The 127,951-nt window shown below is 41.4% G+C and overlaps 1 protein-coding gene across 6 annotated transcripts; it reads right to left on the minus strand.

Annotated features, from left to right (window-relative positions):
- Window positions 1-2,403: 2,403 nt before the first annotated feature.
- LOC134354854 (FYN-binding protein 2) lies at window positions 2,404-93,175 on the minus strand. Of its 6 annotated transcripts, none has more exons than XM_063064247.1 (21): window positions 93,088-93,175; window positions 57,160-58,204; window positions 51,828-51,900; window positions 49,550-49,703; window positions 47,915-48,074; window positions 46,552-46,675; window positions 44,376-44,413; window positions 41,968-42,022; window positions 36,187-36,264; window positions 36,032-36,054; window positions 35,065-35,122; window positions 32,821-32,846; window positions 31,589-31,637; window positions 30,475-30,588; window positions 27,314-27,342; window positions 26,484-26,559; window positions 26,140-26,250; window positions 17,800-17,914; window positions 15,725-15,887; window positions 9,264-9,297; window positions 2,404-9,181 (listed from the first exon to the last, which is right to left on the minus strand). In XM_063064247.1, exons 1-21 carry the CDS (start codon window positions 93,100-93,102, stop codon window positions 9,175-9,177), a joined length of 2,547 nt encoding a protein of 848 aa, XP_062920317.1. In that variant the 5' UTR covers window positions 93,103-93,175; the 3' UTR covers window positions 2,404-9,174. The 6 variants fall into 6 exon arrangements, 5 of the variants coding, with proteins under 5 accessions (XP_062920317.1, XP_062920315.1, XP_062920316.1 ...); XM_063064245.1 differs by having other exon boundaries at window positions 32,821-32,849; XM_063064246.1 differs by having other exon boundaries at window positions 36,032-36,057.
- Window positions 93,176-127,951: the final 34,776 nt, after the last annotated feature.

A 127,951-nucleotide genomic window follows, 5' to 3' on the forward strand; every position in this document is an offset into this window, starting at 1 on the left:
CCATCATACACGGTAAAGCAATGTGTTGATTTTGGCCCTTGTTATAATTGTCTGCTGTTGTTGCCTTAAAACTTGGATATTATTTCATCCCAGTAGCTTTATTGTTTTATACATTTATATATTCATTTTTCCTATTTGCAAGAATCAAATAATTGAAAGAGAAAAACTGCTAGAGATGCTCAGTAGGTCAGACAGCATCTGCATAGGAAAATGGGTTGATGCTTCTACAATGGATATACTGACTTTGCAAAAGATGCCAACTGATCTGCAGATGTACATGTTCTGTTTTTATTTCAGATTTCCGCAATGTTTTATGTTTGTGTAACAGTATTAAATATGTTGGTTTTCCAGTAGAATTTGTGAAAGTAATGCTATTTCTTGTTTCTAATCCACTGGTCATGTTTTTGTATAATTGCAATGTGTCAAAGTTTGTGTATTACTCTACTTGGATGTACATGAATAGGAATCGGTGAATTTGGAGTGCCTGATTTTACATTGTTTATCTTATGACAGTTAACCTCAACTGGAATATTGACATTTTTGCCATTAATTAGTCTTCGGTAGGTTTATAAAATTCCAATTTTTAAAAACCAATTTCTAGGTTTGTTTTTATCTGCATTAATACAAAGTTCAATTCTCTGGCATTGCTTTGATTTGCTGAATATATGGCCCAAGTCGGATTCCATTTTGAGTAAGCTAAAATATTAACCCGGGAGATAGTTTAAAAACACTATAATGTAATCCTAGAAATTACAGAAAGGTGGTGAACGTATATGACATCAGGTAGCCAGTGGGAGCTTGTACCTTCATTTTCATGGCTTGAGCCTGCTGCAGATTTTATCGGTTGTCAAATCTCTGCCTGCTGTAATGCTTCTTGGGATACTCTCATATACACTACAGAATTATGGTCTTCCATATTGAATCTGGTAACTCAGATGCAAAAGAATAGCTGTTATTTCTTGGAGTATGCATTCAGTGGTGGATTCAAGTACAGTACAAGGTTCAAATTGAGGGTATGCACAAAGTTTTATTATATTGTTGCACTTGTGCTATAGCTGCAAATGTGTCAATTTGGGAAGTATATGCATTCAGTACCAGGTTGCTCGGCCTTTAACAGCAAATTAGTTACCAATAACAATACATTTGATTAGTTTCACTATTTCTGCATGATGAGCACTGAGTTTTGACAGTTTGTGACATGTACTTTTGTGGTATCAGAAGATATTGGCCATTCTGATTGGTGTGCAACTTGTCTTTGTTTTTGAAATGTAATGCACTGCATGATATGGTTGCTATTTGCACTTTAATAAAATCAGAGAATACTATGTTTCTGTTTTTTTTTAAATGTCTTTTCTTGTGGAAGGCCACTGGTTTTCAGGTATTGTTGAAGTTTCTTTTATGTTTTCAGGCTGCATGTCCTCCCATCCCAAGCAAGTAACATTCAGCATTAATGAATATTGGACTGACATATTCATGAACATGCTGAAAATCAAGATTGTGCTTGGGCAGGTGAGGAGCTGTGGTGGCATTTTAAAAAAATATTTCCTTTCATAAAGTGCGTAGTCTAGTCTAAAAGCATTCATTACTTTTAACTCAGCCCATTCAACCAACTGAACAAGTCCTTACATTGTATACCTTGTTTTTCATGCTTTTCTTGACCCTGGGAACCTTGCATCATTCCAGATCTAAGGTGGATGAGTTGTTAAATCATTGCTACAGAAAAGCATGTTGTCAGTACTCATTATCCCAAATAAAATAATCAGCCATAATAATCATACTCAGGCTTAATAAACAACATTTTAGAAACATAAACCTACAGCACAATACAGGCCCTTTGGCGCACAATGCTGTACTGAACATGTACTTACTTTAGAAATTACCTAGGGTTACCCATGGCCCTCTATTTTTCTAAGCTCCATGTACCTATCCAGGAGTCTCTTAAAAGACCCTCTTGTATCCACTTCCACTGTCGTCAGCCCATTCCATGCACTCACCACTCTCTGCGTAAATAAAGAACAACTTATCCCTGCATTCTCCTCGGTACCTACTTCCAAGCACCTTAAAACCATGCCCTCTTGAGTTAGCCATTCCAGCCTTGGGGAAAAGCCTCTGACTATCCACATGATCAATACTTTTCATTGTCTTATACACCTCTATCAGATCACCTTTCATTCTCTGTCGCTCCAAGGAGAAAAGGCCAAGTTCACTCAACCTATTCTCTTTCTTCATTAATCTTTTTATTGATTTAGAAGGAGCATAAATACAATCAAGAGAATTATCTCAAACTTATATATCAGTAACAATACAAACTGAGATTAAGATAGACATTTTCAAAATCATAGATATTGTTAAACTAGTATAAATAATAGTAAAATATATAATAAAAACTGAAAACAGCACTTCTCCTTATCAGTTTATGAAAAGAAAAAAAACATTGAGTTTTAAATGAAGAGGAAAAAAAACCACTACACTATATTTAAAAAAAAAACAAGGGATTGGGCAGTCCATTTTGAGGATAGGACCAAAAAAAGAAAGACTTTCTGATCAAATCTAAAACTTAGAAAAAAAAATTGAAGGAGTAATAAATCAAATTAAATGTAAATATTGGATAAAAGGTCACCAGATTTACTCAAATTTAAAGGATGTATCAAATATCTGACAACTTATTTTCTCTAAACTGAAACAGGACATAATGGAGGAGAGCCAATAAAAGACCGTAGGTAGATTAGAATCCTTCCACTTCAATAAAATGGCTCTCCTAGCCAGTAAGGTTGAAAAGGCTATCGTATGTTGAGCAGAAACAGGAATATTTCCTGCTTCCAATGGGATAATCCCAAAAATTGCTGTAAGCAAATTAGGTTGTAGATCCAGATCCAAAACTTTTGTTAGCATTTTAAAAACATCTCTCCAAAAGTTATCTAGCTTTATACAAGACATATGAGTTAAAGTGACCAGCTCAGTATTACATCTGTCACAAATAGGATTGATATTGGAGAAAATACGCGCTAGCTTATCCTTTGACATATGGGCCCGGTGCACTACCTTGAACTGTATCAAGGAATGACGGGCACAAATAGATGAGTTGTTAACCAAATGAAAAATTTTTCTCCATTGATTATCTGAAAGTGACTCTTGAAATTACGATTCCCAAAAGCGTTTAATTTTATCATTAGATATCATTCGTGTTCAATAACCGTTTATAGATTATAGCTATCAACCCTTTTTGAAAGGTTTTAAACTGAAATAGAGTGTCTGTCATATTAGGTGGATAAGCAGAAGGGTAATTTGGCAACAAACCACGTAAAAATTCGTAATTTGTAAATATCTAAAAAATTGTACATTAGATAAATCCTATTTATCCATCAACTGAGAAAAAGACATTAAACAGTCCCCTAAAAACTAATCTGAAAAAGTTATTATTCCCTTGGTTTTCCAAATTAAAAAGGCCTTATCCAAAATTGATTGCTTAAAAAAATTGAGATGGATTACTAGAAAGAATAAAACTATTTAACTCAAAAAATCTATGAAACTGAAACCAAATTCTCAATGTATGTTTAATAATGGGATTAAAAGCTTGTGTACTAATTTTTGAAAACAAAAAGGGAAGAGGAGCTCCCAGTGAAGAGGCCAAAGAGCATCCTTTCACCGAGTTTTTCTCCAAATCCAACCATGAAGGACATTCATGTATATCTGAATAATGAATCCAAAAAGTAATACATCGAATATTAATTGCCCAATAGTACATTCTAAAGTTAGGCAAAGCCATACCACCATCCTTTTATAATTTCTGCAATAAGGGTTTACTTAATCTAGGATTTTTATTGTTCCAAATATAAGATAAGATTATAGAATCTATTCTGTCAAAGAACTTTTTAGGAACAAAGGAAAGAACTGCCTGAAATACATATAAAAAGTTTGGTAAAATTATCATTTTAATAGCATTAATTCAACCTATTAATGATAATGTCATTGGCAACCATTTAGAAAGCATTTGTTTGGTGTAGCCAATTAATGGAAAAAAATTATATGTATAGAGATCCTTAAAAAAATTTAGCAACTTTAATACCAAGATAGGTAAAGTTATTTTTAGCAATAGTAAAAGGTACTTGATGATTTGGATCAGAGTAATTATTAATTGGAAATAGCTCACTTCCATGTAAATTTAATTTATACCTAGAAAAACCTCTGAATTCAGAAAATATAGATAACATAGAAGGAATAGATTTCCTAGGATCTGAAAGACAAACTAACAGGTCATCTGCATATAGCAAAACCTTGTGTATTTTGTCCCCTCTTCTAATACCCTGAAGTGTTAGAATCTCTAAGAGCAATAGCAAGGGGTTCTAAGGCCAAGTTAGATAATAAAGGGCTAAGAGGGCATCCCTGTCGAGTACCCCTATATAATCTAACATAGGGAGATTTTTGATTATTAGTTATAACAGCAGCCATAGGAAAATGATAGATCAGTTTGATCCAGGAAATCCCGGCCAAGATTAAATCTTTCCAAAACCTCAAATAAGTGAGACCACTCCACCCTATCAAAGGCTTTCTCTGCATCACGAGAAATAACACATTCAGATTCTTTAGATGGAGAAGAGTGAATAATGTTTAATAATCTTAAAATGTTAGAATGTGAATATCTATTTTTAATAAATCCAGTTTGGTCATTGGAAATAACAGTAGGTAAAATTTTCTCAAGTCTATTAGCCAAGATCTTAGCGAGAATTTTAAAATCCACATTTAATAGAGAAATTGGTCTATAAGAGGTGCATTCAGATAAATCTTTCTTTTTTAGGAATTAAAGAGATTGAAACTTCATAGAAAGTTTCCGGGGGAGTCCCAGAGGATATAGAATCAGTGAAAATTTGACATAAATGAGGTATAAGTATATCAGTAAAAGTCTTATAAAATTACACTGTACATCCATCCTGTCCTGGAGCCTTAGCTGATTGGAGAGAGGGTATAGCCCTTGATATTTCTTCTTGTTTAATAGATGCATCTAATCTGCTCATATCTTGAATAGAGATTTCAGGTATATTCAATTTTTGCAAAAAACTATTCATAAAGGTAATATCTGAAAATTCAGACTCAAAAAGATTAGAGTAGAAATCCATAAATGTCTTAATAATTTCATAAGGATCTACCGTTGCAGTTCTATCAGGTCTTTGTATTTTCAGGATCTGTCTTCTACCCATATTTGCTTTTAACGGACTAGCTAATAATTTGCCTGACTTGTCTCCGTGTATATAAAATTGGCTTTTGGATTTAAGAAGTTGCTGTTCAATGGGAAAAGTCAAAAGCAAATCATGTTGTGCTTGGAGTTCCACCCTTTCCTTAAAGAGATCTTCACTAGGCATTACTGAATAGAGTTTATCTACTTCTTTAATCCTGTTAGTGATCAGTAAAAGTTCCGCCTTAGTTTTCCTTCTTGAACCTACTGAATATGAAATTATGTCCTCCAAGAAAAGATTTCATCGTATCCCAAATAACCAAATTTGACATTCCCTCAGTTGTATTTAATTAAAAAAATAGAGAAATTTGCTTTTTAATAAAATTTACAAAAGTTGAATCTTGTGACAATGAAACATTAAATCTTCACTGAGGTATCTGAATATTATCAGAAAGTTCCAAAGTTAGTTTCATAGGTGCATGATCTGACAACGCAATCACATCATACGCACATTCAACAACAGAGGGCACCAACTGCGTATCCAACAAAAAATAATCAATTCTTGAATATTTATGGTATACGTATGGGAAAAAACGAAAAATCTTTTTCTTTAGGATATTTAAATCTCCAAATGTCGACCAGACCGTATTCTAATAAAAAAATTAATACAAGTCGCAGCTTTATTAGGAAGCGACGGATTGGTGGATGATCTCAATCAATGGATTGAGACAGCAGTTAAAGTCACTGCCCATAATCAACTCATACTCATTTAAATTCGGCAATATAGAAAACAGCTTCTTAAAAAATTCAGGGCTGTCTATATTAGGTGCATGTACACACACCAAAGCCACCTCTTGACCACATAACAAACCAGTGACAAATATCTTGCAATGAAATCAGTAACAGTATTAAAATGAACAAAAGGGATTTTAGAATTAATAAAAATAGATACCCCTCTTATTTACTGATAAAGAATGAAATAAGAGTCCCTTCCAAAATTTAAAAAAGCAATTTTCATCCTGCCTACGGATACGAGTCTCCTACGCAAAAATATCTGCAGGAAGTGGTTTTAATTTCTTAAAAATCTTTCTGCGCTTTATAGGTTGGTTCATACCATTTAAATTCCAAGATATTATATTAATTTTATTAAGATCCATATTTAAAGTTTAATTTTATAATCTAATGCGCAGGCACAGCCTAAATCCCTCAGGACTACCCAGACGAAAAAAAAACTAACCTAATAGACCCACCCATCTCCCCCAGAAACCGTCCAACAGGCAAATGGCTTGCTAATCTAATAACCTCTAACCCTTGTCTCCAGCTGGCAGCTCCATTTACAAGGTTACCATCACCAAAAGGAGACAACAAAGAATACATAAAGAAGTAAACAGATTCCAAATATTTTCATATTATGTCTAACAGTAGATAAGACTGAATTAACGACAGCCATCTTAAGTCCATTTAATATACGCAGCTATGTATTCAAAGAAAGGATAAATCTAATCAACTAATATACAACTAATATTAAAGACTTACAAATCAAAGAAAAAATAAGTAAATATATATGTGTTAAATTCAAAGCAACATTAACTGTTAAAGCAAACAACAACAGATCTAAATGAGTTAGCCCAGTCTGTGTCTGGGCATTGATAAAACGAAGAGCGGAGTTTCATCAACGGCGTTACAAACCACTCCCAGCTAAGGATCGACTTTTCAAATAGCTTACGAAGTGGACTTAAACTTTTATAAATTTCCAACCATCTTCTGGAGAGTCAATCCGTTTTAGACGAGCATTGGGTGGAGTAATCATCAGACGAGCCGGATAACGCAGCTACAGCCAACAGTTAATTTTAAAAAGTTCTGCCATCACTTCGCGATATTTAATTCTTTCAGCATAAATCTCTGGGGTAAAATCTTCAACTAAATGAATCTTAACTTCATTATAGATTAGCTTATCCCTTTTCCTTGCATTCCGAAGAATAGCTTCTTTGGTTGTAAAATAATGCACACACAGAATTACAGGGCGTGGTTTAGTTTCGGCTGATGGTTTACGACGCCGAATTCGGTGGGCTTTGTCCAATATCGGACAGGCTTCAAGAATGTCACTAAAAAGTGAATATAACATGTTCGAAAAAAACTTTAATGGCTCACCGGTTTCCGTATTTTCAGGCAAACCCAGTATACGTAGATTCATCCTGTGATTTCTGCTTTCCAAATCAATCGTTTTCTTCTTAATTCTTGATAATTCTGAAGTAGTCTCATTAATTTTCTTTTCCATGAAAGACAACTTCAAATCCTGCTCTTTAATAGTTTGATTCATTAATTTGAATTCCCTTTCAATTCTATGAGTACTCCGCTTAAGTGTCTGATATCGATCTTCCAGATTCTTCAAAGGTTCCTGAACAGCGAGGATGGTTTTTTCAAGCACAACCTATTCTCATAAGGCATGCTTGCCAATCCAGGCAACGTCCTTGTAAATCTCCTCTGCACCCTTTCTATAGTTTCCACATCCTGTAGTGAGCTGACCAGAGCTGAGCACAGTACTCCATCTGGAGTCTGACCAGGGTCCTAGATAGCTGTAACATTACCTCTCAGCTCTTGAACTCAATCCCACGGTTGATGAAGGCCAATACACCGTATGCTTTCTTAACCACAGAGACAACCTGCACAGCAGCTTTGAGGTCCTATGGATTTGGACCCCACGATAATGCTGGTCCTCCACACTGCCACGAGTCTTACCATTAATACTACATTCTGCCATTATATTTGACCTACCAAAATGAACCATCTCACACTTATCTGGGTTGATCTCCATATGCCACTTCTCAGCCAGTTTTGTATCCTATCGATGTCCCACTGTAACATCTGACAGCCCTCCACACTATCCACAACACCTCCAACCTTTGTGTCATCAACAAATTTACTAACCCATCCCTCCACTTCCTCATCCAGGTCATTTATAAAAATCACAAAGAATAGGGGTCCCAGAACAGATCCCTGAGGCACACCACTGTTCACCGACTTCCATGCAGAATATGACCTGTCTACAACCACTTTTTGTCTTCTGTGGGCAAGCCAGTTCTAGATCCACAAAGCAAGGTCCCCTTGGATGCCATGCCTCCTTACTTTCTCAATACGCCTTGCATGGGGTACCTTATCAAAAGTCATGCTGAAATCCATATACACTATATCTACTGCTCTACCTTCATCAATGTGTTTAGTCACATCCTCAAAAAATTCAATCAGGCTCGTAAGGCATGACCTGCCTTTGACAGAGCCATGCTGACTATTCCTAATCATATTATGCCTCTCCAAATGTTCATAAATCCTGCCTATCAGGATCTTCTCCATCAATTTACCAACCACTGAAATAAGACTCACTGGTCTATAATTTCCTGGGCTATCTCTGCTCCCTTTCTTGAATAAGGGAACAACATCTGTAACCCTCCAATCCTCTGGAATCTCTCCCATCCCATTGATGATGCAAAGATCATTGCCAGAGGATCAGCAATCTCCTCCCTCGCCTCCCACAATAGCCTGGGTTATATCTCGTCCGGTCCCGGTGACTTATCCAATTTGATGCTTTCTAAAAGCTCCAGCACATGCTCTTTCTTAATGTCTATATGCACTGTTAGTCATCCCTACAATCGCCAAAGTTCATTTCCGTAAAGAATACAAAAGCAAAGTATTAAGTACCTCCACTACCTCCTCCAGTTCCATACACACTTTTCCACTGTCACACTTGATTGGTCCACTCCAACTAAATAAGCAAATAATACATTAACAAACTGACATGTGACCAGCTACCGTTTTCAATAATTTATTTTAAATGTGAATCCCAAAAATATTTTCAATGGCATTATTAAGGAAACATTCCAGCGTCTTGCGGTGGTTTGTGTATTAAAGCTAACTTTATAAAATTCTGAAAGAAATTGTATATTACATAAAATTAAAATGCAATAATTCAAATATGAAGTTCTTTGAAGCATGGTATCCACTTTAACTCAGGTTCTGTGAATAAAACATTTAAAAAAACATCAGGATTTACTTTGTTTAGAAAATGTAAATATTTTAAACAGAAAAACAAACTTACCCAAATGTCAGATATCGTACGTGGACATAACCATCTAAGGCAAAATAAATTAGATTTAAGTTGTGGTTTTAATATAATTTTGTTTACTTGTTTTGTTAGATTGGTACTTACACAAAAAAAATCACAAAACTAAAGTTAGTTTTCAGCGAACAAAACAAATAAGTGACAAACTCCTAATCAACACTAATGCCGAAAGCATTTTTGAGAGATTGAGACAAACTGCATAAATACTTAGTGTAGAACCAGATTAGAGGTTACAAAATAAATCATTAATTCAGTTTGAAAATAGAATATTCAACAGAAACATTTGCTCCTACTAAACAAGGTTAAGAGGGGAATGCAGGTAGACGGAACGAGTTCATTGGGCAACACAGCAGGGACGAGTTGGGCCGAAGGGCCTGTTACCATGCTGTAATGCAGGGGTTCCCAATCTCTGATCCACGGTTGCCTCAGTTAATGGGAAGGGTCCATAGCATTAAATAGTTTGGGAACCCCTACTCCAATGATCTTTCAAGGATCACTAGATTCTGGAATGGTCCAGGAGGACTGGAAAATTGTAAATGTCACTCCACTCTTCAAGAAAGGGAGACAGAAGAAAGGAAATTACCAGTTAGTCTGACTTCATTGGTTGGGAAGAAGTTAAGAGTCCATTATTGAGGATGACACACACGAAATAGACCAAAGACAGCATGGTTTCCTTAAGGGGAAATCCCTGACAAATCTTGGAATTCTTTGAGGAAAATATAGACATGAGAGACAAAAGAAAGTAAGTGCATGTTGTTTACTTGGATTTTCAGAAGGCCTTTGACAAGGTACCACACAAAGCTACTTTAACAAGATAAGAATCCATGCTATTATAGGAAAGATACAATATGGAGAGAAGAATGGTTGACTGGCAGGAGGCAAAGAGTGATAATAAAGGGGGCCCTATTCTGGCTGGTTGCTGGTGACTAGTGGTGTTCCACAGGGGTCGATATTGAGACTGCTTTTTGTGTTACTGAATTGACTTTATTTCTTACATCCTTCACGTACGTGAGGCGTAAAAATCTTTACATCTGTCTAAATGTGCAATCATAGTAATTTATAATAAATAGAACTGTCAACATAACATAGAAATACACTCAAATCAGCGTACGTTAATCAGTCTGATGGCCTGGTGGAAGAAGCTGTCCCGGAGCCTGTTGGTCCTGGCTTTTATGCTGCGGTACCGTTTCCCGGATGGTAGCAGCTGGAATAGATTGTGGTTGGGGTGACTCGAGCCCCCAATGATCCTTCGGGCCCTTTTTACACACCTGTCCTTGTAAATGTCCTGAATCATGGTAAGTTCATAACTACAAATGCACTGGGCTGTCCACACCACTCTCTGCAGAACCCTGTGATTAAGGGAGGTACAGTTCCCATACCAGGCAGTGATGCAGCTAGTCGGGATGTTCTCAATTGTGCCTCTGTAAAAAGTTCTTAGGATTTGGGGGCCCATACCAAACGTCCTCAACCATCTGAGGTGAAAGAGGCACTGTTGTGCCTTTTTCACCATACAGCTGGTGTGTACAGACCATGTGAGGTCCTCTGTGATGTGGATGACACGGAAGCTGTTTACCCTCTCAACCCCAGATCCTTTGATGTCAATAGGGGTTAGCCTGACTCCATTCCTCCTGTAATCCCCCAACCAGCTCCTTTGTTTTTGCAACATTGAGGGAGAGGTTGTTTACTTGACACCACTGTGTCACTGTGTGTCAATGGTTTAGATAAAGAATTGATGACTTTAGCCAATTTTGCAAATGATGCAAAGATCAGCAGAGGGGCAATGAGTCTGCAGAAGGACTTGGATAGATTGGGAGAATGAGGAAAGAAGAGGCAGATGGAATATAGTGTAGAGAAGTGTCATGCACTTTGGTAGAAGGAATAAAAGTATAGACTATTTTCTAAAGAGTAAGAAATTGTTTTAAAAAATCAGAGATGCAAAGGGAATTGGGAATCCTTATGCAGGATTCCCTAAAGATAAACTTGCAGGATGAGTCGGTGGTATTGAAGGCAAATGCAATGTTAGCGTTCAGTTTGAGAGGACTAGAACATAAAAGCAAGGATGTAATGTTGAGTCTTTGTAAGGCAATTGTTACACTACACTTGAGTATTGTAAGCAACAGACTTAAAAGTTGCTGGTGAATGCAGCAGGCCAGGCAGCATCTCTAGGAAGAGGTACAGTCGACGTTTCGGGCCGAGACCCTTCATCAGGACTAACTGAAAGGAAGAGATAGTAAGAGGTTTGAGAGGGGGAGGGGGAGATCCAAAATAATAGGAGACAGGTGGGGGAGGGATGAAGCCAAGAGCTGGAAATTTGATTGGCAAAAGGGAAATGAAAGGATCATGGGATGGGAGGCCTAGGAAGAAAGAAAGAGAGAGGGGGGAATCCCAGAGGATGGACAAGGAGCATAGTGAGAGGGACAGAGGGAAAAAAAGAGAAGGATCTCCCCACCCCCTCCCACTTTCAAATCTCTTACTATCTTTTCTTTCAGTTAGTCCTGACGAAGGGTCTCGGTCCGAAACGTCGACTGTACCTCTTTCTATAGATGCTGCCTGGCCTGCTGTGTTCACCAGCAACTTTTAAGTGTGTTGCTTGAAATTCCAGCATCTGCAGATTTCCTCGTGTCCTGGAGTATTATAAGCAGTTTTCAGCCCCTTATCTAAGAAAAGATACGCTGGCATTGGAGAAGGTTTAGAGGAGGTTCACAAGAATGATCCAAGAATTAGGTCTGGTCACCGATCTCTCAGTGGTTGAGCATCTGGGGGGACAGTGACCACCGCTCCCTGGCCTTTAGCATTATCATGGAAAAGGATAGAATCAGAGAGGACAGGAACATTTTTAATTGGGGAAGGGCAAATTATAAGGCTATAAGGCTAGAACTTGCCGGTGTGAATTGGGATGATGTTTTTGCAGGGAAATGTACTATGGACATGTGGTCAATGTTTAGAGATCTCTTGCAGGATGTTAGGGATAAATTTGTCCCGGTGAGGAAGATAAAGAATGGTAGGGTAAAGGAACCATGGGTGACAACTGACAAGTGAGGTGGAAAATCTAGTCAGGTGGAAGAAGGCAGCATACATGAGGTTTAGGAAGCAAGGATCAGATGGGACTATTGAGGAATATAGGGAAGCAAGAAAGGAGCTTAAGAAGGGGCTGAGAAGAGCAAGAAGGGGGCATGAGAAGGCCTTGGCGAGTAGGGTAAAGGAAAACCCCAAGGCATTCTTCAATTATGTGAAGAACAAAAGGATGACAGGAGTGAAGGTAGGACCGATTAGAGATAAAGGTGGGAAGATGTGCCTGGAGGCTGTGGAAGTGAACGAGGTCCTCAATGAATACTTCTCTTTGGTATCCATCAACAAGAGGGAATTTGGTGACAGTGAGGACTATATGAGTGAGGTTGATGTTCTGGAGCATGTTGATATTAAGGGAGAGGAGGTGTTGGAGTTGTTAAAATACATTAGGACAGATAAGTCCCCGGGGCCTGACGGAATAGTCCCCAGGCTGCTTCAGAAGGCGAGGGAAGAGATGGCTGAGCCTCTGGCTAGGATCTTTATGTCCTTGTTGTCTACGGGAATGGTACCGGAGGATTGGAGGGAGGCGAATGTTGTCCCCTTGTTCAAAAAAGGTAGTAGGGATAGTCCGGGTAATTATAGACCAGCGAGCCTTACGTCTGTGGTGGGAAAGCTGTTGGAAAAGATTCTTAGAGATAGGACCTATGGGCATTTAGAGAATTATGGTCTGATCAGGGACAGTCAGCATGGCTTTGTGAAGGGCAGATCGTGTCTAACAAGCCTGATAGAGTTCTTTCAGGAGGTGACCAGGCATATAGATGAGGGTAGTGCAATGGATGTGATCTATATCGATTTGAGTAAGGCATTTGACAAGGTTCCACACAGTAGGCTTATTCAGAAAGTCAGAAGGCATGGGATCCAGGGAAGTTTAGCCGAGTGGATTCAGAATTGGCTTGCCTGCAGAAGGAAGAGGGTCATGGTGGAGGAAGTACATTCGGACTGGAGGGTTGTGAGTAGTGGTGTCCCACAAGGATCAGTTCTGGGACTTCTACTTTTCGTGATGTTTATTAACGACCTGGATGTGGTGGTAGAAGGGTGGGTTGGCAAGTTTGCAGATGACACAAAGGTTGGTGGTGTTGTAGATAGTGTAGAGGATTGTCAAAGATTGCAGACATTGATAGGATGCAGAAGTGGGCTGAGAAGTGGCAGATGGAGTTCAATCTAGAGAAGCGTGAGGTGGTATACTTTGGAAGGACAAACTCCAAGGCAGAGTACAAAGTAAATGGCAGGATACTTGGTAGTGTGGAGGAGCAGAGGGATCTGGGGATACATGTGCACAGATCCCTGAAAGTTGCCTCACAGGTAGATAGGGTAGTTAAGAAAGCTTATGGGGTGTTGGCTTTCATAAATCGAGGGATGGAGTTTAAGAGTCGTGAGGTAATGATGCAACTTTATAAAACTCTGGTTAGGCCACACTTGGAGTACTGTGTCCAGTTCTGGTCGCCTCACTATAGGAAGGATGTGGAAGCATTGGGAAGAGTTCAGAGGAGATTTACCAGATGCTGCCTGGTTTAGAGAGTATGGATTATGATCAGAGATTAAGGGAGCTAGGGCTGTACTCTTTGGAGAGGAGGAGGATGACAGGAGACATGATAGAGGTGTACAAGATATTAAGAGGAATAGATAGAGTGGATAGACAGCGCCTCTTCCCCAGGGCACCACTGCTCAATACAAGAGGACATGGCTTTAAGGTAAGGGGTGGGAAGTTCAAGGGGGATATTAGAGGAAGGTTTTTTACTCAAGAGAGTGGTTGGTGCGTGGAATGCACTGACTGAGTCAGTGGTGGAGGCAGATACACTAGTGAAGTTTAAGAGACTACTAGACAGGTATATGGAGGAATTTAAGGTGGGGGGTTATATGGGAGGCAGGGTTTGAGGGTTGGCACGACATTGTGGGCCGAAGGGCCTGTAATGTACTGCTCTATGTTCTATATGTTCTATGTAAAGGATTAACATGGACGCGTCTGCACTTGTACTCAATGGAGTTTAGAAAAACGGGGAAGCAATCTCAATAAAACATATCAAATATTGAAAGGCCTGGATAGTGGATGTGGAGAGGATGTTTCCTATATTGCAGGTGTTCCCAATCTTGTTTTTATGCCATGGACCCCTACCATTAACTGAGGTGTCTGTGGATACCAGGTTGGGAACCCCTGCTATAGTGGAACGTCTATTTAGAATAAATATGAGAAGTGATTTCTTTAGCAAGATGATGGTGAATCTGTGGAATTTATTGCCACGCCTGACTATGGAGGCCAAGTCATTGAGTACATTTATAGTGGAGGTTGATAAAGCTTTTGGTTAGTCAGTGCATCAAAGGTTACAGGGAGAAGGCAGAAGAATGGGGTTGAGAGAGAGAAGAAATCAGCTATGATGGAATAGAGGAGCAGACTCAATGGGTCTAGTGGCCTACTTCTGCTCCTATGTCTTATAATTGTAACTATGACCAGCCCCAGTTGTTTGAATGGGGCCATTCATATGGAATTGTATGTGTAGGTATGTGGTTTGTCTAAACTTTGCATATGTTTAGTTATGAGAGGTTAATTATTATGTATTATTTAAACATTATTGCATTGTTTTTAAATTCGAAAGATCTCAGTGCCTCAGGATCCCACATCTGAGGCCTATCATCTGATGGATGGATCTCCTTAGTCAGGGAACCTAAGGTGCAGTCCAGGTCAAGTACTATTCACCAAGATAAAGGGAAAATAAAATGTTACCAATAGTACGAAAATGGAGAAAATTAGTTGCAATTCATTTACAGGAAAACTAACGCGAAGTTCTGGCAGAAGTAGAAGATGCACTTGAAGAAGCACCACCCAACATGAGTAAATATGATGAAAGATGCTGTGCTTGGCTGGGAATATTCAAGGAGGGGAGGACAGGAAAAATGATTAAGCCTCCAGCTAAATTATAATTTACTAAATATCTTTGCTAATTTTCCAGAAAGATTATTTAATCTGGGAACCAGGAGCAGCACCTGTCCCTGATGAAATTTAGCAACCACAATGCCACTCTTGTCAAGATAGGTAACTCACTACAGACCAATATCCATACATTATAGACTTCCATTATTTGTGCCATACAAGCCATCACCCTTTCCCTTTGAGGAATCAGGTTCAGACCGATGGAAAGTAGAAAAAACTGCAGATATGAAAACATTCCAAGTGAGGTAGTATCTGTGGAAAGGGGAAGTTAATGTTTCAGGTCCGAGAGTCTTAATTGCTTCTCTTTCCACAGATAGTGATGCCTTCTACAAAATGTACAAATTTAAGATTACTGTTGTATCCAATAGATTCATTGTATCATGTGAGTAGTTTTCTGTACAATTTAAATTCCATGTGTATATTAAACAGAAGATTCACTTACATTTACCATCAGCATTCCGACAAATTATTAGGTTGTCTTCTCCAATATCTATTACTTCCAGCTTCTCTCCAGACTTTACTGGTAAATATAAGGATCCTTCCTGCCCTTGCACAACATTCTGCTCCACAACTGCAACATTCTCCACAACAATCTCCTTGGTGTACTAGAGAAATATCCACAACAGGTTAAATGAGAAAGGTTCAACTGCAATGAAAGTGAGCTCTCAATGCAATTAAGCTCAAAGCTTGTGCATTGCAATACAGTTAAGTATAATTTAATTCATGTGAACTTTTTTCTCCTGGACCCCATAAGATGCACTTTGCTTATCCACTGTGGTAGCAAAAACAGAAAGGCAGTTTGTCTTGCAGCAAAATTTTGGAAAAAGGGAGATTTCTGTATGATATTCTCTTCTAATTCTACCTGTGGGCGGCACTAAAACTACCGATTTTTATCTATATCTTCACTCTAGCAATGAAACCACTATCTACACATAATATCACGTTCTAGTTCAATCAATGCCAGTTCAACTTCTTGTTGAAGGCTGAGTCTGAACCTTCTAATCAAAAACAAATCTCAGGGTGGTATCTGGTGACAAACGTACTTGGATAATAAATTTACTTTGAACTTCTCTAAAACTGCATTACTTAATCAGATCAAGTTCTACATGTAAAGCATTCCACCCTTGTATTAGTCTGTTTTAAATTTCACCCCAATCAAAATCGACAATCTGTTCCAGCCCAGTCTGAGTCCACCTCTCTCATTTCACATTCATCCCTCCATAAATTTAACTGTCAGGTGTAGTGATCAACTGTTCTACTGTTACACCTCTTCAACTGGTTTATCATACTCTTAACTTCCACATACTTTAAAACTTAATCGAAATTTACTGCTGGAAACATTTTTCCTTTACTTTTTAGTAAAATCATAGCCAGTGTTTCATTTGTGAGAAATTTTGGAACATTAAGGGCACAAAAATACCAAATTATGTACCTTAAACCACACTCTAAACATATCTGATCCATTTGTTGCAATCTGGTTAGTTCCATTTCTGGAATATTTTATGTATCATACTTTTTCTCTCAATAGTCATAGTTTCAGGCTTGTATCATTTTTGCTACACAGTGGGACACTTTAAAAGCATTAAGGATCCGTGTGAATCACATCCCAAAATGCCAAGATATAACTGCCAAGATTTTCAGATTCATTCGAAGTCCACAATTTCAAATATTCCTTGGGGAAGGAAGCCAGGAAGCTCAATTTCACTCTGGTGAACAAGGGGGAAGCTACGAACTATCTATGCGACTCTCTCACAAAACAAAAATGAATCACGCACAAGGTTTAATTAGCAAGAAAGCGTGTTCCATATTGTAAAAGACAGATTAAACTGAAAATGTGCAGTGAGCTAATGGTCACTTTCCGCAGTGAGCCCTCTGATCTAAGGTTCTTTTTTGCACAAGGCCTGAGTTGTGGGAAATAGAATCAAACTTTCATATTCAAAGGCTGTTCCCTTGCTAATCACTCATTTCAGAGGAAATCAGACAGGTTCCAGATCACACATCATCAGCTTGTGGTTTGGTGTGGGTGGGGAAAAATAAAAAGAACTGGGTTCTCAAGGTGTGGTCAGAGCACTGGAGAAGGATTACACTTATTTATAAGCACAGTATTTGAGGCTGCAATCAGCTGCTGTGGGAATGTGATCAAAGTCCATTCTAGGGGATATGGTAGTGGTGGCATAGTTAAAAAAAAATGTTGGAAATGAAAGAGGAGATGCAAAAAGCAATGTAAAAACTAACCTGCAAGAGGATCGAGACTTTGAACCAATGCTCACACGTACTGCGTAAACCTACTTTTTCCTTACATGGACTATTTACTTTGTACAGAAGAATTTTAAACAAATAATATTTATACATAGAAAATATTTTTGTTTCATGATGGTTTCAAGGCTATGCATTTTCAAACAGCAGAACTAAAGTGGAAATCATGTTGATCCCAATGTATCTGTGTGTATTATGTAATTTTCACAAAAAATTTTACTGAAATCTGCAGCATAATTCACTAGGAAAAAGTACACTTACATTAAAATTTTCTCTAAATTCTTGCTCATTTAACATTTTCATTTCATTTAGTTTTGATTCCTTTTCTGCACTTAGATCTTTCCTTTTGATTTTGAATATTCCTTTCACTTTCTCCCTAAAAGAATAAAAAGAAAAGTTAATTTATGTACAAAACTGCTATTCTAAGTACTTTGTAACAAAATTAAACACCTAAAACAACTGTAAAATACAGGACAGGCGCTGTCGATAAGGTGTGCCTGTGTTGATTATCAGTGAGATGTTATTTCTGATCGACCCTGTGTATGGTCTCCCAACGAGGAACTCAAGGATCAAGTTGCAGAGGGAGATACAGAGGCCCAGATTTTGAAGCTTATTGTTTAGCACTGAGGGGATAATGTTGTTGAAAGCTGAGATATAATCAATAAACAACAGCTTGATGTAGGTAGTGCTTTCATCCAGGTGGTCCAAAGCCAAATGAAAAGGCAGTGAAATTGCACCTACTGTATGCCTATTGTGGTGGGAGGTCCTTGCTTAGGCAGGAGTAAATTCTAGCCTTGACTAACCTCTCAAAGCACTTCATTAAAGTAGATGTGAGCGCTACTGAGTGATGATCACTGAGGCAGCTTACCTGCTCTTCTTAGGCATGACTGATGCCCTTTTGATGCAGGTGAAACCTCTGACTACAACAGTGAGAGTTTGAAATGTCCTTGAACACTCCAGCCAGCTGGTTGGCATAGGTTTCCAGTGCCCTGCCAAGTACTCCAACGAGGCTTGACGCTTTGCAAGATACCTTCTTGAAAGATTTTCTGACATCAATGACTGAGACTGATATCACAGGGCCGCCAGATGATGTAGGAATTTGCACAGGTATATATTTTCCCTCCCTTTCAAAGCATGCAACTCATTGGGGAGAGAAGCATCACAGCCAGTTATGATGTTAGGTTTCACTGTGTAGGAGGCAATATCCTGCAAACCCTGCCAGAGCTAACGTTCATCCGATTCTATCTGTAACTTCACTTTGAATTGCTTTTTCACTCTTAAGGTACCTTCCGTAGATCATACCTGGCCTCTTGTTGAGTTCAGAATCACTAGTCTGGAATGCCACAGATCTAGCCCTCAGAAGACTGCAAATCTCATGGTTCATCCATTGCTTCTGATTTGGGTATGTTCTTGAAGGCACACACTCATCCAAGCAGGTCTTGATGAAGTCGGTGACAACCGTGGCATATTCCTTCAGATCTGAAGAAGAATCCCTGAATGTGGTCGAGTCCACTGATTCAAAGCAGTCCTGTAAGAGCTCCTCTGCCTCCCATGACCATACCATCGTGATCCTCACCACTGGTGCTGTGGTCCTCACTCCCTGACTGTACGCCAGGAATAGAAGTAGGGCCAAGTGACCACAGTTGCCAAAGTGTGGGCATGGGGTGACATAGTAAGCATTCTCAGTGTTGGTGTATCAATGGTCAAGTGTGTTGTCAAGGGCCTGTTCCCTGCTGTACCTTTAAATAAATTAATACCGCAGCAACTAACTAGAAAAACATCAAGAAATCTTGTCATCCCATCATCTTCCAACGATCTTGAAAATGTACCATAATGATAACATGAACTGAAGAAAGACAATGTTTGGTGAATGTAGCGTCCATTTAAAATGCGGAGTTAATCTTTAAATTTACTGACCTGGTATAGCTACCAAAAATCATGCAGAAAAGTTAACTGGACTTCCTTCCTCCAGCATGACTGGTTATATATAGAGGCCCAGCAGTCAAGATCTACCAACTTCACTGTAATAGTATCCTTGGGATACTTGAGCCCTCTCAGGCTTTTAAAAATTGATTTAAAGTCGACATAATTTTGTACTGAAGCACTGTCGTATTAATTAGTGAGTTATTGATGCTTTCATACATTAATTGATGATTCTGAATGCCTCATTGTGCAGACCACAAACGTGTCTATCATGTAACATGTCATTCAGTGACTGCCCTAAATCACAATGTTCTGCCAATTGCTTCAGCGCCACCACAAACTGTGAAATAGGCTTACCTTCCTCCTGATTCCTTTTATGAAATCTAAATCTCTCAGCAATAATCAAAGCTCTAGGTGAATAGTGATTTTTTATGACTTTAAACTACAAACGTTTCTATGTCCTCATAAGACTTATCGCCAGGCTTAGCAGGTTGCACTAGACTACATAATAAATTAAATGTTTTTGCCTCTGTCAGTTAGAAAAGTTGGAACATGAATATCATCTAAAATTCGATTTGCCAGTGCCAAATATTAAAATCTTTCAGTATATGAGCTCCATTGCTCTGCCGTTTCAGGATACGGCCCTATACTTCAAAACATTGTTGCCATTTTCAAACATAATCACGTTCCAGAAAAATTAACTGGCCTTGTAACCATTTCTCTCTCCCTGTCTTCTTTTTTTTCCTGTGTTGTTCTTATTCTTTCCCCTCGGATTCTTTGGCCGCAGGAAGTGTGGTGAGCGTTTTCTTTTCACCTACACAGCAGTGCACTGGCAGAATTGCACACAGCCTTTTCTTGCTGAAGGAAACAAAACAATAAATATCTCATGAGGACTTGTCACCTCATCACCAGTTGTTATATTTGTGGTATTGGGAAGCCGGGTGGCCGTGAATAACGCACACGAGAGACGGAGAGGTGAGGAACAAACATGCAGCTGTTTATTTTGCTTGTAAGTCATCTACGCAGAATGCCGTTCAGTACATCACATACAGGGAAGCTTGACAGCAACCTGTCATGGTCAAAATATACATGAATCCTCTGATTTCTCTCATTAACTAGGCGTTTTTGTCCACAGAATGGCACTCACAGACGTCCTTTTTTGCTTCTGCACCATTCTCTGTAAACTCTAGAGATTATTGTGCTTAAAAATCCCAGGAGATCAGCATTTTCTGAGATACTCAAACCACCCCATCTGGCACCAACAATCATTTGACGGTCAACATCACTTAGATCACATTTCATCCCTGTTCTGATGTTTGGTCTGAAAACAACTGAATATCTTGACCATATCTGCACGCTGTTATGTATGGAGTTGCTGCCATGTGATTGGCTGACGAGAGATTTGCATTATTGAGCAGGCGTACCAAAAAAATGGCCACTGCGGATGTGTTTTTGCACTGTACTGCTGTTGCAAACAACAAACTTCATGCCATTTAAGAGTAATAATAAAACTGATTCTGATCAGACTTGGTAGTTTGGAGCGGTTTAGAAGATGCCACCTCCGGGTTGCAGCCCTATGGATGACCAGTTCCAGGCCGGTGTTGCCGAATGAGGCGACGAAGGAGGTGAAACATCAGGATTTCACTGCGGCAGATGTATGGACTGAGATCTCTGTAGTCAAGTGGTTGCACACTCTCTCTTTCAATGGGGGTAGAGTTTGCTGCTGATTTTGGGTCGGGAACCTCTGGATAAAAAGCAATGCGGCGGACTGTAACAGCAACTGTTAGTCACCCCTGTGGCTGTGAAAACAGGTGAGATATATATATATATATATATATATATATATATATATATATTTCTCCTCTCTCTCTCTCTCTCTCTCTCTCTCTCTCTCTCTCTCTCTCTCTCTCTCTCTCTCTCTCTCTCTCTCTCTCTCTCCTCTCTCTCTCTTTTCTCTCTCTCTCTCTCTCTCTCTCTCTCTCTCTCTCTCTCTCTCTCTCTCTCTCTCTCTCTCTCAGAGATATATATATACACACACACACACAGACTGTGGCACATCAAACTGTCGGGTAAACAATAGTTTTTGCTGACTGCAGATCATGGTCTCTCCGAGTGCTTTGCTGTTTGCTTGGTGTGTGGTGGGCACTGGCACTGGCACATTTTGCTGAAACGGGTGGTGGGGGGTGGTTGATGCTTGCTGCTTGCGTGAGGAAGGTGGGAGGGGGGCTTTGGAATTCTAATGTTCTCTGTTGTTCATTCTTTTAGGGTTCTGTTTTTTGTGCATGTCTGTGAAGACAAGTTTTTCAGGTTGTATACTGTATACATTTTTTAATGATAAATGGAACCATTTGGTGAAAATCAGTACCGAAAGGATATTCTGCTCCAACAAAGGAAGGGGATGAACAAATTGATTAGATGGTCTTTGAGGATCAGAGGAAATGAGTCGCATAGCACAGATCAAAGGAAGAGTTTCAATGGCTGTACAATATCAGCAGAGAACAAATCTCACTTTTTCTATTTCTTACACTGAACCTCAAGACTGTTCTAGTTTTCTCCTACAGCATTCAGTAAAATGACCACCCCTACCTCACTTCCCTCATCATTAATCACAATGAAACATTATCTCACAGCTAATACCCACTCCAAATATTTATCTGTATCATAAAGCATCTTCTCACTTCTTTTCACCTGCTGCTGCTAAATCAACACCTCAATTCACATTTCAACTTGTTTCAAATTGAATGGCCTATCAATTCCCGAGCCCCACTCTCCCCACTCCAGCTTGTGCACCAAATACAAAGGCCTCATTAATCAGCACTTTTTTTCAGAGCAACTTCCCAACAGTCATTAAAAATTCATACTCCAAGGGAAGATGGAAGATAGAAGAAGATAGATGATAGAAAGAGATCTGACACTGCTAATTTAGAGCAGCTTGTTCCGAGAATAAGTACAGTTTATGATTACCTCTGAGTTTTAAATTGTGGATTTGGATAACATCTTTTCAATTCTGGGTTGATACCAGAAAAGAAACAGATAGTCATAAAATCATGTTGTTGATGGGAAGCAAGAGTTGCTGCTTATTTGTTTATGCACATTGGCTAACTTTTGAAGACATCTCTAAATCTTGAAGGATTCACTATTACACTACTGTGCAATATTACTGAATAGTTTAAATCGTTTCACTCAAAATATCAAAGTTCTAAGTAAATTTATTACCAAAGTTCATACATGTCACCATATACAATCCTAAGATTCATATTCCAGTGGGCACACTCATAACAATAACCATAACAGAATCAATGAAAGACTGCACCACTTGGGCATTCAACCAGAGCGCAAGAGACAACAAACTGTGCAAATACAAAAAGCAAGACAGACAATAATCAATATACAGGATATTGGGAACATGAGATAGAGAGTCCTCGAAAGTGAGTCCACAGATTGTGGGAGCAACTCAAGTGATTGGGCAAGTGAAGTTATCCATTGTAGGTTAAAAGCCTGATGGTTAAGAGGTAGTAACTGGTCCTGAATCTGGTGGTGTGAGTCCTGCGGCTCCTGTGCTTTCTTCCTGATGGTAGCAGTGAAAAGAGAGCATGTCCTGGGTGGTGGGGGTTCCGGATTATGGATGTCGCTTTCCTGTGACAGCATTTCATGCAGACGTGCGCGATGGTGGGGAGGGTTTACCTATGATGGACTGTGCCATATCCACTACTTTTTGTAGGATTTTCCATTCAAGGGCATTGGTGTTTCCATACCAGGCTGTGATGTAGCCAGTCAATAAACTCATCTATAGAAGTTTGTCAAAGTTTTAGGTATCTGCCGAATCTCTGCGAACTCCGAAGGAAGTAGAAGCATTACCGTGCTTTCTTCATAATTGCACCTGTGTGTTGGGCTCAGGACAGGTCCTCTGAAATAACAACACCCAGGAATTTAAAGCTGCTGACCCTCTCCACCTCTGATCCTCCGATGAGGACTGGCTCATGGACCTCTGGTTTCCTCCTTCTGAAGTCAATAATCAGCTCCTTGGTCTTGCTAACATTGAGTTAGAGGTTGTTGGTATGGCACAACTCGGTTAGATTTTCAATCTCCCTCCCACGTGCACCTTTGATTTGCACTATGGCAGTGGTGTTGCCAACGAACTAGAATATGGCATTGGAGCTGTGCTTAACCAGACAGTCAGAAGTATAAAGCAAGTAGAGCAGACAGCTAAGCACACAGTCGTCTGTGCTGATGGAGATCGTGGAGGAGATGTTGCCAGTCCGTATTGACTGAGGTCTGCAAGTGAGGAAATCAAGGATCCAATTGCACAAGGAGGTATTGAGGCCAAGATCTTGAAGCTAATTGATTAGTTTTGAGGGGTTGATGGTATTAAATGCCAAGCTGTAGTTGATAAAGAGCATCCTGATGTATGCAGCTTTGCTGTTCAGAGGTTCCAGGGTTGAGCGAAGAGCCAATGAGATGGCAACTGCTGTGGACCTGTTGCTCCAGTAGGCAAATCGGACTGGATCCAAGTCCTTTCTCAGGCAGGAATTGATACGTCAACCTCTCAAAACACATCATCACTGTGGCTGCAAGTGCTACTGGGTGATAGTCAATGATGCAAGTCACCACACTCTTCTTGGGTACAGGTATAATTGAAGTCTGCTTGAAACAAATAGGTACCTCAGACTGCTGAAGTGAGAGGTTACAAATCTCAGTGAACACTCCAGCCAGTTGATCAGCATGGGTCTTTAGTACCTGGCCAAGTTGCCCGTCTGGGCTGGATGCTTTTTGTGGGTTCACTTCCTGAAGGCTGCTCGCACATCGGCCTCAGAGAATGAAATTACAAATCATCGGGGGATGTGGGAGTTTGTGATGGTTCATCCACATTTGATGATCAAAGTGAGTATAGAAGGCATTGAGCTCATCTGGAAGCGAAGCCCTGCTGTTGCCTGTATCACTTGATTTAACTTTACACGAGGTGATAGTACTCAAGCCCAACCACAACTGTTGAGCATCCCTCGTTGATTCAAGTTTTGTCTCGAATTGCCACATTGCCTGAGAGATGGCTTTCTGGAGATCATACTTGGACCTCTTGTAACTTTCTTGGTCACCAGACTTGAATGCCTCTAATCTAAATCTCAGCAGAATGCAGATCTCATGGCTTAGCCAGGACTTCTGAATGGGGAAGACTCTACCTGATTTTGTGGAGGCAAATTTGTCTACAACTTTTTTTTAATAAAGTCTATTACAAACATGGTGATTTCATTCAGACCCACAGATGAGTCCTCAAAGATGGCCTAGGTAACCAACTAGAAGCAATCCCATAGCCACTACTGTGCCTTCTGAGACCAGCTGTTTGTTGTTTTAATCTCTGGAGCTTCATTCTTTAGCCTCTCCCTGTATACAGGTAGGAGAAGGACAACCAAGTGATCCAATTTACGGAAATTCAGTCCGGGTACGGAATGGTAGGCATTCCTTACTTTATAACAGTGGTCTAGTGTGTTGGGACCTCTGGTGCTACAGGTTATATGCTGGTAATTGAGCAGGGTTTTCTTCAAACAAGCCTAGTTGAAGTGCCTGACTATTTCTTGTTTGGAGATAGCATCATGCACTTGATTATAGTTGGCTGCTGGTGGTCTGTAAACGATGGTCAGGATTATGGATGAAAACTCCCTAGGTGAACAGAATAGATGGACCATTAGGTGTTCAAGGTCAGAGGAACATGAGTTCCACAAAACTGCCACACTGAAGCACAACCAAGAATTTATCATGAAACACACACCTCCACCTTTTGCCTTTTCCAAATCAGCAGTTTGGTCCATTCGGTAAATCAAGAAGACTTCCAGTTTGTATCTGGCATGGTAGGAGACAGCCAAGTTTTGCTCAGACAGAGTACAACAGTCCCTCATTTCCCTCCGATACAGCAACTTGCCTTTAGATCCAAAATTTTGTTCTCCAGTGGCTGCACAGTTGCCAACAAAATGCTGGGTGGAAGAGGGCCTCATCCCTCTTCAATTCAGCTTGGCGGAGTCCACGTCTCCTGCCAAGCTTCCAACCATGCCAACAACCTTTCATCTGCTTAAAGGTACCATACCTGCTTGGTCTGCCAAGACCTTCAGACATCTGTGAAATCTGCAGATCATTAAGTTAATTTAAAAGTACATTGCTTAGAGGGAAATTACATGCTGTAGATTGCAGTGACAGCATTTCAAAAGAGGTATATTTAAAAGTATATTTAGATGTATTTTCTGCACCCCACAAAGCGTTGTCGTGGTTCACCAGCAGGATCATGACATCACCAGAACAGTATAATTATATGCTTGTGTCCAAGAAGCTGATTATAATTTGCCAGAGCTCTTGTGTATTCTGGTAAGGACAGCTAGCATTACTAATTCGTGAATTTAAAATACCTGTGGGTTAACACAAAATCTAAAATGCATATGTGATGCTAATAAATAAAGACACATTCCATCCTCACAAATCTCCACCACCAGCTTGGGATGGCAAGGGGGCAGGCATAAACAGCTGGACCATATGTTACCCAAAGCATTTTTAGGAAAATCAAGATTAGTGCCAGCAAAAATAAAATTCAAAGGTACATGTACTACTCAAGCCATTATTGAAAAAAAAATGCTCCATTATACAGTAGCTCCCAGAGCTCATGATTTTCTTCAAGTGGAACATATGGTGCTGTACCTTTTACCTTCTTCCAATTTCATCTCTCCTGTCTTCTTTGCATTTTCTCCACGCTTCCGGAAGACTTTTCCCCAGTTTCTTTTAGTTGTGTCTGATTTAGAACTTTTGCTTCTAAAAGAGCATAGGGAAATACCAAAACACTCTTGTTACTATTTGTTACCATTCATTAGCTAGACCACTTTACTATGGCTACTTGGAGAACTTTCCAAAACAATACCCAATACAAATAAAGGCTATCAAGAAAGATTAAAATTGAGGAAAAAAAGCTTTCTATTGAGAAATGTCACTTTGATGGGTACAAGGTATAGTGATGACAAAGTGATAGTGATGAATTAATCACTTACTCTGAATCACTGAGTTCCTTAACATTGGGAATGTCCTCATACACACTATTTTCATCACTGTCAACAGTAGTTAAAGCTGAGGAATATAAAAAAAAAAGAACAATTAGAAAATAGACTAAATAATACTTTAAACTGACTCACTAATCTACTTTAATATTACCACTTTCTTCTTTAGATTCTTCAGTCCTCTGACTGCACCTCAAACTGGTGAGGAGAAATGGGATTCAATTCATAGGGCACTGGCACAGTAGTCAAGGAAGAGGGAGCTACTTCATTTGGACAGGATTCTCTTGACTCTGGCCAGGACCAGTGTCTATACATATCAAATTATTACACAAGTAGACAAGGCTTTCCACATAATCAAGTGGCTCTGCTGAGGAGAAATTTAGAAGGTTAACAAGAAAAGACAATGCAAAGTGGAGAAATGAGTATTGAAAATGAGAGTGTGTGTCTTAAGGGATTAAGCCTGTGAATATAAAAATCACAGTAGGGAAATGGTTAAAAAGTAAAAAGTGAAATCTCTTTTATCTGAGAGCAACAATCAATCAAATCAAGGTAGGTGGCACTAACAGAAATAAGTGAGAATTCTGTCATAGCCATCACAGAGTGGTTGCAAAGTTATTGGCAGATATGAAAAAAAATAGAAAAGGAAAAGGAAAAATGCTGAAATAATTTGATTTTTGTTGGAAATAAAAACATTGTAAAGTGACATCACAAAATATTTTGGGTCAAGCGAGATGAGGACCTTCAGGTGCATCACATTCTTAATGGCCTTTGTATATCAAATAACTCAATCTAAAACAAACTTCAACATTCTTCAGTGAACTTACATAAAGTGGATCCTGATCCTGAATTAACACTGTGAAAATAATAAAAAGGATACATTACAAACACCAATATATACCTAATGTCCAACAGTGCATCAATATAACAGTCACAAAGTAGAAGCTGCCAGTGGAAGTGGTGGATGCTGCTTGTACTTAATATTTCAAGACTATGTGAGTAAAATTGTGAATATTTTTTGATAAAAGCAATCTTTGTTGTTGACATAATTCATTACAGCTTGTATGTAAAAGTACATGAACGACATAGGTTACTTAATTATGTCTAGTTTTACGCTAAGTGTAACACCCTTACGAGCTCTTTTAGGCTTTTCTGATACCTTAGAACTCACCTTGCTAACGGCTGCTCACAGGCACGTGTTTAAGCAATGCTGGCTAGAAACATAGAAACATAGAAAATAGGTGCAGGAGTAGGCCATTCGGCCCTTCGAGCCTGCATCGCCATTCAGTACGATCATGGCTGATCATCCAACTCAGAACCCTGTACCAGCCTTCCCTCCATACCCCCGATCCCTTTAGCCACAAGGGCCATATCTAACTCCCTCTTAAATATAGCCAATGAACTGGCCTCAACTCTTTCCTGTGGCAGAGAATTCCACAGATTCACTATTCTGTGTGTGAAGAAGTTTTTCCTCATCTCGGTCCTAAAAGGCTTCCCCTTTATCCTCAAACTGTGACCCCTCGTTCTGGACTTCCCCAACATCGGGAACAATCTTCCTGCATCTAGCCTGTCCAATTCCTTTAGAATTTTACATGTTTCAATCAGATCCCCCCTCAATCTCCTAAATTCCAGAGAGTACAAGCTGAGCATAGTATAAGGCTAGAATGCAGAGAGTATAAGCCTAGCCCAGTATAAGGCTAGAATGCAGTTCCGGGGGAGGAGCTTGGCTGCTCAGGGCGCGCGCTACCTTTTATCGCACGCTGCTTTTTTCGCGTGCTGCCTTTTTTCGTAACAGTGAAAACACCTTCTGTTAGCGAAAACAGGTAACTAATGTAAGTCTTTCGTAACAGCAAGGTTTCGTAAAGCGAACGTTCGAAAAGCGGGGGAAACCTGTACCCATTTCTAATGAGGCACAAGTGAAACTGTGTCTCATTACAAGTTCATGCTCAGTCATTATGACACAATTGAGGAGTTCAAAGCATTCTCTAAGCATTCAACCAACACTTATTCCCGAATAACAACATCTGAACAGATCAACAGGTTATTCAAATTACTTCTAGAATTACCTCATTCACACAGGTGAAATGTCCTATTTGCTTATGACAGGATATTGATGATACCGCAAAAATATAGCAAAGCTCTGATAATCTGGTATCCTACTGTTCTGAAATTTGGATTAACTGGCATCTGGTTCAATCATTAGTTCAGAATGTGAACCAGGGGTCCAGTGTGCAGATGGTGTTTTCACCCAGGGTCATAGATCAGACTGAGGGCCATGTGTGTGGCTCACCTATCACTGGGTACTGGAACATCAGGGATCAAGGATGTAGGTAGGTACGAAGTTGAGTTAGGGTGTGAAATGCTTGAATTTTTCCAACTCCCCTTAACTTCATCACATTAACTGAAAAACTTACTAAAATACATTGTAACATACTTAAAAATGTGAAATTAAAGTGTGTTAGGACATTGTCAAAAATATTATCCATCGGTCTGGAAAACTTGCCATTCTGGCACAAAGTCTCATGGATACCAGATTATTACAGTTTCACTGTGATAGTCTGAAAACCACTTTGTGATATCCTTTGGAAGTGAAAAATTGAGTCCTGAACAAATGTAAAAATCCACTATTTATCATCTTCCAAACTAAAACACTGACCAGATGCCCAAACCTCAACATGTAAAGAAAAAACAAAAAAAAGCAGGTGGTTCAATTTGATATCGAGAATTCACCTCCAGAAATATCACAATTCCGTCTGCAACACACAAAAAATGCTGGAGGAACTCAGGAGGCCAGGCAGGAACTACGGAACAGAGTCAACAGTCGACGTTTCCAGCCGGAACCCTTCATCTTGACCTCTGAGTTTTTGGAAAGTAGAGACAGACAGGCACATGTAAATATGCAAAAGCAAAATCTATGACCTTGCCAAGATGCTGATAAATTTTAATCCTGTCACACAAAACTTAGGTTTGGACCTAATAAGGAACAGACAAGTAGGAGTATAATGCCGAGGAAGGCATGTTTAAGATTTTGCTCTTGCTTTTGCATGAATCAGAAGTTGAAAGTTTTCTTTAAGCTTTACAAATAAACCTTGTGCCTCTCTAGTTTGACTTCTCTTAGCCACCTGAAGTAACCCCTTAATCACCCCAAACCGCTTGCTTACCTTACCATCTGACATAACACTCTCAAGGAGCCAGCAATGGCCCTCTGTCAACCAAATCGCACCCCCCACACCCCCCCAGCCCCACAGCACAATGAAACCAGGTCCAGCGAGTTAATTCTCTCAGAGTCTCATATGGCACAATAGTTTTTATCAAAGATAAACTCTGATGGAGAAGTTATTCATCTTTCGCTGAAGCCAAATTAAAGAAATTCTTAAGCTAATGTCAGATTTGTGAACCTCATAGGCTGAATTAATATAAATTATCCTGTATTCTCACTTTTTATATAGACCAAAAGAGATTGATTGAAGAACAGAGAGAGAAGAAAGATGACCACTTCCAGGTTGTCCTCCTCCTGATTTGGAACTACATTTGATCATTTTGCAGCTGTCTATCAGAACGATGGGAGATGTTTCTTCAGAACAACTGCAGAAGTTCAGGGAAGAGGCTCATTACAAACTTCTCGTGGAAGGGCGATAAATGCTGACCTTGTCAGCAATGTTCCCATCTTGGAAAACAAATAAATTCAAAGCTGGCACATGCAAACACTATGTTCATCTGCAAGTAGCCGTCAATGACATCACTTGTTGCCAATTTTTCATCATCACTGGGTCAAAATTCTGAAACTTCCTAATCAGCAGCAATACTGTACCTCACCACTCCAACTGCAGTCTTTCAACATTCTCTCAAAGATAACAGGGAATGGAGAACAACTGGCAGCATTCCCCACCTCTTGAGAATCATTTAAAAGCAAAAAGGACACTCAAAGGGAGAAGACATGAGAAAGTAACAATAAATTGAGTGAAATGCAACAAAGCTTGAGAAATACCTGAGATGATCCAGTGACTTATTTATTTTCTTTATTTTCTTCTCGTTTCCTCCATCACCAATCTCTTTCTTGGACAACGTTTCCAATTCTTTTATTTGGTCTCTTTTTATAGTGCTAGGGAGATGGAGATAACACTGAACTGAACACTGAGGCAAACGTTACAGGAGCATCAAAACTAAAACCACAAGGCTACTAGACAGCTTCCTCCCACAGGCAGACAGACTGCTAAATAGCTGCTCCACCTGACTCTGCTTTGGACACTTTTAACTTGCACTGAACACTTATAACTTAATTTTAACTGACATGTGGCTGTTGTGTTTTACTATTTATTGTTATGTTTATTATTTAATGTTGCATTTGTTATGTTATGATTGCACTGCCCCTGAGAAACACTGTCTCATTCTGCCCTGCAGAGCTGATGTACGGTTAGAATGACAATAAAGTTTTTTGAATCTTGAATCTTTGAATTGAACTCTGCTGTAGATGAACTCTGCTGTACAATGAACTCTGCTGTAGATGGTGTCTGGTTGTAGTAGTGGGCACATCAGCAATGCTCAATCTTATTCTCACCAAAATCAACTTTTCAGCATTGACCTTTGGATAGGAATTTAAAATTTTGCCTTCTATACGAGAATGGCCAACCAAGATAGGTTTTGTTACTCTTATATAAAGAAAAGTCAAGCCTCTTTTCTGCTGATGAAGGTTTCCCCATAGGGTAATGATGTTATAGTAATTCTGTTAATGGACTAGTAATCCAAAGGCAAGGGTTTGTATACCATCATAGCAGCTACAGAATTTACATTTATGGAATAAAGTCATAGTAGTAATAGTGACAATAAAACTTTGAAAAAGTTGGGAGAACACATCTGGTCCATATAGCCTCAGAAATGGCCATAATTCACTCATTTACAACAAACTGCTACAAATGGTTCAGGAAGGAGTTTCACCGCCATTTTTTAAGAACAATAAATATTGGCCATGCGTGCAAAGCCAATATACCATTTTAATGATGAGAAAAAGCAGCAGGGATATTTTCCAAGAGTATCACCTAGAATCTCTTTATAGTGTGAAGAACGCAAATCGATGAAGAAATAACTGCATAATAAGCACTTACTCCGAGCGAACCGGTTCCACATCATCATACATTTCTTCATGGAGTGCTTCTAAAACAAACAAGTCCAACAGGAAAACTCAGATTGAGAAACAGAATGTTGGCATTACAGTGCCTATAAAAAGTATTAATCCACCTCACCCCCCCCCCCCCCACCCCCGGAAGGTTTTTGTGTTTTATAACTTTGAATCACAGTGGATTTAATTTGGCTATTTTTGACACCAATCAACAGAAAAGCACTTTCAAGTCAAAGTAAAAGCAGATCTCTACGAAGTGATCTAAACTAATTAACAATATAAAACACAAAATAATTGATTGCATAAGTATTGCCCTTCTTCAAGTCAGTATTTATTAGATGCACCTTTGGCAGCAATTGCAGCCTTCATTCTGTGTGGATAGGTCTCTATCAGCTTTGCACACTGAAATTTTTCCTCATTCTTCTTTACAAAACTGCTCAAGCTCTGTCAGATTGCATGGGGATCATGAGTGAACAGCCCTCTTCAAGTTCAGCCACAAATTCTCAATTGGATTGAGGTGTGGACTCTGACCTGGCCACTCCAGGACATTAACTTTGCTGTTTTTAAGCCATTCCTGTGTAGCTTTGGCTTTACGCTTGGGGTCATTGTTTTGCTGGAAAACAAATCTTTTCCCAATTCACAGTTCTCTTGCAGACTACACCAGGATTTCCCTGTACTTTGCTGCATTCATTTTACCCTCTACCTTCACAAGCCTTCCAGGGCCTGCTGCAGTGAGATATCCTGACACCCACAGCATGATGCAGCCACCACCATGCTTCACAGTAGGGATGGCATGTTTTTGATGATGTGCAATGTTCGGCTTATGCCAAACATAGTGTTTAGTTTAATGGACAAGAAGCTGTAATATTGAATTAGTTTCCCAACCTTTCATCTCCCTTCTCAGATTTGCTGTAACACCCGTATTCATGGTAGCCATTTTCTGTCTATCACCTCATAATTTCTGGTATTATTTTGGCCAAAGGTACATCTTTGCAATTATTTCTCCACATCAAAAGGAGCTCCATTAATGTGCTCCATCTTCTGTATCCATTGTTTAATTTCTGACAACAGCCACTTCAGTCTTCACTCTTCTAGCACTCTGCTGCTTATCAAAAATGACTGGGAGGGGAAAGCTATATTTTATGGCCACTCCTTTGTTCTGTGGTGCTACAACTTAAATCCTTGGAGATGTCATTCTGCAGAGTGTTTTTGACTCACCGTTATCAGCAGAATGGATCTGAGATCTTCTGAAGGTTTGATTGTGTTAGCCATGATCAGAAATAAAAGGAAATAAACAGGAAGTTTTATTTAATTTACAGATTTGTAGACTGTGCTGTAATTAAAAAAAATACAATGAACTGCTAATTTTTGTGATTTCCAAAATGAGTAGTAACTGGAAAGAACAGATGCAGCTTTATAAGAACTGACTCAACTTTATTCTAAATCAGATAAATTTATGACAATGTTATTGTTCCTCAGATCTCAAAGCATTACATGATAATATATTTAAATCAGGAAGTGTGTATTCTGCAGAAAAACAATCATCTCCTTTTCATTTTATTCATTTCCAATGCACTAAGGATTTATAAATGTGTTAAGAAACCCACTGTTTGTTTGGGAACCACATTCATGATGCACGATAATTTGAGATGGTTTATCATCAATTCTCTCAACTATCCTGCAAGTATTTCTTGCTGAGGTACAATTCTACAGATGCTTTGTCTGAATGTCCTTTTACCAAAAGAGAGCAAATTAATTATATTCAACTAAAAAATGATCAACTCTTGGTGCAAGTCCTATCTTTGCTTGACAATACAGCCATTTGTTACAAGACATGATGTGCCCAGTGTTTTGCCATTTGCAGAGCCCCTGTCCAAGACAGATGCCTGGGTGAGACTGAGTGCCAGTGGTGAGTCTGCATCATCACTGATAGTTTGATGTTTTCCAAACCTGGCCAGGTTGCACCTCCTGGGAATTTAAGAGGAAAGAAGCACAAGTATAACTGTATGTGATAAGAGAATGAGATGTGGAATCCAAGAATTTCATGAGGAGACAGTTTGGGGATAGTGCAATTTGGAAATTAGTACAAATAAGGAGACTATCATTTTCAAACATTTCAGCCCAATTGAGACACAGCCTCAGAATTAGTGGCTCCTGCAGTAACTTGTCTTTTTAGTATCAGTGAGCTGATGTGCACACTGCCTGAGTATTTGGCCTGGGATTTTGTCTGACCCAGCCACCTTATGGGGGTGATTCTCTGTAGGGTCCTTCTCACGTCTTTTGCTGTTACAGACAATGGTTGTTCATCTGGTTGGGGAGGGGGTAGCTTTCATTGCTGGGATTATTTTGCATCCCTCGAAATGTGTATAAACGTAAACACCAGGAATCCCGCAGATGCTGGAAATTCAAGTAACACACATAAAAGTTGCTGGTGAACGCAGCAGGTCAGGCAGCATCTCTAGGAAGAGGTACAGTCGACGTTTCGGGCCGAGACCCTTCATCAGAACTAACTGAAGGAAGAGCTAGTAATCTCTTACTAGCTTTTCCTTCAGTTAGTCCTGACGAAGGGTCTCGGACCGAAACGTCGACTATACCTCTTCCTACAGTTGCTGCCTGGCCTGCTGTGTTCACCAGCAACTTTGAAGTGTCTATAAAAGCTGTTTAGAGCATCAAGGAGGGAGGCATCACTGGTTTAAATGATGCTGTTTCTCCTTGCATAATCAGTAATGCCCTTGATGCCCAGCCACATACACCATGGATCATTATTGGACAGTTGTTCCTGAATTTTTAGTGCATAGGCAGTCTTTGCTCTCTTGATGCCTATGATGAGGTTTCTCTTGGTTGCTCTGAAAGCTGTTCTGTCTCCAGACTTGGGAGCAGTGTCCTGGGCATTTAGTAGGGAGTGGAGCCAGGTCTTCTGGCTAGGCTGGGAGTTGACCGTTCTTTAGGTACCAGCATCGTCTATGCACTTACAGATGTAGTCAGTGACAGATGGGACATATTCCTTGAGGTCTGTGTCTTCCCCATTTGTGGTGCACTGCATGTTCTGACCTTGACCATTTGTACAAGTTAACTAAATGTTTTAAAGATATCATAAGGTTTGAGCTCTTCCTCACTCTCCCTGCAGATACAATATACTTCTCATCCTTTATTGACTGTTAATACGTCTAACCAGTGAACAGACAAATTAGCTCCAGCTGAATGAAGAGAACTTTCACAAGCATTAAACTGATGTGATATATAGGTTCAGTTAAACTACACTTTAACTTTAACAATGATATCCCACTAGTTTTCAAGTGCTCTCCAATTTATCCTTGATTATTTTTAATGTTTCAGAGCACAAATAATGTAAAATTGTTGATAACTGTTTGCATACAATTTGCATAAGTACATTTACAAATTCTGAATAAGGATTTCAATTTGATTTGCCTTTAAAGTAATAAGATTCATATTGGCAGGTACCTGTCAATAGATGTCATTGCCTCGCTTATGACATCATCATAAGCATTTGATGCCAATCCTGTTACAAATATGACATAGAAAGCAATGTAAATAAACCTAGTTCTCCAGCATCATCTCTGTTTTGGGATTTATATTTTAAATTTACTACATACCAGTAATAGTCATATTAAAGAATGAATTACTTTCCATATTCAATGCAAGTCAATGACTTTCAATAAACACAGAATACAAACCAGATTCATACTTGCAGTCAATGAAACTGATTCTGCATGCAAATTACATTTTTACTTTTTGCTGATAAAACTTCCTTAGAGAACAACAAGACTTGATTTATTGTGGAATTCTCTGCAACTTCTCTACCCTTGCATTTTTTCATTAGTGTCAGCCCCCAATGTTTGCATCAGTTTCAAGGCCTCCCTGATGCAATATATTTGCTCCCATTGTCTGCAGTAAGAGATAACCAGAAAGTTCCTGATTTGACAGGTTAACCACCAGCAAAATAAGCATGATTCACCCCAATGATAACGCAAGCCTTTGCCATTTATAGATGAATCTGTGTGTCTTAAGTTTCACGCTCACTTTTGACTGGAGTTACCAATTCACTCGACAGTATCGACTGTGTCTCAGCTTGTATGTCCTTATCAAAAAAATAATGTTAATGTTTGTTTCCTAGTACTTCTTATACTAGTGAACAAATTTGATCAGCCTGCTGAAAAGACATCTTCTGGATATGGTTCTAGCTGATATCCAATCCAGTACTCCAGTATATAGCTGATATCCAATCAACAATTATTTCTAACAAAAAATAAATAAAAGGCAGTAGATTTTTTTCAAAAAAGAAAACCAGCTCCTACATTGAATAATCAATACCATGAACTGAATGATTTTGATTTTCATTACAAGCTATTACATCACAAAACCAAAATAAAACTTTAACAGAGAAAGTATTAGAAAATTTAAATCTTACCACATTCAGATTGCTGCGAAGGACTGCTATCGAATAAAAAATGACAAACAAATGAAAAGGTAATACATTTCACCGATAGAATCAATTCTAAGTTGTCAGTGCATCATTTTTACAAAATCTAGACAAATAGTATTATTTTTCTATAAATGTTTTACCTTTCATGGCCCTTTTTTGTCTTTTCTTTTCCTATGTGTAATATTTTAGCCAGTAGATCTATCGTATTTGCACTGTATCTAAAAAATATAAATTAATAGAATACTAAAGATACTGAAATGTTTTCAAATCAACATTGCTTATCCTGAACGCTCCCCTACATGGACCACATCTGTTTTACATACAAGAAAAAACCTGCAGATGCTGGAAATTCAAAGCAACACACGCAAAATGCTGGAGGAACTCAGCAGGCCAGACAGCAATGGAAAAGAGCAAACAGTCCATGTTTCAGGCCGAGACCCTTCATCCAAACTGGAAAGAAAGAGGAGAAGTCAGAGTAAGAAGATGGGGCGAGAGGAGGAAAAAGTACAAGATGGTAGGTGATGGGTGAAACTGGGAGAAGAGAAGGCAGTGAGGTAAAGATCTGGGAAGTTGATTGGCGAAAAAGAAAAAGGGTTGGAGAAGGTGGAATCTGATAGGACAGGGTAGAAAATCATGTAAGAAGGGGAAGGGGGAGGAGATAAGGTGAGAGAGGGAAACAGGAATGGAGAACGGTGAAGGAGAGGGAGTGGGGGCAATAACGGAAGTTTGAGAAATCGATGTTCATAGAACCATAGAAACTACAGCACAGAAACAGGCCTTTTGGCCCTTCTTGGCTTGGCCGAACCATTTTTTTCTGCCTAGTCCCACTGACCTGCACACGGACCATATCCCTCCATACACCTCCCATCCATGTATCTGTCCAATTTATTCTTAAATGTTAAAAAAGAACCCGCATTTACCACCTCGTCTGGCAGCTCATTCCATACTCCCACCACTCTCTGTGTGAAGAAACCCCCCCTAATGTTCCCTTTAAACTTTCCCCCCCTCACCCTTAACCCATGTCCTCTGTTTTTTTTCTCCCCTTGCCTCAGTGGAAAAAGCCTGCTTGCATTCACTCTATCTATACCCATCATAATTTTATATACCTCTATCAAATCTCCCCTCATTCTTCTATGCTCCAGGGAATAAAGTCCTAACCTGTTCAACCTTTCTCTGTAACTGAGTTTCTCAAGTCCTGGCAACATCCTTGTAAACCTTCTCTGCACTCTTTCAACCTTATTTATATCCTTCCTGTAATTTGGTGACCAAAACTGAACACAATACTCCAGATTCGGCCTCACCAATGCCTTATACAACCTCATCATAACATTCCAGCTCTTACACTCAATACTTTGATTAATAAAGGCCAATGTACCAAAAGCTCTCTTTACGACCCTATCTACCTGTGACGCCATGTCATTGGGTTAGAGGCTAGCCAGATGGAATACAAGATGTTGCTTCTCCAACCTGAGGGTGGCCTCATTGTGATAGCAGAGGAGGCCATGGACTGACATGTCAGAATGGGAATGTGAAGTGGAATTAAAATGGGAAGCCCCTGGGAGATGCTGCTTTTCCCCCACATCTGTTTGTTTCCCAAAAACATGATGAATTCATGTTTTTATTTTAAATTGATGGGGGGAATTGCTGGTAATAATTCTGACTTTGCCACAACCATGTTCCTTACACATTGCATTTTTACTGGTGCTATCATATCTTTGCCATTTAATTACTACTGCCCTAATCTACTCTTCAAATTCCTTAATTTCCCCTCTTTCACCCACCTTTTCCCTGGCCTACTTTACAAACTAACTCTCTAATCTCATTATTTTTTCAGTACTGGCCCTAAATTGCCTGGAATCTCAGGAGTGCACGTTATCTCCATGTTTGCCACCTCCCTTTCCCAGTATTTTAAATTAATACAAATGTAAAGAGACTTTCACATTGAAGTATAAATTTTGCATAGATTTTCTTTAGTAATGTATTTTAATTTATACGGTGATTTTTTTTCCACATAGTAACTCAAACCAAAGGAGAACTATTTCAATAGAACAAGGATTAAAAGACTTGCTGTTTAAGGTAAAGCTACAAATACTGGAAATCTGAAATAAAAGCAAAATATTGCAAGGCAGACGTTGCAGTTCAGACACGATCTTTGGACAGTGCTCATATGATATTTGTTCATCAACTCTCCTCCCTGCCTATGTATCAATGGAACATTCAAGAATGTGAACTCAAGGAAAATATTTCTTTTCAAAAAGAGTAAAGAAGCCAAAATGGAATGTGTGCTTCACCTAATTATCTGACTTGGTAAACAATCTCTGAAAAATGTTCTTCGCCCCTACTGAGAAGATACTTTGCTGAACAAAGTTAATTTCCCTAATAAAACACAAATTAATTGAAGCTTTAATTTTCCTCTCAGGGATTGAGATGCCTTGGCACAGTAGATTACTTACTCGTCTAAGGAGTTTTCAGTCTCATTCTATTTCACTCCACTGAATTTAATCAAAAAAAAAATCAAATGTGGTCTACAATGGGGATCTAATCTGCTCAATCGGAAAATACCAGAAGGAAGAAAACCAAAAACCATGTACATTTAAACAATAGAGTCATGGAGCGTTACAGTACAGAAACAGCCCCTTCAGCCCATCTAGTCTGTGCCGAACTATTCTGCCCTGTCACACCTGCACCAGAGCACTCCATACCACACCCATCCATGCATTCATAAAATTTCTCTTAAATGCTGCAATCAAACTCACATCCACCACTTCCGCTGGCAGCTCATTCCACACTCACACCACCTTCTGAGTGAAGTAGTTCCCTTTCATGTCCCCCATAAATATTTCCCCTTTCACCCTTAACCCATAACTTCCAGTCTAGTCTCACCCAACCTCCGTGGTAAAAGCCTGTTTGCATTACCCTACACATAGCCCTCATAATTTTGTATGCCTCTGTCAAAAGAACCCTCATTCCCCTATGCTCCAGGGAATAAAGTTCTAACCTATTCGACCTTTCCTTATATCTCAGATCAAGTCCCAACAACATTCTTGCAAATTTTCTCCGTACTCTTTCAGTCTTATTGATATTTTTCTTGTAGGTAAGTGACCAGAACTGCACACAATACTCCAAATTAGGCCTCACCAACATTTTGTACAACTTCAATATAACATTACAACTCCTGTTCTCAATACTTTGATTTATGAAGGTCAATGTGCCAAAAGTTCTCTTTATGACTCTATTTACCATAATGCCACTTCCAAGGAATTATGGATCTGTATTCCCAGATCCCTTTGTTCTACCACACTCCTCAGTATCTTACCATTCACTGTGGCAAGTCCTACCCTGATTGTCCTCACAACATGCAACATCTCTGTGTAAAATTCCATCTGACATTTTTCACCCCATTTTTTCAGCTAATCCAGTTCCCATTATAACATTTGATAGCCTTCCTCATTGTCTATGCCCCCAATTTTGTTGTTATCTGCAAATTTACTGTTCCGGTTTACCACATTATCATTCAAATCATTAATCTAGCTCAGTGGTCCCCAACCACCGGGCCACGAGGAAATGATATGATTTGGCGATATGAGTCAGCTGCACCTTTTCTCATACCCTGTCACGCCCACTGTTGAACTGGAATGCATGCGCGGTCATTACCCACGCGTCATCCATGTCAGCGCAGGAAAAAGATCAACTTCTCGAGCTTGCAAGTGACGGTGGGCTGAAAAGTATGTTTGACATAACATCTCTGCCGGCATTCTGGATCAAAGTCAAGGCTGAATATCCTGAGATAGCCATGAAAGTACTGAAAGCGTTGCTTCCATTTCCAACATCATATCTCTGCGAAGAAGGGTTTTCTGCAATGAATACAACAAAAACTAAATTGCGGAATAGACTGGACATAAGGAACCCATTCGAGTATCGCTGTCTCCCATCACCCCTCGATGGGACCGTCTTGTTACAGGGAAACAAGCCCAGGGCTCCCACTGATTCAGCGATATTGGTGTGTTGCAATGATTTTATATGTTCATACGGGGAAAATTTGTGCTGTGTGTTTAATATCCAAATGTTACTTAAAATGTTATGATGCTTTTGACTTATAAGTGACTTATAATTGACTTATCACTATATTCATGCGAGGAAAATATGCGCTGTGTTTAATATTAAATTTGTTAGATAAACCCTTTTAGAAATGAAATTGAGTGTATTAGTTATAGTTGACATCACCTATATTCCAGTCGTGATTAACACCCCACCACCCCGAGCAGAATCGCCAGAAACGACTTGTAGAAAAAAAACGGCACGTACACGCATGCGCACACAGGTGCCCGTGCAAGGCTTCGTGGTCATGGTAGTCTTCCCGGGGTAAACACAATGTATTTGATGGTTACTCTTGTCCGTTGGCAACCCTACCCCCCCCCCCGGGTCGGCCAGTCCGCAAGAATATTATCAATATTAAATCAGTCCTCAGTGCAAAAAAGGTTGGGGTCCCCTGATCTAGATGCCAAACAATGGACACAGCACTGTTACCGGCGGCACACCACTAGTCACAGGCCTCCAGTCAGAGAGGCAACCATCTACTACCACTTCCTGGCTTCTCCCGTAAAGCCAATGCGGAGTCAAATTTACTAGTTCATCTTGAGTGCCAAGTGACTGAACCTTCTGGACCAGCCTCCCACACAGTATTTTGTCAAAGGTCTTGCAAAGTCCATGTAGAGTGTTAGAATGATTTCTGGGTTTAGGTCATTTACATTTAGCAGATGGCTTTGGCTACCAGTCCTCTGCCTTTGAATATGTATTCTGGATTTAACTCCGAACAATGGATTCCTAAAAGCTGTGAATCCCACTCCAGACGATACTGGCATCTGTGGTATGGATGCGAATCAGGAGGTGTGAAGTTTGTATGTCGTTTCAAAAGAAAAGAATTGTCGTAAATATGGAATTGTCCTTTGTGTTTAGCTCTTAAAATAGCGAGCCCTACATGGGCCAGCAGACCTTTCCATCAAAAGCGTCTCCATATGTTGTCTACTGCACCTTGTTTTGTCAAATAATAATGCTGCTTTGTATTTACCAGCGATTTCATTCACACAACAACATAGAGAACACCACTGCCTTTCCTTTATCAACTTTCCTGGTAACCTCCTCAAAAATGCTCTATAAGATTGGTTCGACACAACCCATCATGACAAACTGATGTTGGCTACCTCTACTCAGGTCTTGTCTATCCAAATACTTATGTATCTTGTCCCTAGAATACTTTCCAATAGGTTACCCATTACTGACTTCAGGCTTATTCTTTAGAGCCTTTCTTGACTAAAGGAAAAACATTAGCTATCCTCCAATCCTCTGTTTCCTCACTCGTGGCCAAGGATGTTTCGAATGCCTCTCGAGGGCCCCTAGAATTTCTGCACTAGCCTCAACAAAGTCCAAAGAGATACCACGTCAGGCTTCAAGACAACAAGCACCTCCTCTTCTGTAATCCTGATACAGTCCATCACTGCACGACTGTTTTACCTCAGTTCTATAGACTCTGTGCCCATCTCCAAAGTAAATACAATGCAAAAAAATCCATTTGATATCTCCCCATCTCTTTTAGCTCCATGCATAGATGACCACACAGATCTGCAAGAGGACCAACTTTGTCCCTTTCTATCCTTTTGCTCTGAATATGTCTGTACAATGACAGACATGAAAACATAATACTTTACACTAAATTGAACATGAAATATTTACTATACATTATTCTCTGTTAAAGAAAGTATTTCCTGAGGGAGGTAGGACATGGAAAACTTGCCGTAGAATAAAATGCAATTACTTGTGTTATTACTTGAAATTTTACACGAGAAACATGTTCTTAAGACAATTTTATCAATGCATCTGTTTATACTTATTGTTCTCCAGTCTCCTGAACCATCACCACTGACCTGCTTTTCTCACGTTCATTTTTAGTATCCGTTGTTTCATGGCATGGTTCACGTTCTAAATTTATTTATGAAAAGAAAATTTGCAGTTTAAAACAAATCATTGCATTCGCTTTTCAATACAAATTCTGAAGATTTCATGATATAAAACATTACATTAAAATGCAAGTTGAATGTTAGAACATACAGCACAGAATCGACCAGCACAGTATGGGCCCTTCAGCCCATGAAGCTGTGCTAATCAATATAAACCTACTTCACACTTAATTTAATCCTTCCCTACTATGTGACCTATAATCTTTCATTTGTTTCTTATATCCACGTGCCTATCTAAGAGTCACTTTAATGACACTGTTGTATCAGCCTTCCAGTTCTCCTGGCAATGCATTCCAGGTACCTACCGCATTCTATGTAAAAAAAAAACTACTTGACATCTTCTTTAATATCCTCCTTAAAATCACCTTAAATGGATATCCCCTGGTGTTGTCATTGTCGCCCTGGGAAAACGCAGTGGTTGAACACTCTTAACTATGCCCCTCATGATCTTATACACCTCTACCAAATAGTCTTTCATCCTTCACTCCAAAGAAAAATGCCATAGCTTACTCAATCTTCCCTCATAAGACATCCTCTCAACTCCGGACAGCAACCTGGTAAAACTTTACTCCCTCCCTCTAAAACTTCCACATCCTTCCTATAATGATGCAAACAGAACTGAACACAATACCTCAAGTGTGGTCTAACCAGAGTTACATAGAACAGTAACATTACTGTAACATTGTGTTGGACACATGGCCAAGTGGTTAAGGCGTTCGTCTAGTTATCTCAAGGTCGCTAGTACGAGGCTCAGCTGTGGCAGCTTGTTTGTGCACTTGAGCAAGGCACTTAACTACACATTGCTCTGGTCTGTGCGAGGAGTGGCACCTTGTAAGACATGAAAATGCCCGATGCAGGCTTCTCATGGTCTGAGTCGACGTTCCCTCCCCCCCTCAATGTAACATTACCCCACAGCTCCTGAATTTAGTTCCCCAACTAATGAAGGCCAATACATCATATGCCTTCATAACCATCCTACCAACTTGCACAGTAACTTTGAGGGACCCCAAGATTCCTCTGTTCCTCCACATTGCTACAAATCCCGCCATCAGCCTTGTGTTCCACCTTCAAGTTCAAACTTCCAAAGTCCATCACTTCACACTTTTTCAGATTGAATTCCATCTGTCACTTCTCTGACCAGCCCTGCAACCCATGACAGCCTTCTACACTGTCTACAACCCATCAATATTATTAATCATTATATCATGACTAAGTCAAAACTTACACCTCAATCCTCTGTTAATAAAGTCACCTGTATCATATTATTAACTTCTGAGCAATGTTTCCAATGGAAGGAGTTCCCTTGATGACTATAAATATGATTGCTCCATATTTTTGATATTTGTAGGCAAATATCCGCAAATATTTGAAGGGGCAGCCTAACCAGAAATCAAATGATGAATGGGGACATTATAACTAAAACACTTCATAGCTAGATAATCAAACCAATGATTTTCCCCAATCAGTGCTATGTTGTTCCACACTTGTAATATAGGAGCAACAATGATCCAAGTAGAATTTCAAAGCGTTTGTACGAGCCAGAAGGTTAATTGTTCATGATATTGAAAAAATGCTTTGGAAACCAACAGCAGACACAAACATGTTAATTCCCCAGTACTAATGCAGGAGAAAGCTGTCAAAACAATTGTGATAAGACCTATCTCCATGTGTTTCAATGGAAAAATTACAGAGAACAAACTTTATTTTAAAATCTATTTTCAGGTTAAATATCCAGTTTGCGTTTAAATCTGTATTATATAGTTTGTACTTTTTTCATTTTCTCCAAACTTTAAATGAATGTCTTAAATGGCTTTTGTGCGATCAATCAAAAAGAAAAATGCATAGATGGCAAAACCATAGAGATAGCTATAATTAAGCACATTGCTGGTGTTGTTTTCTGGACATTTAAGAATCATATAGATAATTCTTGGAGATGGGGGTTATTTCTGTACCATTAGAGACTTTAGGAAGTCCAATATACAGGCCAGGTAGAAAATATTCCCACTCAAGACTAGGCAAAGATCATAAATATAAGAAATCTACCATCAGCTTACAAAAGGAGCAAGTTATTTACAGGAAAAGGAATTTTCTGCTACATGGATGTGTTATGAAACGTGGGAGCATCACATAATGAGGTAATCAGGGATTCACGAGTTAAAACAGTTGAAGATACTATTTAAATTCTATGTTATTAAATCATTGTGCCTTATGAACCAAACTTAGACTAGATATAAAATACAAAATAAAACAACATCGAGCATAAAGCATCATTAACAAGAGAAGTCAATGTAACACAATGATAAGCAAATACTTACCAATGCTATTGAACATTTTAATAGAATGTTCAGTAGTCCTGCAAAAAAAATTATCCCAGTTAATAAAGCATACGATTTGTAAACCACATCTCAAAATCCCTTCATAGAGTTTACTTTAAATGCAGAGAAAAAAGTTAAATATGTTGATCTTATGGCAATTTAAATGACTAAATGCAATTAAATGTTTACAGTTTATAACTTAATAACTTAAATCTCAGAAAATAAAATATTGATTTACTATTTTAGAGAAAAGGCACCATATTTAAAGTAACGTTTGATAGTATCAGGGAACTGCCTACAGTACTAAATAAATAATGGAACTGATAATTACACAATGTGATGTATAAACTTAACGTAAGTATCAATGGTCCAAAGAACCTGCACCAATAAATCCAAGCTAAGGAGGAAAGAAATATTCTTCATCCGAGAACTTAAGAACCAACACAAGGGAGAAGCCATCACTGCAAAGTAATTGCACTGTTGTAATTGTACAGTGGATCATATGAAATGAAAGTAGAAATTACTGTATCATATATTCAGAAATTAATGTTTTCGCCTTAGCACAAAGTCAATGGCTTTTTCAGGTTACATACATGGAATTCAGAAGAGGTGTGAGAGGGAAATTGGTGAGGGTAGTGATTAGAAACATAGAAAACCTACAGTACAATACAGGCCCTTCGGCCCACAGAGTTGTACTGAACATGCCCCTACCTTAGAAATTACTAGGCTTACCTATAGCCCTCTATTTTACTAAGCTCCATGTACCTATCTAAAAGTCTCTTAAAAGACCCTATCGTATCCGCCTCCACCACTGTTGCCGGTAGCCCATTCCACGCACTCACCACTCTCTGAGTAAAAGACTTACCCCTGACATCTCCTCTATTCCTACTTCCCAGCACCTTAAACCTGTGTCCTCTTGTGGCAGCCATTTCAGCCCTGGGAAAAAGCCTCTGACTATCCACACAATCAATGCCTCTCATCATCTTATACACCTCTATCAGGTCACCCCTCATCCTCCATCGCTCCAAGGAGAAAAGGCTGAGTTCACTCAACCTATTCTCATAAGGCATGCTCCCCAATCCAGGCAACATCCTCGTAAATCTTGTAAATCTGGTTTTCCTTGGATTGAAAACCAGAGTCTTAGTATTTATCTGCATGTTGTGGTGTTTTGACTCCATTGCATAAAAATCCCTTCAATATGTTCTTTGCCTCAAAGTCTTTGTGACAGACAAGGTTATCTACAAGTGAAGAGGGGCAAACATTACTGCAGACTTTATGATCAGCTTGGGATCCTGCAGCTGTTACTCTAACAAAATTCTCTGGCTTATTTTTGACTGGATCGGATGCACAATTATTGAAGCAACAGGAGCAGCTCAGACACTGGATATCCTATAATTAAGGATTCACCTCCCAAATTCCCACAGCCTTTCCACAATTTACAAGACTCAAGTTAGGAGTGTGATAAGTCAGGGTTCTAAACTTATATTGATCTTTTTGAATCTGGACATTGCTGTCAATGGTATTATTTCTTGACTATCCCTAATTATCCTTGAACTGCTAGAGTAGCTTCATCATAAGTTCTCCCACAATGTTGATGGGGAGGATGCTCCAGGATTGGGAGATTGGGAGCTAGTGTGATACATTTCTAAGCCATAATGGTATGCAACTTGGGAAACAGCCAGGCAAAGATATTCCCTAGCATCTGCTGCCTTTGTCCTTCTTGGCAGTCAAGTTCACAAGTTTAGTAGGTGCCATCTATGTAGCCTGGGTAAGTAACTGCAGTCCATTTCATAGGTTGTACAGCCTGCAGCCGCTGTGCAAAGTGACTGCAATACCAGTCAAGAAGGCTGCTTTGTCATGATGCTATAGACCTTGTTGAATGTTGCTGCTGTTGAATTCATTTACACCAGGGCAAAGCAGTAAAGCAGGGCAGTTCACAGCTATATGGGGTGAGCAACAGATCTTTCTTATTCTTTTTTCTCATGGAGTGTAAAAATACATCAGACTCCTTCTGGGAACTATTCTCCTCCCACAGCTTTTTAACTTGCTACTGAAACGTCAGATCAAAAAGCTTATTATGTGGTATTGCCATTCTAGTAAAGCAGCTCATGGCAACTAATGTTATTTACTGATTAACTGTCTAAACAAATACTTAGCTGAAAAAAGTTATACTTGCATATCAGGCAGGTCTACATCATCGTATATCTCCTCAACCATCTGTAGAGATTTTGACATTCTATTACTAATTTCTTTCATTTCAGCATTATTCATTTTTACAGCACCAATCTGGATATAGCCATCTGGAAAAGAAAATACATTTTGAGTGGAAACCTCAAAGAGGTAGAATTTTTAAATAAAACGCATACCAGATGAAACAGCTTTGAGAAAACGTTGATAAAGTGTTAATGCTACTTTAGAATTTAATCAAAACTCATTTAAGTTCATAAAAAAGTTTAAAGTATATTTACTGTAAAAATAGAGAGAGTATAGAACACATTTTCCAACGGATTGTTGGGCTTGGGTTTCTACGTTCAATAGGGTAATATGAAAATGCTTACAACCAATGCAAAGAACTAAAGAACCTGAAACAGCAACCAATCATTGAGGCCACAAATCAAAGAGAACAAAAACATTGCAGCTCAGTAAGGAATGGTATACATTTGTTCTTCCTCAGAAACATTTCCCTCTGATCCACTTTGTACTTTATCCAATTATTTTCCTTCTTGAGCGCTGAATTTTCCTGGAGAACAATTCTGATACAAACTTTCCTGTGAATACTACTCCATTCTCACTGACAATGTCCTCTGACACATTATGTTTTTGTGTCTATCCTGTCATGCAGATTAATTCTAGCCATCTCCAGGTGGCAATTCTTCATGCAAGACTGAAAAACACTTGTGAAACAACTAAGCCACTGAAAAATTAAAGTTAACCTTCTTTCTCCCCAGTACTGTTGAAGCGTCACAGACTAGAAAAGTACCTGTTCCTTCTTCCACAGATGCTGCCTGACCTGCTGTTCATCCAGGATAATCTGTCTTTATTTCATATTTTCAGCATGTGATTTTTTTTGTTTGTTTTCATAAGTATGCCTCTTGCCTGACAATTACACATCTGCACTTTCCGATTATTGTCCAGGCTGGAAACCCTGGTTAATACCCTCCTTCCTCAAAGCAGCTGTGCAGAGGCTAACTGTGGTATTCTCCAAGGTGAGCTAAATCAGCAAAGATCCTTTCTTCTTGCTTACTTGTTTGGCTTGGTTTGAAAGCATAAGAGCTAAGTTAGAGCTAAGTCAAACATCAATGATCTGAATTTACAGGGACTGGATTAACTGTTGGCATGCCCAATGGTCATGTGATTTAATGTATTTGACTAGGACTGTAATGAGTTTACAATCTTGTATTACTCCACAACCAATGTACTTTAAAAGTGACATCTGTTATGATCTAGAAATACTCTAGTCTGCAAATCCACAGAAAATGGAAAAGAAAGAATTGGTAAACAAAAGTTAGTATTTTTTAAAGAATGAGTGATTCACATACAATTCCCATCCTGGGTTTTAGCCAACCACTTCCCAGCAGGACAGTCAATCATCCGTATAATTTCCACCACTTCACCGGGTTTCACTTTGAGATTCAATTTCCCTCCTTTTAAATACTCTTGTATTTGGACTTTATACATTGGAACCTCTGAACCTGTAAGCTAAACACAAGTAATATAACAAAATACAAAAATGACATAATGATAACAGTTGAAGCAAAAGAAGAATTCGTTATCTGTTTTGAAGCATTTCAGAGCAATGCAATGTTGACTAAGCTTTATACTGGTATTCGGTGATTTCCTGGCACATACTGTATATTCTAATCGAATTAACAAGATCTACTCTGCACTTTTGAATGTAATAAGTTTTGGATTCACTGAACCACAAATTTCAGGCCAAAATGTACACACGCTTAAATACCAGAGTTACAAAAATAAAACCATCAGAAGCAAACAATTGTAAGTGCATAGATATATGGAACAAAGGCAAACCAATGCAAGTTTAGAGCTAAGAAGGCAATTAATTCCATGGTTTCATTTATCTAGTTCAATCCATAACTAATCCTACCATCTTGTATTACTTTCATGCACATGCATCACAATCTTTGAAACTTACATCCAATCCTCATAGGAACACTAATATTTCAGATAAGCTTCACTAATTGTCAAGAATACTCCCTACATTTTTGACTGAAATCAGAATCCAAAGACAGAGAGAAAAAAAATCAGAAATTGAAAAGGAACTAAGAGATCTTAACAGATAAGCTTTTCTATTGTCTAGAGCACTAAACATTGTTACTTAGGGGTTGAGGAAGAGGAGAAATGTCAAGTGGGAATATAAAAAGCCAAAGCATGGACAGAGTGGATGTGGCAAAGTTGTTTCCCATGATGGGGGAGTCTAGTACAAGAGGGCATGACTTAAGGATTGAAGGGTGCCCATTCAGAACACAGATGCGAAGAAATTTCTTCTCAGCCAGAGGGTGGTGAATCTGTGGAATTTGTTGCCACGGGCGGCAGTGGAGGCCAAGTCATTTGGGTGTATTTAAGGCAGAGATTGATAGGTATCTGAGTGGCTAGGGCATCAAAGGTTATGGTGAGAAGGCGGGGGAGTGGGACTAAATGGGAGAATGGATCAGCTCATGATAAAATGGCGGAGCAGACTCGATGGGCCGAATGGCCGACTTCTGCTCCTTTGTCTTATGGTCTAAAACAAAATGTGGAGACGTTCATACACAAACAGGAGGGAAAGGGAATCAGTTTATGCAGGCTCAGAGGGCTTGCCTGCCCTACTCTGTTCCTTTTTTTGAAGTTTTATTTGAACCCACAGTCTCTAGGACAGAAACCAATATCCACCAAGGAAACATTTATAAGCAGAAGGTAAGTATTCACAATTAAACATCTGAAAAGTTATGCTCTTATTTATAGATCTGACTATTTTTCATTTACCAATATACTTGTGTTGAATAATGAGATACAATATGGTGAGTAGAAGGATTAAGTTCATAGAATTAAATACTGTTCCTGCAACATTAAATCATTTAAAAGTGAAAGCAAGACAATGATCATGTCTGCTTACATCCAAACTACAATAAACTGTTCAGCACCAACATGTATTTTATTAAGCCGCACATACATACATTGAATTTTTTCTGTAATTCTCTCAAATTTTTATTTTCATATCCCTTAACTTGGTTTAATTCTTTGTCTTTGGTTGCTTGGTTTTCCAATTTCTTTTCCAGCTCTATTTCTTGGTGATGTCGCATCTTCTCATTATCTCCTTCTTGCACATTGCTTCCAAAAATAAAATCCAACAGTTAATTCTAAAGTATATTTTCTTTATTAAGGATGAACTTGTTAACACATTCTTGGTAGGAAAATCTATACATTTCGGTGATAGTACTACATTTTGTGGCTACTTTATAAGGTACACCTACCCGTTAATGGAAATATCTAATCAACCAATCATGCGGCGGCAACTCAATGCATAAAAGTACGCAGACATGGTTAAGAGGTTCAGTTGCTTTGTCTTTGCAACAGAATTATTAGCAATTCTCTGGGCCTTATGGTGGATAGAAGACTCTCGACCACGTAGGTTTATCATCTGTTTGGATTCTGCTGCTGTCTTAGAGTCTATAAAAGGGAGTAAATCAAAAGCTCGTCCTGACATAGATATTGAGATTCTCTTAGTGTTCTCTTAGAGTAGGGAAGATGGGTTGTGCAGTTAGGTTTTCATGGATACCTGGGCATGCTGGGGTGGAGGGAAATGAAATTGTGGATGGCATTGCAAAGTCTTCCTTACAGAGCAGGCAAGTAGAAATTAGAGTTCCCCTAGGCAGAGCAGAACTGAGAAGTAGGATTAAAAAAGGTATAGCGAAGAAGTGGCAGGAGGATTGGAAAAATGAATTAAGGGGCAGGCATTATTTTTCTAGTCACCCACTAGTTAAAAAGGTCTCAGACTGTTACTTTTTAAGTTGCAGAGATATGGTGAAATTTACAAGACTTAGGTTGGGGCATTGTGAGCTAAACTATTATTTAAAGATAATAGGAAAACATCCTACTGGATTATGTGACTGTGGTAGTCCAGAGACAGTCCAGCATGTTTTGCTGAGATGTAATTGATACAAAATTGAAAGAAGCATGCTGTTCAAGAGGCTATTTGGCTTAAATTTATTTTGGTTTTCCATTCAATCGTGTTTGGCCATCAAGAGAATCAACATCTGATTGAAGAGTCTATCATTCAGTTTATACGTGAGACTAGGTTGTATTTGAGAATTTGAGTTCCTTGAAGTTCTATAATTAATTATACATCCTGTGGAGGGAGAAGGAGGAGGGGGGAGGGGGAAAGGAGAGGGAGGGGGAGGGAGGAGGGAGGAGGACAACTAGTAGTAGTAGTAGTAGTAGTAGTAGTAGAAGAAGAAGAAGAAGAAGAGTTGCTGTCCAGACCAAACATCAGAATGGGGAAGAAATGTGATCTACTTGACTTTAACCATGGAATGAACGTTGGTGCCAGATGGGGTGGTTTGAGTATCTCACAAACTGCTTATCTCCTGGGATTATTATGCACAGCAGTTTCTAGAGTTTACATAGAATGGTGTGAAAAACAAAAAAAAAGACATCCAATAAGTAGCAGTGCTGTGGGCAAAAGCACCTTGTTAATGAGAGCAGTCAGAAGAGAACGACCAGACTGATTCAAGCTGATAGGAAGGCAACAACAACTCAATAACCACATGTTACAAGAGTGGTGTGCAGAAGAGCATCTCTGAATGCACAATGTGTTGAATTGTGAAGTAGATGGTCTACAGTAGTAAAAGACAACACTGGGTTCAACTCCTGTCCTAATAGACACTGAATGTAAATTCACTGAGTAACTGTATTGAGTGGCACAGAACATAGAGTGCTACGAGTAACAAAATGAGAAGTATCTGGAGAAGGACAATGGAATAATCCATCGAATTAGACCATCTTCACCGATGTATCGAAGATAAATCTCTTTTACTGATTTATCACATGAAATTCTTCAAAGATATGGGAAGGTATTCCAGCCACTAACATTTTTTTCTCTTCTCCCAGCCAATTATTCCTCAGAGTAAAAATTAAAGATCACTATCCTGGTAAATTGAAATGCATCATTTTACAGTTCCTGATTAAGACCTTTTCAGGCATTAATTGTGCACATCACTAGAAGTAAATAATTTTTAAATGTCATTTTATCCATCTTAGTGGCTAATTTGTTGACAAATCTAGTATGAAGATCTTTTCAATGCTTAAAGGTTAGAGCAGCAGGATCATTTTGCTTTTTACTGGAATACTTTATAGTTTATACTGCAAGACTACTTTTAAAATACAAGATATACAAAAAGACAATTTGGCATTCTTTGTTTTAATTGTTTAAACCATAAAAAATACCTGTTTTACCTTTCAGTGCTTAGTCTGTCTTCTTTTCCTGGTTGTGTTTTGGGTGATGCAGATATGTCATTATTCCTAGAGGCTGTCAAAGAAATACAACGTGAGTTTTCCAGCCAAATTGTTGCAACGGTCAACAGCCAACATAACAGAAAAATGTTGATATATTGATCATTAGTTTCTGAAACATAGTGAAGAATAACTAAATGAAGTAAGTACTATTTGTAACACAGAATTCCAAGCCCAAGTAGATCCCAAGGCCATTGGAACTGCTAAGATACCTGAAAGCATTGGATGGAATAGCCTGGGGACAGCCGTCTCTTCCCTAGTCAAACTAAACTTGAGCATTCTCAGGTACTCTTCCTGCTCAAATACTAACCAGGTTCATGCCTGCTTAGTGCCCAAGATCATGCAGGATGAAGTGTTTTCATTAAAGTAACAACAGGATCCATAAAACTGCCTGATGTATTTTTTTCTGTAAATCCACTAAGTTTGATAAGTTTCATGTAATGTGATAATTATGTGTCATCATCATTTTAAATTCTGCAGTCTGTGAAATGAACTGTAAGAATAATAATGAAAGCATATCTGAAAAAGAATAAATCTGTACTGGCATGTGTGGGTGTGATTAAGTAGGAACCTTGAATCAGCCCCAATCAATTCCCATTGCACTGTCTAAACACACTCTTCCCTTTGTATAAAACCCTTCTATTCCTCAGCCCCATCGTTTTTTTACCTGTTCCCTCCTATTACTCCCCTACAATCAACTCCCAACTTCCCAGCATTGTCTTAAACGGATCTTTCTTTGTCCTCAGAATTTAAAAACAACATTTTAAGAACAAGTTTAAAATGAGAAAAGGCAGCCTTCCATTTCACAACAAAAAAAAATCGAATTTAGAATACAGAATACCTACAGCACAATACAGGCCCTTCGGCCCACAACACTGTGCTGAACATGTCCTTTCCTGAGAAATTACCTAGGGTTACCCATATACCTTTCTGAGCTAGATATACCTGTCCAGGAGTCTCTTAAAAGACCCTATTGTGTCCACCTCCACAATCGTCACTGGCAGCTCATTCCACACAGTCACCACTCTCTGCATAAAAAACTTACCCCTGACATCTCCTCTGTACCTACTTCCAAGCACCTTAAAACTGTGCCCTCTCGTGCTAGCCATTTCAGCCCAGGAAAAAAGCCTCTGACTATCCACACGATCAATGCCTCTCATCATCTTATACACCTCTATCAGGTCACCTCTCATCCTTCAATGCTCCAAGGAAAAAAGGCTGAGTTCACTCAACCTATTCTCATAAGGCATGCTCCCCAATCCAGGCAACATCCTTGTAAATCTCCTCTGCACCCTTTCTATGGTTTCCACATCCTTCCTATAGTGAGGCAAACAGAACTGAGCACAGTACTCCAAGTAGGGTCTGACCAGTGTCCTATATAGCTGCAACATTACCACTCGGCTCTTGAACTCAATCCCATGGTTGATGAAGGCCAATACACAGTATGCCTTCTTAACCACAGAGTCAACCTGCACAGAAGCTTTGAGTGTCCTATGAACTCAGTCCCCAAGATCCCTCTGATCCTCCACACAGCCAAGAGTCTTAGCATTAATACCATATTCTGCCATCATATTTGACCGACTAAAATGAACCACCTCACATTTATCTGGGTTGAACTCCATCTGCTACTTCTCAGCCCAGTTTTGCATCCTATAGATGTCTCATTGTAACCTCTGACAGCCCTCCACACTATCCACAACACCTCAACCTTTGTGTCATCAGCAAATTTACTAAACCATCCTCCTCTTCCTAATCCAGGTCATTTATAAAAATCATGAAGGGAAGGGGGTCCCAGAACAGATCCCTGAGGCACACCACTGGTCACCGACCTCCATACAGAATATAACCCATCTACAACCACTCTTTCCCTTCTGTGGGTAAGCCAGTTCTGGTTCCACAAAGCAATGTCCCCCTGGATCGCATGCCTCCTTACCTTTTCAATAAGCCTTGCATGGGGTACCTTGTCAAATGCCTTGCTGAAATCCATATACACTACATCTACTGCTCTACCTTCATCAATATGTTTAGTCACATCCTCAAAAAATTCAATCAGGTTTGTAAGGCACAACCTGCCTTTGACAAAGTCACGCTAACTATTCCTAATCATATTATGCCTCTCGAAATGTTCATAAATCCTGCTTCTCAGGATCTTCTTCATCAACTTACCATCACTGAAGTAAGACTCACTGGTCTATAATTTCCTGGGCTATCTCTACACCCTTTTTTCGAATAATGGAAGAATATCCGCAACCCTCCAATCCTCCAGAACCTCTCCCGTCCCCATTGATGATGCAAAGATCATCACCAGAGGCTCAGCAATTTTCTCCCTCGACTCCCACAGTAGTCTACGGTACATCTCGTCCAGTCCCGGTGACATCCAACTTGATGCTTTCCAAAAGCTCCTGCACATCCTCTTTCTTGATATCTACATGCTCAAGCTTTTCAGTCTGCTGCAAGTCATCCCTACAATCGCCAAGATCCTTTTCCGTAGTGAATACCGAAGCAAAGTACCTCTGCTATCTCCTCCGGTTCCAAACATACTTTTCCACTGAAACACTTGATTGGTCCTATTCTCTCACAGCTTATCCTCTTGGTCTTCACATACTTGTAGAATGCCTTGAGGTTTTCCTTAATCCTGTCAGCCAAGGCCTTCTCTTGGCTCCTTCAGGCTCTCCTAATTTCTTTCTTAAGCTCCTTCCTGCTAGCCTTATAATCTTCTAGATCTCTATCAATACCTAGCTTTTTGAATCTTTCATAAGCTCTTCTTTTCTTCTTGACTAGATGTACAACAGCCTTTGTACAACACGGTTCCTGTACCCTACCATAACTTCCCTGTCTCATTGGAACGTACCTATGCAGAATTCCACGCAAATATCCCTGAACATTTGCCACATTTCTTCCATACATTTCCCTGAGAACATCTGTACCCAATTTATGCTTCCAAGCTCCTGCCTGATAGCCTCATATTTCCCCTTACTCCAGTTAAACGCATTCTTTACTTGTCTGTTCCTATCCCTCTCCTCTCCAATGCTATGGTAAAGGTGATAGAATTGTGATCACTATCTCCAAAATGCTCTCCTACTGAGAGATCTGATACCTGACCAGGTTCATTTCCCAATACCAGATCAAGTACAGCCTCTCCTCTTGTAGGCTTATCTACATATTGTGTCAAGAAACCTTCCTGAACTCACCCAACAAACTCCACCCCATCTAAACCCCTTGCTCTAGGGACATGCCAATTGATATTTGGAAAATTAAAATCTCCCACCACAACAACCCTGTTATTATTACACTTTCCAGAATCTGTCTCCGTATCTGCTCCTCGATGTCCCTGTTACTATATAAAAACACCCAATAGAGTTATTGACCCTTTCCATTTCCTAACTTCCACCCACAGAAACTCCGTAGACAATCCCTCCATGTCTTCCTTCTTTTCTGTAGCCATGACACTATATCTGAATAACAGTGCCACACCCCCACTTCTTTTGCCTCCCTCCCTGTCCTTTCTGAAACATCTAAAGCCTGGCACACAAATTTAAGTTGTGTATTCAGCTTACAATTTGAAATAAATAGAACCTGGGCTCAGTTCTTTCCTTGCTTTCTGAATCTTACAGATAAATATATGGAAACCAGAAAATAATACATTTCTCAGCTTCTGACTCACAAGTAAAGTTTACTTTTGAATCAGGTTATAAATTTTTATTCAAAAAAGTTTTTGAACATTTACAGCCAATTGAAGAAGTGTTAATTGCAAAAAGAAACACTAAGACAATCTATAGTTGACTGGATATTATAAGCATGTAGAATGCAAAGCCTCAACCTGTAATTTTAATGAGCTGATACCTCTGAGCAAAATTATGGCCTATAACTCTGGTTTTCAAGAGCAGTTAATGAAAAGGCTATACATAGTGAACACCTGCTATCAAAACAGGAAATGCTGGGGACACCCAGTCTGTCAGGGAGCATTTTCAGTAAGAGAACCAGTTGCTTCAGGTTGAAGACGCTACACCTACTGCCCAAAATGTTACCTGCTTCAAAAGTTGTCTGTTTCAGTTTAGAAGAATTTTCTTTAAAAAGAAAAATAAAAGACATAACAAAGTAGTTATGCAATTTTAATGCTTCATTTTTAAATTGCTATCTACAATAGCCAAAAATGCTTTTCAAAATACAGACATCCCACCTCTCCCGGAAGTTCAGGGAGTCTCCCGCATATTAATAGTGGCTCCCTGATGCCCGCAAATTATATACAATATCATGGAAATCATTTTTTTTTCAGAGCGAGAGAGCACGAGAGTGAGAGCGCGAGAGAGAGAGAGAGAGAGAGAGAGAGAGAGAGAGAGAGAGAGAAAACGAGCAAGAGAGCACACGAGTGCCATGGTAGAGTGTTCCAAAAAAAAGAAAATATAAAAAGTATGTCACCCCAGACTACCCTAAAGTGTACCCCTGCCTAATAGGGGTCAAAAATAATGACAGTGTTGCTCGCTGCGCTGTTTGCAACAGTGACTTTTCTATTGCCCATGGTGGGTTAAGACTGTAAAAGACGTGTTGAGGTGAGTTTAACAGGTGTCATTCATTCATTAGCATAGCTAACGTTATTTAAACTAGCTGGCTAGCTGCTAAGGAGCTACTCTATTGCAGACATCCCACCTCCCCCGGAAGTTCCGGAAGTCTCCCGCAAATTGATGGTGCTACCTCCCTGAAATGAGTTTTTGCAGGGTGGGATGTCTGAAAATATTTCTATAAAATAACTTTAGTGAATTGGCAGAATCCAATGTCCAGAATAGATTTGCCCTGTTAACATGATGAACTGAATACCGAGGCTTTGGGCGTACTCCGGGCATTTGGATCCAAGGACTCAATTTGGTTTAGAATGCTGTTCCTTGCTTCTATTCTTTGCGTGATTTGTGTTTTTTTTTTCTCTTTCTCTGCACATTGGGAGATGTCTTTATTTTTTTTAAATTGGGTTCTTTCGGGTTTCTTGCTTTGCAGCTGTCTGTCAGCAAACAAATCTCAAGTTTGGATAACTTATACATTCTTTGATAATAAAAGTACTTAGAATTTCTGAAATGACAACTGAGGGGGTCACTTAGGACATACTCAACATTTAAGAGTAATCAAGTACTCTCCAGTAGGCCATACTCGGTAGTCTCGTAACAATGCATCAAAGAAAATTAACTGAACATGGAGACTTGTTTGAGGAGATTCAACATTTAGTAATCACGGCACAAGAAAAATTTGAATGTTATTAATTGTGGAAAAGAAAAGCGGAACTTACATTCCCATGAACAACAACTGTCCATTTTTATATTCTCTAATATACTGAGATCCATTGTGAATGGTCTGGGTGGTTTCCCAGGAGGAGGTCCCAATACTTCAAGGGATGGAAGTTCCCGGATCTGTATGGACTTATGCAGATGCTCGCTCCCCATGACATTTTGTCCCCTTTTATCATCAATGAGTTTTGATCTCCCACAGTTATCCAATCTCAACAGGTCCCAAGACCCTGATTTGAGAACATTATCTTGTTTGAGTCCTCTTTGTTCATTTCGAGGAGTAGAAAGATCAACTTCTAGTTCATAAAATGGGACAGTTAGTTTAGAATTAGTAGCTACTTGAGAATCTTCACAGCTATGGATAACCGAAGCTGGCTCCTCAATCTGGAGTGCCTTCCCATTCCTGACACCAGATATCTGCTCCCCTGGACCCATTATTCGATTGCCTCTTGAAAGGTAAGTGACCTTGTAAGGAGTTTCAGGCAAAGCTTTTGATCTCAAGTTTACTAATGAAGGAGGGAGTGCACTGCATTTTAATTTTTGACTCGGTGTGTCAGCTTCTATACCAGAACATGAAGAATTCTCCCAAATACTTATTCTTTCCTTAAATGCGAGTTTGCTGTCTCGGTTAGTTCCTTGATTATCTTCAAACGTTTTGAATCCTGATGCTTGAATATCCCCTGATGCCCGATTGGAGTTGGTAAGATCTTCAGGTCTTCCTCTACTATCCATTGCAACGTTGGGTTCCATCCATTCAAACAGATTCAAGTGGACAGGCTTTGAGACAACTCTTGGCTTTGCAAGAGGAAGAGAAGAAGCAGGAGGTTTTGCACTGGACTGTTGAATGGCAGCATTGTGAGGACTAACTGTTTCAATATTGTCACTCTTGGTTATGTTTAGTTCTGTTTGAGAATCATAAAGTGCTGTTGCTTCGGGTGCCCATGAACCCTCAGACTCTGCTACTTTTAAGTTACCATTGGGTTTGTTCTTTCTTACATCATGCTCCTGAAATTTGGCTTGAAGAGCTTGAAAATCAGTTCTATTTTTCTGGAAAAAGGAAAGACAATGGTTACCTTTCTTTTAGAGGAAACAAAAGGGTCTCAAACAGAAAATAACTTTTAAAAAAGAACCTAGTGCTTTCCCGGCGTTAACTCTTCTCAGGCTTCCTGCTGGGTTTAGGTATCGATTACAACCACAGTTTCGATGACAAATTCAGCCACCTTCATTCCTGACGAAAACGGCAGAGTTTGTCATTGAAACATCAGTTATTATCGATACCTGTAGCCAGCCCGAAGCCTGAGACGAGTCTATTCATAGAAAATCATTTATTTTAAACAAGTAATTTCAGTAAAATTAGAAATGAACACTAATTAGAATGCTTCCTCTACTATATGACTGGTTGTAGCTGACAGGGAAACTCGCATAATTTTATCAGGTACCCTCTTGATTTGTATAATCATAAATCATGCAGCAATTGGAGTGTTTCAATTGGCTTCCACAACTCTAGGCTGCAGAAAAAGAAGGCCTATGATATCGTTGTTTTACTATCAGATTATTTCGCACGTTTAAAATCTTTTACAAAGTGAAATTGAAGGCAGGTCATTTCAAAAACAAATATCATGGCAGAGTCAACATGCTGGAACTTCATTCTCGTCAGCAACAAAAAAAAACTTCAGAGCACAAAACCATTTTGGTGAATGGCACAACTCACTTCCACCTTTACAAGGGTAAATTAAGATCACAATAAACACTGGCCTTGCCAGCAGCCACGCGTTCCATGAAGAATAAATAGACTCACTGCCAAGGCTGATGAAATAAAGATTGGTTACTTAATTAATGATCTAAACAATAGTTAATTATTTCTACAAAGAACTAAATATTAACCAATGTTTGATTTACAGCAAGGAAAACTGATCTCTGCAGGGCTTAGTGTCAATAGATAAGAGAGAAGGAAGTGGGGAATGACGAGAAAGGTAAAACAAAAGGGGAAAAGAACATTAACATGTTTTATGGAAAGGAGAAATAACTGAGGAAGGTGATAAGCTGCACTGCATCTGTTGGAGAGTTTATGAAAAGAACTAACAAATAACATCTCAATGGATAATTTCAAGAGGTATTAAGTGAAAGCCTCCAATGTTCTGAATTTTAATTAAACAATTTGAAAATCCATTGGTCAAAGTTGATCTCAATCTACAGTTGAACGAGTTTTGAATAAAGTAAGTACCAAAGGTCCAAATAAAATTTTTGGTGAACAGTCTATTATTATAAGCATTGTACTAGATTTATAGTGCTTTTTCACATCACTGATTTGTCAAATATACTGAGAATGCCAAATCAGACAAAAAAAAGTAACTATTATTGCCAATAGTTTAAAAAACTCAAACTACAAAAATTTTGAAAATAAGGACAAAAAAAAATATTATGTTACCTCAATCTCTTAAATTTACTTCTATATAAACCATTACAACATAACATTGCTTGAAAATATAAACCTTCTTTTGGTGAGGCAGTTAGATTTTAAGATACATTTGACTAGATTTTACCTGCACATATATGAAAGTTACAAAATAGTTAACAACAATCTATCAGTGATTCAAATCTAAGCTCCACAACTGGATTCAATAAAATAAGCTATTAGAGTTCATACCACTGGGAGCTGGCTTACAGAAAATTTTGATTTATTGAAATAGAATGTGCAATAGGCCCTTCCATCCATGCTACCCAATTCCCCCCAATTTAACCCTAGCCAAATCATGGGACAACTTACAATGACCAATTAACCTACCAACCAGTACGTCTTTGGACTGTGGGAGGAAAGCAGAGCACTCCAAGGAAACACATGCAGTCACAGGGAGAACATACAAACTCTTCACAGACTGCGGCGGGAATAGAATGGGGCTTGCTGGTACTGTAAAGTGTTGTACCAACCACTATGCTTAACCTGTATCAGATTAGACCTGGACAAAGGTATCTCTGTTGACAGAAATTACGCTGCTTGATGGAAAAGGGGTTGAGTACCAATAAGTTTTTCACGAGGCTTCGCTTTCCTCGAAGCTGGGGAGGCTGATGTCCATGAAGGAGCTGGCTGAGTTTATAACCCTCTGCAGCTTTTTCCAGTCCTCTGTAATGAGGCAACCAATCTGTAGAAACTTGCTAGTGTTTGGTGGCATACCAAATCTCCTTACTCTCCTAATAAAATATAGCCACTGTCGTGCCTTCGTAATTTCATCAACATGTTGGGCCCAGGATTGATCTTCAGAGACACTGTCCCCCTTCAGTTAGATTAGCAGGATTCTTGCTAAAAACACGATGGCACCAACCTTCTTAATTCTAAGTTCTCATTTCTGAACATCTTTTATATTGTATCTAGACTGCCATTGTACTATCCCAATATCTGGATCAGCATTACTGGAAGTGGGGGGGGGTGGAGTTCTAAATAGATCAAGGGGAAGATAAACTGAAGTTAGACTGAATGGTCTGCCTTAAGCCTTGTTGGTCTGCATTAGTGTAAATACACCACTCAAACTTCTTCCTAACTCTCTGCATCTAACACAACCAGTATTCTCTCCTTTTTGCACATTTAGCTTTCCCTTAAAAAGCAGCTGTACTCTCATGAGGAAATGAAATTTTCTAGTTTAAACTAAAAACAGCCTGAAAGATCAATTTGGAAAAATCGCTTCCTCTGTTTTCAACGACATAACTCTATTCCAACTAGTGATGTCAACGGGCAGAATTTACATTTCTTTATTTATAGCACAAGTGACTTTCAAAAATGGACAATTGGATCTGACTAATCCCATATTTCAATGTGATCTGCTGGCCAATGATGAAATGGAGAATGTGGTTGCCATTGAGAAGAAACCAAACAGTGTTCATTATTACTGTGAGAGGATCCAGGAGTGCCCCTATTAACTGTTTGGAGAGAGACATTTATCATTGATGGTTTGTTTGGAAAGGAAGGAGAGAGGGAGAGAGAGGGAGAGAGAGGGAGAGAGAGGGAGAGAGAGGGAGAGAGAGGGAGAGAGAGGGAGAGAGAGGGAGAGAGAGGGAGAGAGAGGGAGAGAGAGGGAGAGAGAGGGAGAGAGAGGGAGAGAGAGGGAGAGAGAGGGAGAGAGAGGGAGAGAGAGGGAGAGAGAGGGAGAGAGAGACACACACACACAGAGGTATTTACCACTGATACGTTGCTTTTGGAAAAGAGAGAGAGAGAGACGAAGATTGACAGTGGACTGTCACTTTAAGGCATTGGAAGTAACTTTGGATTTTTACTGAGTTTGGAGTTGGAGACAGCACCAAGCAGCTCAAAGGTTGCTATGGTGACCGAAGGCAGTGTTAATTAATGGACACGATGTTATGATTTTCAGCTGGTTATTGATGTTACTTCCAAGGACAGGTTGCCTGCTTGTGCACTCCTTTACAGACAAAGGAAGGAGGGACTCTTTGAATGACAGGTGATGCTCAGCCTGGTGAAATAAATGGGACGTCAGATGATACAGACCTCAGGACACATGATCTGGACACTGAATGAGCATAGTTGTGCCCGCAGAGAAAGTGGGTTTCGGAGGATCAATCAGGCGGATTGATCCAAATTGCTATTCCATCAGTGAAGAAAGGGTTGACTGGTGGGGAGTTGTCTATGTGTCCACCCTCGCCTGGGTGATAGCTCCACCACAGAAGACCGGTCTCCCTGGTTAAAGTCACTGTCGATGACTTGTAAAGGATTTCGGAGGATGACGAGAAGATCAACGGCATCAGCTCACCTGAAGACTCAACTCACTCACTCTCTCTCTCTCTCTCCATCACTACTCAACTAAATACCACAAACTGAACTGAACTTTACTCAACATCGTAAGACTGTATCTTTTTACCCCTAGACTTAAAGAAGCTTGGTTTTTACATACATATATATATTCCACACTTACTTTTATATATAATCATTGCCAACCTGTTTGATCTATGTACATTTATATTACTGTATTGTGTAGTTACTAATAAATATCAGTAGTTTATAGCAATACGAGACTCCAAAGTGTTTTCCATCTCTGCTGGTTTCTTAACCCCCGTCATGGGGTACGTGACAATTACAGTGAAAAAATGGCAAAGAAATAATAAAGAAAATCTTACTTTTTTTTTGAGAATATTACCAGGAAAGTTGATGAAGGCAAGGCAAGAGATGTTGTCTACATGGACTTTAGAAGATATTTGACAAGGTCCCGCATGGAAGGGTGGTCAAAAAGTTTCAGTTACTGGCATTCAAAATGAGGTCGTAAATTGGATAAGACATTGGCTTTGTGGGAGAAGCCAGAGAGCGGTAGTAGATGGCTCCCTCTCCGATTGGAAGCCTGTGAATATTGGTGTGCCGCAGGGATCAGTGCTGGGTCTGTTGTTGTTTGTCATCTATTGCAACAATCTGGATAATAATGTGGTAAACTGGATCAGCGAATCTGTGGATGACACCAAGATTGGAGGTGTAGTGGACAGCTAGGAAGACCATCAAACCTTGCAGCGGGATATGGACAAGTTGGAAAAAAATGGGCTACAAAAATAGCACATGTAATTTAATGCAGACGTGTATGAGCTCATGTACTTTGGGAGGACAAACCAAAATAGGATTTACATGATGAGTGGTAGGGCATTAAGTAGTGTGGTAGAATAGAAGGGTTTGGGAATACAGGTTCACAATTCCTTGAAAGTTGAGTCACAGGTTGATAAGGTCATAAGGTAAGCTTTTGGCAAATTGGCCTTCATAAATCAAAGTATTGAGTATAGGAGTTGTGATATTATGTTGAAGTTTTATAAGATGTTGGTGAGGCCTAATTTGGAGTATCTTGTGCCATTTCAGTAACCTACATACAATCAGATTGAAAGAGTACAGAGAAAATTTACAAGGATGTTGCTGGGATTGGAGGCCCTGAGTTATCGGGAAAGGTTGAATAGGTTAGAACTTTATTCCTTGGAGCGTAGACAATTGAGGAGAGATATGATTTGATAGAGGTATACAAAATTATGAAGGGTATTAATAGTGTAAGTGCAAGCAGGCTTTTTCCACTGAGGCTGGATGAGGCTAGAACTAGAGGTCATGGGTTAAGGGTGAAAGGCAAAATGTTTAAGGGGAACATGAGGAGGGAGTTCTTCACTCAGGGGGTGATGAGAGTATGGAACGAGCTGCCAGTGGAGATGTTGGATGTGGGTTCGATTTCAACAGCTATGAGAAGTTTGGATCGGTACACGGACGGGCATGGAGGGCTCTGGTCGTGTGCAGGTCAATGGAAGTAAGCAGATGAATAATTCAGCGTGGACTAGATGGTTCGAAGGGCCTGTTTTGTGGTGTGGTATTCAATGTCTCTATAGTCCTAAACTAGTCTGTAACTTTTATTGCGAGTGCTTTCAGTTCAGTTGAACTTTGTCAAGAATAAAAGTTGGTGCAAAACAAGAGTTTTTTTAGTTTTAACCAAAAATACCCCATAGTGTCAAACACAAAAACTAGAAAAATAAATACTGAACTGAACAAAAAATAATTGAAAACTGAAAAAAATTAAAAGCGCATTCTTGTTAATTACTCTGTCATTATAGGATTCATATTTTAACTACACTCTGGATAAAACTTCCTGTATTCACCGTATTAATAAGAGTTATTTATAACACTACCAGGCAGGAGCTGGGGAGAATAGATTGGGAGCAACTATATGGGGGTAAATCCACATGTGACATGTCAGACTCCATTAAAGCTGGATTGAGTGCAATGCCAGTATGTTTCTATGAAGTTGAAAGGTAAAGATTAGCAAGGATTGAGAACCTTAGGTGATAATAGACTGTAAACTTGGGCCTTATATATGCTTTATTTTTCTTTTTGATTAAGAAGTTGAATTATTGGAGAAGATTCTTAGGGGCAGGTTTTGGAAAAGCATGGATTTATTAGGGATAAACTGCATAGCTTTGTGCAGAGGAGATCCTGTTTCACAAATTTGGTCGGGATTTTTCAGAAAGTTAAGATCATTGTGTTATTATGTGTGGAATTCCCAGTGGGCATAGTGAGGGCTTCTCCCAAAACCGGAAGCTACGATGGTGATTTGGTTGAGTGCGCACAGGGATTGAGCTGCATTTCAGTAATAAAATGTTCTACTGTAAACCCATGTCAAGTTTGTCTTTATTAAGGACAAACATAACAGTTTGAGCACTGGATCAGCATAAGAGAATCTACAGATGCTGGAAATCTAGAGTAACAATACAGTACAAAATACTGGAGGAATTCAGCAGGTCATCCTGCTTCCCTGGAAAGGAATGCGTTGTTCACATTAGTAGAGCATAACAAAGTTTCTCATGGTAGGCTGATCCAGAAGATCCCGTCATATGGGATAAATGGTGAGGTTAATTCAAAATTGGCTTGGTCTAGAAGACCGAGGGTAGTAGTGGAATAGTGTTTCTCTGATTGCATAACTGTGACCAGTGGTGTTCCACAAGGATCAGTATTTGCTGGGACTAGTATGTGATCTGGATGAAAATGTAGGTGGTTCAATTAGCAAGTCCGCAGACAACATGAAAATTGGAGTTGTGGATAGTAAGAAAAGTTGTCAAAGGGTACAGCAAGATACAGACCAGCTGGAAATCCGGGCAGACAAGTGGAAGATAGAGTTTAATCTGGGCAAATGCAAATGTTACACTTTGGAAGTTTAAATGTGAGAGGAAAATTCACAGAAATTGGCAGGAGCCTGAGGAGCATTGACATACAGAGAGCTGGAGTGAAATCCAAAGCTTCGCTGAAAGTGGCCACACAAGTGGATCAGGTGCTTCAGAAGACGTGTAGCATATTTGCCTTCATTGGTTGCAGCACTGTGTCTCAAAGCTGCGTTGTCATGTTGCACCTGGATAGAAGTTTTGTTAGAGCACACTTGGAGTATAGTACGCAGTTCTGGTCTTGATAGAAAACTGTCTCAGATCCTGTAATCTACCCTTGCAACTGCATTATCTCATGAAGGAACCACATTCAAAAAACTTTTCTGGTCCCATTCAACTGTCCCCATATGCTTCCTAAAATGAGATGACCACAACTGAACACAACAGTTGAGGCTGAACCAATATTTCATAATGGCATAACAAGAGAAAATCTTTTGCCTGCTTTTACACTCTATGCCTCTCCTTGTTAGTTACTTTGTTTTGTTAGTCACTTTCTCAACCTTCCCTGCATCTTTCAATGATTTGTCTCTACACAGACCTGGTGCCATCTGCTTCTCAGAAGTTTTACTCTGTTACATTCTCTCTTCTCATTCTTCTTATTAAATGCATTGTCTCGTATTTTTCCAGATTAATGCTTCCACCATTTGACCAGCAGGCTGATATCGCTCTTTGCCTTGCATTTCACAATACTGTGAAGTTTTAGGTCATTTGCAATTTTACGAATAGTGCCCCCCCCCCCCCCCCCACAGCTGGAACCAAAATTCAAGTTATTAACAAAGAAAAAATGCAGTCTACCAAATACCAGTTGCTGGAGAATAGCACATCATCTTCCTCCAAATCAGGAAAAAACAAAGCATAATTTTTGATCGTCTACTCAAGGTATCAATTTCCCCTTTATGGCATATCTTTCAGCTTTGCTAATAGACCTTTAAGTGCAACATCTTAGTAAAAGCTTTCTGAAAGTTCAACAACTCCATTACCTGCATCAAAACATTGTTACATTAGTTAAACACCATCTACTTTTAACTAACAAAACCCAGTGTTGACTTCCCTTTATTAATACAGTTTCCCCCACAGGACTCTATCCTGTCTAGATCAATATTTCTAAAAGCTTTCTTGCCATATAAGCTGACTGGACTGTAATGGTTGGACATTCTGACTCCTGTTATTGTTTTAGGGAATCACATTTATCACTTTGCAGTCCACTGGAGTCGACCCCACTGCTAAACAGCATCAAACTAATGTGATCAGAACTCCTGCAATTTCTTCCCGTGCTTTCCTTTGGATGATCAGGTACATCCCACCCAGCCGTAGTGACTTGCCCATTTTAAGTTCAGATAACATACTTACTCCAATTTTTAACATTACAGAGTCACAAACATATCCCCTTCACTATTACTGTGGAAGCATGTATTTCCCTGGTGAAGATAGATGCCAAGAACTCGATGTACCTTCACACTGTCCTTGTCCTGTCAGCATCCTTGAAAAATGTCTTAGTGCTTATTAGTCCCCTCTCCTCCATACAGTAACTTTTACTCCTTACACATCTAGAACATCTTACATTTCACTTATATTGGCAGTTAAGCTGTCCTTACCCCATTTATTTTAGCTTTTATTTTCTCTGGGTCTTTGTAATCAGCCTGGTTCTTGTTTCTAATTGCCATCATAAATAAACCCCTTTTTTTGCTTTATCTCCTTTGTTAGCCCTATCATGATCCCAGATTTGTTTGTACATCCTTTGTATCATAGAATATAGAATAGTAAAGCACATTACAGGTCCTTCGGCCCACAATGTTGTGCCGACCCTCAAACCCTGCCTCCTATATAACCCCCACAATAAATTCCTCCATATACTTGTCTAGTAGTCTCTTAAACTTCATGAGTGTATCTGCCTCCACCACTGACTCAGGCAGTGCATTCTACGCACCATCCACTCTCTGAGTAAAAAACCTTCCTCTAATATCCCCCTTGAACTTCCCACCCCTTACCTTAAAGCCATGTCCTCTTGTACTGAGCAGTGGTGCCCTGGGGAAGAGGCGCTGGCTATCCACTCTATCTATTCCTCTTATCTTGTACACCTCTATCATGTCTCCTCTCATCCTCCTTCTCTCCAAAGAGTAAAGCCCTAGCTCCTTTAATCTCTGATCATAATGCGTACTCTCTAAACCAGGCAGCATCCTGGTAACACACATCAAAGTTGCTGGTGAACGCAGCAGGCCAGGCAGCATCTCTAGGAAGAGGTAGAGTCAACGTTTCGGGCCGAGACCCTTCGTCAGGAACTTCAGTTAGTCCTGACGAAGGGTCTTGGCTTGAAACGTCGACTATACCTCTTCCTAGAGATGCTGCCTGGCCTGCTGCGTTCGTCAGTAACTTTGATGTGTGTTGCTTGAATTTCCAGCATCTGCAGAATTCCTCGTGTTTAAGCATCCTGGTAAATCTCCTCTGTACCCTTTCCAATGCTTCCACATCCTTCCTATAGTGAGGCGACCAGAACCGGACACAGTACTCCAAGTGTGGCCTAACCAGAGTTTTATAGAGCTGCATCATTACCTCACGACTCTTAAATTCTAACCCTCAACTTATGAAAGCTAACACCCCATAAGCTTTCTTAACTAGAAACTAGAAACCAGGAGCTTTCTTCTGGGAATGCAGCCAAACTGTATCTGAACAACCCTTTCCTTAGAGGCTGCCTTTTGTTCCAGTAAAATCTTGCCGATTAACCTTTGACTGAAATTTACCTGAGCCAGCTTTGCTGAAACCACATTGAAATCACTATCTTCCGAATATATTTGCACTCTGGACTGCTCTTTTATTTTAAAACAGCTAAGATAAATCTTATCATGTTATAATCATTACATCTTGGACACTCTACTGACTACACCCCAGTTATAAGTTAGATTAAATCTTTGTTTCCTGGAGCGTATGAGAATAAGGGGGAAGATTTGATGATTCTGAGCAGAATAGACAAGGCAAATGCAAGCAGCCTTTTTCCACTGAGCTCGGGTGAGACTAGAACTAGAGGTCATATGTGAAGGGTGAACGGTGAAATATTTAAGGGGAACATGAGGGGGATCTCATTTACTCATACGGTGGTGGATATGTTAAAAACGCTGCCAGTGGAAGTAGTGGATGCATGTTTGTTTTAAAAAAAGGCAGAAAACGAGCATATTTGTGGATTCATAAACAGTGAGTACTGGGTGATAATCATAAATTTAAAAAGAGCAGAAATGGCTATCTACATCAGAAAGATAGACATGTTCAAATGCATAATAGATAACTGGATATGGTATACTGAGTGAATTGAGCAGTATTTTGAAGCAAATAAAATAGCCAATGAAAAGTTTTGCTAAGTGCCCCGGGTCGAAAAGCATACATAGAAACATAGAAGAAACACAGAAAAACTTTAGCACAATACAGACCCTTCAGCCCACAAAGCTGTGCTGAATATGTTTCTTAGAAGTTTAACTGCTCTAATCAAACCAGCAGAAATGAGCTTTGTTGATATAGTGAAAGTACTGTGAAAACACATAGAACTGCAACCATTGTTGATTGCAGAAAGCTTTAGGTTTCATAACAGGAATCAAAAGGAAGGGGAGTGTTACACTCTTCACACACGCACAAACATTGCGCTGAGTGCATGCACTTCATTGTGTTCTCTGGTATATTCTCATAATGGGTCCTAAATGGGGAGAGGGGAGAGAGGGGAGAGAGGGGAGAGAGGGGAGAGAGGGGAGAGAGGAGAGAGAGGGGAGAGAGGGGAGAGAGGGGAGAGAGGGGAGAGAGGGGAGAGAGGGGGGAGAGGGGGGGGGAGAGGGGGGAGAGGGGGAGAGGGGGAGAGGGGGGAGAGGGGGGAGAGGGGGGAGAGGGGGAGAGGGGGAGAGGGGGAGGGGGAGAGGGGGAGAGGGGGGAGAGGGGGGAGAGGGGGAGAGGGGGAGAGGGGGGAGAGGGGAGAGAGGAGAGAGAGGAGAGAGAGGAGAGAGAGGAGAGAGGAGAGAGGGAACTGCCAGGAGTTCACACTGATCAAGAATAGTCCTGACGAAGGGTCTCGGCCTGAAACGTCGACTGCGCCTCTTCCTATAGATGCTGCCTGGCCTGCTGCGTTCACCAGCAACTTTGATGTGTGTTGCAAGAATAATATGGAGCTATTTCTGTGTTTTCTGGAAGATACCATTTTGTAAATATTGGCAGTTTTCTTTTTAGTTTTTTATAAGGTTGATTATTGTTGCACCCTTGCCCTAAAGGACTGCAGCCATTCTTTTGCCTTTGGTCATAACCCACGTATCTCACATACGGGTGATAGCGGTGGGATGGCTAGTCTCAAAGGGATGCTTTCAATTCAGGGAAGATTGGGATTGCCGTCCCAAGTCAGGAATCCCCCCACCTCCTGAAGTTTAAAATGAAACAGATGCCTGGGAAACAGTGGAGGCCTCAGGGGAGGAAAAACTTCAACCCAGGGCAGACTCAAACTCAGGCCAGAAACAAAAGGGCCTTCAAGTGGCACCACTTCCGAATCTTCCCTGGAATATCTATTCAGAGACTTTTTGTCTACCCAGCACAGGGCAGAAGATGCTTTTAAAAAGGAACTCCAAAGCCTGTGGAGGGGTCCCAAGATGCTTATCAACAAGGTGAAAATATTGGGAACTATCTCCTCAGGTTCGAGAGGAAGGCCCAGATATGGCAATGGCCCGAGGGAGGAGTGAGTCTGCTAGCTAGTGCTACTACTGACGGGTAAAGCTTTCAAAGCCTACACCGCAATGGATGAAGGTTCAACAACTATATTGACCTGAAGGAGGCTGCTGACTAAATTTGATATCTTGACAGAAACCTATCATCAACACTTTCCTTCCAGTACACTACCACCCACTGAGATGTTTCATTGCCCGACGGGTCTCTACCACAGATAGATTTGACCACAGCAGATGCCTGAGGAGGAGATTGGGGAGGCCATTGTTCTGGAAGCTGCTGCAGGTTCTTCCTCCAGATGCCAGAACCCAGGTCTGAGAGCACGAGCCAGTGGATGGACATTGGTCCGACTTGCCCTGCAGTACCTGAATGACCACAAGGGGACAGCATCACGACCATCATTCTGAAGCAACAGAGACTCTAACCCTCCATAGGACTCTCAGAGCAACTCTGTGGAACTGGGGAGTGGGAGAATGAGGACAAAGAACCTTTGGTAGTTTTTTCTAAGACTTTTATTTGTTACCATTGTCAGCAGCCAGGTCATAAATCCTCTGTGTGTCCATTCAAGAAGCCCAATTTGTCAGGTATGTGCTATGTACCAAGAAGTGGAGAATGTGATGATGATGATAATGACTGTAATGATGGTGATTATGGTAATGGAAACAAGCAGAATGTGAGGAGAAAGAGTCTTTATTTATTATAGTCAAAGTTAATGGAAAACCCATTAAAGCACCTTTAGATTCTGGTAACTCACTGCCATTCATTAAGAAAAATTATGCTCCTGCCTTTGGTGTTGACTGCAGTTACCAAACACCTATCCAATGTTTCCATGGTGACTGGAAGTCTGAGCCACTGACAGAACTCATTCTTGAGCCAGATGACCACAAGTACTTGTTGACAGTGGGGGTGCTGGAGAAACTATCAGTTGACATGGCTCTGGAGAGGGATTTGCCTGTTTTACATGAATTACTGAGGAAGGGAAATAGCCAATCACGTCCATCTGTTACTTTGAGAGTAGATAGTGCTGTTTCTTATTTTGTCATGACTCGTGTTGAAACCAAAGCAATGGACAGGTTACAAGCTCTGCCTGATTTGGATGCTAGTCTGTGCAAGGGAGGGACCAAAAGGCCTAGAAAGTCACACCAGCAATGGCACCTTGAGAAATACACCAGTATTCCTGCCTCTGTACAATGGTGTACCCATTAAGGACAACTTGGAAGGGGTCGTGGAGGCCTGCAGGGTCCTGGGAACACTGACCTCTCCCATTTTGATGGCCGCCAACCAGTGGAGCTCTGGAAGGTGTTTGCTGACTTTCTACAGCTGTTCCAGCAGAGACCAGGACTAACAAAGGTCCTAAAACCTTCCGTCAGGATCAGACCTGAGCAGGGTTCAGTACGCCAACACTGCTACAGAGTGCCAGAGTGACTTGTGAGGTCCCTGAAGGATGAGATTCGAACCGTGCTGGAGCTGGGAGTCATCGAGCTTTCAAATAGTCAGTGGAGCTGTCCCCTCGTTATTGTCCACAAGAAGAATGGCACCCTGAGGGTATGCATTGATATCTGAAAGTTAAATGCCATTTCTTTTCTTGGTGCTTATGCACCACATTGATGACCTACTAGAAAGTACTGGACGGATTAACAACACTGGGCCTTTGCAAAGGCTACTGGCAGTTTCCCCTGGATGACCTACCAGAACCCCTCTCTGCCTTCTGCACAACCCTTGGGGTCTGTTTCAGTTCACCGTGATGCCATTTGGTCTTCATGGTGCACCAGCAACTTTCCAGTGGCTGACGGACCAGGTGCTCCAATACCATGAGGACCACTGTGTGGCCTACCTAGGTGACGTAGTTATCTATAGCCAGACACGGTCAGAGCACTTGGGCCATCTGTATAGGATCCTGGGAGTTTTCCTGCTGTCGGTTCCACCCTCAATCTACAAAATTGTGAGTGGATGAAAAGGAAAACCAGATACCTTGGCTACCAGCTGGGAGATGGAGGGGATTGAGCACAGGTGGACAAAGTGGTAGCGACTGCAACAGTACTTGAACTCACACCAAGAAGGAAGTGAAGTGACGTGAAGTCCTTCCTGGGTCTGGTAGGGTGATATCGCAGGTTCATTTCCAAAATCAGTACTCTGGCCGCACCTCTGACTAATCTTACTGGGCAACCCCGTGATGTACAAAGTAGACAAGTGAATGTGAAAACATTTTCCAAGCCCTTAAAGCTCAAAAATCTTCTTCACCAGTCCTTCAGAGCCCAGACTTTGATAAACTGTTCCTTTTCCAGGTGAATGCCTCAGGAGGAGGCATTAGAGCAGTGTTGGCCCAAGGAGAACCTGGAGAAGAGTGACCTGTCATTTACCAGAACTGAAAACTCCTCCCAAGGGAAACCAGATATTCCACCATTATAAAATTAACCTGAACACTTCTGTTGTGCATTTAATATTTCAGTAATATTGTAAATATATTGTTTGATTTAAGCATTCTTTGTTTAAATAATTCATTCTGGGTTGTATGTAAAAGTACGTGGATAACATACATCATTACGTAACCAGGTCAGAGGTGCATGCCTCATTAAATGTAAAATGAAACTAAAATGTGCATCACCCAGCTTTTTCTCTTTCAATTAGTTTTATGCTTTGGAGTTATAAAACATAACAACTTTTTAGTAATCCTTCACCCATTCTGCATTTAATCCTATACCTTATAACACTATTATCCTATAATCAGTAGACATTTGGAAAAGTATGGTACCCCACCATAACTACCCAATAAATACCCGATAAACATCCACCTGTCTGTAACCTCTCTGCACATTTGCTGCTCCATAGGTCACCCATAGAATACGTCCGGCAATGTATTGTTCCTTGTCCTATTTTTTGCTTCCAATCAAACAGATTATTTTCTGATGCTTCCATGCCATGCTCTCTCTCCAGCACAATTACATTTTCCTTCATCATCTCTGCTAAGCCTCCCTCCTTCTTTCATTCCCTAGCCTTCCTTTTAAAGGAAATTTTGCTTCAGAGTGAAAAATACACTCCAAGGAGTTGTTTGGCACAAATCATCAGGCTAAATTGGGCAGGCTGTGAACAGATCCAGCAGCTCAGGACAGGACCTGGCCTCCAGGATGTGTTGTGGACCATCAGAATTTCACTTCGCTTCCAACCTGGGACATCATGGCCCAGACTATCGGCCTCTCTAACCATCACCATCAAACCAGCAGATTAACACTGACTTAGTGAAGATTGTAGGAGTAGCACCACACATACCTCAGAATGAGGGGTCAGTCTGGTGAAGCTGCAAGACAGGTGTGGTAAACCATGTATATATGTTGTAACTCGGTTACCTGTCTGGACACACCCCTCTGCTGACTGCCCCTGTGGCTCCTCCCACAGAATCCTGTATAAAGGTGTTCGCCTTACCCCTCCCCCTCAGTCCGGGGGCAGACACTCACTGTGGAGGTCGTATTGTACAGCGAATAAAAGCCTTTCAGTATTTTATCAAACCTCAGTCTTTTGGAGTAATTGAAGGTGCTTCAATTTTATTCGCTGTATGTTTTAAAACATGGAACAGGCCCTGAGACCAGAAAAATTAGACCTCAATCCGCAAACACCTGAAGCTGGAAACGCTTTCGAACTCTGGCTGGCCTGCTTCAAAGCGTATCTAGAGGAGATTAAAGCGACCGACCCCGTAGCGAAGCGCAGAGTTCTACTCTCCAGGGTCAGTCCACGGGTCTATTCGCTGATCAGAGACCAGCCGAACTACGACGGCGCAATGAACGCACTCAAAAAACAATACCTGCGGCCGATAAACAGCGTCTATGCTCAGCATCGCTTAGCGACACGGCAACAACGGTCCGGGGAATCGAGTGCTGAGTTTGTGCAGGCCCTACAGACACTCGTGCGAGCCTGCAATTGCCAGGAGCTGACGACGGCGCAGCATGCAGAACTCCTAGTGAGAGACGCCTTCGTCACGGGGACCAGGTCAGTGTATGTGTGCCAGCGGCTGCTGGAAAAAGCCGATCTTACCCTAAGTTCGGCCATCGAGCTGGCTGATACGTTGGAGGCCGCTCTGCATAACTCCGAGGCTCTCCAGGCACGCGATCCCCCGATGGCCTCGTGAGCGCCACAGACCCCGCAACCTGCCGGCGAATCGACCTCGGCTGCAGCCAGTCGTGAGTCCGCGAAGTGCTACTTCTGCGGACTGGAGAAGCACCCCCGGAAACGCTGCCCGGCCCAACAAGCTACCTGCTCCAGCCGCGGAAAGAAGGGCCACTTCGCCAAGGTCTTTAAGTCAAAACCGCGAGCGGGATCGAGCAGCGCCGCGTGCGAGACGTGGGGGCCGCCATCTTCCCGGCACACTGCCACCACGTGCGAGACATGGGGGCCGCCATCTTCCCTGCACGCCGCCACCACGTGCAAGACATGGGGGCGGCCATCTTGGTCGACGCCACCTCCCACCGCCTATGACCAACGGGTGCTCACGGGCCACCCCACCGCGCCGGACCAAGACAGCAACCCCACCCTGGCTTCCGTGACCCTCGACCAAAGCGCTCCCCACCAGCTCGCAAGGTCAATGATAGACATCCTGGTGGAGGGGTGCAGGACAAGCTGCCTGTTTGACACAGGCAGCACGGAGAGTTTTATCCACCCGGCCACGGTGCAGCATTGTGGACTCATGATACGGCCGGTAAGTCAGAGGGTCACCATGGCCTCCGGGTCGCATACAACAGACATCCGGGGAGGGGTTGTGTAGCGACGCTAGTGGTGCAGGGCACAGAATATCGGGACTTTAAGTTACTGGTCTTGCCTCAACTGTGTGCCCCTGTGCTGTTGGGGTTGGACTTCCAGAGCCACCTGAAAAGCGTGACAATGGAGTATGATGGGCCCCTCCCACCAATTACTGTCATAAATCCCCAGTTTTGTAGAGATATGTCTCGTACCCTGCTACTGACCACACACACACACCGACCTGCGCATCCCACCCAACACCATGCCAACTGCCACACTACCGACACCACTTGCGGCCTCTCCACCCTCAGGATCCCTCCCCCACCGCTGTTCACCAACCTGACCCCCGACTGTAAACCTGTGGCAACTAAAAGCAGGAGGTACAGCACGGGAGACAGAGCCTTCATTAAGTCGGAGGTGCAGCGACTGCTCAGGGAGGGGGTCATTGAGACAAGCACAAGTCCTTGGAGGGCGCAGGTGATCGTTGTTCGGAACGGGGAGAAGAATAGGATGGTCGTGGACTATAGCCAGACCATCAATAGGGTCATGCAGCTCGAAGCGTGCCCTCTACCCCGCATCGCGGATATGGTCAATCAGATAGCACAGTACAAGGTATACTCGACCATAGACCTAAAATCCGCCTACCATCAGCTCCCCATCCGCTGGGAGGACCGCCCTTACACTGCCTTCGAGGCGGACGGCAGGCTTTATCAATTCCTGCGCGTCCCCTTTGGTGTCACGAATGGTGTATCTGTCTTCCAGAGGGCAATGGACCGGATGGTGGACTAGTGCCAACTGAAGGCCACGTTCCCATATCTGGATAACATCACCATCTGCGGTCACCACCGGCAGGATCACGACAACAACCTCCAAAAATTTCTCCAAGCGGCCAAATCTTTCAACCTCACCTATAACAAGTGTGTATTTGGGACCACCCGACTTGCTATCCTTGGGTGTGTCGTGGAGAATGGAGTCATTGGCCCTGACCCCGACCGTATGCGGCCCTTGTTGGAACTCCCTCTTCCCAATACCCTCAGTGCCCTCAAAATGTGCCTGGGCTTCTTTTCATATTACGCCCAATGGGTCTCTAACTATGCAGACAAGGCCCACCCCCTGGTCAAGTCCACCACATTCCCCCTCTCTGCCGAGGCCCACGCGGCCTTCAACCGCATAAAAGGGGACACGCCAAAGCAGCAATGCATGCGGTGGATGAGGCCATTCCCTTCCAAGTAGAGAGTGACGCCTCCGACTTTGCGCTGGCTGCCACCCTCAACCAGACAGGAAGACCAGTGGCGTTCTTCTCCCGAACCCTTCAAGGCCCTGAAATTCGGCACTCTGCGGTAGAGAAAGAGGCCCATAGTGGAAGCTATTAGGCACTGGAGGCACTATCTTGCCGGCAAAAGGTTCACCCTGCTAACTGACCAGCGCTCAATCGCATTCATGTTTAATAATCAGCAGCGGAGCAAAATCAAAAATGATAAAATTCTGAGGTGGAGAATTGAACTCTCCACCTACAACTATGACATCATGTACAGGCCTGGGAAGCTCAACGAGCCCTCCGATGCCCTATCCCGGGGAACATGCGCCAGCGCGCAGATCGACCGGCTATATGCCCTACATGTAGACCTTTGCCACCCGGGAGTTACCCGGATTTTCCACTTCGTGAAAGCCCGGAACCTGCCTTACTCCCTTGAGGAGATCAGGACGATGACCAGGGACTGCCAAGTCTGCGCAGAGTGCAAACCGCACTTCTACTGACCCAAAAAGGCACCACTCATCAAAGCCACCCGCCCCTTTGAGCGATTGAGTGTTGACTTTAAGGGCCCCCTTCCCTCCACCGACCGCAATGTGTACTTTCTTAATGTAATTGACGAGTACTCGCGGTTCCCCTTCGCCATCCCCTGCCCCGACACCACTACCACGTCAGTTATAAAAGCCCTGCGCAAGCTCTACACTCTGTTCGGATACCCATGCTATATCCACAGTGACAGAGGGTCCTCGTTTATGAGTGACGAGCTGCGCCAATATCTACTGGCTAGGGGAATTGCAACCAGTAGGACCACGAGCTATAATCCCGGGGGAATGGACAGGTGGAGAAGGAGAATGGCACAGTGTGGAAAGCCACACTCTTAGCCCTCAGGTCAAAGGGACTGCCGGTCTCCCGCTGGCAGGAGGTCCTTCCTGAGGCACTCCACTCCATCCGCTCCCTGTTATGCACAGACACCAATGCCACCCCTCATGAGCGGCTCTTTTCTTTTCCCAGAAAGTCGACCACTGGAACCACCCTACCATCTTGGCTGACGTCTCTGGGGCCAGTGCTGCTCCAGAAACATGTGAGGAGCAATAAATACTCCCCGATAGTCGAGAGGGTTCACTTACTTCATGCGAACCCCCAGTATGCCTACGTGCTTTTACCTGATGGGCGGGAGGACACTGTCTCCATCCGCGACCTAGCGCCCGCAGGAGCACCGAGCCCCTACCCTGAACACTCTGTGGTGACTATTGACCCCGTACCCACCAATGTATGTACCTACGAGACACCGTGCACCCCAAACCCTATACAGACACCACACGACACTCCCACACCGGGCGCGACGCACACGCACGAGGGATTACCGACGCCTAACGCGCTGGCACCTGAAGTCAGGCCGGAGCCAGTACAACCGCCATCGCTGGTGCAATCACCACTGGTGCTACGTAGATCACAGCGACGGACTCGACCGCCCGATAGACTTAACCTGTAAATATACTTCTTGTAAATATTGTCAGTCACTTCACCCCGCGGGACTCTTTTTTAAAAAAGGAGGGTGAATGTGGTAAACCATATATATGTTGTAATTGGGTTACCTGTCTGGACACGCCCCTCTGCTGACTGCCCCTGTGGCTCCTCCCACAGATTCCTGAATAAAGGTGATTTCGTCTTGCCCCTCCTCCTCAGTCCAGGGGCAGACACTCACTGTGGAGGTCATATTGTACAGCGAATAAGCGCCTTTCAGTATTTTACTAAACCTCAGTCTTTTGGAGTAATTGAAGGTGCTTCAACAAGATTGTTTGCATGCCAAACAAGAAAGAACATGCAACAGGCAGAGCTCAGTGATACTAGAACAAACAGATCAGATCCAAGATCTGCAATCCTGCATTGTCCAGCCATGAATGGTTGTGAACAAACTATCCAGTGAAGGAGTAGGCTCCACAAATATGACCTTTCTCAGCAATGGGGTAGAGCAAAACATCAGTGCAAAAGACAAAGCCAAAGGATTGACAAGAATCTTCAGCCGGAGTGTCTAAGAAGAGCATGGCGACCTGCCTTAATGACTATATTCCAGTAGTGCTTGCATGATCCGTAATGAAATGCTCTAAGAAGTTAGCAATAGTATGAATCAACTCCTGTCTCAGGGATTACTTGGATCTATTTCAATTTGCCTATTGCCACAACAGATCAACAGCAGAAGTGATTTTCTCTGACTTTTCTCTGCGCTAAGACAACAGGAATTTATATAGCCGGTTAGGCCCCGTTTATCGACTACGGCCCAGGTTTTAACACAATCATTCTATCCAAATCTATTGTCAGGCTTCAAGATCTGAGCCTCTAAACCTCCCTCTGCAACTGGATACTCGACTTCCTCATGAGTTAATGAAGATTAGTAACAACATCTCCACATTACTGATCATCAGTACACCTCGAGGCTGTGTGCTTAGCCCTCAGCTCTACACTGAAACACACAGGACTGTGTGGCTAAGCACAACTCCAGTGCAATCTTCAAATTCACTAATGACACTACCATGGTACGGGTCATAGCCGGTGGTAAGTCACTTTACTGGAGCACGATAGGACACCTGGTTGAGTGGTACCACAATAACAACCTTCTGCTAAACATCAGCAAAACTAAACAGCTGAATACTGACCTTACAAAGCGGGAGGAAAGCAAGCATGTACCAGTCTACATTGGGGCAGTCAACAATGAAGAGAGTCAGCAGCCTTAAATTCCTGAGTTTTAACACAGCAGACGACCCGTCCTGCGCCCAGCACGTAGACGTAAACAGAAAAAAAAGCAGCATGCTGGCATCCTTACTTTCCTAGTAGGTTCAGCTTGTCACCAAACACTCTTAACAAACTTCTACAGGTGTACCCTTGTAAGTATCCTTATGGGTTGTAATATTGTTCTTTCTTGTTAAAATTGTGTATAGCTGTTTAATTTATGTTTTCCTCGTGAATATTGCTTATATGCTATGTGTCTGAAAAGCTGCTCCAAGTTTTTCATTGCTCCTGTGCAGACATATATTTGTGCATATAACAATAAACTCAAATTCACTTCACTCTACGTGGCATCAAGGAATGGGCAGAGGCAAAGGATACAGCAAAGGCCATGGACTGTGAAAACACAACATTCCAGTAAGAGGACTGAGGACGTGCTCCAGAACTTGCCTGCCCTTGGTCAAGCTGTTCCAGTGTAGCCACAACACTGGCATCTACACAGCAATGTGGAAAATTATCCAGGTATACCCATCAAAAAGAAGCAGGATAAATAAACACGGCCAATTACCATATATCAGTTTACCCTTGATTACCAGCCAAGTGATGGAAAGAATCATCAACAGAACTACCAGACAGCACTTGCTTAGCAATAACTTGCTCACAAAAGCTTAGTTTGGGTTCTGACAAGGTCAGTCAGCTCCTGGCTTTACAGCAGGCTTGGTGCAAAGATGGATAAAAGAACTGAACTCCAAAAATGAAGTGACAGTAATTGCCCTTGACATCAAGTCATTGTTTGATCGAATAGAACATCAAGGAGTTGAGGCACCTCCCCCAGGCCATTAGGCTTCTGATCTCCCAGCTGCATCACATTTAAAGTGTCACTAGCTAATCTGTTCCGTACTTCCCAATATTTAAAATTAACGCACTTTAGTTTGTTATTTACATGTAGATTTTATCCGTACTTTCATAAGTTACTGTGTGTTATATGTACTACTGTGCTTTACACCCTGGGTTGAAGAAATGCCCAATTTCTAGAATAATGATATGGTTATATACATGCATATAATTAAGTGACAATAAAATTGACTTGATGACTTGACTGAAACATACATATGCTTTGAACTTTGTATCTCTAAATAAGAATAAAATAAAAATAAATAAGATTTTATGGGAATCAGGGAGAACCTCTCTGCCATGCACAATGGAAGATATCTGGCGCCCAATCCACTCAGCCACAAATCATCTCTGCAGTGTTCCTCAGGGTACTGGGCCCAACCATCTTCTGCTGCTTCTTCAATGTCCTCCCTTCAATCACTAGTTTAGTAGCACGTCCTGATATTCATTTGCATTACCATCACTGAATGCTCTGCTACCAATATCCTGGAGGTTACCATTGACTAGAAACTGAATTGGGAAGTACATACCAGCAGGCACAAGGACTGCTCTTATAATAAGGCTACTGAACAGACCTCTTATAGAGCATAGAACATAGAAATCTACAGCACATTACAGACTCTTACAGGCACATCACAGACCATATAACCTACTCTAGAAACTACCTAGGATTTCCCTACTGCATAGGCCTCTATTTTTCTAAGCTCCATGTACCTATCTAAGGGTCTCTTAAAAGACCCTATTGTATCCACCTCCACCACCATCGCTGGCAGTGCATTCTTTGTGAATCTTTGCAAGATGAAAATTTTCTTCATGAGATCAAATGCCACTCGTATTTAAGTGACTGTTCCCCTTGTTACTGTAACAGGGCTGAAAATACCAACTCCTAATATCTAGGTTCACTACCCAGGTGGGAGCTTTCTATGAAATTCAAAGAAGGCATGGAAGTGACCTTAAAAACGGAAACACGAGGAAACCTGCAGATGCTGGAATTTCAAGCAACACACATCAAAGTTGCTGGTGAACGCAGCAGGCCAGGCAGCATCTCTAGGAAGAGGTACAGTCATTGTTTCGGGCCGAGAACCTTTGTCAGGACTAACGAAGGGTCTCGGCCCAAAACGTCGACTGTACCTCTTCCTAGAGATGCTGCCTGGCCTGCTGCGTTCACCAGCAACTTTGATGTGTGTTGATGGAGGTGACCTGTGCACTTTGTACTGTACCATTTCTATGTGTGCATGTTATTAACTTTTTACCCTTAATTCACAAGGTTGATGCAAATTTTAATATTTCAAGTAAATTTTACACAAATATTCATTTACTGTCACAATCAATAAATGGCTCTGTTTCCTCAGTATTGGATTATCAACATACAAGCCAAGTATGTATGGTCAAGTGTCACTTCTATGGAAAATGCCGTTCTTAAGGTTAAGTTTTCATTCCTGTGAACGGTTTATTCAGTTATTTCTTTTCTGATAAAATCTACTCTTGACCTGACAATCCACATTGTTATTTCCTTTCCCCTTTCTGTTTCCTTGCACTGAACATTCTGTGTAACGATTACACTACGTTCTGCATTATGATATCGGTTTTCCCTTGCACTGATTGATGAAATGGTCTGTGTGTATGGCATGCAAAGTAAAGTTTTTCACTGTCCCTTGATACAAGTGACAATAATAAATCAATATATATATATAAATAATGTGGCCATAGGAGCAGCTCAGAGCGTAACGAATCCTTGTGAGTAACTTACTTCCCAACTTCCCAAAGCCTCTCCACCATCTACAAGGCTCAGGTCAGAACTGTGCTGGAATACACTCCAGTTGCCTGGATGAGTGCATCGTCAACAACATTCAGGAAGCTGAACAGTACACAGGATATAGTAGTCAGCTTGACAGGCACCTCATTTACAACCAGTCACTCCAACCACAACGCACAGTAGCAGCAGTCTGCACCGTCTACAGGATGCACTGCAGTAACTCACCAAGACTCCTTAGACAGCACCTTCTAAACCCACAACCTCAATCAGCTGGAAAAGCACGGGGACACCACCACATGAACATTACTCTATCAGCCACTCACCATCGAGACTCAGAAATATAACACTGTTCCTTCCTAAGTGTATTGTGGGTACACCCACTCCTCAAGGATTTACAGTGGTTCAATAAGACAGCTCAGCCCCACCTACTCTAAAGCAATTAGTGTTGGACAATTAACTTCTGGCTCAGCATGCAAAGCCTTTGCACATCCTTTAAATGAATAAAAAAAATGTTATCCAGGAATACTTTAGGACCAAGTTTCTCTCAGTGCTGAGTTTCTGATATCACTCTATCATGTTTCCACAGTTACCCGCACCTGTGGTTTACAAGGGTAATTCACCACATACCACACATTCAAAAACACATATAATGAACAAATTTAGTCATGTCATTTCTATTTTCATTTACTCCAGTAAAATCCTCACACTGGCCAAATTGAACACAAACTGCCTTCCCATTTCGTGTTCCTTCTTTTTAAAATCTTATCTTTTATCCTGACTCTGTCCGTACTTTCTGATGCATTCTAATGCTCGCGTACTCTGTCCCTCCCCTACACATTCTGTCCTGCACTACTTCTGTTTCCAGTATGAACGTGTGCCCTTCTGGATCTGCCCTCTGCCAAACTGGTTTTAAACCTCCCCAGCAGCACCAGCAAACTCTTCTGTGAAGGGTCCTGTTCCTGTTGAGTTGCTTTGTCGCTCCCGGCAACTGCGATAATAACAGTTCCAGGCCAAGCAGAGGGTTGGGGGTTTGTTTATTAGGGTTCGGGGAACAGCAGCCGTGGCCCAAAGAGCAGAGGGATAATGGAGGAAGGAAGAGCTGATCATAAAATACAGATCTTTCTTGGGTTACAACACAGTTTAATTCCTGATAGCGGTTTGTAACCTGGACCATTAAGTCAGAAATGAAGGGGGAAAAAAAGTCGGTGGGAGAGAATCACAGAAAAAATTGTAATGGGAGAGCGAGCAGTTGCAGGGAGAGTGGCCTCACGGACTCAGTCAAGTCTGCTCACCGTTCCTGGCCTTGTTCAGCTGTCAGAGCTTGGCGGCGGTGGTGGGGGTGGAGGACGAGGTGGAGACAAGAAAACACGTGGGAATATCTCAGCAGATTACTACTGCAGTCCTTGTAGTAAATCCATCCTATCAGTCTTGGGGGAACCAGTACCTTAGAGTGGAGCAGGAGAAATTTCAACAGTAGGCAACAAACCGCGACATATTTCATACTTCTCAATGCCACGGAAGACCATTCGGCCCATTAGGACTATATCTGTTCTTAGATCAACTCCATTAGCCCATTTTTTCCTATTCTCGCAAAGTGGTCATTACTAATTTTCATCACATACGTCCCTCCCCCCCCACCCACCAACTACTTCATCCAGTCAGCTTTCCTTTTTAGATATTTTGCCTGTCATTTACAACAACCAATTAATCCACCAACCGCTGGAAGCTCATAGCATTCTGGATATGTTTGTAAGTGAGGGAGAATATCTGTAGCTGCTGGAAATCTGTGATAATGACAAAAACCACCAGGGACACAGAAAGCGTGTGATGTGGGATCATTGACCTAATCTGCAGAGGGTTTCTGAGACCGCACATGATGGAAATTTGGAATAAAACTTTGCAGTACACAGCGGCGAAGGCCTCAGAGAAATTCAGACACACTGCCAAAACTATCTACTAGTGATCATCTAGCGAATGGGATAACTACATACACTCATTCTATTCCTGGAGTTCCCAGAACTGATGGTCTCACTTAAGGGCTCTTTAACTTGTTATTTCATGCTCTCATTATTTATTGTCATTTATTTATATTTGCAACGCACAGTTCGTTCTATAGATTTGTTAAGTATGCCAGCAGATAAAGAACCTCAGGGTTATATGTGGTGACATGTACGTACTCTGATCATAAATTTTACTTTGAATTTCGGAATCTTTTTCGTGACTAACACCTCTCCTCATGCCCAACAACAGGTCTCAGGAGACTGTGAACTTTGCTACTAAAATCAAATTCATATATTCAACCCTGAGCCAATAGGCTGGTCCTGGACTTATTTCCTGGCATAATTTACATATTACTATTTAATTATTTATGGTTTATTATTATTTAATCATTTGTAGTGCAACTGTAACAAAAACCAATTTCCCCCGGAATCAATAAAGTATGGCTATGAACTTACACTGTTATATCCCATCAAAAAAAAACATTTCACAAAGCGTCTCCCTCTCCTTGTCCTTAACCAGTGTCTTTCTGTAGATTTGTTCCAAATCTCCTGCAGGCCTTCTTTGAGCTCACTTTATCCACAAGATCCAACATTTTATGTTCCTTTGACTAAATATCTGCTAAACCATTGACAACTCAATCTTATTTCCTCTGGCCATATTGTGTGATATAGTTAATTTTTTTCTTTCTCATCGGGTACTATTCATTTCCTTTCAAATTACCTCCAATTAAATGCTGGGAAGACTGAACACCCTTTATAACTTTCATTCTATAACTCAATTCCAGCTCAGTCTGAATCAACTTTTGAACTGGAATCAGACTGATAATAATCTAAACATCCCAAACAATCCCAAGTTTATCTTCCAAACCATCGGCAGGAATCACAGCTTTAACTTTGTGATATTACACACCTTGCCTCTTCCTTCTTTTCATTGCTTGCAGAAGAGTCCACTCCAAGCTGCCATGTATGACTATCTACATACTACTGTCTACATCTTAACTACCTCTGTGCTTCCTCATTTACAGTCCTAATTGAAACTAGAACAGCTCATGACATGAACCCTTCTAGTACAGCAAGCTTTGGAAATCTACAACCACTTGTAATCCTTTCCTGGTATTTTGCACATTTGCCACTTAGAAACATCAATAATTGTGTCATCTGTTACACGGGGTCTTAATTAATTGAAAAATTCTCTCCCAGGCCAAATACACATGGTTCCACATGTAAGATATTCATTAAAACCAGCCTTTTTGATTAAAATTATTCCCTTATGACATAGGAAGAAGTCATTTGGCTCCTTGGGTCTCTGCCAACTCTGAGCAAGCTCATTCCACAGTTATTTTGCTGTAACCCAGTCCCTTTTGCATGCTTATCAGCTCCACTTGATTCTCCTACCATCCACTTCGATGGAACTTACAGCATTCAATTAAGTTATAAACAACCATACCTTTGGAACATGTGAGGAATTGAGAGAACCTGGGGAAAACTATTTTGACACAAAAAGTGCAGGATGCACACAGATGGCATCAAAGGTCAGGACAGAAGTTGGGACAATGGAGTTGTGAGGTAGCAGCACTCTCTTTCCAGTCTTCCTCAGAGCTCATCTTACCTACAAGGTACAGATTTTTATGCACCCTTGAGTAAATGTTCCCTTATAGCATTGACGACTAAACCCGACTTCCTCTGCCCATGTTGCCTGATACTGTTAATCTTTGTCAACTGAAATACTGTGTTGCTCCTTGTCCAAATATCCTGCTTGGCATCAATTTTGCTTGTTTACACTTCCCTGGAGATTATAGTACATTAAAGGCTCCATGTCAAAATGGAAAGTCATTGTTCTACTTAAACAGGAAGTGAGCATACACCGGGGAAATTTACAATATGATCCCTCCATTAACAATCCAATGCAACTTTATCTGAAAATAACCAAGGATAGTTGATTGATTCCTGATAAGCAATTTTTAAATACGATTATCTTCTCAGTTTGTAAAATAAGGTATGTCATATCTGACTAAAAGCTTGTAGCAAGATCTCCCACATCGCCATATTTTGTTGTTTGTGCTGGCAGCAAGAGCCTCTTACTATGGGGTCCAGTAATAAAAAGCTGACCTTCAAACCCTTGGTATTGAATAGACAAACAACTCTTCCTCTCAGACCAATCAGCTCTCTGTGTGTCTTCAGTTTCTTTTAATACATTAATGACAGCTCTATCTTCAAAGGCCAGTACTGATATTCTGGATTTCATTCCATGGAATTCTCTATGTCCCTAAACCATTCCTTGAAACCTGCTTCTGTATTGAAGCTTTCAGTCCACCATTTCCAAGGTCTCACTGTTCAGCTGGAAGTCAAATCTTGTATAACATCCACTGACACCCCTCCAGATATATTACTTGGAAAAGACATGAAGGTTATTCAAGGCATGTTGTTCAGTTGGTGAACCTTGGGACTTGGAATCATAGCCAAGGGTGTGACTATCATTCATACTTTATGGAGCTTGTTCTGGTTTTATTAAGATAAGAGCGACACATTATAATGCAGGGTCTGTGAGAATAGATATGTCAGAGGATCAGGATAGCGGAAGAGATATTGTACTTGGCCATTGAACTGAGAAGCAGGAGGAAGCTGAGGGAAGTTTTCTTGGAACAGAAGAAAAACAAGTGACAAGGAGTAAGGGGAATGCAAGCAGCACGAGACAGTCGTGGAGGAGCGATCAAGCTGAGCGAAGCAATGGACAACAGTGTCACTGTGCTTCCTACCTTGGAGGCTGTGCTACAGACCGAGGGGTGAAAATGGTGTGCAGGAAGCTAAATTAGCTGAGAACAAAAAAAATGCTAAATTGATATACAAGCACAAGAGATTCTGCAGATGCTAGAAACATAGAGTAACACACACAAAATGCTGGAGGAACTCAGCAATCAGGCAACATCCCTGGGAGGAAATAAACTGTCAAAATTTCGGGCCAAGACCGTTCATTGGGGACTGGAAAGGAAGAGGCAGGAGCCACTACACGGTGGGGGAGTACAAGGAGTACAAGGAGGAGGGGAGGAGGGAGGAATTATTGAAAGTTTGAGAAATGAATGTTCATGTTGTCAGGTTAGAGGGTACTCAGAGAGAACACGATGTGCATTTGGCTTCATCTTGAGGTAGAGAAGACTATAGACAGGAATGTCAAAATGGGAATAGGAAGTCAAACTGAAATGAGTGGCCACCGCAAAATCCTGCCTTTCATGGTGGATGGAGTGACCCCCCCACTCCCAAATCTGCGCTGAGTCTCAACGATCAAAATCAGAATCAGGTTTATTATTACCGGCATGTACCGTGAAATGTGTTAACTTAGCAGCAGCAGTTCAATGCAATACATAATATAGAAGAGGAAAAATAAATAAATAAATAAATAAATAATAAAAAACACAGTATACGTATAGAAACACAGAAAACCTACAGCATTGAATAGATTAAAAGAACATGCAAAAAACAGAAATATTACATATTAAAAAAAGTGAGGTAGTGTCCAAGGATTCAATGTCCATTTAGGAATCGGATGGCAGAGGGGAAGAAGCTGTTCCTGAATCACTGAGTGTGTTCCTTCAGGCTTCTGGACCTCCTTCTTGATGGTAACAGGGAGAAAAGGACACGCCCTGGGTGCTGGAGGTCCTTAATAATGGACACTGCCTTTCTGAGACACTGCTCTTTGAAGTTATCCTGGGTACTTTGTAGGCTAGTACCCAAGATGGAGATGACTAGATTTACAACCCTCTACAGCTTCTTCCAGTCCTGTGCAGTAGCCCCTCCATACCAGACAGTGATGCAGCCTGCCAGAATACTCTCCAAGGTACATCTATAGATGATTTTGAGTGTATTTGTTGACATGCCAAACGGCTTCAAATTCCTAATGAAGTATAGCCGCAGTCTTGCCTTCTTTATAACTACATCGATATGTTGGGACCAGGTTAGATCCTCAGAAATCTTGACACACAGGAACATGAAACTGCTCACTCTCTCCACTGCTGATCCCTCTGTGAGGATTGGTATGTGTTCCTTCATCTTACCCTTCCTGAAGACCACAATCAGCTCTTTCGTCTTACTGATGTTGAGTGCCAGGTTGTTGCTGCAACATCACTCCACTAGTTGGCATATCTCACTCCTGTACGCCCTCTCATCACCACCTGAGATTCTACTAATAATGGTCATATGGCCAGCAAATTTATGGATGGTATTTGAGCTATACCTAGTCACACAGTCGTGTGTATATAGAGAGTAGAGCAGTGTAGAGGAGGTCGCACCAGTATCATCAAATACAATAGATGATACTGATTGACTAGCAGGCAAATTGTTCCCCAACCTGAAGGAACTGTTTGGTGCCTGGATGGTTCATAAGCGAGGAGGTGTAGGGGCACTTGTCCATTTAACCCTCTCCGCAGTTATCCCTGAAAGTGTGACAAGGGAATCACGTAGAGAAGGATCCCAGTGGAAATCGGAAAGGGGAGGTGGAGGTAAAGATGTGTTTAGTGGTAGGATCTTGTTGGAGATGGTGGCAGTTGCAGAGAATGATGTGGCTCGTAGGGTGGTAGATAAGGACAAGGGAAACCCTATCCTGTGAGAATGGAGTGACGGTAGATGTACAGGAAATGTTGGGGATGGGGGTCAGCAAAGTATGAATGGTGGCAGAAGGGAAACCCTGTTCTTTGAAAATAAAAGGAGAACATCTCAGATGTTCTAAAATGGAAACCCCAATCCTTAGAACAGATGCAGCCAAGATGCAAGAACTGAGAAAAGGGAATACCATTTTTACACGTGACAATGTGGGTAGAGGTATAGTCAAAAGAGCTGTGAGAGTCAGTAGGTTTGTGGATACTTTGTCTCCAGAGATGGAAACAGTGAGATTGGGAAAAGGGGTGAGAACTGTCAGAGATGGATCAAATAAATTTGAGGGCACGTTGGAAGTTGGAGGCAAAGTGGCTTAAATTGACTAGCTCAATATAGATCTAGGAAGAGCATCAATGTGGTCATCAAAATAGAGGGGGAAAATCTGGGAAGCATTACCTATGAAGGCTTGGAACATGGACTGTTTCACGTTGCCGACAAAAAGTCAAGCAAAGGTGGTGCCCACGCGAGTGCTGCACCTTGAGCTTTGAGAAAGTGGGGGGAGTCAAAAGAAAATTGTTTAGCGCAAGAACTAGTTCTGCCAGAGGGGATAGGGTGGTGGTGGAGGGGAACTAGTTAGGCCTGTCGTCAGAAAGAAGCCGAGAGCTTCATAGCCTTCATGATGGGTGATGGACATGTATAGGGACTGGATGCCCATAGTGAAAATAAGGCAATCTAGGATAGGGGATTGAAAGTGATCAAGATGATGAAGAGCATGTGAAGTGTCATGGATATAGGGAGGAAGGGACTGAACCAAGGGGATAAAATGTTGAGGCATGTGGAGACAAATATAGTGGGGCAAGAGCAGGCAAAAACAATAGTCCTACTGGGACAGTCAGGTTTGTGATCTTAGGTAGGAGGTAGAAAAGAGCAGTGTAGTGTTTGGGAATTACAAGGTTGGTGGCAGTGGATTGAAATCTCCAATGAGGTTGGTATGATGCGGACGACAATGATCTAGTGTTCCTTAGAGGAGTCCTATGCAAGGGACAAGTAAGAAGAAAGGTCCGAAAGCTACCATCTAGCCTCAGCAAGGTAGAGGTCAGTCAGCCAGACTACAACAGCACCAGCTTTGACTGCAGTTTCGATGTGAGGTTGGGATTGGTGCACAGAGATAGGGGCAGTGTGTTCTGAGGAGGCGATGTGGGAATGTGGGAAAAGAAGATGGGACTGAAGTTGAAACGGCTGAGATCTCGATAGCAGTTACGAGATGAGAAGAACCAGAGCACACAGAAGTCCAGATGCTTCTCAAGAAGAGGGGAGTTAAAGGGGCGATCAGTAGGGGTTGGGGGAAGCCTTACCAAAGAAGTCGGCTCAGAGACAGACAATGGAACAAGAGCTTGGTGTCATGGCAGGCCCCAAGCTCATTAAGGTGTGGGTACAGGGAGATAAAGGGTAACATTCTTGTTTGGGATATATACATCCCAGGGAGGAAGAAGTATTCTAAAGGAAAGATGACAGAACTGTGGTTAACAAGAGAAGTCAAAGCGAACATAAAAGCCAAAGAGAGGTCATATAACAGAGCAAAAATTGGTGGGAAGTTAGAGGATTGGGCAGCTTTCAAATACCGACAGAAGGAAACTAAAAGTCATTAAGGTGGTAAAGATGGAATACGAAAATAAGCTAGCCAATAATATTACAGAGAACACCGAAGTTCTTTCAGATACATAAAGTGCAAAAGAGAGGAGAGAGTGGACATCAGAGTGCTGGAAAATGATGCTGGAGAGGTAGTAATGAAAGGCAACAAAATGGTGGAAGAACTGAATAAGGATTTTCCATCAGTCTTCACTGTGGAAGACACTAACAGTATGGTAGAAGTTCCAGGTATCAGGGGTCATGAAGCGTGTGAAGTTACCATTACTAGGGAGCAGGTTCTTGGGAAACTGAAAGGTCTGAAGGTAAATGTCACATGGACCAGATAGTGTACACCCCAGGGTTCTGAAAGAGGTGGCTGAAGAGATCGTGGAGATATTAGTAATGATATTTCATGAGTCACTAGATTCTGGAGTGGATCTGGAAGACCAGAAAATTGCAATGTCACTCCACTCTTCAATAAGGGAGAAAGGTAGAAAGGAAATTATAGGCCAGTTAGTCTCTCCTCAGAGGTTGGGAAGGTGTTGGAGACGATTATTAAGGATGAAGTCTCAGGGAACTTGGAGGCGCATGATAAAATAGGCCATAGTCAGTATGGTTTCCTCAAGGGAAAATCTTGCCTGACAAATCTGTTGGAATTCTTTGAAGAAATAACAAGCAGGATAGAGAAAGGAGATTCAGTTGATGTTGTGCACTTGGATTTTCAGAAGGCCTTTGACAAGATACCACACATGAGGCTGCTTAATAAGCTACGAGCCCATGGTATTACAGGGAAGATTCTAGCATCGATAAAGCAGTGGCTGACTGGCAGGAGGCAAAGAGTAGGAATAAAGGGAGTCTTTTCTGGCTGGCTGCTGGTGACTAGTGGTGTTCCACTCGGGTCTGTGTTGGGACCAATTCTTTTTATGCCATGATTTTTACGTTATATTATTTTTATGTTAAGATTTGGATGATGGAATTGATGGCTTTGTTGCAAAATTTTCAGATGATACGAAAATAGGTGGAGGGGCAAGTAGTTTTGAGGAAGTCGAGAGGGTACAGGAGGACAGATAGATTAGGAAAATGGGTAAAGAAGTGGCAGATGGAATACAGCATCAGGAAGTGTATGATCATGCACTTTGATAGAAGAAATGAAAGGGTTGACTATTTTCTAAATGGAGAGAAAATACAAAATACTGAGGCACAAAGGGGGTTCCCCAAAGCTTGATTTGCAGGTTGAGTCTGTGGTGAGGAAGGCAAATGGAATGTTAGCATTCTTTTCAAGAGGACTAGAATATAAAAGCAAGTATGTAATGTTGAGGCTTTATAAAGCACTGGTGAGGCCTCATGGAGTATTGTGAGCAGTTTTGGCCTCCTTATCTTAGAAAGAATGTGTTGAAACTGGAGAGGGTTCAAAGGATGTTCACAAAAATGATTCCAGGATTGAATGGCTTGTCATATGAAGAGGATTTAATGGCTCTGGGCCTGCACTCATTGGAATTCAGAATAATGAGGGGTGACGTCATTGAAATCTATCAAATGGTGAAAGGCCCTGATAGAGTGGATGAGGACAGAATGTTTCCTATGGTGGGAGAGTTTAAGACCAGAGGACACAGCCTCAGAATAGAGCAGCGTCCTTTCATAATGGAGATTAGGAATTTATTTCGCCAGATAGTGATGAACCTGTGGAATTCTGTGCCACAGAAGCTGTAGAGGCCAAGTCTGTATGTACATTTAAGGCAGAGGTTGATAGATTCTTGATTGGTCAAGGCACAAAGGGATATGGGAGAAGGCAGGACTTTGAGGGTAAGTAAAAATAGATCAGCCACGATGAAATGGTGGAGCAGACTCAATGGGCCAAATGGCCAGATTCTGCTCCTATGTTTTATGGTCTTTTGGTCTTGTTGAGGACTGAACATTCTGCCTCCGAGGGGATGGTGAAGACACAGCAGGAGATGGAGCTGGGGTCAACGTAGGGTAGAGGATTGGACCAGTCAGAGGACAGAGAAGGTTGGGCTATTCAGAGAAAATGGAGTGGGAGGGGGTCCCATGGAAGTAACAGGGCATAGATGGAAGCCTGAGAAACCAAGGATGGGTGGGAGGTAGTGGTAGAAGGAAAGGAGCAGTAGTCCTGATGCAGGGTCTCAGCCCAAAAATGTCAAATGTTTATTTTCCCATCCATAAATGCTTCCTGATTTGCTGAGTTCTCTAAACTGGTATATGTAATTTTACCCCAGATTCTAGAATTATTTAATCTGTCAATTTACTTAATTTCTTCACACAGATTCAATAAAGATACTAGAACTGTATTCTCAGAAGCAAATACACAGATGGTAGCCTTGGTTAACTACAATTCTAATAGCAGTTTAAAAAATGAAGTTAATTTTCGTTTAATGCACTTGCAAAGTAAAGTGGATTTGGTTTTCATTTACATAAATGAAATTACAAGTAAAAATCCACAGGTAAATTTCTGCATTGTTGCTGATTACCATAAAGATATGGTTGAATCCCGCTAATGGAGATTTCATTCCCAGCTCTATTAACTTCATTTTCGATTTTATTACTACAGACGTCCTGGTAAAGTAGATTTACAGGAAAGATAGCAAGTCACATGCAGTTAACCAGTTATTAAAGCAATCCCTTGAAAAGAATTCTTGACAATAAATTTCAGTTTTGCTTTGAATAGATAAACACAATTACTTTAATTGAAAGTTGTGTTTATATTGAGATCTGCTTAAAATTACGACTTAAGTCATTGATGCAGAACTATCACAAAGCGCGCTACAATTTTAATTTTTTTAAATTATTTTTAAATTTATTAAGATACAGCACAGAACAGACCCTTCCGGCCCTTCGACCCACGCTAGCCTAGCAACACCTGATTTAACCCTAGCCTAGCCACGGGACAATTTACAGTGATTAACTAACCTCCCAACCGGCACGTCTTTGGACTTCGGGAGTAAACCGGAGGACCCAGAGGAAATCCATGAGGTCACAGGGAGAATGCCCGAACTCCTCACACACAGCGGTGGGAATTGAACACTGTAAAGCATTGTGCTAACCACCACACTACAGTGCCGCCCCAGAAGATGCAAAAGTAAATGAAAAAAAAGAGCAAAATCTTTCTCATGAATGTAAGGTCAATACTTCAGCAAATTAAATTTTATAAATGATGACTGGTAGCAGTTGAGTTAAAAAAGGAAGTTTTGTAGCGATTAGATGGAATATCGTCAATCATTGTATTATTTCAGAAAACGGTACACTGTTGAATATACGCAGTCTAATGTTTCTCATTTGTTCAGTTAAAGCAGGACTTTCTTAAACCCACTCTTAACCAGCTGACTGCAGTCATAACCAAGTAACTTAACCAGAAAGTTTAGTTCTATTCCTCACTAAAAATTCCCCATTTCCAATCAATTACACCGCAAGCTCTATTGCAGCAATAACATTTATACACAAAAACGCAGTAATCACTTCGTCAGGAATTGTAGATTTACATTTCCAGTAGGTAGCTGTTAAAATAATTGTATCTGCCATTTATCATCCTGTTGACTCCAAAAAAATTCCGAGCAGTTGTATTTGTCATTTTAGTTAAACCCTATTGACGTAAAGGTAAACCGCAAAAGTATGTCATATTGGCATAAAATTACCCAACCACCCATTCCATGAATTATACGGATTCTTAAGATGAAATATCGGAAAGTCGTTTTCCAAACTACCCGAACAAGATTGATCTAACGCCTTTTTACTGCTTTAACCCTGAGAACAGTCAGTAATCAGGTAAATAACTATAAGTACGCGTTACGTGGTGAAACCAAAGTAGCCCTTTTAATCAGGTGCCGTCCTGTATCTCCGCGAAAAAAACTATAACCACCTGCCAAGGACGAAAGTTTCCCGGAGTGGACGGCGCAGGCTCAGTGTGGCAAACGGGAGCCGTGGAGAGACACTCTGCTGCCAGAAGTAGGAGGAGAGGAATGATCGCAAGCTGCAATTTAAGTTGAAATCTTACCATCATAGCATCCATAAGACGCGACTGTCGAGAAGCCGGCGCACCTGCGTTGAGGCATTGCGCAATCTTAGTTTCCCGGCACCCTGAACTCGCAGTCGCTCCTCCTCCCTCACCCGTCAATCAAAAGTGTTCCAAACAAAAATTGCTCCCAAACTCTTTACCACAAGTAAGAGCTGTCCTCTCAAATGTCACTTATTTTTATCTTGTTTTTGCTTGCGTAATTCTGGATGATAACCAGAAAGTGCTCATTGCTTTTTGCAAATATAAGGAATCCTAAGGAGGACTTGTATTTGCAGAGTGTGTTCCATGTCCCAAGTGATGGCTTGGGATTGGAAATTGACTCAACACTTTGGAGGCTGCAAACCACAGGCTCAAACAGATAGGTGTAGCTGGAGTGAAAGCTGCTAGAAATGTTGTATGTAAGTGAAAATCTGAAATAAACTGCAGAAGTTGGAAATGTGAAATTAAACCACATACACTCAGCAGGTCAGGCAGCTCCTGTGGAAAGAGAAGCAGTTAGCATTCTGGGTCTGTGACTCTTCATCAGAAGGTAGAACTTAACTGTACATGCATTTGTTACATTATTGCAGGCATTGCCTTGACCTGCAAGAGATGAGTGAGATTTTAATGAATATTTCTCTACTTGCTTATTGAGGAGAAAATCGTGGTTGCTGAAGAGGTAAGGGTTACAAGTGGGGATATTTTGGAGGGCATTCATATTACTAAACTGGAGGTACTCGTGGTCTTGCAGCTCAGTAAGATTGATAAATCCCCAGTATTTGACCAAGAGCATCCTCAGATTTTATGGAAGACTAGAGAAGAATTTGCGGAGGACCTCGTGGAGATATTTCTTTCACCATTAGCACCCAAAGTTCCTGAAGATTGGCTGCAGTTTTCTGTTGTTCTGGTTTAGCTAAACTCTTGTAGTATCTCATTTTTATAATTCTTTAGCCCATCCAGGATCTCAGCTGTATCTTTCTTAGCTTTTACATGAACAGCATTTTCATTGGTAAAGGCTAATACATTTAGTATATCAGCCATGTAGGGTGCAGACTAGACCCTACAGCCCGACTGACTGATACTAACCTAGCTGTTTATCTGAGTTAGTTCCATTTGCCTCCATTTAGCCATAAAGGACTTTTCTATCCATGTACCTGTCCAAGTATCTTTAAAACATTCTAACTGCATCTGTCTCCACCACTTCATCTGGCAGCTCATTCCATATATCGACCACCCTCTGTGTGAAAAAGTTGCCTCTCAGATTCCTTTTAAATCTTTCCTCTCTCACCCTAACCTTATGCCCTCTTGTTTTAAGACTCCCAGGCCCTGAGAAAAAGACTGTGACCATTCATCTTATCTATGTCCTGATGATTTAATAATAATCAATAAAGTCACTCCTCAGCCTCCTGCACTGCAGGGAAAAAAGCCCCAGACTTGCCAGTCTCTTCTAATAACTTAAGCCACATAGTTCTGGCAACATCCTCGTGAATCTCTTCTGCACTCTCTCCAGCTTAATAACATCCTTTTTATAGCTGGGCAACCAGCAACACACGTCACTATCTTGAATAGCTAGAACATGATGTCCCAACTCTATATTCAATGCCCTGAACAATGAAGGCAAGCATGCAAACTGCCTTCTCCCATGTTCCAATCAGCATATTTTCTTTTCTTCTCTGCTCACAACTATTTCCTGTTTACATGCCAATAGAACGGTTTTGGATTCATTTTTATGTTTACAATTTTTACTCTGTTCTTTCTTTGCCTCTGAACATTTGTTAATTAGCCAAGTCTATATTTGTGTTCACAACCCAGCCTCTATCACAGATTCCTTTTGTTTTGTCCTATTGTGTTCTGTCATTCTGAAAGCTCTGGCTTTTAACTTCCTTACCCATCTCTGCAAATGGATTGTAGTTAGGATGTAGTTGACAATCTCCACCAACAACCTACATACATTTGTAGAGTCATAGAGTCCTACAGCATGGGCACAGGCCATTCAGCCCATCTAGTTTACCCAACCACCATTCCCATTTAAGCTAGTCCCATTTGTACATGTTTGGCCCATATCCTTCTAAACCTTTCCCACCGATGTATCTGTCCAAGTACCTTTTAAATGTTAGTGCTTCAACCACTTCCTTTGGCTGCTCATTCTAAACACTGGCAACCCTCTGGGTGAAAGATTTGCCTTTCATATTCCTGTTAAATCTCTACCCTCTCACAATAAACCTATGTCATCTTGCTTTTGGTTCCTCAATGCTGCAAGAAAGTCTATGCCCATTGACCCTATCTATGTTCCTCATGATCTTATACACTCTGTAAGATCAGCCCTCATTCTCCTATGCTTCAGTGAAAGAAGTCTCAACCTGCTCAACCTCTGTCCATAATTCAGTCTCTTGAGTCCAAACAACATCCTTATAATTGTATTCTTGCCAATATTCTTGTGTTCTTGTTCCAGCAAGGCAGTTCTATCATTGGATGCTCTGAGGATTCAATTGGGAGCAGCAGGGAGTTTGCCAACATGCTCGTTGTGAATTTATCTAAGTGGTTTGGAAGGCAGTCCATGATCAAGGAAAATTGTGTGAGGAGACTGCACTTCACAAAAATATCCTCAGGAGCTTCTGTGACCTTCAGAAAGATGACCTGCTGCTGTCATCCAAGTCATAGTTCACTACTGCATAGAAACAAGCCCTTCAGCGCATCAAGTCCATGCCAAATTATTATTCTGTTGACCCTGTAACAGACCATCCAAACCCCTCCCATCCATGTACCTATTCGAATTTCTCTTAAATATCAAAATCAAACCATCCACCACTTCCACTGACCGCTCCTTCCTCACTCTCACCACCTTATGAGTGAAGAAGTTCCCTCTCATGCTCCCCTTAAACATTTCACATTTTACCTTTAACCCATGACATCTAGTTCTAGTTTAATCAAACTGCAGTGTAAAAAGCCTGTTTGCATTCACCCATCATAGTTTTGTTAACCTCTGTCAAATCTTCTCTCCTTCTCCTACACTCTAGGGAATAAAGTCCTAACATACTCAAACTTTCCTTATAACTCAAGTCCTGACAAAATCCTTGTAAACTTTCTTGGCACCCCTTCAATCTTATTGATACCTTTCTTGTAAGTAGGTTACCACAATTCTCCAAGGTAGGCCTCACCAACATCTTACACAGTTTCAACATAACATCCCAACTCCCATACTCAATGCCTTGATTTATGAAGGCAAATGTGCCAAAAGCTCTCTTCATTAAAGTCAACTGTGCTGACTTTCTATTGCTCTGCGTTGTTTCTGGCTGGGATTATGGATATGTATAGCACACTTTGCTCTTCCGGATGATGGCTGTTCATCCAGCTAGACATGACCTACATTAGGCAGCATGGAGGCACTGCTGCTTCTCATCAGATTGCTGGTCCCCCAAAACTGGTGAGACCCATGTTTCCTTCTGCCATGCAAGGAGCAGCAGCTCCCACCAAGTATAGGGAAAGGGGCTGGGAGTGGCTGGTCAGATGATTGTGTAGTTAAAGTTGTGGTTAAAGTAGTGTGGTAGGGGGAAGAATTTTAAGCTTCTGGACCACTAGAACTGTTGCTGGGGAAGATGGGACCTTTACAAGTTAGACAGATTGCACCTGAAACAGAGTGGGGTCCAATATCCCAGCAGGAAGATTTGCTCATTGTGCTGGGCATGATTTAAACAAATATGGCTGGGTAAGTATACAGTTATGGTGGGAGTGAAGTGGGGGGAGCTGCAGTCAAATGTAGAAAGAAATTGAAATCGACCTAGTATGTTGAGTAGGCAATAAGGCACATCTGCATAATGCAAGGATAAATTGCATCTACCTGTAAAGAACCTGTAAATAAATGAAAAGAATAGTCATAGTCATACTTTATTAATCCCGGGGGAAATTGGTTTTCGTCACAGTTGCTCCATAAATAATAAATAGTAGTAGAACCATAAATAGTTAAATAGTAATATGTAAATTATGCCAGTAAATTATGAAATAAGTCCAGGACCAGCCTATTGGCTCAGGGTGTCTGACCCTCCAAGGGAGGAGTTGTAAAGTTTGATGGCCACAGGCAGGAATGACTTCCTATGACGCTCAGTGCTACATCTCGGTGGAATGAATCTCTGGCTGAATGTACTCCTGTGCCCACCAAGTACATTATGTAGTGGATGGGAGACATTGACCAAGATGGCATGCAACTTAGACAGCATCCTCTTTTTAGACACCACCGTGAGAGAGTCCAGTTCCATCCCCACAACATCACTGGCCTTACGAATGAGTTTGTTGATTCTGTTGGTGTCTGCCACCCTCAGCCTGCTGCCCCAGCACACAACAGCAAACATGATAGCACTGGCCACCACAGACTCGTAGAACATCCTCAGCATCGTCCGGCAGATGTTAAAGGACCTCAGTCTCCTCAGGAAATAGAGACGGCTCTGGCCCTTTTTGTAGACAGCCTCAGTGTTATTTGACCAGTCCAGTTTATTGTCAATTTGTATCCCTAGGTATTTGTAATCCTCCACCATGTCCACACTGACCCCCTGGATGGAAACAGGGGTCACCGGTACCTTAGCTCTCCTCAGGTCTACCACCAGCTCCTTGGTCTTTTTCACATTAAGCTGCAGATAATTCTGCTCACACCATGTGACAAAATTTCCTACCGTAGCCCTGTACTCAGCCTCATCTCCCTTACTGATGTATCCAACTATGGCAGAGTCATCCAAAAACTTATGAAGATGACAAGACTCCGTGCAGTAGTTGAAGTCCGAGGTGTAAATGGTGAAGAGAAAGGGAGACAAGATAGTCCCCTGTGGAGCCCCAGTGCTGCTGATCACTCTGTCGGACACACAGTGTTACAAGCACATGTACTGTGCTCTGCCAGTCAGGTAATCAAGAATCCATGATACCAGGGAAGCATCCACCTGCATCGCTGTCAGCTTCTCCCCCAGCAGAGCAGGGCGGATGGTGTTGAATGCACTGGAGAAGTCAAAAAACATGACCCTCACAGCGCTCGCTGGCTTGTCCAGGTGGGCGTAGACACGGTTTAGCAGGAAGACGATGGCGTCCTCAACTCCTAGTCGGGGCTGGTAGGCAAACTGGAAGGGATCTAAGTGTGGCCTGACCATAGGCCGGAGCAGCTCCAGAACAAGTCTCTCCAGGATCTTCATGATGTGGGAGGTCAATGCCACCGGTCTGTAGTTGTTGAGGCCACTGGGGCGCGGCGTCTTCGGCGCAGGGACGAGGCAGGACGTCTTCTGCAATACAGGAACCCTTCGGAGCCTCAGACTCAGGTTGAATACATGGCGAAGTACTCCACATAGCTGAGGGGCACAGGCTTTGAGCACCCTGGTACTGACACCATCCGGTCCTGCAGCCTTGCTTGGGTTGAGACGTTTCAGCTGTCTTCTCACCTGTTCAGCTGTGAAGCCCACCGTGGTGGTTTCATGTGGGGAAGGGGTATAGTCATGAGAGCAGGGTGGGGGACTGTGAGGAGGGGTAGGAGGGGAGAGTGGAATATGTGTTGGTTGGGGGACGACAACAGATGGCTCATGTGTGGGATGGGCAGGGGCCACACTGTCAAATCTGTTAAAGAACAGGTTAAGTTCATTGGCCCTGTCCACACTGCCTTCCGCTCCTCTGTTGCTAGTTTGCCGGAACCCAGTGATGGTCCTCATCCCACTCCAGACCTCTCTCATGTTGTTCTGCTGGAGTTTCCACTCAAGCTTCCTCCTGTACCTGTCCTTAGCCTCCCTGATCCTGGCTTTCAGGTCCCTCTGTATTGCCCTCAGCTCCTCCCTATTTCCATCTCTAAACGCCCTCTTTTTAGCGTTTAGGATGTCCTTAATGTCCTTTGTCACCCATGGCTTGTTATTTGAATAACAAAAGACAGTTCTTGTTGGAACCTTGCAGTCCACACAGAAGTTGATATAATCGGTGGTGCACTCTGTGAGCCAATCAATATCCTCTCCATGTGGCTCACAGAGTGCCTGCCAGTCTGTCACCTCAAAACAACCCTGGAGAATCTGACTAGTAAAACAGATGGACAGAGCATTGATCAGACTAACTGGATCTCCTTAGCCATCGATCAGTTGCAAAGTTGGGCAAAGTATTTGCAGATGGGTTGATGCACTTTGGTAAATCAGATAGGGGTAGGACATGCGCTCTATTAGTAAATGGTAAAACACAAAGGAATAGCTCCTTGAAAGTAGCAACCCAGGCTGATGGGATGGAGTCTAGAATTTTAAAAAATGGGATGTCATGTTGCAGCTTCACAAGATTGGTTTGATGTCTCAGTGTATTGTGTACAGTCCTGGTTGCCACACTACAGGAATGATGAGATTATACAGTACTGGAGAGAGAACAGAGGAGATTTATTTTTGATTTATTTTATTTAGAGAAACAACAAAGAATAAGCCCTTCCAGACCTTCGAGCTGCACCACCCATCAACCCCCATTTAACTCTAGTTAAATATACAATGACTAATTAACCTACTAACCAGTATGCCCCTGGACTGTGGGAGGAAACTGGAGGACCTGAAGAAAACCCATGCATTCCAAGGGGAGGACATACAGACTCCTCATAGAGGAGGTTAGAATTGAACACCGAACTCCGATGCCCTGAGACATAATAGCGTTGTGTTAATCACTACACTACCATGGTGCCCAAAAAGAGATTCACCAACCCTTGGCAGCTAAACACCCTGTGAACTACCAGCAGGACATTGCTTGGATTGGCAAGACTTTAGTTATGGGAACAAATTGGAGACCTGGGTTTGCTTTTGCCAAAGGAAAAGAGGTTGAGGGGTAACAAGAAAGAGGTATATAAAATAAAAGAGGTATAATTCTAGTGGACATTGAGTAGATGGTGCTCATCTTCCTGATTATCCTTCCAGAACAAAGTACATCCACTGCTTTGTTCTTTGAGCTGTCCATCTTTAGTTTTGCAAACAACAGGAATTCTGCAGATGCTGGAAATTCAAGCAACACACATAAAAGTTGCTGGTGAACGCAGCAGGCCAGGCAGCATCCCTAGGAAGAGGTGCAGTTGATGTTTCAGGACGAAGGGTCTCGGTCTGAAACGTCAACTGCACCTCTTCCTAGAGATGCTGCCTGACCTGCTGCGTTCACCAGCAATTTTTATGCGTGTTGCCATCTTTAGTTTGTTGTGTTCCTCTCAGTGTGGTATCTCAGTAAAATGGAGCCTGAGTCACTGAACAATAATAATGGAACAATTATCATGTTTCTCTTTGGTGAGTCTATTCACTTGGCTCTTGACATTCTTGGTCCTGAACTTCATAGTGAAGAGTGGACGCGGCCTGTGTGTGATTTCTTCTTACAGGGCATGGCCATCGCAGAGCAGCCCAAACTTGAGAAACCAAGGTCTTAATCCAATGGTCAATGGGATACAAAATGATTAGAGACCAGTTTCAGCTGTGTGGGTGTTAACTTATGAAGGCACGCCCTCTGAAAGATGCCCAGCCTCTGACTTTGGACATCACTAGTTTCAATGTAATAAAGATTTTAAGTGCAAACCAATCTGGTGAGTGTTATTATAAACACAATTTATTCAGAATACATAACATGTTGGTTACACAAGCAGAAACACTTAACCATGTTTGACTTCATTGGGCAGATCATGAGCAGCTATGGTTTACTTTTCTATCCTTCTTGGAAGCCAAAAAGGAAATCAATGTTCAACACCTGTGTAAGCGCAGTCTCGGGCTAGCTGATATATATATATACTTCTTCACCATATTTTCCTTGTATACTTCCCTTATTTTATATCTGTCCCGATCCACTTCTTGTTTTCTAAAAGTCCAGGTATCACGTACTTTGAGGTTTTGCAAAATGTCTAAAAATATGCATTCGTGTTCTTGATGAGCTAGCTGTCTCATTTCCTAATTTTGACAATCACTTACCCTTTGGATCTATTAGTTTTAGCACTATATTGTTTGAAGATCTTCTTCATAGAAAATCCGTGGTTATTCGGTGTTGTACTTTTGGCGCACTTCTCTGGGAGAAAATCTTAATTAAATATTATATTAAATATATTGGCATAAGATTTACATTAAAGACTGATTACACATCAAAAGAATTAATATTTTGTTTTTCAAAAGTAAGTTTCAACCTTGAAGAATTACATTTTGCAATGGCATTGTGCAATATTGCTTGTATTTTCTAGTTATTGAATAGTTCTTGCCTAGAAGTTCATAATAGTGACAAGATATTATACTCTGCCTCTGCATTTTGTTTCATTGAAAACAATTGAATACATTTTGTAGGTAGAATACAACACACAGATGTATATGACATGCTCAGCTTCACCAACTAGGAATGACTTTATTGGCATTAATTTCCAGTGAACAACTGTATACATTACACCTCTTGTGCAGCTGGTCATCCCTCCTTTGCATACTCTCACAGGCATAGGTTGGAAGTATTCAAAGATTCAAATTTATTATCAAATTATACACCTCTGATATTCTTCTCCAGATAGCATGAGACCAAGAAAGAAAAGAACGGCTGCATGATCATCAACTGCCAAATCCCCCCTCCCTGTGCAAAAAAGAGAACAAAAACAGAACCCTGCATACCAGAAATGAGAAAGATGGAGTGAAAAACACAGAATACAAAAAAACCCCCCATCAGACTGAAAAGAAAGTCAATAGTCCAAGTTCATATCCAAAAACGCAGAAAACCTGGGTAACGTTCTCCGGGCACAGTGGCAGCCTCTCCCCTCTCTGGTCGCAGAGCGATCCCACCAGCGGTCAAAAGGCAGGCAGCCAAGGCTCACCTTCCACATTCGCCTCAATGTTTCAATCTCCCTTGTCACTTTAATTGGTGAACAATGGAAGCTTTAATTGGAGAAATGGAGTTGAACACCAGCTCTCACCCTGTCCCGCAGCCTTCTTGCCACGAGGTTTGCACACGTTGCCTCTGTCTCCCGGAATTGTCTTGGAGACTGCAGAGTGCTGAAACACCCAAATGATCTCCAAACCGCTAATACAGGCTCCAACAGTTCCAGAATCACACTCAAGATGAAAAACAAACATAAACACAAAAGAAGTGAAATATATGGTTTCATGGTCTATCCAGAAGATGGCAACCATGGGAACATTGTTTGCAGGCACCATCTTACCATCTTGACCTCCAGCAGGTTGTCCATCTTGACCTCCAGCATTCCCTCTCTAAAGTTATGTCCTAGTGCTGAGAATAATGTATATTATCATGGACAGTGGACTGTCTATTGACAGGAAAATAGTGCAGCAAAACATGAGATATATTTAGGTTTTCAAATTTTATCTAGTGGGTTGCCGTGGACCTCAGCTATTTACAGTCTATTGTAATAATTAAGATGAAGAGACCGTGTGTATTGTATTGAGATTTGCTGATGGTAACAATCTTGACAGGAATGTATGTTGCGAAGACAGAAAGGACCTGCCGTATGGACATGATGTACATTAGATAGATAAGGAAAGAGGGCAAGATACGACAAATGGATTGTGAAGTATGGGGTATAGAGGTTAGGAAGAGGAGAAACATAGAATATTATTTAAATTGGGTGATATCATTGAAAATTGGTGTTCGGAGAGACCCAGGCTTCCCTGTTTAATTAACACAGAAAAATATCATGCAAATTCAGCAAATAAACTAAGTGTCCTTCATTGTAAGAGAATAAGGAACACTTACTACAATGATACAAAGTTTTGGTGAGATGGTGTTTTGCTGTTATGAATTTATGTTTATGGTTATATAATGTTTATATATATTATATTATATGTGTAATGATCATATATGACTGTAAAATTCTGTATCCTTATTTATGGAAGAAACTATCTGCCTTTGTGGCAATCATGTTAAGGTTCAATGAATGAATTGCTGGGACTAGGGGGATTATCTGTTGAGATATTTTAAAACTGAGGTGCATAATAATTTCTCTTTACAGAGGATGGTGAATTTCTGGGATTCTTTATTCCCGAGATGAAAGCTAGATTATTGGAGTTTTTAAAGATGAGGTAGTTAACTTTCTGGAAGGTCGGGGAATTGAGGAGCATGGCAATCTGGTACAGAAAATGAGCCGAGGCAGTATCATATTTAATGGCAGGATAGGACTGAGTTGTCAGGTGTGGCTAATTCCATCTCTTATTTTCTGGAGTTTTTGAGAGATTGAGCAGATTAGACACACATTCACTGTAGTTTGAAAGAATGAAGGATAATCTTGGAATTTTGATTAATTGAATTTATAATATGAGGAAATTATGGAGTTGCTTCCCCTGGTGAAGAAATTTAGAACCAGGAGGGTGTAGTCCAAAGATGTCGAGGGGAAAAAGGACTTAAATCTTTTGGGATAATCTGTAGTTTTGTTACTGAGTATGTGAAAAGTGAAGCTAGATTTTTGGATGTTAGTAGAATAAGGAATCCTGGATACTTAGAAGAAAAGTGGATCCAACAATCAGATTTGCTTTGATCTTATAAAATGGTAGAGCAGGTTTGGGCTGGGCGTGTGGAAGTAGTGTGGGGTGGGAGGTGATTTGCGGTGAGGACGTTTGCCATATGCCATCTGTTTATTGCTTCGCTTTCTTATGCCTGAATGTTCTTATGTGCTTCTGTTGGTCCTTTTTTTGCTAACCCTCAAGTTCTCTAAAACGGTTATGCTTCACATTTATATTCCTGAGGAATCTGGCAAATCATCAATGGGAACTGGGCTGTTACTGAAAGTAGGGAATTGAAAGTACAGCCTAAACTCTTTCCCCTCACACCTACATGGTTACTGAGTTCCAGGCATCTCATGCCTGGTGGCTGAGAAACTAAACACAGTGTGAGGAATCTCTTCTCAGGCTTCTAGCCAGGTCCAAGTATTGATTATAACCGACTTTATAATTGGCTATAATCGGTACCCATACCTGGCTGGAAGCCCAAGAATATTCGTCATATAAGCACTAGATCCTTTTTTAAAACCAGCACATTCCAAAAGGTGCTTATTTAGACCATAAGACCATAAGATAAAGAAGCAGAAGCAGGCCATTCAGCCCATCAAGTCTGCTCCAGCATTCAATCATGGGCTGATGCAATTCTTCCAGTCATCCCCACTCCCCTGCTTCACCCCATTCCGTTTGATGCCCTGGCTAATCAAGAACCTGTCTATCTCTGCCTTAAACACACCCAATGACTTGGCCTCCACAGCCGCCATCATTATTTAAATTTAATGATGAACTGAATACATATTTTATATTCCCAAATACCTGTGTTTGCTTTGCTTCTAAGCAATGATTGCTGTGAACCCTGTCTCTCTTAGACTATGATATCATTGCAATGGAGTTTGGTTGTTGTTATGGATCATTTGTTTTTAGTTATGTATATAGACCTGACCACAACTCCACATTCTTGGGAACTGAAATGTCCCCCTAGTGTAACAATGGGCAGTGAACAGCTTTTAAAAATACAATATCTTGAGATTTCATATTCAGTGTTTGTTAACAGGATACTGATTTGGGACTACTCACTTTTTTTCCTGAAGCAATGACAAAGTTGAATGAATTAAATTATTTATGTTAGTATGCCTTTCTCTGCCATGAGAAATGGTTCCACATGCAGACATGTATGAGCAGAATTCTCTTCACTAAATCCAACTGCTAATTAGATATTATTGCCAACAGGAAATCTGGTGGGACACTTAGTATATTGTCAATAATAGATAGTTTCACATTTAAGAAGCTCCCTATCTTTTGGGTGATCTGAGAACATTGATAACTTGGGATTTTAGCAGTTTCACTGTAGAGGATCTGAGGACAAAGTCCTATCTTAATTCAATACAGAGTTCCAAAACATTGTTCAAGGTTTAAAGTAAATATATTATCAAAGTACATATATGTCACCATATACAACCTTGAGATTCATTTTCTTGTGGGCATACTCAATAACTCCAATAACCATATAGAAGCAAAGAAAGACCGCACCGACCGAGTGGACAGCCATTGTGAAAACAATGACAACCTGCAAATACAAAATAAAGAAAAACAAGTACTAGTAATAATAATAATAACCACTTTCTTAAATAACTACAATATACTTACAGAAAAGCAGAAAGGATGCCAAAAGGGTATGAAAGGATGTAAAGTACAACTTATAATAGATTCCATAATTCTAAATCAAGCCTGGCAGATAAGCAGAAATCTTTCATGTTGTTTTATTGACTACCAAAAGGCATTTGATTCTGTCCCACACTCATGGTTAATAGAAGTTCTTAATATATATAAACTACACCTAATGCTTGTCAAATTCCTACAACATCTGATGAAGCATTGGCATAGTATAAACACTCTATCTATTAACAACAAGAAAAGAACAAACACAGTTATCAAAATAAACCGAGGCATTTTTCAAGGAGACTCTCTAAGTCCACTATGGTTTTGTCCAGATTTAAACCCAGGCTAAAATTGGGGATCAAATCAGAAACAATGAAATGAGCTATACCTTAACACACCTTTTATACATGGATGATTTGAAAGTATATGCTCCTTCATTAGTAAAGCTAAAGCAATTAATTCAAATAGTATAACTATTTTCCAAAGATATAAACATGAACTTTGGACTGGATAAATGCAGCATTAAACAGAAAGAAAGATGCAATAGCACTAGTGGAATACAAAACAGAGCAGCAGGATAAAATACAATTGTTGATGAAAATGAAACACTAAGTATCTGCTATATCAACAAACAAAGAAAATAGATCACAGTGCAATGAAGGAAAAACTTTTGACAGAGTTTACGTCAAGGCTTAAGAAAATCTGCCAAACAAAGCTCAACAGTAAAAATATTACAGGCAATAAACACTTACACTATACATATATTAACGTATTCCTTTGGCATAATAATTTGGTCCAAAACAAAGAAAAATAAGAACTGAAATGACAACTTTCAGAAAACATTATGTACACTCGAATGCATTTAGATTAACATTACCTAGAACGGAGGGGGGAAGAGAATAACAGGCATTAAGATTCTACACAACAGTCAGATAAAACTTTTAAGGATATATTTTCATCAATGAAAACAGGATTCAGGACTCCTCTGATAAGAAGTATTCACCACGAAACTTAAGTGAGTGCACAACCGAGAAAAATGAAGACATTATCACTACTGAAGAAAAAGTTACCCAATGGAAGACCATGGCCCGCCATGGAAGACATCCCCACGATCTGAGCAGACTAGATGTCAACAAGGAAGCTTAGAATGCCTAGCTCAGAGCTGGAGGCATCTTCCCAGAAACTGAATGGTTCCTTGTGGCTATACTGGATCAGGTGGTTAACACAAAAAAATGATCAAAAAAATATAATGAATACTAACAAATTCAAACCAGAAACAATCTGTCATAAGGGGGCGGGGTGCTGGTGGCAGACCCAAATGCAAGACACAGACACTGAAGTACTAGGAACAGGAATTGACTAGAGAGCGGGGACGAGAACATAGACTTGGGCTAGGACATTGGCTAGGCAAGAGGGACCAGGACAAGGAACTGGGAACTAGGAGCCTGGGCTTGGACTCCGAGCCGGAGACTGGACAAGGACCCAGAACCCAGGTCTTGACCCATGCTCAGACCCCGGAACAAGGTGAGGACATGACATGGCTACAGGACTGGACATGGCTTGGGTTCTTCGAGGCGAGGTCATGACGAGGCTTGGGTTTGGACTCCAAGCCAGAGACTGGACAAGAACCCAAAACCTGAGTCTTGACTCGGGCTTGGGCTCCGGAACTAGGCGAAGTCATGACGTGGTCTTGGGAGACAGGACTAGGCGAGGTTACAGGACAGAACAAAAGACTCCTGGGCAAGACAAGGGAACTCCAGCAAAGGACAAGGCACATGGACAGGACAAGAACACGAAGCCTTGACTTGGTACTCAGGAACAGCCGAGCCTTGGACTTGGGACGACAGGAACCGTGGAACCTTGGACTTGGGAAAACAGGAACGCAGAACACAGAGCCTTGGTCTTGGGGAGAACAGGAACACAGGGACATTGAACACAGAACCGGGACCCCTCCTTGGGAACAGGACTTAGGGCCGGGACCCGTACACGGAACACAGAGCCAAGACCCCTCCTTGGGAACAGGAATTGGGGCCGGGGCTCTACACAAAATGTCCCCAACACTAGGTAGCGGCAAAAGGCCGGACCTACCGAGCGAAGGCATGGACACAGAGACAGTTCGAACTCAACAATGACAGTTCCTTATCTTGACACAGCAAGGCTCACCCGGTCTTGCTCCAGTGGTAGAACTTGCCAAGGCTGCAGGCAAGGCTCCAGACACAGATTGCAGAATAAAGCTTCAGACACAGGTTGCAGGGCAAGGCTTCAGAAGGAAGTGGAAGGAAAGTGAACAGTCCAGCCTCAGGGTAACGGCAAAGACGGCCTGGCTTACCCCACTGGGGTAAGGACGGGATACAGGGTCCCCCGCTTTTCGAACATTTGCTGTACGAAACCTCGTGGTTACAAAAGACCTACATTAGTTACCTGTTTTCACTAACAGAAGGTGTTTTCACTGTTATGAGAAAAGGCAGCGCGCGATAAAAGGCAACGTATGCCCTGAGCAGCCAAGCTCTTCCCCTGGAACTGCATTCCAGCCGGCATTGCTTAAACACCTGCCTGTGAGTATCTGTGCTTTTATGTCAATTTATTTTGAGCATCCGTTAGCAAGATGAGTTCTAAGGTATCGGAAAAGCCTAAACGAGCTCGTAAGGGTGTTACACTTAGCGTAAAACTAGACATAATTAAGCGTTTCGATCGTGGTGAACGAAGAAAGGACAAAGTGAGTTTGGCTTGTGGAAGTTGACGAAGATGATGTTGAAGGGGTTTTGGCAACCCATGACCAAGGACTGATAGATGAAGAGCTGATGCAATTTGAAGAGGAAAGGATAACAATTGGAACTGAATGCGGTAGCGAATTGACCGAAAGTGAAGTCGTCCAGGAACTGAACATGAAGCAACTGCATGAGATTTTCACTGCAATGATTGCAGAGAAGTACGACGTTAATCTTGAAAGGGTACATAGGTTTAGGGCATATTTGCAGGATGGTTTGAGTGCTTAAAAAGAACTGTATGTTAGAAAAATGCGCAAGGCTAAACAGTCAAGCATACTGTCATTTTTCAAGCCTTCCACATCAGCCACAGCAGATGACGAACCTCGACCTTCGACATCAAGGCAGGCAGACATAGAAGAAGATGACCTGCCTGCCCTGATGGAAACAGACGACGATGAGATGACACCCCAGTGTCCCACCACCACGACCCCCGGGCCTCAGACCGATACACAGAAACACAGAAAATAGGTGCAGGAGTAGGCCATTCGGCCCTTCGAGCCTGCACCGCCATTTATTATGATCATGGCTGATCATCCAACTCAGAACCCCGCCCCAGCCTTCCCTCCATACCCCCTGACCCCCGTAGCCACAAGGGCCATATCTAACTCCCTCTTAAATATAGCCAATGAACTGGCCTCAACAGTTTCCTGTGGCAGAGAATTCCACAGATTCACCACTCTCTGTGTGAAGAAGTTTTTCCTAATCTCGGTCCTAAAAGGCTTCCCCTTTATCCACAAACTGTGACCCCTCGTTCTGGACTTCCCCAACATCGGGAACAATCTTCCTGGATCTAGCCTGTCCAATCCCTTTAGGATCTTATACGTTTCAATCAGATCCCCCCTCAATCTTCTAAATTCCAACGAGTACAAGCCCAGTTCATCCAGTCTTTCTTCATATGAAAGTCCAGGAATCAATCTGGTGAACCTTCTTTGTACTCCCTCTATGGCAAAGATGTCTTTCCTCAGATTAGGGGACCAAATTTGCACACAATACTCCAGGTGTGGTCTCACCAAGGCCTTGTACAACTGCAGTAGTACCTCCCTGCTCCTGTACTCGAATCCTCTCGCTATAAATGCCAGCATACCATTCGCCCTTTTCACCGCCTGCTGTACCTGCATGCCCACTTTCAATGACTGGTGTATAATGACACCCAGGTCTCGTTGCACCTCCCCTTTTCCTAATCGGCCACCATTCAGATAATAATCTGTTTTCCTATTTTTGCCACCAAAGTGGATAAGTTCACATTTATCCACATTAAATTGCATCTGCCATGAATTTGCCCACTCACCCAACCTATCCAAGTCACTCTGCATCCTCTTAGCATCCTCCTCACAGCTAACACTGTCACCCAGCTTCGTGTCATCCGCAAACTTGGAGATGCTGCATTTAATTCCCTCATCCAAGTCATTAATATATATTGTAAACAACTGGGGTCCCAGCACTGAGCCTTGTGGTACCCCACTAGTCACCGCCTGCCATTCTGAAAAGGTCCCGTTTATTCCCACTCTTTGCTTCCTGTCTGCTAACCAATTCTCCATCCACATCAATATCTTACCCCCAATACCGTATGCTTTAAGTTTGCACACTAATCTCCTCTGTGGGACCTTGTCAAAAGCCTTTTGAAAATCCAAATATACTACATCCACTGGTTCTCCCCTATCCACTCTGCTAGTTACATCAGATCAGAGGCGACGCAATCGGCAATTGCCTCTGATCTGGGCCGACATTTATGTGCTGGGCGGTACCTAATTTATTAGCTTGTTTATTTTGGCTTTTTTCATAAAGATGTGCTGGGTGCGTCCCAGCTACTGCTGCACCACTGCATGCTACGCGGATTGGTATCGGTTGGTGGATCGGAGGTTGGGGACCACTGCACCACCCCAACCTCCGACGACTCAGCCTAACACACCATCATCAGTGTGCTCGGCGCTGTCTTCCCGATTCCGGTCAGTGATACTACACTGTACATACATTATTTCTACTTTATATAGGCTGTGTATTTTTATGTGTTATCTTGTATGATTTGGCAGCTTCATAGCTTAACGGTTACCAGAGAGAGCGTTTCTGCCGAAAGCGCTTGCACCATGTTTCTGCCGAGACTGCTTGCATGAGATTTTCACTACGGTGGACAGTTCGGCAATGATTGTAGAAAAGAATTTCTACTTTATATAGGCTGTGTATTTATCATATCATTCCTGCTTTTACTATATGTTACTGTTATTTTAGGTTTTATGTGTTATTTGGCATGATTTTGTAGGTTATTTTTGGGTCTGCAAACACTCACAAATTTTTTCCATATAAATAAATGATAATTGCTCCTTCACTTTACGACATTCCAGCTTACGAACCATTTAATAGGAACGCACTACCTTCAGATGGAGGGGGAAACCTCTACTGACGAAACGAACGAGCACCCACACTCGAACCCAGGGCCACTTATATTCCCAGCCCCAAGACAAGCATCAGGTGCCTATGATTAAGCCCAATGGAAACAAGGGAGAGCCGGAAGACCTGGAGTCCGGAGTCCATGGACCAGACCGTGAACCAGAATGCGGACTTCACGGACCGGACCATGACACAATCCAACACACCACAGGATCCTGTAGCAGTTTAACGTAATCTGATTTTTTACACAGGCACAATAAAGTGGTAAACATCATTCACTACAATCTTGCTTTAAATTACAATCTTGAAAGAAATCATACCTTACTATAAATACAAACCTGATCCATTTATAGAGTCAGAATACTACAAATTATATTGTGACCGATCTGTTATTACAGATAGGACAATCTATAATAACCCTCTGGATATAATAATACAGGATAAACAAGCAAGAACATCTTATTTAATAGATATAACCATTCCAAACATACATACCTTACAGAAATCAATAAGTGAAAAACACAAGAAGTATACTGAATTAAAAGAGGAAATTGGAAGACTTTGGAACATGAAGAGGGTATACATTGCCCCAATAGTAATCATCCAAAAAACTAGTATCATCTGAAAGTCACTACACAATAGCATTAAAAAATTAGGCTACACAGCAATATCTACGTAAGTCCTCAGAAAGCCACAATACTAAACACCACTAGAATAGTCCGAAAGTTCATAGCAATTGACAAATGAGTGTGCATGGCTATGCCCATACCTCAGGTTTTACCAGCTTATGCTGAGAAAGAATGTTTAAAATAATAATAATGATAATAATAATTAATAAATAAGCAACAAACATGAAAACATGAGTTGAAGAGTCCTTGAAAGTGAGTCCATAGGTTATGGGTACAGTTCAGCGGGCAAGTGGGCAGGTGAGGTTATATCGACAGGTTCAGGAGCCTAATGTTTGAAGGGTAATAACTTCCTGATGCTGGTTCTGAAAAGTGGTATGAACATGCAAATGTAAGACATTAAAAAAATTGCTTAGTATGTCCACAAATAGATAAGGAAGAATTCACAAGGTTGCTGGTGACATCAACACGCATACAATAATTACAAAAGATATTGCCTAAAAATAATATCCATTGCAACATACATTTCAGGCTGTCAGCTGCAAGAATTTATGAAGTATTATTATCTATTCAACTTTAAATGAAGAGCAGGGTCAAAATAATTTAACCTTATCTATTATTGATACTTTAGCACCCAATTATAGATGGTCATAACCTCTCAAATAATATCAATTTATCAGCTAGTGAAACAAGTTTTCCACGTTCAACAGAGCACTCTCTTTTCTCCACTGATCTCATTATGTCCATGGAAAGCTCCCTTCAGCAAATTATGATAATGAATGTTTTAGGCTGTGTGCTCAGTGCAGATTTTCCTTCTTGTGTAGTTTATGTCTGTATTTCCCACTGTTTAATAATACTGGAATATTGCTATGGTCTCCTTACAGATATATTGAGGAAAGTTGAGCATAATGTGTATTTACAAATTTTCTGAAATAATGTTGATTTTCCTGTAAATTAGCTCACTGTCACATTTTATTCCAGCATGCTGAAAGATTGGTTTTAGACCCTTTATCTCAGGAAAGGTGAGAAGGCCAAGAAAAAGTTCACAAGAATGATCCCAGGAATGAAAGGGTTAATGTATGCAGAATGTTTTATGGCCCCGGGCTTGTTCTCACTGAAGTTTAGAAGATTGGTGGGGTGGGGGGGGGCGGATCTCATTGAAACCTGTTCTATATTGAAAGGCCCAGATAGAGTGAATGTGGAGAGGATGTTTCTTTTCGTGGGGGAGTCCAGACCAGAGGGTAGAGCCTCAGAATACAAGACTATCCCTTTAGAACAGAGATGAGGAGGAATTTTTTTATGCAGAGGGTGGTGAATCTGTGGGATTCACTGCCGCAAATGACTTTGGAGGCCAAATCGATGGATATACCTAAAGCAGAATTTGATAGGATTTTGATTAGTTTGGATGCCAAAGGCTTAGGGGAGAAAACAGGAGAATGGGGTTGAGAGGAATAATAAATCAGCCATGATGAACTGGCAGAGCAGTCTGATGGGCTGAATGCCCTAATTCTGCTCCTATATCTTTTGGGCTCATGGTCTTATGGTATGTATCTGAACACAGATGCAGTTTTTCCTGCAGAGTTAAAGACTATATCTTCATGAAGTTCTTTCTCTGATAAGATGGCTACTAGATTGACAGCAATGAAGAAGACCCTGGATGGGTCAATATTCCTTCAGATAATTTTCTATTTTCTTTAACATGCTCAGTGATTGCAGTTCATTACTTGCTACTACTCCCCACATGTGATCAGACACTGCTCTTCCTGCAGAATCTCAGAGTTCCCAGAAGCAGCTCTATAGTTCTAAAGTGGTTAGTGAGCTGAGGTTGATTAGGAGAGGGGCCAATTGATTAAGAGGACCATTGAGAAAGGGGAATGACAGATGCAAGTGTGGCAGACAGAAGGTGCAATTATTCACAAGAAGAAATGTATAGAAGAAGCATGGAATTATTATTATAGATGGTTCCCATTTGAATAAGTGGGGTTAACAGGTCAAGTGGATTAAATGGCCTGTTTCTATATTGAAATTTCTATGACTCTACATATGTTTAACCTAGAAATTAACCTTCTGCTTCTATGTCTTATGGTCTTAAGCAAACATCATATTCTGTAATTAGAAAAGACTCCAAAGTGACCCGAAATGTCAAGTTGCTTGTCACTTTAATTCGCCACCGCACTCTCACTTTGATCTTTCTGTTTTTAACCTCCTGCACTGTTAGAATGAAGCTCAATGCAAGCTGGAGGAACAGTACTTCATCCTCAATGTGAGCACATCGCAGCCTGCTAGACTTAAAGATCCCCAAATTTAGATAACTGACTGTTTCTTTCCCTCTATATCTGAACTGGCCATTTTGGCTTGTCATAACGTTCTCTTTCTATAATATCTCTTTCAATTTTTCTTTCAATATAAATATAATAAGAAACTAACTTGGCCTGATGGGAATGCCATACAGCTGTGCTATCAGTAACACACAACACAAAGCAAGAAGCATAATATACGTCTACCTAAAAGTCATTTGCTCGCACCCGATGAGATGTATTCCCATTGTTCTCCTATCCTTTTTCCACCTTCTCTTGTGTTCTCTCTTACCGGTGTCCTGAAGAAGGGTCTCACCCAGAAATGTCGACTGAATATTATTTTCCAAGCCAATAGAAGTGCTGCTACTGCTGTATTGTTAAGTGTTTCAGTGCTGGATTCCCTCACACTGCTGGAGATTCAGATTCAGATTCATTTGCTTATTGCAATTACATCAAAAAGTGCATCATTTGTGTTTAGAACTAACACACAAAAGTATGTGCTGGGGACAGCCAAGATGGTGCGTAAGTGGCATCTCTTTACATGCAGCTCCAAAGGGAATCACCAAAAATTCATGTTTAGGACTACTACAGCTGAAATCTGAAATCCACAGTCACAACCATGGGACTTCAGTAAGCAACGTTGCTTTAAGATACTTCAAAAACTCTATTGATCCTCAAAATTGGCAGACCCCATGCTGCAGATTCAGGTCACAAGTGCAGTTTCCCTAATGCAGAAAATGTGCTGGGTTGCAAGTAAGATTGAAACATAGGGCTCCGAGGCCCCCACTTCCAAGCACCTTGGTGGCTGTTATACACTCTCCGGAAAGTAAAATTGTAGACCTCAGAGAAAGATGGACATCAGGGACTGTTGTGTACTTTGCCTCTCAGAAACATGGCTCACCTCCAGCATTTCTGATAGTGCTACTACCTGAGGGCATCACCATCTACCACACGGCTAGGACAGTAAAGTCTCTTAAGATAGAGAGGGTGAAGTGCTCCTCATGATGAATTCACTGTGGATCACAGATGTGACAGTTCTATCTCAAGTCTTGCTCACCCGACCTGAAATATTGATCAGTTAAGTATCATCAATTTTATCTGCTGAGGGAGTTTGCAGCCATCATCCTGGTAGCGGTGTACATTCCACTCCTGGCAAACGTCAGGCAGGCTCTGGAAGAACTGAGTACTGTGATCAGCAGTCTCAAAGCAGCACACCCTGATACATTCCTAGTCACTGTGGAAGATTTCAACTATGCCAGCTTGAAGAAGTCTCTGTACAACTGCTGCCAACATATCACCTGTGCTAACCAAAGGAGCCAAAACCTTGACCACTGTCACACCACCATCAGGAATGCTGACCATGCCATCCTGCACCCACACTTTGGCAAATCTGATCTCCTGGATGTTCTTCTACTCCCAGCCTAGAGGCAAAGACTGAGGACCACAGCTGGTCCAAGGTCATAAGAGGCAGAGGAGCGCTTACAAAATTGCTTTGAGTTGGTGGACTGGACAATATTCAGGGATTCATCTTCATATCAGAATGAATATGCCACTGTTGTCACCGACTCCACCAAGACCCATGTGGATGAGCGTGTGCCTTCGAAAACAAACCAGACATACCCAAACCAAAGACTGCGAATGAACCAGGAGATTTGTACTCTGCTGAGGGCTAGGTCTGAGGCATTCAAGACTGGTGATCCAGAACTATACAAGAAGTTCAAGTATGACTGACGGAAGGCTATTTTAAGAGCAAAAAAAATTCTGATTGAGGTTAGAGATGGAATCAGATGCACAGCAGCTCTGGCAGGGTTTGCAGGCCATTACTTCCTACAAAGCAAAACCCAACATCACGAATGACTAGGATGCTTCACTCTGAGATGAGTTCAACACTTTTAATGCATGCTTTGCAAGGGACAATAGAACTACATCTGTGCAAATCCCTGCAGCATCTGGTGACCTTCTGATTTCTGTCTCAGAGGCCAACATTAGAACATCTTACAGGGGTATAAACCTTTGCAAAGCATCAGGCTTCAATGGTGCACTGGTAGGGTACCGAAAATCTGTGCCAACCAACTGTTCGGAGTGTTCAAGGACAGCTTCAATCCTTCATTGCTGCAGTCAGAGTTTCCCACCTGCTTACAAAGGGCTTCAATCATACCAGTGCCTAAGAAGAACAGGGTGAGCTATCTCAATGACTATTGCCTGGTAGTACTCATATCGACCATGATAAAGTGCTTTGAGAGGTTGGTCATGGCCAGAATCAACTCCTGTCTAAGCGAGGACCTGGACCTGCTGCAATTTGCGTACCACTACAATAGGTCTACAGCAGATGCAATCTCATTTGCTCTCCACTCAGCCTTGGACTAGCTGGATAACAGCAATACCTACATCAGGCTGCTGTTTGTTCATTACAGGTCAGTGTTCAACACCATCATACCCTTAGTACTAATCAACAAGCTTCAAAACCTGGGCCTCTGTACCTCCCTCTGCAACTGAATTCCTTACCAGAAGACCATACTTAGTGCGGATCAGAAATAACATCTTCTCCTCGCTGACAATCAGTACAGGGGCATCCCATCAGCAGCAATGCACATTCTATTTCTTTTTACATTTCTTTCAGGTGTTTAATTCCGTTACAAGATACAGAAAGTTTCTGTCTTTATAACACAAATGCCAATGTTGTTCAAAATTAAATGTTTAAGTTATTCTATTACGGAGAATACCATAAGACCATAAGACATAGGAGCAGAAGAGGCCATTTGGCCCATCGAGTCCGCTCCGCAATTCAATCACGGCTGATCCTTTCTTCCCCTCTTCAGACCCATTCCCTGGCCTTCTCCTTGTAACCTTTGATGCCATGCCCAATCAAGAACCTATCAATCTCTGCCTTAAATACACCCAACGACCTGGCTCCACAGCTGCCTGTGGTAACAGATTCCACAAATTCACCACCCTCTGGCGAAAGAAATTTCTCCACATCTCTGTTTTAAATGAACACACTTCTATCCTGAGGCTGTGCTGTCTTGTCGTAGACTCCCCCACCATGTGAATAATCCTTTCCGCAACTAATCTGTCGAGGCCTTTCAACATTCAAAAAGTGTCAATGAGATCTCCCCTCATTCTTCAGAGTTCCCCCGAATACAGGTCCAGAGTCATCAAATGTTCCTCATATGATAACCCTTTCATATCCGGAATATTTCTTGTGGACCTCCTCTGAACCCTCTCCAATGCCAACACATCTTTTCTTAGATGAAGAGTCTAAAACTGTTCACAACACTCAAGGTGAGGCCTTAACAGTACATTATAAAGCCTCAGCATCACGTCCCTGCTCTTGTATTCAAAACCTCTTGAAATGAATGCTAACATTGCATTTGTCTTCGTCACCACCAATTCAACCTCCAAGCTGACCTTCAGTGTAATCTGCACAAGGACTCCCAAATCCCCTTGCACCTCAGTTTTTTGGAATTGCTCCCCATTTAGAAAATAGTCTGCGTATTTATTTCTTCTACCAAAGTGCATGGCCATGTATTTTCTGAAATTGTATTTAATTTGCCACATTCTTCTCCAAAGCTGTCTAAGTCCTTCCACAGCCTACCTGTTTCTTCAGCACTACCTGCCCTCCAACAATCTTCATATCACCTGCAAAACTAGGAACAAAGCCAACTATTCCATCATCTAAATCATTGATAGACAGCATAAAAAGAAACGATCCCAACACCAACCCCTGCGGAACACCACTAGTCACTGGCAGCCAACCAGAAAAGGATTCTTTTATTTCCACTCACTGCCTCCTACCTATTAGCCAATGGTCTAGCCATGTTAGTAAATTTCCTGTAATATCATGGGTTCTTAACCTAGTAAACAGCCTCATGTGTGACACCTTGTAAAAGGCCTTCTGAAAATCCAAATATATAACATCCACTGCATCCCCTTTATCTATTCTACGTGTAATCTCCTCAAAGAATTCCAACAAGTATGTCAGGCATGATTTTCCCTTAAGGAAACCATGCTGACTTTGTCCTATCTTGTCCTGTGTCACCAAGTACTCCATAACTTCATCCTTAAGAATTGACTCCAATATTTTCCCAACCACTGAGGTCAGGCTAACTGGTCTATAATTTCCTTTCTGCTGCCTCTCTCCTTTCTTAAAGAGTGGAGTGACATTTGCAATTTTCCAGTCCTCTGGCACCATGCCAGAGTCCAATGATATTTAAAAGTTCATTACTAATGCTTCCACAATCTCTACACTACCTCTTTCAGAACCCTAGGGTGTAGTTCATCTGGTCCAGGCGACTCATGTTTCCTTTAGGTCTTTCCGCTTTTTTAGCACCTTCTCCCTTGTAAAGGTAACTGTACTCACTTCTCTTTCCTCGCACCCTTCAACATCTGGCACACTGCTAGTGTCTGACTGATACAAAATACTCAGTTAATTTATCTGCCATCTGATTGGCTCCTGTCATTATTTCTCCAGCCTTATTTTCTAGCACTCCTATATTCACTTTCATCTCTCTTTTATTTTTTACATACTTCAAAAAGCTTTTACTATCCACTTTGCTATTGTTTGCTAGCTCGCTTTCATATTTCATCTTTTCCCTCTGAGTGATTCTTTTATTGTTCTCCGTAGGGTTTTTAAAAAAGCTTCTCAATCCTCTGTCTTCCCACTAATTTTTGTTTTGTTGTCAGCCCTCTCTTTTGCCTTTACATTAGCTTTGACTTCCCTTGTCAGCCACGGTTGTACTGTTTTGCCATTTGAGTATTTCTTTGATTTTGGCTGATTTTGGCCAACTCCTCTCTCATACCACTGCAATTTCCTGTATTTCACTGAACTACTGCTATGTCAGACTTTACTTTCTCCCTATCAAATTTCAAGTTGAACTCAATCATATTGTAATCGGTACCTAATGGTTCTTTTACCGTAAGCTTGCTATTCACTTCCAGTTTATTACATAACACCAAATCCAGTATAGCTGATCCCCTAGTAGGCTTAATGACAAACTGCTCTAAAAAGCCATCTCATAGGCTTTCAACAAATTCACTCTCTTGAGATCCATTACCAACATAATTTTCCCAATCTATCTGCAAGTTAACTTCTCCCATGACGATTATAACATTGCCCTTTTGACACGCCTTTTCTATTTCCTGTTGTAATCTGTAGTCCACATCCCAGCTGCTGTTTGCAGGCCTATATATAATTGTCATCAGGGTCCTTTAACCTTGCAGTTCTTAACTCAACCCACAAAGATTCCGATTCTATGTCACATCTTTCTAGTGATTGATGCCATTCTTTACCAGCAGAGCCATACCACCCCCTCTGCCTACCTTCCTATCCCTCTGATACAATGTGTAACCTTGGACATTCAGTCCCCAACTACAAACATCCTTCAGCCACAATTCCGTGATGGTCATAGCAACCTGTAAAAGTGCAAGATGATCATCCACCTTATTTCTTAATAACCAGAGACACCACGCACCCCGACCACTCCCTGTTTGACCCGCTGCCGTCCAGCAAAAAGTTCAGGACACTAAAAGCCAGAACAAGTAGACTGAGGAACAGCTTCTATCCCAGAGCTGTGGCCTCCATCACGCCACTCCCACAGAATAATGACTGAAACTGTGAGCACACACATGCATACACAAGGACTCAAATACTTGCACTAACGGCACTTTGTGCATTACTGTGATATTCTGGTGCTGCTGCAACATATTTTCTGCTATTTATCTATTTAATACTGTTTTTCTATTACTGTCTTGTTTTTATCTACTGCTTTATTTAACTGCCTAAGAGGAAGCCAAACAGAGTTTCATTGTATCCTTGAATCCCTGCCCCCTGCTCCAAATGCGTGGCTGAGGGATTGGAGCAGGGGGCAGTGATTCAAGTTTTTCGATCATTGGGACCTCTTTTGGCGCAGGCGTGACCTGTACAAAAAGGACGGGTTACACTTGAATCCTAGGGGGACCAATATCCTGGCAGGGAGATTAGCGGGGGCTACTGAGGTGACTTTAAACTAGAATGGTTGGGGGGTGGGAATCAAATTAAAGAGGCTAGGCGTGAGGAGGTTAGTTCACAACAGGGGGATGGGAACCAGTGCAGAGAGACAGAGGGGTGTAAAGTGAGGGTAGAAGCAAAAAGTACTAAGGAGAAAAGTAAAAGTGGCAGGCCGACAAATCCAGGGCAAGCATTAAAAAGGGCCACTTTTCAACATAATTGTATAAGGGCTAAGAGAGTTGTAAAAGAGCTCCTGAAGGCTTTGTGTGTCAATGCAAGGAGCATTCGTAATAAGGTGGATGAATTGAAAGTGCAGATTGTTATTAATGATTATGATATAGTTGGGATCACAGAGACATGGCTCCAGGGTGACCAGGGATGGGAGCCTTTTTAAAAAAGGAGGGAGAGAGAAACCAGGGAATTATAGACCGGTTAGCCTAACGTCAGTGGTCGGGAAACTGCTGGAGTCAGTTATCAAGGATGTGATAACAGCACATTTGGAAAGCGGTGAAATGATCGGACAAAGTCAGCATGGATTTGTGAAAGGAAAATCATGTCTGACGAATCTCATAGAATTTTTTGAGGATGTAACTAGTAGAGTGGATAGGGGAGAACCAGTGGATGTGGTATATTTGGATTTCAAAAGGCTTTTGACAAGGTCCCACACAGGAGATTAGTGTGCAAACTTAAAGCACATGGTATTGGGGGTAAGGTATTGGTGTGGGTGGAGAATTGGTTAGCAGACAGGAAGCAAAGAGTGGGAATAAACGGGACCTTTTCAGAATGGCAGGCGGTGACTAGTGGGGTACCGCAAGGCTCAGTGCTGGGACCCCAGTTGTTTACAATATATATTAATGACTTGGATGAGGGAATTAAATGCAGCATCTCCAAGTTTGCAGATGACACGAAGCTGGGTGACAGTGTTAGCTGTGAGGAGGATGCTAAGAGGATGCAGAGTGACTTGGATAGGTTGGGTGAGTGGGCAAATTCATGGCAGATACAATTTAATGTGGATAAATGTGAAGTTATCCACTTTGGTGGCAAAAGTAGGAAAACAGATTATTATCTGAATGGTGGTCGATTAGGAAAAGGGGAGGTGCAACAAGACCTGGGTGTCATTATACACCAGTCATTGAAAGTGGGCATGCAGGTACAGCAGGCGGTGAAAAATGCGAATGGTATGCTGGCATTTATAGCGAGAGGATTCGAGTACAGGAGCAGGGAGGTACTACTGCAGTTGTACAAGGCCTTGGTGAGACCACACCTGGAGTACTGTGTGCAGTTTTGGTCCCCTAATCTGAGGAAAGACATCCTTGCCATAGAGGGAGTACAAAGAAGGTTCACCAGATTGATTCCTGGACTTTCATATGAAGAAAGACTGGATGAACTGGGCTTGTACTCGTTGGAATTTAGAAGATTGAGGGGAGATCTGATTGAAATGTATAAAATCCTAAAGGGATTGGACAGGCTAGATGCAGGAAGATTGTTCCCGATGTTGGGGAAGTCCAGAACGAGGGGTCACAGTTTGAGGATAAAGGGGAAGCCTTTTAGGACCGAGATTAGGAAAAACTTCTTCACACAGAGAGTGGTGAATCTGTGGAATTCTCTGCCACAGGAAACAGTTGAGGCCAGTTCATTGGCTATATTTAAGAGGGAGTTAGATATGGCCCTTGTGGCTATGGGGGTCAGGGGGTATGGAGGGAAGGCTGGGGCGGGGTTCTGAGTTGGATGATCAGCCATGATCATAATAAATGGTGGTGCAGGCTCAAAGGGCCGAATGGCCTACTCCTGCACCTATTTTCTATGTTTCTATGTTTCTATGTATAATGACAATGAGGATCATTCAATTCAATTCAATACTCTGTGCACTGAGTGACAGTGTATTTGCTACCCTTTTTGATTCTGCATCCCTAATGCACTGATACTCACCCTGCTGGCTGTAGTTTTATCCTGTTGTCTGCCTGCCCTTCCGGGCAGTCTGACTGCACATTATCTTTGCTTTTTTACTATCTTCCCATTCTGAGTCCCTTCACTTTGATTTCCATCCCCCTGCCAAATTAGTTCAAACACTCCCCAACAGCTCTAACAAATCTGCCCACAAGAATATTCGTCCCCTTTGGGTTCAGGTGCAACCTGTCCCTTTTGTACAGGTCATACCTCCCCCAGAAGATAATCCAATGATTGAAGAACCTGAACCTCTATCCCCTGCACCAGCTTCGTGGCCATGCATTTATCTGCCACATCATCCTGCTTCTACCCTCACTGGCACGTGGGACAGTTAGCAATCCAAAAATAACTACCCTGGAGGCCCTGCTTCTCAGCTTTCTGCCTGGCTCTCTAAATTCTCTCTTCAGGATCTCTTTGCTTTTCCTTCCTATGTCATCGGTACCAATATGTACCAAGACATCTGACAGCTCTCCCTTCCTCCTCCAAAATGCTATGGATGCAATCTGAGACGTCCCTTACGCTGACACCTGGAAGGCAACATACTATCTGGGTGTCCCGTTCATGACAACAGAATCTCCTGTCTGTTTCTCTGACTATTGAGTCCCCTATCACTACGGCTCCCCTCTTCTCCCTTTTTCCCTTCTGCACCACGGACCCATGCTCAGTGGCACTAATCTGGTCTCCATGGCATTCCCCTGGAAGGCCATCCCCATACAGTATCCAAAACGGTACAATATACTTATTTTTGAGAGGAATGGCCATAGGGGTGCTCTGATCTAACTGCCTATTCACTGTCCCATTCCTCCTGCTGACAGTCACCCAGCTACTCACCTCCTGCAACTTAGGGGTGACTACTTCGATCGATGATCTCCTCACTTTCCCGTACAAGCCAAAGATCATCCAGCTGCTACTCCAGATCCCTAACATGGTCTTCAAGGAGGTGCATCTGGACGCACCTCATGCAGGTGTTGTTCCCTTGGAGACTCTGGGTCTCCCAGGACTCTAATGTTCAGCATGAAGAACACACAATGGCCATTTAAGCTACACTAAGTACCCCTGACACTCCTGAGAAGGTGAAAGGAATATTCAAAATCACAATAAAAGATCTAAGTGGAGAAAGAGAATCAAAACTAAATAAAACAAAAGGTTAAATGGGCAAGAACTTAGTGAATATTACTTGGCAGAACAATACAGAAACCAAGAAAAGAGAATATACTGGGCCGCAAACAGCAACAGCAAAACAAACAGCATTCTGCCCACTCACACATATACACACAGTACTCTAAACCCAGCGCAGGTGTCTCCTTTGGCCTCCAGCCTCTAGTAGACTCATAGATACACAGACATTAGGGCTTTAACTTCTTCAGTAGAATCAGGACCCAAGCCATTGGGCCTTGACTAATGGACTTCTGATTGCCCTTCAGACTTCAATCTTCAGTGTCAATCCTGGACTCACCGATGATGACCTCCCTGGATTAGGACTCGAACTCCAGGCTTCAGGCTCTTATCTCACCAATGACAGGACCCGAAATGCTCTCGCTGCTCTGCCTGTTTGACATTCGAACACGTCCACATAGCTGTCCTTTGAGAGTGGAGCAGTGGCTTAGATTCTAGCCTGTACTCTAACTCCTCCACATCCCTGTCCCTAAACCCTAACTCCCTTCTCTGCTCCTCAAAATCATCCCTACAAGCCTAAATAGTGAAAAAAAACAACTGTCTGAACCTTGACCTTGATGGAGTCTGCAGCTTGCCGCCATCTTGCATGATGGTGCATGCAGGAACATTGAGTCACAAGGCATTCCTGGTGCAAACCTAATTCTTGGTTTGGGTTAGAGAGATGGAGTGGGGTTGCTGCAGATCTGGTTGTTCATGTCCTGCTGCTTGTTGTTGCAAAATCTTATCCGCTTTATCAAATGCAGCAATTCTTTCATTAACATGGCAGAGTCCATAGCTTGTATCTAACAGATGGATTAGCAAAGCGTCAAGAATATGTCCTCATAAGAGTCGATGAACACCTTGACCACTCATGACTACTGAAGGAATAATCTCTGGGGAAGATTTCATAATGGAAAGTGAGGCCTATTGGAACATTTTGTGCTTAACCTGGTATGAAGGTCATACCTATATATTTACTAGAAATTGGTCATTAGGTACTCCATGATTCTGTATTGTCTATGATTTCCATAGCACCAGCAACAGCAAGTCATGCAAGCTTAACTATTTCCAAATGGCAATCACAATTGTCATCTTTTAGGTTAGGAGATTTGACAAATATTCAGCAGTTTGAAATAACAATGCTAACTTGTACAGGAAAGTTGGTCTTATGTAACGGTCTTTGCCCCACTGACCCCCCGTTGCCTAGGCTGAATAACCATCTTCCCCGCCAAACAGTGCAATCGCTTTGGTGCGGTTAAGGTGTGAGTCACACATAACATTTTAATACGTTGGAGCTCACGGCTCCGATTCCATCCACAACGTCCTTCCGAGACTCCAGCCACCCTCTGAACCCCCGAGGTCTGGTGTCCACTGCCCTGGAACCGCTGTCCATTCCTCACATGTCCGTTCTCTCTGCTCGCCTCCCGAAAAAGCCCGCACTCCTCAACTCAGCACACATATACAAGATAACAGAACATGACATCCATTGGCTAACAAATGAATACAATTTCCATTATCACACTGTATAACCCAAACATTGCAGTTACAGAGAACCCCTTGCTCAGCAGTTAACATTATGAGAAGCCATTTTAATATAACACTTCAGAGAAGCCATTTTGATAATAAGCGATCAATAGTTAACAGTCCACCTAGTACACTGAGAGCCCTACACTTATTATTATAACCAAAAGAATTGGCAGTTGGTAGCAGGGATATAGACTAATACAAGCAAACGTAACTTAGAATATTTGTGTTTAGCATGGAGGTGGTAACAGCTCCTAAGGTGTAAAGGGAAGCAGTCCTGAAGAAGAGTCTTGGCCCAAAACTTCAACTGTTTGTCTGTTTGTTCACTTCCATGGAGGCTGCCTGACTTGCTGAGTTCTTGCATCATTTTCCGTGTGTTGCTCTGGATTTCCAGCGTCTGCAGAATTTCTTAAGCCTATGTTCTGTTAGGCTGATGACACACTGCCACAGTCGATGGCACCTATCTCTCTGCAGTAAGCAACATTGCCTGCAGCAGTCTCTCTTCAAAGTTCCCCTTGTCTGGGTTTGATAACATATGACCACAGACATCCTTGCCTGGATGTTGTCTTTGATCCTTGCATTACCACAACTTCCACACTCCCTCCCGTAGAGGACAACATAAATCTTACTGAATTTCAATAGAGTCAAGTCTCTGAAACTTAGTGACAGTTTCATCATGGACAGTTGGCTGTTGATATCAGGGATGTACGTGCAACACTCCTGGCTAGTAATGGCACAAGTACCACCTCTCTTAGACAACAGAAAGTCTAGTGCTAGTTGATTTTGAAGGTCCACAGTATTGATTGCCAGCATTTCAGCAGTAATGTCATTGATGGCCTGGCTCATATCATGTAGCAATAAGGTTGTATCATTAGCTAATTTCTCCAGCAGTGCTGAGGGCATGTTAATGCTTTCATGAGCCAGTCTGGCAGGCTCCCAGAACAGGAATACTACAGTCCAGAAACAGTAGGTTTCCATAGTCCTTCAGTGTCAGCTCCACATATTGGTTACTTAAAGTGGCAAAAAGCAAAGATCAAGAGTTTAGCCCTTCAGTCCTTTTTCAAGAAGGTTGTTCTGGCCCTGGTCCAGTAGCACTGCTGGCTTAACGCATGAAGTGTGTACCAGCATTGACTTTCCTTGGACATTTAAGGTGAATACTGTATGTGGTCAGCTACACTTGGAAAACACCTCCCCAGTGGGGATCTCGGCTGTTCTTTTGTTGGCAGGCTGTCAGCAGTATCCAATCTCCCAGCTGGTAGGCATGGCACTCTGCACACAGCGCAATCTTCTTGGATTTAATTACTTGTTGATAGAAACCTTTAAGAGCTTATATTAGTGCTATACAATAATGCAGCTTTCAGTAGTAAGGATGTTCATCTGTTTAATTAAAAGGCAACTAGCAAGTACATGGAAAGTCCCAAAACTATCTCATGTGAAGATAGACCTGTCACGTCATTTGGAGTGCAGCACATTGTCATGACAGCCTGTCAAAGTCCCCCTGGCCGCTTTAACTCCGTCCTGTTGTGCAATTAAGCTAACCTGCATTTCAAGGTCCCATTCTGTCTTTCAGCTGCCCCGTAAGACTAGAACAGTAAGGGCAGGTGAAATGATAACATTGAATATTGGTGTTTTGCATGTTTTTGTGAGTGTAGACCGTTATCACTTGAGATTTTCTCTGGAATCCCAAACCTGGGAATACATTCTCATAATAAAAATTACCAGCAGTTTCAGCACCATTTCTCTGAGTTGGATAAACTTTTAGCCATGCATTATCACAACCCGTACATTGAGGTAACTGTATAAAGTCTATTTGGAGATGTACAGACAGCCTCCTGGGCGAGGGCCCAGCGGCAGCAGATGTCGACAGTGTCATTCAGGATTATGTCTCTGGCAAATCATATCATTACTACTCATGCTATCTGTTGGACTCTCGCATTATCAAGAGCTACTTAATGTTGCAGGACTCTTTACCCAGAAAGAAAGCTGATGTGCAGCTTTCCATATCATATCACCATTTTTGTAAGGATATAGATGACTGGAAATATTGTAAATGATAAACCTTTTGTTCATACTTTTTTTCATTTGGGTCAATAATATCAAGCTGCACTTGTTTTATGCCTTTACACACCATCTTAGTGTGTAATCAGATGAAGGCAGTCACTGATCTGGGGACAGTAGAAGGAGTGACCCAGAATTGGCTTTTTTAATGAGGTAGGCTTCTTAAATAGCGCAAGGAAAAACAGATGAAAAATGTGAGCTCACCTCATTAGGGCTTTTTAGTCATAGAGGGTAAATGGTGAAATGGGCCCATTGGGTTAAATTAGCCTGATTCAATGCAGTTTAAAACATCCAAGTGTTTTATTCTCTTCATCTGTCAAGAGGGGGCACTCTGGTATCAGTGAGCAACATATTTATTGTTGCCATACCTGAGCAACAGCTTACTTCAGACATAATATGTAGCAGTCTGGCTGTTACCACCTTTGCTCTTTGAGGATAATATAAATCAAAGGTTGAATTAATATTTCAACATTATTAAATGCATGTATGTTTAAAAATGATTTTAAAGCTATAGTCAGATACACATTATTTGGTCGCAAAAACTGACAATTATACTGAGCATGAGTGTGCTCTATTATTCAAATTTATACATAAAAGACATGAAGCCTTTTGAAAAGTTTTGGAAAAGAAAAGAGTGACAGTGTTTGCTTTTCTAGTGCATGTCTGAAAACTGTAGCTGCTGAAGGTTTATCTGCTTTGATCTGAAAGACTCCCAAAAGTAAAGTGAGTCTGCAAGTAACAGAAAGGGAGCAGACACCCACCCACCAACTGTTTGCCTCCTTCTAAAAGATTCCCGGGTTTACTGATCACACCAGATGACACAGATGAGGCCCTTTTTCAATGCTCAAAAATACAGATGCATTGCTCTTCTTTTTCATTACATTACACACACGAAACTGAATTTTTCTCCAAAGGATCATGTGAATCCATTGACTGCTGGGTCAAAGTGTGCTATTCAGATCATGATTAGCAGTCAAAATTGAGCCATTCTTGACACCTCTGACTGCTCATCGTAAGTACACAGATGGCAGGTTTTCAAATCGGCTGTCTACTTAATGATGATATTACCTACATAATGCTCCCTTATGGTGTTGCTGTGGTTCTGAGACTCATCAGGTATTGGATGCTGAGAAAACAGATGGGTTTTCATAAAGCTTCTGTCCCTTCAACAGTGCAATTTTAAGTGGGTCTCCCTGCGCAGGTCCCAACCTGCATTGGGAATACAAGTCAGGTAGATCCCCTTGATTTGGTTATCTTTTGAATCAGCGCTGGCGCACCTCAGGGGTGTGTGCTTAGCCCACTGCTTTTCTCTCTCTACACCCATGACTGTGTGTCTCAGCACAGCTCAAAAGCCATCTATAAATTTGCAGACGACACAACTATTGATGTCAGAATTTCAGATGGTAACGAGAGGGTGTACAGAAGTGAGATATATCAGCTAGTTGAATATATATTTTATATATATACTTACTGCAATTCACAGTTTTTTCTCTATTATTATATATTACATTGTACTGCTGCTGCAAAGACAACAAATGTCATGACATATGCCGATGATATTAAACTTGATTCTGATTCTGATTATGACTCCTTTAGGTCCGTATCAATCTGTTCTACCTAACCCTGCCCACCCATCATAGCTCACCATCCTTGGCCAATGGTCACAACCACCAGTCTCTTGACTCTTCCTGTCCCCAGTTAGTTGATCATGATTCCACTCACATCTCAGAACCCAATCCACAATACTCGTTGACCTCTAGGGCCCAGGAGTTCCAAAGTTCTTACTACTCTCAGCTCTTAACCTGCTGCTCACAGTGCAAAAGCACCAATGCAAGGCACCTCCCAATCCCAGGCACAGTCTGAGAACTCATGTACTTACATGCAGTGCTGTATTTTACCTCCCCAACCAGAACAAAATATACTGAACCCTGTCACTGCCCAGATCCTAATCATAACTATTTTTTTCTGCCAGTCCCTGATCATAACCTGACCCTAAATGCTGAACCTCTCTCCCCACAATTTGGCCTGC

The sequence above is a fragment of the Mobula hypostoma genome, chromosome 12 (genome assembly GCF_963921235.1).
Source record: "Mobula hypostoma chromosome 12, sMobHyp1.1, whole genome shotgun sequence".
Taxonomy (NCBI): domain Eukaryota; kingdom Metazoa; phylum Chordata; class Chondrichthyes; order Myliobatiformes; family Myliobatidae; genus Mobula; species Mobula hypostoma.

What these genes read in the sequence shown, in the direction of transcription:
- LOC134354854 (XM_063064243.1), bottom strand. An exon ending in ACAAAAAAGGGCCATGAAAG is followed by an intron (nt 36,058 to 36,186) that starts GTAAAACATTTA and finishes TTTATTCGATAG; the next exon opens with CAGTCCTTCGCAGCAATCTG. An exon ending in TCGGAATGCTGATGGTAAAT is followed by an intron (nt 9,298 to 15,724) that starts GTAAGTGAATCT and finishes ATTTTGCCTTAG; the next exon opens with ATGGTTATGTCCACGTACGA.